The sequence below is a fragment of the Tamandua tetradactyla genome, chromosome 3, assembly GCF_023851605.1.
Source record: "Tamandua tetradactyla isolate mTamTet1 chromosome 3, mTamTet1.pri, whole genome shotgun sequence".
Taxonomy (NCBI): Eukaryota; Metazoa; Chordata; class Mammalia; order Pilosa; family Myrmecophagidae; genus Tamandua; species Tamandua tetradactyla.
In genome coordinates, this window is record NC_135329.1 from 201818672 (window position 1) to 201962850 (window position 144179).

Consider the following 144179-nt stretch of genomic DNA (forward strand, 5'->3'; position numbering starts at 1 on the left):
CAGAAGTTTTGAGCAGCCAGCAACAACTTGCAGAAACATCTTTTTAAAAGCTCCAGGAAACAGTTAAAATATTACAGAGAAAAGGATCAGTGCCAAAGAAGGAAAAGATAGGATGTCCTGGCACCCTGGCTGGTCTTGTTGCTATCCCCTCACTGCATCAGTGTGAGGCTGGCCCGTGCTCCCAGTGCAGATCCCTGGTCCCAGTACAAGAGGGAGCAGAGTAACCCTCATGCACATGCTGGGAGCATGTATGCCTGGCCCAATCTGTCTGATGGTGGCCCGAGTTGCCAACCATCCCAGAGCTGCCCTGCACCTAGAAGGTGTCTCACCAGGCTCTCGTGCAGAATACTGTGGGACAGCAGTTAAGTCATGTTGCTTGGGAAAGGAATTGCTGCCTGTAGGACATACAGTGCAGTACCCTGGACCATGAGGAAACTGTTTCCTAGGGAAGAAGATACATTTGTATCTGTGTAAAGAAGGGAATTCATAAAGCCACATGCATATGCCCAAGACAAGAGGCATGCACAGAAAAATCTTAAGGAGGCTGCTATGTTTCAGTCTGGAGCTACACTATAAACTCATTGTGTGGATAAGCCCTGAAGGAGATACTCACACAGATCAATCTGCAAAACCTGTGAAAAGTGTTTTCTTTTTACCTTCTTTTACTTCTCCATATTCCCCCTCCTCCTCCTCCTCCCCTTCTGATGCTCTTGCTGTTGCTGCTGCTGCTGGTTGTTCTCCTCCTCCCCCTCCTCCCCCCACTTCCCCCTCCTCTCCCCCTCCCCCACTCATATTCCTTCTCATTCACCTACCTCATTTTCCTTTTTGTTTGTGAGCTCCTGGAGTTCAAGGAAAGTTCTGTCATAACACTAGCTGAATATGAACTTAACAAAAAGATGCCGCACAATCTAAGTTCCAGTGACAACACACTAAAATGTCAAAATGCCCAGGTTTCAACAAAATACTATAAAATGTACAAGGAGACAGGAAGTGATAGCCCAGAAAAAGGAGAAAATTAAAGTATGTAAAATCATCAGTGAGGAGAATCAGACCTGGGACATACCAGACAAAGATTTTTTAAATGGGCTTAAATATGTTCAAAATTCTAAAGGAAAACATGAACAGTGAATTAAAGGAAATCTCGAAACTGACAGATGAACACAAAGAAAGTCATGAATATCAATAAGAAAATGGAAATCAGGAAAAGGAACCATATAGAACTGAAAACTACAATTTAACAGAAATTTTAAAATCTCCTTGAGGGGTTCCATGCACCATCAAGTGAACCAATATTTGCAGTTTGGGAGTCTCAGATGGAGAAAGAAGAGAAAAGATAGGTAGAGAGGATATTGTATTTTTTGTTTGAAACTCCACTCCGCTTTTTATTTCCAACAGGATCTAAGAGGCAAATGCATAAAATGCTCCATCAATGGTTGGGTTTCATAATGCGTGAATATATAATCTGTGACAAGATCTATATAAAGGTGGGGGTACAAAGGGTGTTGGAACATAGTTTATGTATATTATTGGAGTTGTTAAGTTTATATCAAAGCAAACAATATCCTTATAGGTTTAGGATGTTAAAGCTAAGCCCTGAGGCAACGACAAAAAAAAATCTGACAATATACGAATTCATACAGACAGGTTACCAGGGGTGAGAACAGGGGCAGTGGGAAATTAATGTAAAATGAGTATAAGTTTTCTATTTTGGGGAAGGGAAAGTTACCAGTAATGGATGCTTGTGAATGTGATTAATCACCCCAAATCATAAGCTTGGGAGGGGTTGGGATGGGAAGGTTTATGTGTTTTTATGTTTCCAGAATTAAAAAAAAAAGAGAGAAACTAAAGTGATAACTGCAATTTTGTTCTTTAAGTGTACAGTCAATGGCTTTTAATATAATTGCAGAGTTGTGCATTCATCAACACAATCAATTTTAGAACATTTACATTACTTCAAAAAGAAAAACCCGACATCCCTTAGTAGTCACCTTTCAATCCCTTTATCCTTCTCCAGCCCTACATAACCACTCATTTAATTTTGTCTCTATAGATTTATTTATATTTGCATTTTGTACAAATGGAATGATAACACATGTTCTTTGTGCCTGGTTTCTTTCACTTAGCATAAATATTTATTGTATTTTTTATTAGAGAAATTGTAGGTTTACTTAAGTGTCATGTAAAAATACAATGTTCCCTTATACTCCCTCATTGTTGACACTTTGCAATTGTGTGGTACCTTTGTTATAACAAATGAAGGAATATTAAAATGTTACTGTTAACTACAGTACATAGTTCACACTAAGTAGCATTTTCCCCATATACCACCCTATTATTAACACCTTGTAATAATGACATGCATTTGTTATAATTCATGAAGGAACATTCTAATATTTGTACTATTAAACTCAGTCATCATTCACAGCAGGGTTCACTGTGTTACACAATCCCACATTTTTTCCTCTAACTTTTCTTCTAGTAACATATATGACCCAAATTTCCCCTTTCAACCACTTTCATATACATAAATCATTGCTCTTAATTACACTCACAGTAATGCGCTACCATCACCGCTATCTATTTCCAAACATGTACAATCAACCTAATTAGAAATTCTGCACAAAGTAAGCATCAGCTCCCTGTTTTCTACCCCCATTCTATCTCCTGGTAACCTATATTTTAGATTTTAACTCTATGAGTTTATTATTATAATTAGTTCATATCAGTGAGATCATACAATATGTAACCCTTTAGTGCCTATTTAACTAAACATAATGTCCTCAAGTTCATCCATGTTGTCACATACATTAGTACTTCATTTCTTCTTACAGCTGAATAACATTCCATCATAGGTATATATACCACATTTTATTTATTCATTCATTGGTTGCTGAGCACTTGGGTTGTTTCCATCTACTAGCATTTGTGAATAATGCTGCTGTGATCATTGACGTATAAATGTCTGTTGGAGTCCCTGCTTTTAGTTCTTCTGAGTATTATACCTAATCACCTAGTAGTGGGATTGCTGGATCATACAGGAATTCTATATTTAGCTTCTTGAGGAACCAACAAACTGTCTTCCACAGTGGCTGCACCATTTTATCTTTCCACCAGCAGTGAATGAGTGTTCCAATTTCTACACATCCTCTCCAACATTGTTTTTTGTTATTGTTTTGAGTGTGGATGGATTAAAACAATGAAAATTTGTTATTTCACCATTATGGGTCAGGAGTTAGGGAACAGGTTAACAGGTTTATTTTGCCTCAGAGCCTCTCATGGAGTTACTATCAAGATGTCAGCCAGAGCTGCAGTCAGCTGAAGGCTGGTCTAGGGCTGAAGAGCTGGCTTCTCTGGTGGCTCACTTACACACCTGTCAAATTTTGTTAGTCATTGTCAGGAGACCCAAGTTTCTTGCCATGTGGGCCTTTTTGTGGGGCTGCTTGAGTGTCCCCATGAGATAGCAACTGGCTTCCTGAAGAATGAGTGATTGAAGAGAGAGTAGAGGAAGCTGCAGTGACCTTTATGATCTAAGATCAGAGGACACAGGGGCATGTTTATCTAATTCTGCTTGTTAGAAGACAGTCCAGTTCATAGTCAAGGGGTAACAGGGGGTATGGTGGGAAGTTAGACTTTACATTTTGAAAAGGGAATCAAAGAAGATTGACTCCATTGGTTTTTTTCATTATAATTAGTTATATTAGTGAGACCATACAATATCTGTCCTTTTGTGTCTGACTAATTTCACTCAACAAAATGTCCTCAAAGTTCATCATGTTGCCACATGCATAAGGACTTCATTTCTTCTTACAGCTGAATAATATTCCATTGCATGTGTAAATCACATCTTGTTTATCCATTCATCAGTTGATAAGACAGTTGGATTATTTCTATCCTTTGGCAATTGTGAATAATGCCACTATAAATATCAGTGTGCATATGTCTGTTTGCATCCCTGCTTTCAGTTCTTCTGAATATAAACTTAGTAGTGAGATTGCTGAATCTTATGGCAATTTTGTATTTAACTTCCTAAGGAAAAACCAAACTGTCTTTCATGGCAACTATGCCAATCTACATTCCCACCAGCAGTAAATGAATATTCCTATTTCTCCACATCTTCTCCAGGACTTTTAGTTTTCTGTTTATTTAATAGTGGCCATGCTAGTGGTATGGAACTATACCTTGTTGTTCTGATTTGCATTTTCCTAATACCTAGTGATGTTGAGCATCTTTTCATGTGCTTTTTAGTCATTCATATTTTCTCTTTAGAAAAGTGTCCATTTAAGTTTTTTACATAATTTTTAAATTGGGTTGTTTGTCTTTTTATTATTGAGTTGTAGGGTTTCTTTATATATACTGGATACTAAACCCTTATTGGATATGTAGTTTCCAAATATGTTCTCTCATTGAGTAGGTTGCCTTTTCACTTTTTTGATAAAGCCCTTTGAAGCACAAAAGTTTTTAATTTGAGGAGGTCCCATTTATCTAGTTTTTCTTTCATTGCTTGTGCTTTAGGTGTAAAGTCTACGAAAGCATTGCCTACTGCAAGATCTTGAAGATGCTTCCCTACATTTGTTTCCAGGAGTTTATGGTTTTGGTTCTTGTATTTGGGTCTTTGATCCATTGATCCAAAAAATACAAGTTAATTTTGTATATAAGATATGAGATCAGGGACATATTTCATTCTTTAGCTTAAGAATATGCAGTTCTCTGTCCCAGTTGAGTGGACTTAGCAGACTTGTCAAATACCAATTGACCATAGATGTGAGGGTCTATTTCTGAACTCTCAATTTTATTCCATTGGTCAAGATGTCTATCTCTATGCCAGCCCCATGCTGTTTTGACCAGTGTAATTTCATAATATTCTTTAAAGTCAGGAATCATGAAACCTCCTACTTCATTCTTCTTTTTCAAGGGCCCTTTACCCTTTCAAAATTTTTTGATAAATTGCTTTTCCATTTCTGCAGAATATTTGGAATTTTGATTGGGATTGCATTGACTCTTAAACTAAATTGGATAAAATTGAAATCTTGATGATAGTTTTCCAGTCCATGAAGATGGGATGTCCTTCCATTTATTTAGGTATTCTTTGATTTATTTTAGCATTATTTTAGTGTTTTCTGTGTACAATTGCTTTGCATCCTTTGAAAATTTAGTCCTAGATACTTGACTCTTTTAGTTTTACTGTAAATGGATTTTAATATCTTGATTTTTTCCTCAGATTTCTCATTATTACCGTACAGAAATACTACCAATTTTCACATGTTGATCTTGTGGAAACAAATGCCATTTTGCTAAGTTCATTTATTGACTTTAGTATCTTTGTTGTAGATTTTTGGGGGGACTTTCTATATATGTATATATAAGATCATATAATTTGCAAATAGTGAAAGTTTTACTTCTTTCTGCTCAATTTAGATGTGTTTTATTTCTTTTTCTTGCCTAAATGTTCTAGCTAAAATTTCTAGAAGAATGTTAAATAACAGTGATCACAATAGGCATACTTATCTTATCCCAAATCTTAGAGAGAAAGCTCTCAATCTTACACCACTGAGTGCTATGTTAACTGTGACTTTTTCATATATACCCTTTTTCATATTGAGGAAATTTCCTTATATTCCGATCTTTTGCTGTGTTTTTATCTTGAATAGATATTGGATTTTGTCAAATGACTTTTCTGTGTCAACCAAGATGATTAAATGATTTTCCCTTTTGATTTGTTTATATATTACATGAACTGATTTTCTTGTGTTGACCCACCTTGCATACCTTGGATAAAGCCCACATTATCATATAATTCTTTTAATATGCTGTAGGAATTGATTTTCAAGCATTTTGATAAGGATTTTCACATCCATATTCATTACATAAGTTGTTCTGTAATTTTCTTTTCTTAAGTATCTTTATCTGGCTTTTATATTAGGGTGATTTTGATTCATAGAATGCGTTACATAGTGTTCCTTCTCTTCAATTTTTGGAAGAGCTTGACCAAGATTGGTATTAATTATTTTTGGAATGATTGGTGGAATTCACCTGTGAAACTATCTGGTCCTTTGTTGTTGGGAGGTTTTTGATGACTGCTTCAATCTCTACTTGTAATTGGTCTGTTGAGGCCGTCTATCCATTTTAGAGACAGTGTAGGTTGTGTGTGTGTGTTTCAAGGAATTTATCTATTTCATCTAGGTTATCTAATTATTGACATACGGTTCTTAGTATCCTCTTATGATCCTTTTTATTTCTGTAGGGTCAGTGCTAATGCCCCCCTTCTTATTTCTGATTTTAATTATTTTCATCTTATCTCTTTTTTTGTTAGTCTTGCTAAGTGTTTTCAATTTTCTTGATCCTCTCAAAGAACCAACTTTTGTTGATTGTCTCTATTATTCTATTTCATTCTCAATTTCATTTATTTCTGCTCTAAATCTTTGTTATTTGTTTCCTTGTGCTTGATTTAGAATTAGTTTGCTGTTCTTTTTCTATCCCTCCAATTTGTGCAGTTAGGTCTTTGATTTTAGCTTTCTTCTTTGTAAATGTAAGCATTGTAGGGCTATAAATTTCCCTGTCAGTTCTGCCTTTGCTGCATCCTATAAGTTTTGATATGTTGGGTTCTCATTGTTATTTGTCTTGAGCTATTTACTGATTTATTTGCAATTTCTTCTTTGACCCACTGATTAAGAGTATGTTGGCAAACCTCAATATATTTGTGAATTTTCCAGTTCTCCACCTGTTATTGATTTTTAGCCTCATTTCATTATGATCAGAGAAAGTGTTTTGAGTAATTTCAATCTTTTTTAAAATGTTGAGACTAGTTTTGTGAACCAATATGTTGTCTATTCTGGAGAATGACCTATGAACACTTAAGAAGAATGTATATCCTGCTGTTTTGTAGTGCAGTGTTCTGTACATGTCTGTTAGGTCTAGTTTATTTATCCTAATACTCAAGTTCACTGTTTCCCTACTGATCCTCTGTCAAGATGTTTTATCTATTGTTGAGAGTGGTGAAATTATGCCTCCAACTGTTACTGTAGAGACATCTATTTCTCCCTTCAATTTTGCCAGTGTTTGCCTAATGTATTTTGAGGCATCATGGTTAGGTCCATAAATATTGATGATTATTGTTTCTTGGTGGATTGCCCCTTTTATTAATAAATAGTGTCCTTTTTTCCTTATAATGGTTTTGTATTTTAAAGTTTATATTGGCTAATATTAGTGTGGCTATGCCATCTCTTTTTTGTTATGTTGCATGGAATGCCATTGTCCAACCTTTCACTGTCAACCAATTTATGTCTTTTGGTCTAAATGAGTCTTTTGTAAATGACAAGCAGTTGGGTCATTCTTCTTAATCCTATGTGCCAAACTGTTTCTTCTGATTGGGGAATTCAACCAATTAACATTCAGTGTTATTATTGTAAAGGCACTACTTCAACCATTTTATCTTTTGGTTTTTATATGTGATATCTTATTTTTTTCACTCTTTTTACCTTTTTGGTTACCCTTACTGATAATCTTCATTTCTACGTTATACTCCATGTCTCTGTCTCCCTTTTGTATTTCTTGTAGAATAGGACTCTTATTGACGAACACTCCATGTTTCTGCTTATCTGTGAATACTTTAATCTCTCCATTTTTAAAGGACAGTATTGCTAGCTAAGAATTTGTGGCTGCCAGTTTTTCACTTTCAGAATCTTAAATATATGATGCTACTGTCTTCTCACCTTCATGGTTTCTGATGAGAAATTGGCACTTAGTTTTATTGAAATTCCCTTGTACATGATGAATCACTTTTCTCCTGCTGCTTTCAGGGTACTTTCTTTATCTTTGACATTTGACATTCTATTTAGTATGTGTCTTGATGTAGGTCTATTAGGATTTATTCTGTTTGGAGTATGTTGCATTTCCTGTACATGTGCATTTATGTCTTTCATAAGAGCTGGGAAATTTTTGACTGTTATTTATTAAAGTATTTTTCTGCCCCTAATCCCTTTTCTTCTCCTTCTATGGCTCCTATGACGCTATGTTTATGTGCTTCATGCTGTCATTCAAATCCATGAAACCCTGCTCAATTTTTTTTTCATTCTTTTCTCTATCTGTTCCTTTGCCTGTAACATTTTGATTGCCCTGTTTTCTAGATCATTGATTCTTTCTTCTGCCTACTCATGTCTGCTGTTGTATGACTCTAGTATATTTTAAATCTTTTCTATTGTGAGTTTCATTCCCATAAATTCTGTTATGTTTCTTTTTTACACTTTCAGATTCTTCTTTAAGCTCACCTAGTATCTTCTTAATACCCTTTATTTCTTAGCCATATTTTCTTTCATCTCCTTGAATTGATTTCAGAGATTTGCTTGAACACTTTTCATTAGTTATTCCAAGTTCTGTGTCTTCTCTGAAGTTTTAATTTATTCCATTGACTGAACTATATCTTCCTGTTTCTTGTAAATATTTTGTTGTTATAGTGGCATCTGATTATCTTGCCTAAGATTTTATTGTTTATTTGTTTGTGTTAAGACGCTTCTTTGACACTTAGTTCAATTTATTCTAGACCTTTAGAATTGCCTATGTTTAGCTGTTAAGAATTTTTTTTTTAACTCTTCATCTGATTTTGAGTATGAGGTACAATTTTTAAGATTTGTGCAATTGTTTCACCCCCAGGAGAAACCTCCCTTTCCTCTGCTCCTCCTCCAGGAATCTTGATTTGTTCTGTTTGTTTTTGTTTTGTCTCTATAGTTTTGTTTTTAATCTTCCTGTCCTTTAGTTGACACAAGCTGCTTTTTCCTGGAGGGAAAATTTTGGGAGTAGGGTCACCCAGAATTTCTCAAGTCAGTATTTCCCAGCCTATACAGGGCCTGGGCCTACAAAGAAGGTGCAGGTCAATTACAAAGACCTTGCAGAGAGGATCAGTAAAGACACTCAGAATCCTTTTTGTTGGTTCCCTGAAGCTGCACTTTCCTGGCCTGTCCAACACATTGTGCTCTTCAGAAAACTATTCCCCGCAGCCCTATGGAGGTGCTACTTCTTTAAACCTCCACTGCCTTAATCCCTGCCAGGTATGAGCTTGAAAACGTGGCTTCGTCCCTGTCTTGGGTGAGTTAAAAGAGTGCTGCAGAGCTCTGTGATCTTAATTCGCTGTTCAGAAGCCATGATCAGTATTCAAACTTGCCCTGATCCCTGTTCTTGGGGAGGAGGACTACCATATACCCTTCCACCCATCGCAGCAAGCTAGGGGCCTGACTTGTGGTGGCTAGTCTTGAAAGTAAGGGCGGGGCACCAGCAGCCTCCACAGAGCGAGTTACTCACAGTAACTTGTTATCTAAGGAATTCAATGGCAGAACTAGAATTCACTATGCCTGGAGATGTGAAGCAGCAAGGTTTCTGAAGAGATGGAATTTATTTTCATGAACACACCTTATCTCCACTTCCTGAATTGAGCCTGTTGTGCTACTAGATTCCATTTTATTGGAAGGTCTTATGATTGAACTAAGGTAAGAAGTATTGAGATGAGAACATTAGCAAGTACAATGTAGCATACATATAATGAGTTGTTCCTGAAACATGCACAAAATCTGTTCTTATTTCTAAGATCCGGAATATAGAGAAACAGAAGAATTCTGAGAAAGATCATCAGTCAATTTATGGTGGCCCCTGAGCTGCTATATCATTAAATAGTGCTGACCTACCCTTTTTATCCCATAAAATATCTTCAAACAAATAATTCATATTTTCTTCCCTATGTAAAAACATTTTCTCAAATTCCTTTCAGTAGATAGTCACTCCTCCAAATATAAAACAAGCCAAAGACAGTACCAGTGGTAAAAAAAAAAAAAAAAAAGGCCCTTTTCTTCTTGTATGTGTTATGTATGACTGGGTCCAAATTTTGTCTCATTTATGACCCAATTAACTTTTTACACTTAGCTTCCATCTTACAGGTCACTGACAGTGGAATCAAAACACATTTAGCATTATTCTTGTACTGAACTGTTAACTCTTCACTAGTATGGGCTGCAAGAAGGCAAAATTCATATTTGCATGCAGCAATTAATGAAGAATGTTTATGGGTCCACAAAACTCCATCCTCATTTATTCATGCCTACTCTGTTTGGTCTTTAAAATAAATATGTTTATTATAAGCGTTGCATAGAGAGTTAGTGTACAGTACAGTGAAAAGCCCAACACGTACAGAATGGGGCTTTAGTCTCACCCATTCCACTAATTGTCTCTGCAAATTAATTGAAAATTCATGTGCTTAACTGAATTTCAGTTCTTTTAGCCATAAAGAGGGGGAAGATTGGGCTAGATGATCTTAATAGACCTTATCCTGATTTTACCTTCTAATGAAATTAAAGTTGAGCTGATGAAAAATGTGTGTAGAGAAACTAGAAGATTGGCTCCATTTGTGGATGACCTAGAACTTGTGAAAATAGAAAGGATAAACAGACTCAGGATAAAAAAGACTAAGTCAACACCTCCTAGACAAAGGGAAGTGGCAGCTTTAATTTGGATATTCTAATTAGGGCATGGTCAGGACCTCATCTTTATGGCGTTTCTTGTACCTAAAATGCACTCTATCAGTCTACTTAAAACTCACAACAAGACTTAGTAGGTAACTGCTGTCCCATTTTACAAATGAAGAGAGTTTTTCTTAAAGTGTCTAAAGCATGTAAATGGAAAGGATGCATGTGAACTAGAATTTGTCAAGCCTAAAACCAAAGGAGGGTGCTTACCAGTCAGAGGTTGTATATCCCCAAACAAAATAAGAGAACAAACAAACAAATCCTATCTCGCGATTTCATCAAAAGCAGCAAGAAGCTCTTTCAAGGTAGAAAGAATACATACTCAGGCCTTTGGAAACCCTTCAGACCAAACAAAAGTATGTGTGAGCTTTCTGGGACTGAATACTGTGGTTACAATGGAATGTTGTGGCAATAAAAATTACAGAGAGGATGCATGGCTTTTCATCTCATGCCCTCACCCACAGATGTCTGTGGGATGAAAGTAGAAATCACTGCCAGCCACATAAGTCCTGGAGTTCTGACACTCTGTAATCGTTTGCTAGATTCCTAACCACCCTCTCCACCCACCAAGCCTCTTCTTAAAGGTGCTTTAATATACACGTTTCATTAAAAAAAGACAGTAAGTTACATTGCAATTAATTTTGCATTGAGGATTTCACAACATCCTTTGAGATCACAATGAGTAGAGGATATTGTGCAATTGGGGCTGGGAATCTCTTGCCTAAGTTATGACTTTGTGAAAGAAAGCGGGTGAAAGTGGTGGAACTGATCTTGCTCTCTATTATTGAGTTGGTGTTAAGTAATCTGAATAAGAACAGGTTCTAAAAGTGCCTAGTAAACCTGATAAAAAGCTATCTCGTCCAAGTTGTTATTTTTAATATTTATAGCTTTGTATAGTATTTTTCCAGGCAGTATGTCTTTGCTTGCCTTTAGGGAAAAAAGCATGCTATTTTATGGTGATGTCTGGGACTTGCCTTCTGTAACCTGACTCATCACTGTTAATTTTAAACAATATAAATAAGCAAGTACATGACTCAATAGTGTACTGCTAGGAGAAAAGAGCAATTGGCTAGCCAACCCAATCCTACATTTAAATTAAAAAGCATGTCTTGCATGCCATCAATAAATTTTCAAGTGACCTGTCATGACCAGTTCTAATAGCAAGCATGTCATTCACTCTTTCATAATAAATTGGCAGATTATGCTAATATAAGAAAGGGAGGCTATCAATTTTATGTGTGCCAGACAAGCTATTTCATTGATTTTATAATTTATGATATGTGTTTGGAAGAAGAAGATAGCTAAGGACAGTTTCACAAACAGTATAATATGTTACAGTATCTAATCAATTAGATACAGTTGACAAACAAGTAGAGAAAAACATTGCAAAATATGAAGATTTCCTAATGGTCAAACACTCATAGATTCAGTGTATCATCATTTTGGTATTAATGCTTTAATAGAGGGGTCTGTGATAATAACAGCTACAGATGAATTATTAAAATGGAGTATTTGACATTTTCTTATAATGATTTCACTGAGAAAGTCATAAAGATTCAACTGATTGACAGTCAAAATTTCTTCCTTCAAGTGACAAAGAAAATACAATATCAAATAGGGTAAAATTAGTTGTAACAATCAAGTATTAAAAATCATTATGTGCTTCTCATGTTTTGCTCTTTCATTGTCTTCTTTTATGGAAAAGCATTTAGATAAGTTGACTTTCTTAAAGAAAATGAGAACTTGAAGTGGCAGTGGAAATTCGGGGGCTCAGAGGAAAATCTAGGGTAGATCTGGTTCAAACTGGAGGAAAAGACTGTAGCACAAAATGTACAGCATGAAGTACACTTTATGTCTTATAGTTGTAGCCAAACCCAGTTGCTTATTTTTTATTAAGAGATTAGATTTTTGTCCTGATGTTCACTTTCAATTTTTAAGTTTTTTATCACATCCTTTTTCTGTGATGAAAAATCCTTAATAAAACTATAAAAAATAAAGTATATTTATTTTGCACTGTTTGTGTCCATGAGTAAAACTCGGCTTTTAATGAATTCTTGCTCATGGATCTGAAAACAAAAATATGCACAAAGTAAAGCAAATTAAACATGGAAAGCCATATAGTTGCATTGGCAATCTTTATCTTATGTAGTCTAATGCATGCACACGTGCACACACAAGCAAGCACACTCACAAACAAACATACGCCACATACCCACACATGAGTTAAATAAACACTCGAAATATAAACAGATCATCAATTACTTCTAGAAAATTGTGGAAATCTTTATTATGCTAATTTTACCATATTTAAAAAATGCTTGTTTTATGACATTAGCAACATTTTGAATGAACCTGTCATATGGTTGATCGCCATTTCAACATGGTGAAAAGATACATTTATTTGTTTTCATCTTATTTGAGTAACCACAAAAACATTAAACGTGATATCTTCCCATCGCTGTATCTTATTCAGTGGGGAAGTAAATATGATTTTGTATGCCATCAAATGACTTCATGATTAAGTTTTTCTTGGAACTATAAGCGCAATCTCTAGGTAGTTTTTGAAAATAAGCAAATAACTGGTTGTTTTTCATGTAAAATTGATATTTTTAAAACATTCTAAAATGAGACCACTTGGTAAGGGTTCCAATTTTCTTAAGAAATCTTTTATTAAACATTTGTGAAACTTGAGGATTAAAGAAGTTTTGGAAGCACAGTGTTTACTCATCTTCCAGGGTATTTTTTTTGCTGCGGTTTTACTCTCCCTATAATCCCTCCAAAAAACTTAGTTTCAGATTTGAAATGATATTTGTCTTGCATATGTGCACCTATAGGATTCAGCTAATTAATAGGGGTTGTGTGTTGCTCTATCCACCATCAAATGGATTTTCTCAATTCATTTTTCCAAAAGCAAAAATGAAAGTTAAAAATAAAGGGAAGGCCACTGTAGCTCAGCAGGCAAGAATGCTTGCGTGCCATGCCAGAGGACCCAGGTTCGATTTCCAGTGCCTGCCCATGTTAAAAAAAAAATAAGATAAAAGTAAAAACAAGTCAACAAGACATCAGTCCATTGTTACTAAGTTTATACACATCCCCCTCTCAGCCTCCTCTTTTTTCTAGTGGGCATATTTGTGATTCTGGGTCGAAAGAGTATCCATGGAAGAAACATTCTTAAGTGTTTTATGAAAGTATGTTTCCTGGTCAGAGTTAGCGCATCAAAATGCAGCCTGCCAATACAACTTCCTTTAATGTTCTTTAGTATCTTGAAGCTTTAAACAACCCCCTTCAAATGTATCTATAGTTTGAAATTATTTTTTTCATTCTTCCCTTTTTTTGAAAACTCTAAAAGAATGAGTAATATTACTATGATCCTTTAAAAGTTATATGGCATTAACATAATTTTATGGTGCAAAAGAACAAAGAAGACTAAAAGAATTTTTGCTCAGGCCTTGCATTATGTTGAACTTTGGTGGAATGGATCCAAGATGGAATTAAATCCAAATGTTTCCTGGTTCCTACCATCTTAATAGCCTCATATTTCCTTCATGTCATCTCATCCAGTTTTCACATTTAAAATTGTCATTTTTGAAAACATTGAACATATTTATGGCATGTCTGTTTCCCAATACATATTCCAGTCTATCATGTTCTGATAGCTATGAGATAACAAAAGAGATTCAAGATTATATATAATACAGAAATTTAAATTAAGGAAGAAATGTGACTTTATCATGCCAACTTCCAAATAAATCTCTTTTCTTACTCTAAAAGATATGACAGTATTTGTAAAATTATTTTTCCTTATCGTCATAATATGTTTACCTGAAAACTTGTGTAAATAAATCTGGAAGTCCAATCTCTTCTAATAGAGACAATGAAAACAGATGGGATACAAAAATAGAATAGATGAAAATGTCATGGCTATGGCTATGATAAATAGGTAACATGTAACACATATTTCTGTGACTAAGAACTATGCTCAGAGCTTTACTTATATTACTTTGTTTAAATATTCCATTTATGAGAGAGATACTCTAATTCTCTTGTGGATAGGAGATGTTAAGTATCTGGTCTGAGGTCACACAGCTAAAAAGTGGTAGAATGTTAGCTAAATTCATGTAGACTCCAGAAATCACATATTTCCTTTCTCTTTTGAGTAATCTTTGATAATGTTGCACTTCAGGGCTATTGTAACAGATGAGGAAGTTGAAGGAGAAGGGGAAGAAAGTGGGTAAGTAGGAGGAGGTGGAAGAGGGCATTTAAGAAGAGGAAGCAGTGAAGGAGGAGGTTGGTCTGTAATATTGACCACTATCTGTGAGCAGCTTCTCGCTGCTTGGATCAAGGCAGACTTGGATTCTCTGAGTGAATTGCTATTAGTTTGAATACTTACCTTCTGTTCTAGTTTGCTAGCTGCCGGAATGTGACACACAGAGACAGATTGGCTTTTAATAAAAAGGGATTTATTCTGTTCATTCTTCAGAGGAAAGGCAGCTAACGTTCCACTGAGGTTCTTTCTTACGTGGGAAGGCACAGGGTGGTCTCTGCTGGCCTTCTCTCCAGGCCTCTGGGTTCTAACAACTTTCCCTGGGGTGATTTCTTTCTGCATCTCTAAAGGCCTGGGCTGAGCTTTTAGTGCTGAGGTGAGGTATGCTGAGCTGCTTGGCTGTGCTACGTTGAGCTCTCTCATTTAAGCACCAGCCAATTAAGTCAAACATCATTCATTGCAGCAGGCACGCCTCCTAGCCAACTGCAGATGTAATTAGCAACAGATGAGGTTCACGTACCATTGGCTCATGTCCACAGCAACAGAACTAGGTGCTTTCACCTGGCCAAGTTGACAACTGAATCTAACCACCACATCTTCCCAACAGTTTCCTTTAGAAAGAAGAGGAAAAGGCAGAGAAGGGAGAGTAGTAGAATAGGAAGGAAAAGGAGGAAGAAAAGAAGAATTTGGAAGAGGGAGAGAGAAAGAACAACTCTGTGTAAATAAACAAATCTAAGTCATAGCAGGAGAATGATTACAGTTTCAGCACAATTCTTTTATTGCACTGTAGGTCCACTTACTTGGCTCTTTTCTCTTAAATTCAAATGTCAGTGTAATGGTTAATCCATGTGAATAGACTTTCTTTCCCAAGGATGAGCCAGCCAAGCAATAAAATTAAAATGAACAAAACCTTACGATGCTCCTTGCTGCACTTCAAGTAGTGCCAACAGTTTAAACAGATAACAGATAATTAAATGTTAAAACAGAATTCTGATAAATTACACATAGTTGTAAGAGCAAGAAACAAATTGGGTATATTTTTCTCATTCAATTTCTTTTCAAGAAATATTCTTTTGCCTTGATAGGAAACTTCTTGGTCACCTTGACACATTTTGTAAACCCAATCATCTCTTTGCAAGCTTTCAAGAAGGGAAAGACGACCTCTATATGACTTGGTATTAACTTTTTTTCCAATGTGGGTAGCAATTATTTTTTAACCTACCTTGTCAATGATGGAATCCTTAAGTGCTTTTGGGAAATCCCTGGTGTACAAAGATGGGGATCCTCCTCTAAAAGTTAAACCCAATCCAACACAGGTGAAATGGGTAGGAATCTGGTTCAATAGAATGAACCCACACTTCAAATTAGTCAGCCATTGGGAATAGATACTTCAGGATGTTGTCTTTCCCAGCCTAACTCTGTTATAATAGTGAATAAATACAAATACTCTAGGAAAGCATAGCCAAGTAAATATGTGAAAAAAATTGGGACTCTTTTGCAGGTAAGTCAAGACATTTCGCCTTACTTCTGAAGTTAACTTCTAAAGACTGATGTATTTAGTCATTTCCTCAATGATTTTAAAGGCAAATTATACAACTATTAATGGAAGCATAGATTTTCCTGAGGTATGAAAGGAATGTTAGTCTAGAAATCTATCATCAGGGTTGAACAAAGATTTTCATTTCTATGATGCCAACTCCTTTACTGACATAATACTTTCTCAGCTACTGTGTTTAATCTATGCAGCATCTCTCCTAAAACTACCACCTTTGTATTGATTATCAGGAATATAAAAATCTCTATCTATATCTTAATCTGTACTTTGGAACAATATTATATATGACAACAGACCTTGTGAGAAGTGTTTGTTTTGAGTATAAGTAAAACTATGAGTTTAGGGTGGGCCACGGTGGCTCAGCAGGCAAGAATGCTCACCTGCCATGCCAGAGGACCCGGGTTCGATTCCCGGTGCCTGCCCATGTTAAAAAAAACAAACAAAAAAAACTATAAGTTTACATCTCAAGTTGCATTCACGGGATATTGCCAGTTATAATCAAGCCTTTGCTAGTGATATTAAAATGCGGCCAGCATTATTTCTTTGTGAATGAGCAGTCTCTCACTACTGCATCTCTCTTCCCATTTCATGGATTGTGACAAAGCTTTCCCTCAGTTCTGAAGCTACTTAACTTAAAAGGTCTGGTGAAAAATCACACCACTTCTTGTAGGAGTTAGCAATCCCCTCTGAGTCTGAGTAGTTCTTTACTTGCGGAAAAAGCAGGAGGTAAAGGTACTCAGAGTATATCTAAGAAGACCTGTTATGACCCATAGGCCTCCTTGGAGGGAGAGGGTGTTTTAAATGTTAGGTGGGGGCCCTGGACTTAAGCCTTCACCTCCTTCTTCTCTGGAGAAGGGTGTTCCAGATGGTATGTATTAACGTGCACTAGCAATACTTTTGGCGTGAGGTAGTGGCAAGATAAGAAAATGCAAAGTAAACAGAGATGCAAAAGAAAGTTACCAGTGAAATAGATCTGTAAGCATTCAGGTTTATCAGTCATAGACTTCAAAGAATTAGATATGGGAGCGGCCCATAAATTTCTCTCTAGTATTGTCCCCTAGTTAGGAAAAAAAATGACTAATCACAAGACCTACTCTGTTTTTTCTAGTGGAGTTGTGAAGGTCATTATTTTACAAGAATTAATAAATTTAATCTGGTAAACTTCACAATTTCATATTTCTATTGTTATTGGTCTTACAAACTCATCTGTTTGCATCCTGTCCTTCATCATTTTACTTCTGAAATATGCTCTGATCACTGAGATATTCATTTGTGAGCTTTGGCTTTTAAGGCATTTAGCCTTAGCCTTACTTTCATGATAATTTATACTCTATTGGAAGCCACGGCAATAACAACCAAATGCAGTCAGCCTAAATTGTGTCCACTAACCATCCAATTTACTAAACTTAAATGCGATTCATGCCTATTTCAGCCTCCTGCCAAACCCTAGTGTTTGCTGCTATAGTGTCTATATTGGAAACTTTCTTTCCCCTGGACCTTGAATTAAGCAATTTCTTTTGCTTGAAATACATGGTATCGCATGTACGGAGATAATCTATTGATCTTTCCTGTCTCTACACGTTTTAAGAGAAGTGGCACTAACTGCTTTTGTTCCAGAGTCTTTTTTCAAGGACGTCTGTGTAGCAAACAGTCTTGGAAGATAAGCATGGTGTCTCCTTCTGGAGCAAAGCTCAAGGTTTTTCTTCCATATTATAACCCACACCTGTGCAGATATATGACTCTCTTCATATTACTCTGAAACCCGGGGCTTAAGAGACTGCAACAAGAAAATTCTGACATTTTGGCTACTGCTATTGCTATAAGCAATAATAAACTGTCCTTTGTCTCTGACCCAGAAGGCTTGTGTTTCCTGGCTGGTTAACTTGTTAACTTGCTAATAGGGTGAAATCTCAGACCCTTTGCAGTTTTTGACACAACTTCAATTCTTTCTCCCATGAGAGGGTTCTCTGGTCTATTCTGTTGTGAATATTAAATATGATAATTCACTGTTTCCTAAAACTTGCTCTAAATAAAGATCCCCTAGAGAATGTGTTAAATAGACTGTTAAACCTGTCTCCTAAAAAATATGATTAATTGGTCTGAATTGGGCCCTAGGAATTGTTTTGTTTTTGTAAACAGGGCCTCACATAGTTATTATCTTCTTGGAAGAAAATGTATCTAAAACATATATCATGGTGTCAGGTAAACAGTAAGCACTCAATAAATGGCAACTGCTGTTGACGTCTTCGAAAGTCTTTAATAAATACTAACACTTTTCCCCACCTCACATCTGAAGAAGTTCAAAAGTAAAAGAAGGGACCAAAATATTATTTTCATTACTAATCAAAGTGAGACTGGAGAACGTGGCTTTGAGTCTATGGCCCAGTTAGGCTTGATAATTAAACCCCCAAATTAGATAGAATTAACCATTTGGTCTCAGGCAGAACTGGAATGGGGCAGAGATTTCCACATGCAAGGATCTTGTCCATGTGAGATTTAATACATAAAGGAGTTCAGAAGCTTCACTGTAAGTTGTGACTTGGAAAATGGAGACTGATAGGAAAACATAAGTAAAAATGAAAATTAAGGAATGGAATAATCTGATCACATAGCCAATTCTATGTGGCTTTCTTATTGATAAGTTTTCAGGTTTTAAAACTTTCTCTTCAACTAGTTTTAGAGCTCAGAAAGGTTAAGGATCTTTCTGAAGATCACATGCCTAATAAATGTTCCACCTAAAATTCAAATTTCCAACTCTAAAACTCTTACATTATACAGTAATACTAAAGAGTGATGAATGATGGCTTGGCTGGAGGAGGAAGAGTCAGGGAAAATAGGAGGGAGTCACTTCAGTAGTCAAGATAAAAAGAAAAGAAAATAGAAAGAGGTTCAGTCAATGTAGCAAAAATAAAACAATTTGAATCTACAGGGAATTTGATTTTCATTATTTTTCATTTTGATTTATTGAAACTCCAGCATATTCAGGCTTTGTGAAATACACTGGAGTAAAAATACAATAAGGCTTACATCTTATATTGAAAAGTCTTATAATTTAGCAAGGGACACAAGCCAATATAAGATTACAATAAACTTGGCCATTGTCGTCTCAGAGTACATATTAGGTAGACAGTGGGGGACCTTAAAACAATCAGTTACTCAGATGTGAGAGGGAAGAGGTAGGAATCAGGAGAAGTTTTTCTGGAGGTATTTCTCGGAGATTAATAAGTCTGTCAATGCACACAATTGTTATATTTTAAATTTCAATACATATAATATGTCATAATTATATAAAATCAGAAATGGAGATAAAGTGAAAATGAATTCATATAAATCACTAAATCATCTCCAAACCTAGTGATATTTATCATTAACATTTGGTATGGGTTTTGCCAAACAATTTTTCTAGGCAGTGATGGATCTCAAATGGGAATCTTTATGGGAAATAGCATGGCCATATCTTTGAGTTGTTGCCTCTGGTGAAGTCACACTCCCAGCAGTGGTCCACGGTGGTCTGAATAAACCTACTGAGAGACCCTGAGTTTTCCACCAGCCGTCCATCATCATCCATTATTATCAGATGGATTAAATCTATAGAAGTTTTCATTCATTAATTTATCCATTCCTTGAGCACTTTCTGAGCCTAGGTGCTGAGATGGCTGCGCAGAAAACAGGACCTGGTCTCAGGATTTAGGACACTCACAGTGTAGTTAGGGATAAATCAGTAAGTTCTGGTGTCCAGAAGTGTATCTTCCAGAAGGAGACATTAGAGTTCTTACTGAGGGATCAAAGGAAAGGTTGCAAATTTCCTAGAATTGAATGTTTAAAAATAAAAAGCATGGGACTCATTCGTGTAGCAAGAAAGTCTATAACTTTCATTGTCCCTCCTTCTGGGAAGATCTTTCTCTCACTCTTACTATGTAGCAGTAGAAGACTATAAATAGACATACATATTATTTTCTTCCAAGTCTTAGTGCCACTGCCTGTTCCTCTCAGAAAGACCATTGCTAATCATGTTGATATAGTGCCCATTAACCGAGTAAATCACTCTATCATGTCCCCTTATGTATTTTTTTAGCTATTTAATCATAATCTGAATTATGAACAACTGAATCCCCAAGGCCAAGTGACATGAATAGTCAGAAACCTGTATTCTTTTACGAGTTCATAGGTAAGGTAGCTACAGGGTTACACTTGGCAACTCAATGATATCATTAAGAAACCAGGGTTATTATATCCTTTAGTTTGTCATATTCAGCTCATCATTAAATCACTCTAATTTTCCTAGGACTTCTCTGACATCCCTCCAGTTGTCTCCCTTGCTGATATTGAGGTGCCCAAAATGAATGTCCACTGAGATGCCCAAAATGAATGTTCATTGTCTAAGGTATTCTCACCAAGATACTAGAGAATGGCCATCTCTGAATGTCTTTGAAGTAGCCAACCCAAGTCATATTGGCTGGTCCTCTGAATTAAGATGTTTCATTCTTCTGACCACACTCTCAATTTTCTTTTAGCTTTTAGTTCTTGAATATGTGTGTTTAATTATATTCTTCTACTGGTATTAGTTCACTACTTAAATCCCATTATTACTAAATCCTATAATAGACATTTTACTTCATTAGAGTTTGGACTCATGTATCTATCATAGCATGGAATTGAAGTGTGCTACAAAGTTGGACTTTCCTGATTACAGAAAGTGCCTACTTCAAATCCCAACACTTTATTTTAATCACTTTTTAGGAAACATATCTTAACTTGTATTGTAAAGCTATATTAATAGAATACACTGATGATTTAAACTTCTGCTAGTGATCGAAGATAATTATTAGGGACAGAATTCATTTTTCCATATTGTAATACAGAGATGACGTTAGATGTATTCTTCCAAAAAAAATTGTGGTGATGAACATGATGAGAAACGAATGCAGCACTTTGCACACACACGAAAAGCTAGCTCTGGGAAGTGAAAGAAAAGCAAAGAGTCTAGAAGGGGGAAGCTGGGGATTGGCCCAGTCACCGAGAAGATCTAGGATTTCTAGAATCCCACCGTGCAAATTGTTCCTGGTCCCAAGTGAGTCACATATGTGTGTGTGTACGCATGTGCATAATATTCTAAGTTTTTCTTCATATTCCTATATTGTACACTGTAAGATGGGTAAAGTGAGGCATGGCATATTTAAAAGATACTATCCCAGAGCCAGTGGCAGCTTTGGGATTGAATTCAGTGTCCTAGATCCATGACCTCATAGGTTCCCTTTGAATCAGGACTAAGAATAGCTGGACACCATGGAAAGCCCCCTCCCTGCCCACATGATAGACAGGGAGGAAGAAGCCAGGCTCAACTTGAGGGGAACGTGGCCCTGCAGCAGGCATGTTAGAGTCACTAACAGGGCTATTTTTGCCCTTCTGCTGGCCTCTCTTCCTTGGGCATGACCCAAAGCCGCCCGGCTCTGTCACCACTCTGCACTGCACAGAGCAGCCTCAGTCGCGAAGCAGCCCACTTGGCTCGAATAGCTGAAGCCACTGTCGTGTGGTAGGATTCTCCATGATCAATCTAAGACTCCATAAGACATCACTTTTTCTCTGTATCTTCCACAGAAGGTTGCAGAAGGCTTCAACGTGCCTCTTCTGCGTTTGGGGGAATTAAAACTTGTTGAGTTATGGAAATATTTCTCTCAATCAGAGCTTGAGAAAGCAATGGGCCAGGCAGAGATGGGTTGTGCAGTTTTCCAAAAAGGAAAAATAGGGAGCTCTCCCAGCAAAGTTGGTCCTATGGAGACAAGGGGCACAACATTCTTTCTTCTGATAAGGCAAGAGGAAAATGCAAACTTCAAATTGCTGATGCTGGGCAATGGAGGATAGAAACTAAAATGTTCATTTTCAGAATAATATTAAATGTATTCAATATAATGTGCTAATATGTGCAGGAGTAGTTCAAATGTTACGTTCCTAAGACCACGGTGGCCAAACTTTAACATACTGCATGAAGGCAAACACATCATCCTTGATGTATTTTGGGAAAGAAATTGCAAATCCTCAAATTCCAAAATTTTCCTTTATCGTAATGTGTCTGGTATTACTGAAATATACCACTGAGAAAGACATCAGAAAACTTGAATTTAATCTTGGCTTTATCACTAGTTAGCTAGATGACCTCTGGCAAATCATTTCTCTTTTCTGAGGACCTCAGCACCCTTGTTATTTTCCCAAAAGCCTGCCTCAGTTATTTCTGGGTAAGTGGGGTGGGGTAGCAAAAGCAGATGGTGTTCTTTCCAGATCTCCCAAGGTCCTTTTCATCATGGCTGTGTGCCTACCCCTACCCCCAGCAACTGCAAGCTTTGCTTCTGAGCTCTCACTCTTGAAACTTTGTTCAGGGGACTGTCCTTGGACTAACTGAGCCACTTCACCTGCTCCCCAAGTACCGGGAATCCCTGAGGCAATGACTGTTCCATTAACCAAGGTGGGTGGGGGGTGGGAGAGTCCCGCTCTCCTGTCTCCAAGGTGCACAGGCTGTAAGGCATTTGGATCCTTGCCTGAGATTCAGCCCTTGCCTGTACTGCCCTGGGGTGTTTCACATATGCCCTGGCCATCTTTCTCCATGTCTGCTGCCTGCCAGCCACTTGAGGGATGCACCTTGCCAGGACAGGGCTGCAAATGACCCCACTGGGCACACTGCTCCTGGTCATGGATGTGACCAACCAAAGCATGTTCAAACTGCAAATGTGTCTGATGCCCAGTGGCACTGCCTGCTCTCCCGACCTCATGGCACCACTCAAATCACTTGAGTTCTTGTCAGGAGGGAGGAGACGTGTTTCTCTTAAGCTCTGATGCACTAGGCTGTATGTCCCAGAGCTGAGCTTCTGGTGCCCTGTGCTTCATAAAGTCTCTTGTGTAAACAGATCTTCTTCTTTGTTTTGGACTTTTTGGCGGTCAATCCTGTACTCATTGAGATAAGGCAGCTATCACTGTCCCCCTGCATTTAAATTTAACAAGTAGATTCCTAGAGAGCCACTGGCAGTACATAAAACCTGAATTCTTATAGGCAGCATCTGAAATCGTCTACTTTATATAGAGGTGGTAGAACCCAAGTCCAGGCAGAACCCCAAGTCCAGTACATCATGATCTCCCTGAAGTGCTTTTACCTTCAAGGCAACGAACTTAATGAAATGGCTCACACCAAAACAGAATTGTGGCAGAATTGTTTCATCTATAAAGCAGAAACATTTAAAAAAGATCCACAAATAAAAACTGGTCCATAACGAATTCATTTTCGTTGATTTTAAAAAACATACCTAGCCAGCTGAAATAATAATGACATTAGTTCATTTTCACATTGTTTATTAGGTAATGAGTAAGCAAATGCATCGTTTGATCATTCTGATAGAAGGAAGACTTAACCTAATAGTGAAATCACAGCAGTAGTTCTGTGTGCTTTGAATTTCCTCAGGCCAACTCCGACCCAGTAGAGGAGCTCAGTGGGGCAAAGCCTAGCTCAGAAACAACATTGTTAACACACAGCATCCGTAGAAGACATTGTGTAATATCCCCAAACTTGAGCCTCCTTTAAATAGGCCACCTTCAACAGTGATGAAAGAATCATCATACTCGCCTCTTGTTCCTATGTGCAAATTATCCATCACATGATATTAGTGTCCTTTGTTAAATCAATACATCTTATAAGTTGTTTCCTTTCGTCTTCCTATATCTAAAATAAATATGTATCTGTCAAAGTTTATTAATAGGCAGTGGAATAGAAAATAAAATTTTTATCCTTAGTGTTTCCATTGACTTCTGAATGAACTTGATTAGACATCTCATTAGCAGGAACCAATCACATTTTTTATGTTCCATCCTGCAAAGGACCTGGCTTTAGGTATTATGATAAAAGACACTTTCAAAAAAAAGAGACATGGTTGCTGTTTTAATGAAGTCTATAGTCTAACGAAAATGTAGGGAGCCAGAATAAACATTGAGCAAACACATGCAATGCGCTTTAAAAACACATTTTTCATATGGCTTTTGTAAAATTTCCCTTTAGTAATAACTTTTAAGGAGACCTTTTGAGGAGGAGAAAAAAATAGCAGCGCTGATATTCGACCAAAATGTTCCAAATAGTGTAGGAAGAGAAATTTTAAGAAAGTAGTTCTTAAACTTTTGAGGTGTCATCAATTCCAGAAAAACGTGTGCTTTATCACAGTAGAGAATAAATATAACTGTCCTCTATGAGGGGTCAGCAGTGTCCCTCATAGTCATTCAGGGATCCAGACTGGCAGGTAGGGAAAAGAAAGGGTGGAGATGACATACCTTCTCCAGGCTTGGAAGAGCCACCCACTCTCCAGTGCTGAAAGCTAAGCCCGTGGCTTCAAAAAAAAGTGAAGGGGTGGGGTAGAGCTGAAAAACGTAGTCCCTGTTTTGGCAACTGCTTCCAGCAATCATGCTGCACTGTTGAAGAGCATCATGGATTTGGTCGAGAGCTGGCCACCTGTGCCTTAGAACCTTTTTGATCAGCAGAATATTTCTCACCTTGCCTTGCTTGAGAACCAATGCCATGCATTGTCCAGGGGATTATTAGTTATCTATTGTGTAAATATATTACCCCAAACTTAGTGGCTTAAAGCAAAATATACACACTATTATTTCCAATTTTTGTGGGTCGGGAATACAGTGGCAGCTTAACAGGATGCCTCTGGCCAAAATTTCTTACAGCGGTCCACAGGGAATCCAATCACCTCAAGGCTTCACTGGAGGGAGAGCCACTCCCAAGGTCATGCTCATGGGTATATTCAGGTCTCAATTTCTCTTGGGTGATTGATGTTAGACTTGGGCTCCTTGCCACGTGCACCTCTCCAAAGGGCAGCCCACAACACAGTAGCTGGCATCCTTCAGAATAAGCCTGCAAGAGAGTAGGAGCATGTGAAGCATGTCATTGAACCAGCCTACTCTCAAGGGGAGAATAATCCCCAACAGTTGGAGAACCCAAAGGTGGGAATTATTAAGGGTCATTTTAGAGGCTGCCCACCAGGGTCATCCAGTCCTGGAGCCTGTGCAGAAAGGAAGCTGTCATGGAACATGTGGCCCAGACTGATTTTCCTTGTCCTTCTCCCAAATGTCACCATCTCACTGATTTTTTGTAACAACCTACTCTCATTCCCCTCCACCCCATTCTTTAAAATATTTTCACCTTTGTTTCCTTGTGCAATTTATGGCTGTGCCATCTTGTTTAAAAAGCACGTATCCATTTTGAAAATAACCCAGAGATTAAGATTTTATTCAAGGAACTAAAATGGCTTTTCTTCTTGGCCCCTTGCTGTTCCTCAAGTCCACAACTGGGATTATTCCAATGATATCTACAGATTTAACTTACCTTAGCCTGTGGAACCAAAGTAGGCTCCTAAGAATAATCAATAATAAGAACCTACATGTGACGCTCAGCCACTCTGTATTAAACTTCAGTGTAGCTGATTTAGGGCTTTCCTTTCATTCTGATTCCAGTAAGTAGAGCCTTGCTTTGTTCTTGGTGTCCATGCACCTAGTTTTAGCAGCCAGACATAATTTTCCAGAAAGAACTAAAGATCTTCTTGTTTTCCAGGTTCTCAAGACCAGCTTTTCATCTGCTCTTCCCAGACCTTCCAGGGACTCCAGAGACGTGCACCTGAGCTCTGAGCTCCATGCCCCTATCCCTACCGCTTACAGCCAGTGCCCTCTCCCATGCTCTCAATGACCTTGTGTCTGGGTCTTTCATGGTTGCCTTGTCCAAATGGGACGGGCTTAACTCTAGATCCGAACATTCTTTATTGTCCATTCTGCTGAACCCCAAACCTATGTTGTTATTTCCTCAAGCATCTTTCATATTCTTTTATCCCATTTTTGTGTGTGTGTGCCTAGAACTCAAGATTATTTAAAGGAAGAGAAATAAAGAATCCACTTATTTCTCAAAAGCAGTTGTTTTGCTCAATTTTGACCCCATGTATCTTAACTGTATTTCCACATATCCGACAGAGACTGTTACATGTCCAACCAAAATCTGTTCACCTTCTTCTAGAGTAATAGGTTGTACCTAGGTGCCTCAGTATATTACTTATCCTGTCTTTTCAGTTGATGGATATGACCGTAATACTAAGTTCTTATCAATGGAACATGAGCAGAATTGAAATGTGTATCTTCTGCCTCACTTGCTTAGAAAACACTTGCTTTGAAATTGCTCCCCAGTTTTCTTTTTGCTGCCTAGAAATGAGAATGTGAGGCTGTGCTGGTTTTAAAGGATTTATGTACCCTAGAAAAGCCATGTTTTAATCCTAATCAATCTTGTGGGAGCAATGGTTTCTTCTAATCCCTATTCAATACTGTAAGTTGGAAACTTGATTGAGTTATCTCCAAGGAGATGTGACTCAATCAATTGTGGGTATTAAACTTGATTAGATGGAGACAATGTCTCCACACATTCTATGTGGGTCTTGATTAATTTACTAGAATCCTTTAAAAGAAGAAATATTTTAGAGAAAGCTTGAGAACACTGCAGAACCACAAGGCAGAGAGTCCACCAGCTAGTGACCTTTGGAGATGGAGAAAGAAAACACCTCCTGAGGAGCTTCATGAAGCAAAAAAGCCTAGAGAGAAAGCTAGCAGATGCTGTCATGTTCACCTTGTGCCCTTCCAGCTGAGAGAGAAATGCTGAATATCTTTGGCCTTCTTGAACCAAGGTATTTTCCCCTGGATGCCTTAGTTTGGACATTCCTATAGACTTGTTTTAATTGGGACATTTTCTTGGCCTTAGGACATTTTTTAGGCTTGCTTTAATTGGCCTTAGAACTGTAAACTAGCAACTTATTAAATTCTCCTTTTTAAAAGCCATTCTGTTTCTGGTATATTGCATTCCAGCAGCTAGCAAACTAGAAAACAGGGCAGGCTTGGAAGTTCAATATTGAGAATGTCAGACCTGCCCTACTATCTGAGGCATGACTTCCTGAACAAGAACCTCTTTCCTGTTCTTTGCCATTAGGGGACACAGGTAAAATTTTATTTTCTTGAAGCCTTATTTTTAGTCTGCTAACTTACATCATTTGATTGTTTATAAAAAAAAAAAAGTAAAAATTTCCTCATTCTTCTCTCGGTTTAAATAGTGAATTAAGGATCAATCATGAGTGATTAGGCAATAACTGAAATATTATGTTTGTTAAAAATGACTCCTCTTTTTCTGCTGACCTCGTGTTCTAGTTTATTAGCTACCAGCATGCAATATGCCAGAAATGGAATGGCTTTAAAAACGGGGAATTTATTAAGTTGCTAGTTTATAGTTCTAAAGCCAATTAAAGTAAGTCTAAAAAATGTCCAAATTAAGGCAGCAACAAGAGGTTACCATCACTCAAGGAAGCCTAATGAAGTTCAGGGTTTCTCTTTCAACTGGAAAGTGAACATGGCAAGGTCTGCTAGCTTCCTCTCCAGGCTTCTTGTTTCATGAAGCTCCCCGGGGGTGTTTTCCTTCTTCATCTCCAAGGTCTCTGGCTGCGTGGACTCTCCTTGTGGTTGTCATCATTCTCTCAGATCTCAAATCTTTTCAAAATGCTTCCTCTTTTTTAGGATTTCAGTAAACTAATCAGGACCCACCTGGAATAGGGGGAGTCACATCTCTCTCTAATTAATACCCGCAATTAAGCAAGTCAAAACTCCATGGAGATAATCTAATCAAGCCTCCAATCTAAAGTACTGCATACTGATTAAAAGTAAAAGTTGCTTTCACAAATGGATCAGGCTTAAAACATGACTTTTCTAGGGCACGTAATCCTTTCAAACACAAACACTTCACTTTGCTCCTCTTTTCTTGGTAGGCAGTGAGGATGGAGAGAGGGGAAGATTAGGTTGTATTTATGCCTCATCAGTCAGGCAGATAATGTGTTTTAGCCAATCTGATTTTTCTAGATATTGTAATGATTGGTTATCTCTTAATTGCGTGGATTGAATACATATTGACATAAGAACCAAATCACTTTTTAAAGGAGTCATATTGATCATTTTTCAGTCTGAATTCTTCTGCCCCTTGGACAGAGATTGCAGATATAACATCCATGGCAGGTGTTTGCATTATTTTTAGGCAGCTGATACTGTAAGAAACAGATGAAGCAAGAATAAGAAGAGGCAAATAGCCAAGCCACATCTAATCTGGGACTTAGAATTTTAAAGATCAAATGAATTTTTGAAAATGATGTTCATAGAAAAAAAATTAGGCACTTCTATTAATGGGTCCTGAGTAATTTAGCACCACAGACAACCCTGAGAAGTTGATGAAACTTTGGACCCCTTACCTGGAAAACTGGTTACCCATAGTCAATTTTGCATATAATGTGAGATGGTTCACAGACATCCACCAACTCAAGCCTATAAAAAGATTATAGATTAAAAACATATACTTTATTTTTTTTTACATGGTTATATACTGGGAATCGAACACACCACCCTGAAAACACATACTTTAATAGGAGAAAATTCAAAGACTAAGAATCTTTCTTCCCTTTAAGCATTTTTTCATATTTATCCACCAGCAAATACTGGGCCCAAAGCTGAGACACCTAGAAAGGTATAAGTCATTTTCACTGAGTAGATGACAGTTCAGAGGTGAAAAGAAGCTTGACACCAAATGTTCTAGTTTGCTAGCTGCTAGAATGCAATATACCAGAAAAAAAAAATGGCTTTTAAAAAGGGGAATTTAATGAGTTGCTAGTTTACAGTTCTAAGGCTGAGAAAATGTCCCAGTTAAAACAAATCTATAGAAATGTCCAATTTAAGGCATCCAGGGAAAGATACTGTGGTAGTTAGATTCAGTCGTCAACTTGGCCAGGTGAAGGCACCTAGTTCTGTTGCTGTGGACATGAGCCAATGGTATGTGAACCTCATCTGTTGCTAATTATATCTGCAGTCAGCTAGGAGGAGTGCCTGCTGCAATGAATGATATTTGACTTAATTGGCTGGTGCTTAAATGAGAAAGCTCAATGTAGCACAGCCCAAGCAGCTCAGCATACCTCATCTTAGCACTCACAGCTCAGCCAAGGCCTTTGGAGATGCAGAAAGGAATCACCCCAGGGAAAGTTGTTGGAACCCAAAGGCCTGGAGAGAAGGCCAGCAGAGACCATCCTGTGCCTTCTCATGTAAGAAAGAACCTCAGTGGAGCATTAGCTGCCTTTCCTCTGAAGAACTAACAAAATAAATCCCCTTTTATTAAAAGCCAATCCTTCTCTGGTGTGTTGCATTCCGGCAGCTAGTAAACTAGAACAGATACCGTGGTTCAAGAAAGCCAATGACGTTCAACATTTCTCTCTCAGCTGGAAGGGCATATGGCAAACACGGTGGCATCTGCTGGCTTTCTCATGGCTTGACCAAAAGGAACTCTCTCCAAAATGTTTCCTCTCTTAAAGGATTCCAGTAAAGCAACTCTACCTTCAATGGGTAGAGACATACCTCCATGGAAATCATCTAATCAAAAGTTACTACCCACAATTGGGTGGGTCACATCACCATGGAAACAATCAAAATGCTCCCACCCAGTGATATTGAATGAGGATTAAAGGGCATGGCTTTTCTGGGTTTCACCACAGATTCAGACTGGCACACTAGGTATTTACAATGAAATGTGATGCAGTGCACATGTGTGCAGCAGCAGGGATGAGTAAGAATGGAATTTAGAGACTCCACTGATGGAGCTAGGGCAAGGTTTCATTCCATGGGGGTAATATTCAAGGGAAATGTAAATGCACAGAATGACTAGCCTTGTCTAAGTAAGACTTCCACAACCACATGCATGTGATGACAGCACTAATCTTTATGGAACACTTAATATTTGTCAGATAGTAATATCCACTTAATCCTCACAATAGCCCACAACCACAAGGCAGATATTGGTATCATCCCCATGTGTCAGATCAGAAACTGAGGGTCAATTCAAGTGACTTGTTTCCATTATCCAGGTAGTGAGTGGGGTCAGATTCAATCAGGAGTCTGCCACTCTCTCAACCACCATGCTCTGCTAAGCATGAAACCATCTCATTTTCTTAGATATTTACTCAAAACAGTGCACTGGAGGACAGTGAGGGGTGCATTAATTGTGTATTAACTATTCACACAGATTCACCAAGACATTTTACGGGTCAGGCCTTTCAATGCACAAGAACCCAGTGGCACATGTATTATTTCCCACATTTTATAGGTGGGGCACAAAGAGTTTAAATTGGTGGTCCATAGTTACACATTGGAGGGGAGCCTATGTGTGAACATCAGTCTTCTAATTCCTAGATACTGTCCTCTGTACTCTATCTGATTGCTCTCCAGCACCTGGGGAAGCAGGTACCATCTGGGCTTCAGAACCATAAGACTAGTACATGAATCAAAAGCAAATCCAGAATTTGGACTCATGGTTATATCATGCAGTTCAAGATCAGACACAGTCATTTGAACAGTTCTAAAAAAACACAAAAAAAATATTGTTTCTATCTTCCCTCCAGCAAATAGAAAATGGAATCTGTGGATTTCTCCTGCAAAAACTGATAATCACTGCTTAAGGCCTTCATAGTATGTACATCCAATATTCAGGGAATATTGTTAATTTCTATTAAAAATGATTCCTTATAGCTAAAGAAGGAATGAAAAATTCAGTATAAATATAGAATACATAGTCCTTTTTCTCTTAAATTTGCTCTCCAGACCTACTAAGATAATCCAGTATCACCATGCACTTTCAGAAGTTATCATGGAAATTATATAGATGTCTGTTTTTCAAACCAACCATCTCATGATAAGTACCTTTAAATTTCTATCCATTTAACACACAGTTTGGGTTTTAGGACAAACACACTATGCCCACATTCTTAAATGTTCTTGCAATAAAGAAACATCAGTGCATCCAGGCATCTTCCATTGACAGACCATCATCATCCTTGCACACACAGATGTATATATTGAAGAAGCTTATGCACATGGCACAGTTCCCCCTCGATTCAGGTTCCCTGTTTATCACCACAGGAGCATTTCTCCGGTATATTTTTAGTACAGTGTGTTATCCTAGACTGATCATATGTTCACGGATTGTGGAAAGTCTGTGAAAGACTTTCTGCTGTACTTGTTACTGGGCAAAGCCACATCTGCTATCTGGTACTCATGCAGAATACGCTATACTATGGAGACAGACAGTAGGACCAAGTGGGAGAGAGACTGTCTGCAAAATCAGGAGAGCTTTCCTCTAGCAGAGGATGAAAGAGGAATGAACAATTCCATCCCAGCATGAAAATAAGATGAAACTATAAAAGAATGTCAGTGTTGAAGCTCACTCCTTTTGATTTTACCCATACCCCGGCACCATGCGAGCATGTGAACATTCCAAAGATAACGAAGACCCCATGATGAGAGGGGCCTTGCTGTTCAAACTACAGGGTTTCAATGCTGCCTATTAGAATCATGACACTTTGCATAACATAGGTTGACAAACACAGTTACTCTAGGACATGTCAAAAATATTCTTTTCTGCATTAGAGAATAAAAAGAGGCAATGTTTTAACTGGAGATCATTTGTCAAATTATAAGCCATTTAAATAGTTTTGGTAAATGGGGCTGTATGAATATTTTATATTGTGTGTTGTTCATAATGTTATTTTCTTCACCCAATCACCAAAGCTCAGATCAAATTGGTTTTATTCTTTTGAATTAGGAAAATAAAATTAGTTCCTTCATCACAGTTCAAAGTTCTTTCTGTAGTTCCTTCCATGGGGAGAGAGGCAGTTGGCCAGTTTTGAATTTGTTTATCTTCTCCATGTGAACTTTGAATCCCAGGCACCCAGAACACTTACTTATTTATGTATATATAATGTACATGCGTCATTCTTATGAAATAGGCACCTCAGTTGGATTTTTAAGACGCAAAAACCACTGATAGAAGCCAGTTTGTTTCTAGGGAAGTTTCTGAAATATTTAATTATGCACCTTCCATTCTCCTAATTATAAACCCAGGTCACTATCTTAACAAAATACAAATCTTCTACAAAGTCACCCCATAAATAGCTGTAAAATGATTAAGGAAAAGAAAAACGTGTTTGCTTCAGTTATAGATCATTATAAGTTAATGTTTGGTACTGAAACAATTTACACTTAATTAAATGTTTTTTCTTGCACTCTCCAATGGCACATAACTACATTATACTATCTTTGGCATCAGAAAACTTATAAAATTTCAGATTCCAAGTACTGAGCTCTTGTAACAGGCATGGCACATTAGAAACATCTCCAGCAGCTGCTAGAGTGCCTCACCTTGGTCATACTAGAAGCAGCTCTAGTGGATGCTGGTTCTCCACATGCTGTTTTCATCCATGAATCTCCAAAGATCTCAGACACTGGCTTATATACAGCTTGCATTAAATAAATATACACAATCTGACTGCATGCAACAAGGTAGTCCTTGAGCAAGATCAAATTATTACATTAAGATGAAACCAATTTGTAGATACAAGATGCAATTACCTTATTTCTCCTTCTGTGCAGTTGCATAAAATAGCAGGGAGTTTAAAGAACTCTTAACTCTCTGTTATATTACATGACCAACTTGTTGATTTGGAAATTTTACTAGTCCAGTAAATCGGAAGGTGCCATTTTGAGCAGTAGAATAAGAGCCCAGAAAAAGAGAAAAGGCCCTAGACACCTGTATTAATTAGGGTTCTCCAGAAAAACAGAACCAACAGGATATGTATTTACATATATATGTATGTAAACATTAAGATATTTATTACAGAAATTGGCTCAGGCAACCATCAGGATTTCCAATGCTGATTCCATAGGTCAGGTGGCAAGTTAAGAACTCTGTTGAAGGTTTCAATGAATTCCCCGAAAGATGCATGAATTCCCCAGAAGATGCTTGCTGGTTAAAGTAGGATAGAAATTCTTCTTTCTCACTGATGAAATCATAAGTTCTCCCTTTAGGGCCTTCAGGTGATTGGATGAGACTTCTCTCATTGCTGAAGGCAATCTCCTTTATTGATTATAAATGTAATCAACCTACATTAATCAATTAACTAATGATTTCAACTCACGGAATAACTTCCCAGTAATAATTAGGCCAATGCTTGCTTGATCAAACAAGTGGACACCATAACCTAGCCAAGTTGATACACAAAACTAACCATCAAACACCCCAGCTAAGCTCTTTGTAACTTAGCTCTGTAGTGCTGGACCTTTCCACTTCATATACACCCCTATTTATTTGTTGGTGAATAATAACCTGTTCTATTTTTTGGATATGTTCTGAAAACCTGTATTGTCACAGTACACCCTTTAAAAGAATGTATATCTTGCTTACTTGTTAAAACAAATCACCCTTTTAAAGAATGTTTATCTTGTTTACTTGTAAAAATAAACACCCATTGTAAAATACAGAAAAGCATAAAGTAGATAATAAAACTTACCCTTTGTCTTATTGTTTACTACTAACAAATATTAAATGAATATGGTCAAATTCTTGAAATACTTATTTCCAATACTTTGTGCCTCATGCATATTTATGTTTTGTTTTGTTCTATTTTAGAAAATTAGTATTGCATTACACATAAATTTCTTAATTGAAATTTTTTAATTAGAGAAGTCATTAGGTTTACAGAAATATCATCCAAAAAATACAGCATTCTCATATACTCCCCCATTTGTAACACTTTGCATTAGTGTGGTACCTTTGTTACAATTGATGAAAAAATATTATTATAATTATACTATTAACTATAATACCTAGTTTACATTAAGGTGTATTTTTTCCACCATACCAATCTATTATTAACACCTTGCATGAGTGGGGTACATTTGTTATAATTCATGAAAGGACATTTTTACAATTCTACCACTAACTAACAGCCATTATTTATAATAAGTTCACAGTGTTGTACAGTTCTGTTTTACCTTTTATTTTTTATTTTAGTAACATGTGATTTAATATTTCCCCCTTTAACCATATTCACATATGTAATTCAGTGTTGTTACTTAAATTCACAATGTTATGCTACCATCACCATTATACATTCCCAAAACTTTACAATCAACCCAAATAGAAATTCTGTACAAAGCAAACATTAACTCCCCATTCCCTACCCCTAATTCAGCCCCTGGTAACCTATACTTTAGATTCTAACTCTATAGGTTTGCTTATTCTAATTATTTCATATGAATGAAATAATACAGTATCTGTCATTTTATGTCTGGCTTATTTCATTCAACATAATGTCTTCAAGGTTCATTCACATTGCCGCATGAACCGTGACTTCATTTCTTTTTAATGCAGATTAATGTTCCATTGCATGTATATACCACATTTTGCTTATCCATTCATCTGTTGGTAGACACTTGGTTGGTACCATCTTTTGGTAATTGTGAATTATGCCATTACGAATTTTGGTGTGCAAATATTTGTTTGAGTCCCTGCTTTCCATTCTTCCGTGTGTATACCTAGTAGAAGGATAGCCAGGTCATATGGTAATTCTACACTTAGCTTTCTGAGGAACTGACAAACTGTCTGCACTATATTACATTCTCAATAGCAAAGAATGAGTGATTCCTATTTCTCCACAGCTTCTCCAACACTTGTAATTTTCTTGAAAAAAAAAAAGAATTGTAGTCATTCTAGAGGGTACACAATGGTATCTTATTATGGTTTTGATTTGCATTTCCCTACTAGCTAAAGATATGGAACATCTTTTTCATGTACTGTTTGCCATTTGTATTTCCTCTTCGGAAGAAATGTTTATTTATGTCTTTTGCCCATTTTTAAATTGGGTTGTAGGATTTCTCTATATATTCTGGATATTAAACACTAATCAGATATATGGTTTCAAAATAATTTCTCCCGTTGAATAGGTTTTTTCTCACCTTCATGATACAGCCCTTTGAAGTGCCAAAGATTTTAATTTTGAGGCGGTCCTATTTACCTACATTTTCTTTCATTGTTTGTGCTTTAGGTATAAAATCTAAGAAACTATTGCCTATTATGAAACCTTAAAGATGCTTCCCAATATTTTCTTCTAGGTGTTTTATGTTCCTGGTTCTTATATTTAGGTCTTTGATCCATTTTGAGTTGATTTTTGCAAATAGTGTGAGAAAGGGGTCCTCTTTCATTTGTTTGCATATGGATATTCAGTTCTCCCAGCACCATTTCTTGAAGAAACATTTCTTTCACAATTGATTGGACTTGGCAGCTTTGTCATAAAGCAATTGCCCAAAGATGTGAGGTGTATTTCTGAACTCTGTATTCAATTCCATTGGTGTATGTCTCTTGTACATACCATGCTGTTTTGACCATGGTAGCTTTGTAATAAGATTTAAAGTCAGGAAGTGTGAGTCCTCCAACTTTATTCTTCCTTTTCAACATGGTTTTAGTTATTTGGGACTTCTTAACCTTTCAAATAAATTTGATAATTGGCTTTCCCAACTGGCTGTTGGAATTTTGATTAGAATTGTGTTGAACCTGTAAATCATTACACAAAAATTTTTAAACCTGCTGTTCTCACCTATTGGACATGCCCCAATCTGAGAACATATCTCAAAAACTCAGCATTTTAATGGCAGAATATTGGAAATTCGTTGATGTACCACTTCCTATTTAACCATTCCTCTATTTTTATATGGTTATTGTGCTGGTTTGAAAGGATTTATGTCCCTAGAAAAGTCATGTTTTAATTCTGATCCAATCTTGTGGGGGCAACCATTTCTTTCAATTCCTATTCCTTATTGTATGTTGCAAACTTGATTAAGTTATCTCCACAGAGGTGTGACTCACTCAGTTGTGGGTATTAACCTTAGATTAGAGGGAGATATGACTTCTGGGTGGGTCTTGATTACTTTATTGGAATCCTTTAAAAGAGGAAGCATTTTGGAGAAAGCTTCAGAATGACGAGAGGACCACGAGTACCCATGCAGCCAAAGACTTTTGGAGATTGTGTTAGTTAGATTCAGTTGTCAACTTGGCAGGTGAGCATACCTAGTTCTGTTGCTGCGGACACAAGCCAATGGTACGTGAACCTCATCTGTTGCTAATTACATCTGCAGTCAGCTAGGAGGCGTGTCTGCTGCAATGAATGACGTTTGACTTAATTGGCTTGTGCTTAAATGAGAGAACGCAATGTAGCACAGCCTAGCAGCTCGGCATTCCTCATCTCAGCACTTGCAGCTCAGCCCAGGCCTTTGGAGATGGAGAAAGAAATCATCCCAGGGAAAGTTGTTGGAACCCAGGGGCCTGGAGAGAAGACCAGCAGAGACCATCTTGTGCCTTCCACGTAAGAAAGAACCTCAGTGGAAAGTTAGCTGCCTTTCCTCTGAAGAACCAACAAAATAAATCCCCTTTTATTAAAAGCCAATCCATCTCTGGTGTGTTGCATTCCAGCAGCTAGCAAACTAGAACAGAAATGAAGAAGGAAATGTCCTGGGCAAAACAAGAAGCCTGGAGAGAAAGCTACCAGATGCTGCCATGTTCTCAGTGTGCCTTTCTAGTTGAGAGAGAAACCCTGAATGTCATCAGCCTTCTTGAAACAAGGTATCTTTCCCTGGATGTCTTAGATTGGACATTTCTATAGCCTTGCTTTAGTTGGGACATTTTCACGTCCTTAGAACTGTGGACTTGCAACTTAATAAATTCCCTCATTTTAAAATCCGTTGTGTTTTTGGTATATTGCATTCTGGCAGCCAGCAAACCAGAACAGATGCATTGCTCCACATTGTCCAACATTATAAAGAAAAACTTAATGAATATTTTTGCATATGAATTGCTGTTGACACCACTGGAATGAAGCCCAAAATTTGGAGTTATGGGTGTGCTAATTTGAAAGGATTTATGTACCCTAGAAAAGCCATGTTTTAATCCTAATCAGTCTTGTGGGAGCAACCGTTTTTTCTAATCCTTATTCAGTACTATAGGTTGGAAAGTTGATTAGGTTATCTTCACAGAGATGTGACTCACCCAATTGTGGGGATTAACTTTTGAATAGAGGGAGATGTGACTCCATCCATGCCAGGTAGGTCTTGATAATTTTACTGGAATCCTTTAAAAGAGGAAGCATTTTGGAGAAAGTTTGAGAATGAGGAGAGAGGTGCAGAACCAAGGTATAGCCACGAGGCCAAAGGTCCACCAGCCAGAGACCTTTGTAAATGAAGAAGGAAAACGCCCTTGGGGGAGCTTCATGAAAAAAAAGAAGCCAGAACAGAAAGCTAGCAGATGATGCCATGTTCACCATATGCTTTTCTAGTTGAGAGAGAGACCTTGAACTTCATTGGCTTTTCTTGAGTGAAAGTAACCTTTTGTTGGTGCCTTAATTTGGACATCTCTATAGATTTGTTGTAATTTGGACAATTTCCCAGCCTTAGAACTATAAACTTGCAACTTATTAAATTCCCTTTTTTGGAAGCCATTCTGTTTCTGATATATTGCTTTCCTGTAGCTAGCAAATTGGAACACTGGGTCAAAAGACAACACTTGTTTTAAAATGCTTTATATACATATTATTAGGCTCAATCCAGATAAATGATCCCAGTTTACTCCTCTGGTCAACACTGAATATAATCCTTTAAAGCTGCTTCCATTTTGGAATATGAGAAGTGGTAACTCTTTTTTTCTTTTTCTAATTATAAGGTGACTATATGTGTGCATTTTTGGTTTGTATGTAATGTGTTTTTCTTGGATTTATCTAATTAATGCCCTTTATCTATTTTAATTCTCCTATGGGTTTTATATTATAATAAATATTTAAATTATGTGAACATTATCCCTTTAATGTATTTATTTTCCTTATACTTATTTTGATTGACAATTAAATTAGCATTAAAGTCTTTTATTCTGTATTTCTCTCCCTTATTTCAAGGCTTAATATAAACCCACAAACAATTGTGCTGGTTTGAAACTGCTATGTACCCCAGAAAAGCCATGTTCTTCTAATTCAACCTTGTGGGGACAGACCAATTTAGGTTGTTTCCATGGAGATATGACCCTGCCCATTCGAGGTGGGTCTAAATCTGCTTACTGGAATCCTCTGTGAAGAGAATAAAAGACAGAAAACAGAGAGAGAACTCAGAGCCACTATAGAAAGCAGAGAGATGAAACCAAGCAACAGATACTTGGAGACAGAAAGGGGTCCCCAAGAGACGCTAAGCTAAGAGGTGAAATCCAGAGTTTGCACAGAGAAACTAAGAAAGGCCCCTGGAATCAGAAACTGAAACTAGAAGCCAGGAGAGAAGGACCACAGAGGTTGACATGTGTCTTCCTACATGACAGAGAAACCCTGAACACAGCTGGTCTTTCTAGAGTGAAAGCATCCTCTTGTTGATGCCTTAATTTGCACATTTTCATGACCTTAGAACTATACATTTTTAACCTAATAAATCCCCTTTGGAAAAACCAATCCATTCTGGTATTGCATTACAGCAGTTCAGCAAGTTGAAACAGCAATACTCATGAAAGAAAATAAATGATAAACATCAAAATTAACAACTTTGGCTCATCAAAAAATCATTAAGGAATTAAATAGGCAAGATGCATGCTTCAAGAAAATAATTGCAATACATATATATGACATACGACTGGTAGCCAAAATATGTGAAAATATACATGTCAAGCATGAAAAGACAAAACAACCCATAGGAAATGGGAGAATGCACAAATGGCCAATATGCACATGGAAATGCATCTAATTTTATTTGAAATCAGGGAAAATTTTTTAAACCACAATGAGATACCATTATACATCCAATGGAATAGCTAAAATTAAAAGACAGATACTATTAAATGTTGGTGAGGTTGTATGGCAACAGGAATGTATATGTTCTTGTTGGAAGTATAAAATGCTACAACAATTTTAGGAAAAACCTTTCTAATTTCTTTTAAAAATTAAGAAAGTCCCTAGTCAATGACCCTTCAATTTCAAGGAAACACATCCAAAAACGATTTGTAAAAAATTGTTAATTGCATTCACAAAAACCCCAAAGATGAAACAGCCTAAGACATCCATAAAAAGAAAAGTGGGTAAACTATGCTATTTTATACAATGGGGTGCTACCACTCAGCAATAAAAAAGAGCAAACTATTGAGAGATGTAACAGCATGGGTGAATCACAAAGTTAGTATGCTAAGTGAAAAAAGACTTACTCAAAATAAGTACATGCTCCAGGATTCCATCTACATGAAGTTCTAGATGGGGTAAAACCAACTTGTGATGGGAAAAAAATCAGAACAGTGGTCATTTTTGTTGGCATGGTGAGGATTTACAGGGAAAGAATATGAGGGAACTTTGGCAGTGACAGTCATGTTTTGTTTATTAATAGAAGGATGGTTTGCTCAGGTCACCAAATGCTCACTTAAGACTTGTATGTCATTGTGTGTAAATATTATCTGAAAAGAAGAAAATAACGATAAATAAATATTGAACTCTAGTCAATGATCTGTATGCTTAAGTATTTAAGAAGTATTTCGGAATGACATGCACTAATGCTGCAATTTATTTTGAAACTAATTTAAAAAATAAAGATGATAGATGTCTCATTAAAGCCAAGTACAGTAAAATGTTGATTGGATATATGGGTAGTCACTCTAAAATTTTTTCAACTTTTCTATATGCTTGCAAATTTTTATCATAAAATGTTGGGAGGATGTATGAAGTTAGTAGGAAGCCCAGAGGAACTACTTCCACATTTTATGCTTGTGTGGACCCTGTAACAGGTTGGAATTAAGGACATAAACCAAATATAAAGGACTATTTTGCATACTAAAATGCTCGTGATTTTTGTAAGGTATTTAAAAAAAATGTTCTTATTGACAAATCTCTACTTACATACAGTCCATATATGGTATGCAATCAGTCCGTCATAATATCATCACACAGTTGTGTATTCATTCCTATAATCATTTTTAGAACACTTATTTCACTCCAGAAAAAAAAAAAGAAAAAAAACTCTGCATACCATAGCCCTTAACCCTCCCTTTCATTGACCACTAGTATTTCAAGAATAGTTCTTCTTAATAACATGTATATTTTTAAATGTTATTGTTATGAATGGAGAAATTTCTCACCATAAATTCAAACTGATTATTCCTGGGAAATGAGTTTAGTTTTAATAATATTTTAGTCTAGAATATTGAATAAATTTTATGTATTAATTCTAATTTTTTAGTTCTTTTTCGTTTAGTCTTCTGCACTTTCTAGATAGAAAATTGCATTATCAAAAAAAAAATATGACAGAGCAGTGCAATGGTGGCTCAGTGGCAGAATTCTCGCCTGCCATGCTGGAGACTTGGGTTCAATTCACAGAGCCTGTCCATGCCAAAAGAAAAAAAGAAAAGATATATATATATATATGTGACAATATTTTTGCCACTGTTCTAGAAGTACACATGTATCTATATCATATTATAATGCATTAGCTAGAACTTGAAAACAATAGTGAATATCTATGCTATGATATTGGATATCTTTTGTCTTAATTTTGGCAAGAATAGAGATTCATCTTAAATATGAAATTGGTTGTTGGTTAAATTTATCCAGTCCAGATATTCTTTGACTTTGGCTTTTGGGGGGGTGGGGTGGGCATCGAACCAGTTCCCTGCATGGAAGGCAGGCATTCTAACCTCTGAACTACCCGTGCACTCCATTCTTTGACTTTTAATAGGTTAGGGTAACATATTCTATTTACAGTTATTGTGATTACTTGTACTTTTGAACTTATCTCTACCATCTTATTAAATGTTTTGTGTTTACTGCATCTTTTATTTTTTACCTACCTGGCATAAATTTTATTAGTAACATTTATTTTATTCTCTTTTTGTTTCATTAGCAATGTCTGCACACATCTCCTCTCTGATTTTTTATTTGGCAGTCCTTTTAGAGAAGACTAATGAGTTGTAACTTTCCTACTCTTTGCACTGAAAAAATATATGATTATTTTGTCTCTGTTTTGACTATAGTTAAGCAGTATGTCGAATTTTAGGTTGAGAATCCCTTTATCACTTTAAAAACGTTGTTGATGAGAAGTTTGCTACATCTTATTTTAATAACTTTTATTGTTATACTGCAATAACTGTTACTGCTTTGACCTCAATCATCTGCCGTTTTATCTAATATGAAGCTTGGTTTTTTCTTATTTATTCTTCTCTACTTTTAGTATATTTAATCTGAAGATCACGCTTTTCTTCAATCCCAGAAAACATCTCCCTATATTCCTTCCAGAATCTTCTTGTGAGATGCCTACTAACCCATTGCTGGAATTTCCCACCTTATTTTCCATATCTCTTAACTGTTCCTGTGAATGTGTTTATCTGTTTATTTCATAGAGGTCAGGGATGGTGCTGAGCATTCTACTGTGCACAGGGCAGCCACCTGCAGAAAAAATCATCTGACTTCTCGTGTAAAAGATTGAGAAAATCGCTTTCTTTATGTATTCTGGCTTCCAAATAAATTCCTTTTAATATCTTCTAGTTCATCAAGTTTCTTTTCTACTGTCTAGGCTGGAGTTATTCTATAGATTGCAATCCTATTTTACATTAAAATTTCAAAAAATATTTCCAGAATTTCTCATTTTAATATCCTCACTTAGCTCATTCCTACCCATTTTGTTTCATAATTTCTTCTTCTTTTATTGCATGCTATTAGGCCTTTATTCCTTATAGGATTTAAAACGAACTCATTTACAAGTTATTTCCACAATTCTTTTATTTTCATTTTCTTTGGAATAAATTAAGCTACTTATTGTTGATTGTTTTCTTAGCATTAGTTTACCCTTCTGTACACTGGAATTTTAGGTTGCAGATCAATATTGAGTGGAAATTTTAGTTATCCCTCTCTCCATGCCTTACCTCATCCTTCCATTCATCTCATTTAGCAAGATTTTCTGGGTGCCTGAAGTAGTGCACTGAAGCTAGATCTTACACAAGCTGTTTAGACCTCTCATGATGATACTGGATAAAATGTTGATCAAGTTATGGAACAAGAGAGCAGGTTGTCCAAGTCTTGGTTGCTATGCATTTGTCAGCATCTGTAATCTTTTATAACAGAATATAGAGTAAGGTATTTTTTTCCTTTCTAATTCTACTTTCTCAAATTAAAATTTTAGGCATTTCACATCTTCATAAATAAATAATTCTAGGTATTATTTAACTCAATAGTTCCCATTTTAAAATATATTTATTTCCACCTAAATCTTTACTGACAACTTTCCTTGTGTCATCTTTAAGACATTGGGGGGATTCTTTGGCTTATTTCACAAACGTCCTTTTTGTATATGAATAGTTTCAGTTGATATAGAAATGGATACATGAATTTTCCCCTAAATGCCTCTTTGGACAGATTCATTGGGTTTCATATGTGCTATTTCCTTTATCATAGATAGCCTGTTATTTTTATCACTGGTTTTCTCCATTTCTCCTTCTCAATAATAAAATCTATTCAAAAAACCTTCCAAGTGTCAGTTTTTACATTAGGACTCAGAAACTACCCATATTTTAAGCATAATCAGAAAAGAAATTAACCACCCTAGAGTTGAAATCCCATAAGCAATAATTTTCTGAACAGTTGCTCTTCCTTCTGTATGGCTTTCCCTCTGTTACTACAACAAGCAGTGTTTCACAGGGGAAATGCAGTGGTTATTCCAACAAGCAAGTCTGCTTGTAACATTTCCCCTCTGGCTGCAACATGTCAATCATTTCACGTAATTAATTTCCTAATGATCCTGAAACATTTGCTTTCTACCTGAGTGATCTCATCCTAGCACCAGGCAATTTTCTGGATCATTCTAAACATGAAATTCATCAGCAAACCCAAGCAAATATGTCGTAGATAGTGTGGGGAGGAAAAACTGAGGATCAAACCTTTTGCCAATGAAGTGTATAGTATTTTTTTTTTTGAGAGAAGCCAAGTGATATATTGCGTGTCACAGCTAAGCTGTAAAAATACCACGACCTTTCATCAGTCTCAATTATTAGAAGTAATAGCCTCAGGCTAGAACTCCTAGGGAATCCCTGACTATGTTTAACACAGAAAAGATATAGAATCTAATGCAAAGTGCATGCCCAAACTGTGCTCTGATAGGGTCGCTTAGCGGTCAATTCATCATCTTTTCCTGCTTACTCTGTGGCTGACAGCCACTTATGAAGTGCTTTCCTGGGTCATTTCACACTGCTGAAGAGGCAGACTGGAATTCCCAACAGGAAGCCTGCTTTTCCAGAGGGAAGGGAGGTGTTTTATTTTTGAAGCCAACATCATCTTATTAGGCAAAAGGAAAACTCTTTGGTTCTGATAGGCCCGGTCCTGTGGACAAAAGTTGCATCCAGTGTGGCCGAGTGCCCCGATGTGCAGAAAAATTCTGAGAAAAAATAAACTGCTATTCTGTGAAATGGTAATTGTTTTCAGAAGTGAAGAACCACAGGCCAAACTGGGCCCTGCAAACTGGGAGGAACAGTCTACCACGGGAAAAGCAGGATGGGAGAAGCCACTGGAAGCAGTGATATAAGGAAGGGGTAGGTCAGTTCATTGAATTTAATGAGCTAAACTTCCTCCATAGACCAGCTAGCAATAATTCACAGGTAGTGACAATATTCAAGCAGATTACTTTAGTGTCAGGGTGGAATTTGAGAAACCTTGATTTGTCCCAATTGTCTCACATTATTTAGCACTCTATTTAACCAGGAATTTAGGAAATGAGCCACAGCGGTATTCACGATACCAATCACCGTCACCAATGGAAATCACAAATATTGCATCACTTTTTAGTAATAGCAGATATTACGAAATACCATCTACACTCCATCACTACTTTGAAAATACAATAGTTTTGGACCTGCCATGAGGTCATATTATATAGTAGTAATAGAGGAACACATCTTTATTAGATCACATTTTAATAATTTGAGAACTGTATCTGAATTTAATTGGCTCCTTGCGGAATAGCTTGTGTTTTCTCTTTTCTTTCTTTTTTTTTTGCATGGGCGGGCACCGGGAATCGAACTCGGGTCTCCAGGCATGGCAGGAGAGAGCTCCGCCTGCTGAGCCACCATAGCCCACCCCAGCTTGTGTTTTATTATATGCACTTTAAAATGCTTTTCCTGACCACAGGGTCCATAGTTTTCATCAGAGCGTGGGTCCGTGGCATGAAAAGCTGATCTTGCCTTGGGTGGATTTGAATGGTTAGGCACAGCCCCCAACCCTGCTCCTCCAAGAGCTGTGTGAGTGTCTTGTAGTCACGGTCCCTGGTGGGTCACCATAAGCCCAGTCAAGTTCCCAGAATTGTTTTCCCATTTTGGAAGGTCTAGATGCAACAGCGGCATCAGAAAACAATGGCATTTAAAAGAAAGGCCATAGGATATGTCTTAAATATGTCAGATATCACTACATGTTGCAAAAATATAACTTACTCAAGGATAGACTCTTGACGTAGGCCCATGACCCTTCCTAGGGTCCCTTTTGGACTCCAGGGTTGCCACTCCACTCAAGGATTAGAAACTTTCAGGGAAGACCAGGTATGGGTTCCTTTACGATAACCTGTGAGTTAACTGGTGAACCCCCACCCCCACCCCACTCCACCCCCCAAATGAATATACTGGGCTGTGAATAGCTGAAGAAGTGATGAGACCCAATGGGGAGAGTTTGTGAGGGGTGGACAGTTACCAGGGGTGAGGTGGAAGGTGGTGGCCTACATTGTGGTAGTGTAGTCCCCTTGGGAATCTCTAAATAGCCCAGGTAGACAAGGCAAGAGGGAGCTTGAAATATCTGCCAGCCCCAGAGAGCAGAAAGCCATCTGTTCTAGTTGCTAGAATGCAACACGCCAGAGATGGATTGGCTTTTAATAAAAGGGGATTTATTTAGTTAAAAATGTATAGTTCTTCAGAAGAAAGGCAGCTAGCTTTCATCTGAGGTTCTCTCTTATGTGGGAAGGCACAGGGCGATCTCTGCTGGCCTTCTCTCCAGGCCTCTGGGTTCCAACAGCTTTCCCCTGAGTGATTTCTTTCTGTATCTCCAAGGGCCTGGGCTGAGCTGCGAGTGCTGAGATGAGGTAGGCTGAGCTGCTTGGGCTGTGCTATGTTAGGCTCTCTCATTTAAGCACAAGCCAATTAAATCAAACATCATTCATTGCAGCAGGCATGCCTCCTAGCCAACTGCAGATGTAATAAGCAGCAGATGAGGTTCACATGCCATTGACTCATGTCCACAGCAATAGAACTAGGCACCATCGCCTGAACAAGTTGACACCTGAACCTAACTACCACACCATCTTACAACAGTGCTAGTCCTATAAGACTTACCCTACCCCTGATGCCTGGGAAGGGAGAAATAAGAAGCCACTCTCAATGAGCTGGGAGGAAGGGATGGAGGTTAATGAAGAGCCTACACATGACTAGCTTTCATGTGCAGACTTGAGCTGGAAGAGGCAAGAAAATGTAACTTAAAATGGAGTTAGGACTTCTGCATATTACCCAAAATTGGAAATTCTAATTTCTGAATCAAGAGTCTATTTAGTGACTTAAAGGATTCATATGCCTTCTAGTTAGCAGACATCATCTCACAGCCCAAGAGACAGCAGAGGGCAGTGAAGAAATTCCCCATTGATTTTTTTTTCTTTTTTTTGCATGGACAGGCACTGGGAATCAAACCTGTGTCTCCAGCACGGTATGCAAGAACTCTGCCTGCTGAGGCACCATGGCACACCCCAGCTTTCTTTATTTTCTTTTCTTTGTATTCATCTTCATAATCATTTCTTAGAACATTTCCATAAATTCAGAAAAATAAATAAAAAGAAAACAGAAAAAATGCATACATAACTTACCCCTTACCCCTCCCTTTCATTGATCACTAGCATTTCAATCTACTAAATTTATTTTAACATTTGTTCCCCCATCATTTATTTATTTATTTATTTATTTATTTTTTTAACTGAGTCCTACTTGCGATGCCTGTTCGTGAATGTTTGAGATGTTATATTTTCAGGTCTCTGTAGCTATTTGATGTGTTATTATGCTCACATGGAAACTAGATTAGAAATTAATATGTTTGACTTTTGATTCCAGTTGAGTGTGGGAATCAAATTTTTTTTTTATTAAAAAAATTAACTAACACAACATTTAGAAATCATTCCATTCTACATATGCAATCAGTGATTCTTAATATCATCACATAGATGTATGATCCTTATTTCTTAGTACATTTTCATCAATTTAGAAAAAGAAATAGCAAGACAACAGAAAAATAAATAAAATGATAATATAGAGAAAAAAATAAAAATAAAAAATATATAAAAAAACAAAAACAAACAAAAAAAAAACTATAGCTCAGATGCAGCTTCATTCAGTGTTTTTAACATAATTACATTACAATTAGGTAGTATTGTGCTGTCCATTTTTGAGTTTTTGTATTCAGTCCTGTTGCACAGTCTGTATCCCTTCAGCTCCAATTACCCATTATCTTACCCTATTTCTAACTCCTGATGGTGTCTGTTACCAATGACATATTCCAAGTTTATTCTCTAATGTCGGTTCACATCAGGGGACCATACAGTACTTATCCTTTAGTTTTTGGCTAGTCTCACTCAGCATAATGTTCTCTAGGCCCATCCATGTTATTATATGCTTCATAAGTTTATTCTGTCTTAAAGCTGCATAATATTCCATCGTATGTATATACCACAGTTTGTTTAGCCACTCATCTGTTGATGGACATTTTGGCTGTTTCCATCTCTTTGCAATTGTAAATAATGTTGCTATAAACATTGGTGTGCAAATGTCCATTTGTGTCTTTACCCTGAAGTCCTTTGAGTAGATACCTAGCAATGGTATTGCTGGGTCGTATGGCAATTCTATATTCAGCTTTTTGAGGAACTGCCAAACTGCCTTCCACAGTGGTTGCACCAATCGACATTCCCACCAACAGTGGATAAGTGTGCCTCTTTCTCCGCATCCTCTCCAGCACTTGTCATTTTTTGTTTTGTTGATAATGGCCATTCTGGTGGGTGTGAGATGATATCTCATTGTGGTTTTGATTTGCATTTCTCTAATGGCCAGGGACATTGAGCATCTCTTCATGTGCCTTTTGGCCATTTGTATTTCCTCTTCTGAGAGGTGTCTGTTCAAGTCTTTTTCCCATTTTGTAATTGGGTTGGCTGTCTTTTTGTTGTTGAGTTGAACAATCTCTTTATAAATTTTGGATACTAGACCTTTATCTGATATGTCGTTTCCAAATATTGTCTCCCATTGTGTAGGCTGTCTTTCTACTTTCTTGAAGAAGTTCTTTGAAATAAATAAATAAATAAATAAATAAATAAATAAATGGGAGCTTGTCCGCGACTTCTCACTCAGCTCAGGGCCTCCAGCCAGGAGGGGAGACAAAAGGGAGAGAGAGACAGACGCAAACAGACTGACCTTAGTGATAGTCACGAGACCGGAGCACGTAGCGGTTGTGAGTACAGATCTTTACTGGGGTTAAGCAAGCTTTCTCTAATACTGGCTCCATGCGGGGGAAGACACCCCACGGGGGAACAACCTCTATGCGGCCGTCAGGTACGGCTCCTTGTGGGTTATTCCCCCCAACTCATCCGGGTAACATCTTATATACATAATCGGGGTCCAATGGGCTGACGCCACGTATACAGTGGTGATAGGTGGGCACGGTTGGCGGATATGCAAGTCATACACGGAAGCAGGATGTGAGCGCCATCTTGGCTCACTCGATGGGCGGGGGGAACTCTAGAGCAGGCTGCATCGTGTCCACTAGGCCCGACCGGGAGGCGGCTCTCCACATCTCCCCCTTGTTTATATATATCGACCCAGTGTCTCCATTGATGAGTGAGCTCCCGTGGGCCTAGTGGCCCACTACATGTTTTGGTGCTTTGGGGAGTCTGGACTAGGCTTGCTAGGCACCAACCAGAATGCCTCCTCATATAGAGACCGGAGAGTCCGTGAGCTGGAAACCACGTGACTCTCCCTGCAGTGCTTCGCCTCGCAACTGGGGATAGAGGGGGTTAGGAGAGCGGCAACCAGAGTCGAGGGTGTCATTAAGCATCTCTGTGCAATGGCTTGAGTCTAGCCTGGCCAGGACCGTGACTCTGCCTAGAGATCCGCTTATGACCAAAATTGTGACTACTGGTGCCGCCTTTTATACCCGGGACATAGCCATGGGTTTCGCTGCGGCTTTTGCTTTCGAGTGTCCCGCCCTGAGCGGCCGGGCAGCGTTGCGGTTGTTGCCAGTCTCTTCAGGGGTGAGTGACATAGCTAGCATCGTAGTGACACGCAATTGCTGCTGCGTCTGGAATAGACGTTCTAACAAGCACTTAACAATGAGCAATCCCACTAACAACCCCACAGCTAAAAGAATCCAAGTGGTCAAGTTGGGCCAGGAGAACCGAGACGGGGGACCCAGCAGAGAATGGGGCCAGCGTCGGGGGGTGATGCCACAGGCCCCAGAGGAAATTTTCTTCTCCCTCGATCACTGCGATTGTACTGAAAAAGCAAATGCAAGTTAAATAGATTTTTATAAGAGAGTGGGGGATACTATCACCGATCTCCTTTCTGGGCAGTCGAAGGGTTGTCACTGTCATCTTGTCGGTCGTCAGCAGAGTTGGGGACCGAATCTGATGGTTCAGGTTGAGGACTTGTTGATCCCTCCTTTTTATTGAGCACCGGTTCCTTAGCGTCTTCTGGCGATGCCACGGTCCTCACTAGTCTCTCCGGAACCCACACCGGTTGGCGTCCTGGTTCCTGTGGAAAGATGCAAACAGAGCCTCTGGCCCAGCTGAGCACTGGGTCAGGGCCTTGCCATTGTCCTGACAGGACATCTTTCCATCGCACCAAGCCTCTATGTTGAGGGCTCGGAGCGGTGTGCTGAAGGGCAGGTGTCATTCCTTGTGAGTTTTCATTTAGAAAATTATATGTAAATAAAGCCACAGATAGTTGAGCTTTTGGAGACAGGCCATGGCTTATTCCCTCCTTCTGTTTTTTAAGGAAGTTTTTGAGGGACCTATGTGCTCTTTCAATGATTCCCTGCCCTTGGGGGTTATACGGGATGCCATGCTTCAGCTGTACTTCCATATTTTCACAAAATTTTTGGAAGGTTTTGCTGGTGTAAGCAGGTCCGTTATCTGTCTTTAATATTTTTGGCTTGCCCCAAGCCGCCCAAGCGGCGAGGCAATGAGCAATAACCTGGTGGACTTTCTCTCCTGTTTCAGCAGATGCGAATATAATTTGAGAACATGTGTCTATTGACACATGTAGATATTTGGCTTTGCCATACTCTGGATGATGAGTGACATCCATCTGCCAAATGTCCCCCGGGATGAGGCCCTTGGGGTTAACTCCAACTGAAGGGACTACCCTCTGTTCTGCACAATTATTGCAGGCTCTGACTATATCTCTGGCAGCTGCACGCGGTATGTGAAACCGTCTGGCTAAGGTGCTTGCATTGACATGAAATTTAGTATGAAACTCTTGGGCCTGTTGATACGGTGTCAGCGCAGGGAAGATATGTGGCTGTCGAGTGGCCACATCCACTACGTGATTTCCCTGTGCCATGGGGCCTGGCAGGCCTGTGTGGGCTCTAATATGGGTTATGAAGAAAGGACATCGTCTGGCATATATTGTCTCTTGAAGTTTGAGAAAGAATGGTCTGACTGAGGAGGAGTGGTTTATAATTCCCACCGTTTCTAAAATTGCTACAGAGTTCACTACATAAAGGGAATCGGATACAATGTTTAGGGGGTCGGTAAGTTCTTTCAGGACTGTGATAACAACTTGCAGCTCTACCCATTGAGGTCTCTGTGGTTGGAAGAACACAGTTTTAGGAGAACCTCCTTCTACGCAATATGCTCCTGAACCGGAGCTGGAACCGTCTGTGTACACGGTGAGAGCGTTCGCTAGTGGCTTAGATGAAGTCACCTTAGGAAAGATTACTGGGTGACGGGTGACGAATTGTAAGAGGGGATCTTTTGGGTATTGGTTATCAATTTCTCCCAAAAAGGTACATCGGAGGATGGCCCATTGATCTATAGCTCCAGTAAGTATTTCAAGTTGTTGGGTAGAGTAAGGTACTCTGAGGTTTTTTGGTTGTTGGCCAAAATGCTGCACGGCTTTTTTGACGGTCTCTAATGCCAGCCCTGCAATCGCTGTAGGATAGTGCTCTAAACTCTTTTTAGGTGAAATTCCAGGGTGGATCCAGAGTAAAGGCCCCTGTTGCCATAGCACTGCCGTGGGCTGGAATTCTGTCGGCAACAAGCAGGCTTCGAAGGGCTTTTGGGGGTCTATTCTTTTTAAAGCAGCGCTACTGAGTGCCTGTTCTACCTGGCTGAGCGCTTGTCTCGCCTCTAGAGTGAGGCACCGGGGCGAGGTTATGTTCGAATCTCCTTTCAGCAAGTTAAATAGGGGCGCTAGTCTGGCATTGGGCAGCTTTAGGTACGGGCGGACCCAATTGATATCTCCTAAAAGTTTTTGCAGATCGTTAAGGGTATGTATGTTATCTAGCCTGAGAGACACTTTCTGAGGGGAGAGATGAGTAGGCGTGATTTTTGCTCCTAGGAAGGTGGAAACTTCTGCCATCTGAATTTTTTCAGGGGCTACTTCTAGGTTGGCTTTTCTAAGTGTGAGGACTAAATGTGATAGAGCTGTCTTGAGAATGTCAGTGTTTTTATGGGTAAGCAGAATATCATCCATATAGTGAATGATTTTTACTTGGGGGAATTGTTGTCGAGTGTTGGCCAGCTTTGCAGCAACATATAGCTGGCACATGGTGGGACTATTAGTCATGCCCTGGGGCAGGACTGTCCACTCGACGCGGTGGCATGGCTCCTCATGGTTAAGAGAGGGCACAGTAAACGCAAATTTTGGAGTGTCTTCGGGATGAAGTGGAATGGAGAAGAAACAGTCCTTAAGATCTAAGATAAAAACAGGCCAGTGTTTTGGCAGGGCCGAGAGGAGTGGCAACCCCATTTGAACAGGTCCTAAGGACTCCATGCAGTTGTTGATGGTTCTTAAATCATGCAACAGTCTCCATTTACCTGATTTCTTTTTTATGACAAATACGGGAGTGTTCCAAGGTGATGTGGAAGGAATGACGTGGCCCTTTTTTAGCTGTTCTGATACTAGAGCGTGGAGTGCTGAAAGTTTTTCCTTTGGTAAGGGCCACTGAGGCACCCACACCGGAGTATTGGTTTTCCACCTGAGTCTTATAGGCGTGGGTGGGAGTCTCCCCTCAGTGGCCCCTAGGAAAAACCCAGGCCTCGTCTATCAGAATTGGGGGCAGCCTGTATGGACGCTGTATGCCCTTGCAATGAGACTCCCAATCCTTTGCCAGGGACGTATCCCATTCCTTTTAACAGACTTTTTGAAGTTGGAGAACAGTTACTGGTCAAGGTAACGTCCATTTTTGCTAGAATATCTCTTCCCCATAGGGACACGGGCAAGGCTAGTACATAGGGTTGAAAATTACCTTGATGTCCCTCTTCATCTGCCCAATGAAGGGCAGTTGCACTCAGCATGGGTGCTGAGACATGGCCTATTCCTCTAATGGTTTCTTCCGCCTTGCACGTCGGCCAGGCAGGGGGCCATTCTTGCTGTCTTATAATCGACCGATCGGCCCCGGTATCTAGCAGGCCTAAGAAGGGTCGGCCTTGCACTTTAAGAGTCAACATGGGTCGATTCTCTAAGGACATATGAAGGCCCTCAAAAACTCCTTCAGTAAACCTAACTCCCTTATCTTTTCTCTGCTTGTTTCTGCTTGGAAGGAGTGCATGCAAGCTGGGTAGGAGTAGAAGCTGTGCTATCCTATCACCCTCTTCAATAACTAAGGTGCCTTGCTGAGATTGTATCATAATCCGGGTGTCATCTGTGGACTCTGGGTCCACAATACCTGGTATCACTGTTAGTCCCTTCAGGGCTGTAGATGCTCTCCCTAAAAGGAGCCCCACTGTACCTGGCGGTAAGGGCCCTTTAAAGGAGGTTCTCACTGATTGGACTCCCATAGATGGGGTCAGTACGAGCCTGGAGGTGGCACAGAGGTCCAGTCCTGCTGATCCATGGGAGGCGCGGAGCTGGATAGGTGCTGCGTCGCCACACTGCCAGTAAGGGGGCCCACCGGAAAGGCGGACCCCCTCTGCCCGTTTTTTGGAATTTGCTCAGGACGGCCAGAAAGGCGCTTACCTTGCGCATCGAAGGCTGATCTACAGTCTTCTGCGCGATGGGGTCCCTTATGGCAACGGCCACAGAGTCTGGCTGTCGCATGAGGCTTATTAGATTGTTGGGCGGTGGTTGGTTGGTCCTTATTAGGGCAATTTCTTTTTATGTGTCCCGATCGGCCACATTGGTAGCATCCTTTAGGCTTTGCTCCTGGGTTTTCGGTTTGCACTGCATTTATTCGTAAGGAGCTGGCCAGCATGGCAGCTAGGCCTGCACTAGTTAACGGGCTGCCAGCGTCCCTGCACAGCCGAACCCAGTCCGTCAAGCTCTTTCCCTTATTTTGTACTAGAATTACTTTGCATTCTTTATTGCACTGCTCAAATATCATTTGTTTAACTACAGTCTCTGCTATTCCTGGGTCTGTGAAAATTCTCTCAGCTGCAGTTTGCATCCTGGCTACAAAGTCTACGAATGGTTCAGTGGGGCCCTGGTGTATGCTGCTAAGTGAAGCTTGAGCTTCTCCCTGATCTGCTAACTTTTTCCAGGCACCTATGAAGCAACGAAAGATCTGTCCATAGACTTCTGTAGGGAACCCTGTTTGGTTTTGTGCGTGGGCACCTTTCCCTAGTAGCATATCTGCACTCCAACTGCCGCGTCTCCCCGCCGCGTTTTTTGCGGCTTGCTCTTCAGCTAACTCCTCAAACCATGCTTTCCAATCTATATATCGGCCCGGTGGCAGACAAGCACGGGCCAGCTGGTATATATCTGCAGGAGTATGGCACAGGGCAGAAAGATTCTCAACCAAATTCAATGTGAAAGGGGCATTGGGGCCATACTGATGGACGGCTTGCCTCAACTCCTTTAATACTTTGTAATCATATGCTTCATACTGATTGTTACCCTGGGGATTAATGATAACCGGGTACATTTCTGGGGTTGGCTCTGGCTTAAGCGGTTGGTACCCACCTAGTATACCGAAAGGCCTAAAGGTTAAAGAGGGGACCCATTTCCAGAAATGCCTCCTTCCACTTGTTGATGATATGGGGTCTTGAGGGCCTGAGTATTCAGGTGGGGGATACAGCTGTAGATGCCCCTCCCCCGGCCCGCCTGCAAGGGGTTCCGGGTTCCGCAAAGGCGGACCAGCGTAATTACCGGATTCGGACACTAGGGGGAGCTCTCGGTGAGATTTCTTGCCGGGATCACTGGGAAGCTGCCGCGCCCCTACAGTGACCACTGGCGGGGCGGAGGGCTGCGTGGGCGAGACAGGGGGCCTCTCCCAGTCGATTAACGGGGGCGCATCCGCACCTTCGGTCCCATCACTATCTGACTCAGAATCAGAGGTGTCTGAACTGTTGTTTGGCTTGGACGGTTTATGAATTGACGGTTCACTTTTACAGGAGCCGTCTACAGACGAGACCGACTGAGCTTCCTGAAGCGCGCGCCGTGCCTGCTGTAGGGCAAGGGGCGAACCGAGGCCTGTAGCAACCTCTGCCTCAAGACAGGCGCGGACGGCCTCCCAGACAGGGACTAGGATCGGGTCCATGCACAAGCCTGTACGGCGCGCCCTGTCTATGTCTCTGCCAAGCTTTATCCAAGAAGGCAAACTAAGACTCCCGGTCTGGGGGAACCAAGGGGCGAAAGTTGCCACATCATCAAGGAACCGCAGGAGGGAATTTTTCTTAATTGAGATACCCTGCTGCTTCAAGAGGGTCCTTAAAGGAGCTAACAGAGGTGAACTTTCAGACTGCCCCATGATTGCAGTCGGTACTGTCTTTTATTCACTCGGGGAGCTCTCCCGAGTCACCGGGGCTACCTGAAAGCCCGCGGCCCTTAACTCCCACTTAATAATAGGTACTCACCTTTCCGCGGTGATCAGGCGCAGAAGGTCCACTGCGAACTCCGGAAGTTCGGAGAGAGAGGTTCCCCGTACGGGCCACCACTTGTCCGCGACTTCTCACTCAGCTCAGGGCCTCCAGCCAGGAGGGGAGACAAAAGGGAGAGAGAGACAGACGCAAACAGACTGACCTTAGTGATAGTCACGAGACCGGAGCACGTAGCGGTTGTGAGTACAGATCTTTACTGGGGTTAAGCAAGCTTTCTCTAATACTGGCTCCACGCGGGGGAAGACACCCCACGGGGGAACAACCTCTATGCGGCCGTCAGGTACGGCTCCTTGTGGGTTATTCCCCCCACCTCATCCGGGTAACATCTTATATACATAATCGGGGTCCAATGGGCTGATGCCACGTATACAGTGGTGATAGGTGGGCACGGTTGGCGGATATGCAAGTCATACACGGAAGCAGGATGTGAGCGCCATCTTGGCTCACTCGATGGGCGGGGGGAACTCTAGAGCAGGCTGCATCGTGTCCACTAGGCCCGACCGGGAGGTGGCTCTCCACAGGAGCTCCTCAAAATTAAACACTTTTGTGCATCAAAGAACTCTATCATTTATTTTTAATCCATATGTTTTACTCATCTGTCAATAAGGTAGATAAAAGGAGCATCAGACATAAGGTTTTCACAATCACACAGTCACATTGCAAAAGCTGTATCATTATACAATCATCTTCAAGATATATGGCTACTGGAATACAGCTCTACATTTTCAGGCACTTCCCTCCAGCCTCTCCATTACACCTTAACTAAAACGGTGATACTATATAATGCGTAAGAATAACCTCCAGGATAACCTCTCGACTCTGTTTGAAATATCTCAGCTACTGACACTATTTTGTCTCATTTCTCTCTTCCCCCTTTTGGTCAAGAAGGTTTTCTCAATCCCTTGATGCTGAGTTCCAGCTCATTCTAGGATTTCTGTCCCATGTTACCAGGAAGGTCCACACTCCTGGGAGTCATGTCCCACGTAGAGATCTCCATTGAATTTTAATGAGATATATAATTCAATTATTTTACAGTTACCTTATGAGCCATGCATGTTTAGTATAAGGGGCATATTGGTTTCTGTCTGTCCTCGGATACACAGAACTTCTACTCAAGCTAATCACCTTTAGTCGCAGACCCTCAGTGGGGCCCTGCAGTTACCAGGTTCGTTCCAGGCAGGAAAGACCCCATTTCATCCCTGCTTCTACCCCGCCCCCCCATCTGATCTGTCAATGCCATTGTTCAGCAGTATTTTCTATACCTGCCCAAATCACGTTGATTTCCCCCTCTGAATTCCTTTTGCCCTTTGCAGTATCATTTATTTGAATTATAACAGTCATATTCTATTTTTAACACAATTTTGCCTCTTTATGTCTGTATTTATTAATTGACCAACAATTAACATGAAGTTGTACCTCCCTGAGCTGTACATATATTAGGTTCATATTGTACATTGGATTGAATTTTAACAAAGCCCACAGATACCTTGTAAATGAGTGTCATCCCTCAAAGCAATTATTCTTCACTTCTTTTACTTAAAAAAAAAGAATTTGAAAGACTTTTTTAAAATCTTTTTTGTTTGGTTGCTTTCTAAAGCTGACAGAATATTTTCAGTTCTCTTTTAAAATAAGTAAGATGTCATATCCTTTTAGATTTTTTTTTTGAAATTGTGAGCAGTTTTTCACCTTAGAAAATATGAAGGTCCATTCTTTTCTCATTTCAAATATGGTTGTAAGTAAAAACCTTATTCATATCTGCATAGGGAGGACAAAAATCTGGGGATAGTCTCTGTTCTAGTGTATATGTAATTATTCTTTCTAGTGAGGTCATTTGCAGTTTCAAGAGCTCTTGGTTTTATTTAAAATACATCTAAGATTGGAGATGGCAAAAAGGTGCCTCAAGGGTCTTGTGTATCTTAGAGAGGAATGTCAAGAATTTTGCTTCCCAGCTTGTGAAACAATGACTTCTTTGATTGGATGTGCAGTTGTGCTTTGCCTGGCACTCTCTGCTTTCAAATCCAAAGGTAAATTTAACTTAGGGAGGAGATATTTCTGTTTGTCAGTTTCAAAAGCAATTTGTTTTCATAGAGTCCTATTTTTTCTTTAAGCAGTAAACCTTTTGAAATTTGAACTCTACCCTTGTTTACCACCGTGGCGGCTGCATGAGAGGTTCAAGTTTGTAGTACAAGCCCTGCTCTATCCATGGAGGTGGAAGACACAGAGGCCCTTTGGGAAGCTCTGTTGCTAAAACTATCCCCAGTGATCCTACTTGAGGCTAATTATGCTTTTCAAAGCTGATCTATATTTTATTGATGTTGTAGGAGAAGTAGATGCCAACAAATAAAATATTCCCTTGTCATTTGTTCAGATATTTACCAAAAGAATGTTCCATTTTTGGACTCACTGAAGAAACATTTCCATGGTTTTGTACCTTTCTGAAATACTGACCAACCACCAAAAGTAAATACTATCCTCTTCACAGTCTCCCTACTTTTGCACATTTTTCAACATCTCTTTCAATATTTGGGTTAATTCTCTTTCTAAACATATTTCTAAAACAGTAAAGACTGACTGAGAACTCTTGCTAAGATTGATTTTAATATTACATGTCTAACAATACCTAAATTTCCTTCCAAATTCATCCATTTATACTTATCATTTATTCCCTTTCTGGTAAGATTAAAATAGGAAAAAAAAAATTCTCAGTCAGCAAAAAATGTAGAATTGTGCACTGAACTGAGTTTTAGTACTGTAACTGGAGAGACCACTTCCAAACAATTCATCAATTAACAAAGTAGTAAAAATAAGATGTAGGAAAATAAATACATGGGAATTCTTTTCTTAGTGCATGATTGTTCTGTAAACCCACAACTACTCTAATAAAAAGACAAAGACAGGAAGAGAAAAAGAAAGAACAAAAGAAAGAAAGAAAAGAACCAGGACATTTTGGTTTACTGATAGATTGAGGTGTTACAGTCACACCAAAATTATGAGTCCGTTGAATGTATATCTTTACTTTATATACTTTAACCATCTAAATGACTGGACACACTTTTTAACTTTAGGAATGGGCAAGCTACAGCTGGCAGGCAAAACCTAGCCCACTGCCTGCTTTCATATGTAAGGCCAGAGAGTTTATAGATGGTTAAAAAAAATCTAAAGAAGAATAATATTTCATAACCTGAAAAAAAGTATCAAATGCAAATCTCAATGTCTGTAAATATATATATATATATTATAAATATATATGCAATACAGCTATACTCACTCATTTACTATTTTCTATGGCTACTTTCACACTAAGGTGACAAATTAATAACTGCAGCAGAGATAATATGGCTTGCAAAGCCGAAAATATTTACCATCTAACTTTTTTTTTTATCACGTGACTCTTGATAGAAGAAATTTAAGCTTATGATTTCTGGAACAATTGCACTGATGCCACCCTATGTGCCCAGTGTGGACCCTGAAGTTGTGATTAAACTTGATTGTCACAGGACAAAGTCTTTGAATTTCACTATTTTGGTTTGCTAAAGTTGATGAAATGCAATATACCAAAAATGGACTGGCTGTTAACAATGGGGGATTATTAACTCAGTTTACAGTTTTAAGGCTGTGAAAATGTCCCAGTTAAGGTATCAACAAGATGATACCTTCTCTGAAGACTGGTTACTGGTAAGCTTGGGTTTCTCGGCCAAATAGCAGGGCACATGGTGACGTCTGTTGATCCTTCTCTCCCAGATCTCCTTGCTTCAGCTTCTGACTTCACCATCTGTGGCTTTTACTCTAAACTCCTCTGGGTGTTTCTCTCTGTGAGCTTCTCTTTCTCTTTGATCCTTTCATAAAGGTCTCCAGTAAGAGGATTAAGAACCACTTTAAATGGAGTGAATCACATCTCAATTTAAATAACCTAATCAAAATGTGCCATCCATAGAAAGGGTGCACCCGTAGGAATGGATTAAAAGCACATGGCCTTTTCTGGGGTACATAATTTCATAATCCTTACTGCACTGCTATAATAGTATTATTATTATCTTTCAAAGTGAGAGACATATCCTACCCAGTCAAAACTCAATCAATTGCAAGAAAATACAATGCCAACTACTATTAAAAAGAAAAAAAGCATAATTTATTGACCCACGTAATTTGAAACAAGGGTTAAAATGATGCTAATTAGGCTAGGTTTCTCTCTCTTTTGGCTTAGTTTGTCTCTGCTCTCCTGGAGGTGCTGGCTTCAGGCTCCAGGTGGTAAGAAAAAGCTAGTGGCAACTTGCTTTCTATATTCTCCTAATTTAAGTCCAACAGAATAAAAAAGCATCTATTCCCAGCAGCAATAGCACAAAAACATAGATTCACTATGATTGGGACAACTTTGGATTTATGAAGTACTTGCTCAGATGAAGGGAAATTTGGGTTTCTGATTGGCCAGGCTTGGGTTCCATGTCCATGCTAGCACATGCACCCCAGCCAAAAACTTACTTTAAAAAAATGGAAAGAATGGGTTCCCAAAGGGAAGTTGGGTTTTTCTCATCACAAGAAGGGAGAGAGATATAAGACCAGCAAAATTAACAATTAGAATTATGTGATTCTTACTACACTTATAACTTTCAGGAAAACTGTTCATGGTGTTTTCAATTGCTAATTCATATTTATTTTTCAAGAAGAAAGTTTTAAAATGTTATGTGTTAGCTTGGACTGAGAAAAGAAGAGGAGCTGAGAGGTGGCTTTTGGCTCTTTTTCACTTAGGCCTGCCCCTTAGCCACTCTCAAATACAGGGTCAGCCCACTGGAAATGATTGTTATTCATCTACTTCCCACATTTCGCCACTGGCCATTCCCACATGTCCTGCCCACACGCTTCTGTCTGCTGCAGACGCCAGGTCACCGAGATGCTGCCGCATGGGCTCCAGATTGGACACGGGAGTCACCTCGCATTTGCTAGACTCCAGAAGAGGAGCTAAATGGTGTGCTGGACCCAGGATCAACCCAGCCTCGGATGGTTGATTTATGCATAAAATTCATCCTCCGTCTGCTCTTGGGAACCTCCTCAGTTATCACTGTCCTTCTCCACAGTTCCATCTGTTCAAGTAAAACAACCCAATACAAAACACTTTTGTTTCCTTTGACCTTAAGTAGCATCCATGCTCTGGTTTCCTGTCCCAATTCAGTGTCCCATGTCTCCGAGTTCCTGAGCTTATGGGAAGGTCCCATAGCCTCAATCCAGATAAGAACATCCATAGTTCAAAATTTTATGAATATTATCTGAATATTTGGGTTTGAGATATAATTTTAGCAGAAAAACTATTAACTAAGAGATCAAAAATATGTACCTGGGGCGGGCCATGGTGGCTCAGCAGGCAGATTTCTTGCCTGCCATGCTGACACCGGGTTCGATTCCTGGTACCTGCCTGTGCAAAAAAAAAAAAAAAAAAAAAATGCCTGTTTTTAGAAGATTAGAAACACCTTGACTCACATATTTTATCAACTATCTCCTACTAAGACTCAGCATATTCTCCTAATCAAGAGATGCTAAGTATGGTTTTATAAAATACATAGGAACATTTCATTTTAAACTTTGTGATATAAAATGTTTTCTTAACCTTATATCCCTTGTGCATCCTCCTGGCCAGAATTCAATAAAGGGAGTCAGACTGCAAAATGTAGTCCTCCTGTGTGCCTACAAAGAAAATGAAATGAAGTAAAGAATCACCTAGCATTGTTTCTGCTATAGGGAATAAGGGGAGGCTCTATGAAGGCCATAGAGATTAATTAGATACTGAAAAATTATATAAGCACATTTCATCTCTGGGTTTGGAATTCCAGTAGCACTTTCAGGAATGATGTCTAGTTCTTTCTTAATATTGATGCTAAGATTTTATACCATGGCTATGACTACACATTCGAAACTGTGGGCAATCAGTAGCAGCTCCATTCTTGGCACTACAGTGGAGCTTGTCAGCCTATAGCTGAGTGGCATAGTGACCAGTAGAAACCTAAGACAACCACTTGATTCCATCATGCATCGTCTGCAGCTAATCAGTTCCACCACACAGTGCAAGCTGTGATGATCCTGGATCAGTTTTGTTTCTGAATGGATAGATACAGCTGAAACCACACTCACTTCTAATGTCCTTCTTCCTATCCCATATATGCTGCATCTGGTAGCATTTGACAGATAGGTGATGATAGATAATATATAGCTATAATAATAAATCAAATTACACAAGGAAATAGCAACTAGGGAGATACTTTCCAAGGATATTTTCCTATTACCTCTGTTTTTCTACAAAAGATTTATCAGAGTTAGAGATCAAATGATCAGTGGAATTTTTAAAAATATCTGGATGTAGCTGTGTGGAATATGTAGCAATGTGATTAGTTATTCTACCTTTGTCTAATTACCCTACTGTTATTACTGCATCAGTATGATAAATATTTAGAAAATGCTGGTTAAATATTTCTCAGTAAATTCTAAAAATCATGGTCTACCGATAAGATCCTACTATTGAATGAGTATTCCAGGATGTTAAACAGATTGATCTAAAGCAAGGTAAGAGTGGAATTTTGGAATTTAAGCCAAAAGTGCTAAAAAAAAAATAGTGTTTCAAATAAGTTGCAATGTTTGCAAAAATATGAAGAATTCAATTCTGGAAAAATTGATATTTTGAACACCCATTGATAAGTCCTGGCGTATAAAATTACCTTGTTTGGAAAATTTCTAACATAGCAATGCTCCCAACAAATGCATAAATGAATTTGACCAGCCACAATACAAGAGATTTTCAGAATCTTAACTTGTCTTGGTGAAATGAATGACTTGGTTATTTTTTAATTGTTGTTTTAGCTTGCTAAAGCTGCCAGAATGTAACACACCATTGATGGATCAGCTTTTAATGAGGGGTTTATTTAGTTACAAAATTTATAGTTCTTAGAGGAAAGTCAGCTGGATTTCCGCTGGCTTTTTCTGTCACATGGGAAGGCACATAGTGGACATCTGCTGGGCTTCTGTGGTAGTTAGGTTCAGATGTCAACTTGGCCAGATGATGGTGTCGAGTTCTGGTGCTGTGCACTTGAACCATTAGCATGTGAAACTCATCTCTGGCTGATAACATCTGCAGCTAAGGGGAGTTCCTTCCACAATGAGTGATGTTTAATTTAATTAGCTGGAGGCTCAAAAGAGAGAGTTCAGAAGAGAGCTCAATGCAGCGCAGCCCAAGCAGCCCAGCATACCTCATCTCAGCACTTGCAGCTCAGCCCAGAAATGTGGGGATGCAGAAAGGAATCAACGCAGGGAAAGCTGTTGGAACCCAGAGGCCTGAAGAGAAGGCCAGCAGACGTCACCCTGTGCCTTCTCATGTAAGAGAGAATCTCAGATGAAAGTTAGCTGCCTTTCTTCTGAAGAACTGTAAGTTTTTAAGTAAATGAATCCCCTTTTATTAAAAGCCAATCAGGGCAGGCCATGGTGGCTCAGCAGGCAGAGTTCTTGCCTACCATGCTGGAGACCGAGGTTTGATTCCTGGTGCCCACCCATGCAAAAAAAAAAAAAAAAAAAAAAAAACAATCCATCTCTGGTGTGTCACATTCTGACAGCTTTGACAGACTAAATCAGCTTTCCTCCTGGCTTCTGGCTTCAAATGGCTTTCCTTGGAGGTATTTGTTTCTGCATCTCCAGATCTCCAGGTCTGAACTCCAAGTGCTGAGATGAGGTATGCTGAGCTGCTGGGGGCTTTTCTGCCCTCTGTCTTTTAAGCCTCCAGCTAATTGTGGAAGGCACTTCCCTTAGCTGACTGCAGATGTAATCAGCCATGGATGAATTTCATATACTGATGATTTAAGTCCACAGCAACAGAACAATGGGGCACCATCACTTGGTGAAGATGACAACTGAACTATCGCAATTGTCTCGTGTTGGTTGCTAGAATTGAGGTATAAGAGCAACACATTTTACTTTCCTTCCTGACTTACCTTATTAATTTTTCTATGCAGCATCTGCTTATGTAAAAAAAATCACAAAGGAATGAGTGAAATTGCAAGAGAAAGTGAGCAGTGGTTAAGCTCACAGGAGTAATTCTCAGACAGTATGGCAAAACCTAACTCTACCACATATCAGCTGGGCCACTATGAGAGGATTTCTCTACCTCTGCACCTTAGTTTCATCATTTATATTATAAAAATAATATTAGTACTCACTGCTTAAATGATGTGAAGATTAAATGAGATAATACATATATAAACAATGGACGGCAAGAAGTAAGTCTTCCATCAATGCCAGTTGTAGTTATTTGATAAAATAAATTTAAACATGGGTCCAAAGTGATCTGGCAATGCTTAGTGTCTGATAAGGCACACTTACATAAGTCCATTATGGTAGACTTGTGTTAGAACCCTGTTCCACCGTTTATTGATCTACTTATGAAATGTCCTTTAGAGAAATGTAGGAGACATGAAATTCATATTATCACGAATTGTCTAAGAAGTCTAAATATTTACTGAGTCTCTAAAAATTATTTCAAGATTAAGAAGAGCATAATGTTCCAGAAAATGTCCAAAAAGACTATTTGACACAATTTGCCATAAATTTCCTACAATCTTTTCAATTTTAATCCACTGAAACTTTGTTTGCATCTGACCACAATTTTAAAAATTGATTAATAAGATACCCAATGATCTCCAATATGCAGAGCGGACATTTCTGAACTTACATTTAACTTGATTGTCTTGATCGTATTAGTCTTTCTTGATTCTACTTTATATCATCATGTCAATTGAACTTAATAACTACTCACTGATCATTGAAACTGCATCAGGTATAATGGGTCTTGATGCTTATCTCTCTTAGTTTCCTTCCTTCCTCTCTCATCAGGGCATTCCAGTCTTCTTTATAGATACTTCTTCCTTTAACTTCTATTCAAATAAATCACCCATAATTCTGTCCCAATATTTGTCTCTTTTTTTCACTCTAGATGCCTCTTATCTAAGTCCATGACTTCCCACAGAACCATTTACCAATGTCCAATATACGTACTGTATCAACTCTTCCTATTGAGCTCCTTCCCCATATTTCCTTGACCATTCATATATAAAGTCCTTTTGAACCAGTTTCAATGTGTCTTACCTTGAATTAGTTACTTTTCCTTTATTTTGGCTCCTCTTCCACTATTTCTTTTTTTGATTAATTGTAACATCATTAGCCTAATCACTCAAGTTAGAAAACTGTAGGTCTCTAAGCATTTTCCATTTCATTCCTTTCTACCCCAAATCCATCAAAAGTTCATATTGATCTTCCACACAACTATTTTTTTCATTTCCATCTCTGTTCTTCTTCTCTTAACACCATGGTTCTAGTTCATTGTTTTTCATTTATATTACCACAACTAACTGGTTTTCTGTCATCAGTTTGCTCTTTCCTAAATTATTGGCCACAATACTTTATAGTGATTTGTCTTAAATTAAAATATAATCCCTTCATCATGCAGTAAAACTTTCAGTTGGATGCCTGCACTTTTAGCTGAGACTCTACATGCATGGGATTGTGATGCTGCTGCCAGACTCTCCCATCTCATCCCTTACCATTCTGTCCCACAGATCTTGAACTTCGTTTCTTTCAATGTCATCTAAAAATAGTAGGATAAACAACGTTTTCATCATACTTAGGACAGCACCACTCATACATTTCCCAGCCCAAACTTCTTAAAAGAGTTATCAACATCCTTTATCCCCATTTTCCATTCACTCATAAATTCACCATAAAATTTGGCTCCTCTCACCAGGATCATGAATGTCTGCCAATTGTCAAATTCAATAGTAATCTCTAAGCATTTGTCTTGCTTGGTTTATCAGTATCTAATACTGTTGACCATTACTGCTTTCTTGAACATTTCAAGTCCCATAGTTTAAGGGACATTTCATTCTGTTTTTATTTTTTCATTTGTTTATCTTACATCTTGCAATGATATGTCTTAATCTCCTTTCCAAGCCCCTCTTTGTGTGCCAACTCTTAAAATTGTTCTCTTTTCCAGGGTTATTTCCTTGATCTTCATGTATCATTCCAAGCCCAGTAGTTCTCAAGCTTGTTTCAAACTTAATACATCTGAGGGCCACAAAATGCAACAAGAACAGTGGCCCATTGCATTTGTAAAAAACTGAGTAGGAGAATGAGATTATATGCAGATAGCTCAGTAATTTTATCTCTGCTTCTTATCTATTTTCTCAGTTACAAATTATCTTCATTTGAAAGGATTATGTATCCTAGAGAAGCCATGTCCTTTAATCCTCATTCAATATTGGTGGCTGAAAGCTTCTTGATTGTTCCCATAGAAATGTGACCCACCCAATTGTGGGTGGTAACTGTGATTAGATGGCTTCCATGGAGTTATGACTACTCCCATTCCAGGTGGGTCTTGATTAGTTTACTGGAATCCTTTGAAAGAGAAAGCATTTTGTAGAGAGAGAAAGAGCAACAAGAGAACCAGGAGAAGAATCCTGGAGAGAAAGCTAGCAGATGTCTCCATGTTCTCCATGTACCTTTCCAGTTGAGAATAAGAAACCCTGAACTTCATCGGCCCTCTTGAACCAAGGTATCTTCCCTTGGATGCCTTAGATTGGACATTTCTATAGCCTTGCTTAAATGGGACATTTTTGTGGCATTAGAATCATAAACTTGAACCCTAATAAGTTCCCCTTTTTAAAAGCTGTTCTGTTTCTGATATATTGCATTCTGGAAGCTAGAAAACTAGAACATAAATGTATACAACTGTCTCTTGCCATCTCATACACATGTCTTACCAGCACTTGTAAATCAAACTGCCTAAGTTGAACTCATTATTTTTCTCCCAAACCTTCCTACCACCAACATTCTTATTCATAATTATTCAAGTAAAAAACTTGGGGTCCATTTCACCTTCTTACCTCTTCATTATTCATCACATCCAATAAGTCTTTTTTGTTATTTCTCCTTCCTTAGTCATCTTCATTGTTCTCAAATTCTTTCTCTTCTCACTGATACTGTCATTGTCTGGTCTTCTGCATAGTCTATTATTGTCATCTTCTAACTAATTGCATGTCTTTTAGTTTGCTACAGTTGCTGAAATGCAATATACCAAAAATGGATTTGCTTTTACAATGGGTTTGATCAACTTACAAGTTTACAGTTCTGAGACCATGAAAATGTCCAAATCGAGGAAGGTATCAAGAGGCTATGCTTTCTCTCCAACAACAAGCTACAGGCAATCCACAAGACACATGTGCTGATCTCTTCCTACTCTCTCGTTTTCATTGCTTTCAGATTCTGGACACCTCTCTATGTTTTTGTGTTTTCTGTTCATTTGAGATGTGTCCTTCTCTATCAGCTTCTCTAGCTTTTCTTTCTCAGCCTCTCTGTATTTCATCTCTTATAAAGGACACTAGTAAAAGGATTAAGACCTACCCTGAATGAGGTGGGTCACACCTCAACTTAAGATCCTTACAATGGACCCATACCCAGAGGAATGGATTAGCTTTAAGAACATGATCTTTTCTGGGGTGCATACAGCTTCAAACCATCACACCATGCCCCCAGCTCTGCTTTCTGTGATCTATGTTCCATTCAACTCCCTGAGTATATCTTTAAAATAAGCTCTTATGAGTTACTTCTGGAGGACCTCTTTTGTTGCTAAGATCTGGCCTCTCTTTCTTTAAGCCCAACTCTGCAAGTGAAATCATTGCCCTCTCCCCTAGATGGTACATGATATCCAGAAGTGAAAGTCTCTCTGGCAGTGTGGGAGATAACTGCCAGGAATGATCCTGGCCCTGGTACCATTGGATCAAAATGCCATCCTGAGCAAAAGGAGAAAAAGAAGTATAACAAATAAGGTAACAGTGGCTAAGAGAGTTCAAATAGAGTCAAGAGGCTACTCTGGAGGTCACTCTTACATAAGCTTCAATTAGACATTGCTACCTATCAAAACTTGCCAAACCCCAACCAAAACCATCCCTGCCAATCCCAAAGAACACCTAGGGCAGGCATTTTATAGGATTCCTCAAAGGTTTCATGCTCAAGGGTAACTTTCCAGAAAACTACAGCCTCCAGATAGGTCCCTGGACCAGACAAGTCCTGAAATGCAGAGTGGCCAGCATCTCTAGAACATCAACTAGCTCCACCCTGTTGTCCCATATTACTGACAGCCTCTTCTAACATGAAACAGTTAGAATGGGCATAGCCTAAATACACTTAAAGAGTGGGAGAAAGATCAAAGGTGATGGTAGAATTATACAGAGAAAGTAGGGTTTAACAAATGAGTATGATTGTTAAATCATTATATTGATGTTTGTTTTAGTCTCTCATATCTTAGAGCAGCTAGAAGTAAAATCTTAAGATTGTGGAATTGTAACCCATACCAAACTCTGAAATCAGTTCTATAACTAATTGTTGTGATATGCTTTGAAATTTATTGCTTTTTTTGTATATATGTTATTTTCATAAAAAAAATTGTCATGATAAATGCACAGCTATATAATGATATTGTGAAGCACTGATTGTATGCTTTGGATGATTGCATGGTATGTGAATATAAGATATACATCAATAAAAATAAATAATTAAAAGATACAATTTTTATGATGTTTCTACCTGAATAACAACTCTTTTTATCTCCTACCATTCACCAGATAAAGTCCAAATTCCTCAGTCTGACATTAGACCTCCACTGTCAGCTGAGTAGAAACAAACTTCACTGACCCGGTTTCATTAACTTGTTCAACAAATATTTGTTGAGTATCAATAGGCAATATTTTAGACACCAGAGATACTAAAAGGACGAAACAGGAAAGCGTCTAGCACTAATGAAGCTTACATTCTAGGGCAGGGAGAAAACAAATGAACAAACACAGAGTGCTAAGTTCTATGTAAAAAAAATAAAATAGAATGATGGAATTGAGTTTAATTACATGGCTAGTCTATATTGGATCTGGGAGTCATGGAAATCATTAAATGAATAATGATATTTAATTTAACACCTGAATAAATGGAAGGACAAAAAAAAAAAAACTTGGGAAGAGCATTGTCAGTGGAGGGAACAACATTTGCAAAGGTTCTATAACAAAAGCAAAGTTGGCAAGTTTGAGGACAGAAATAAGGCAGTAAGTTGAAGTGTGGAGAGTGAGCCAGAGACTAGTATAATATCAGAGAAGTAAGCAAAGACAGATCATGGGACTTTATAAAGCTCACTAAGGAATTTTGGGATTATTTTTTGATTAGGAAGTTACTGGAAAGTTTCAAGTGGGAAATGAAATTATTTAAATTTATATTCTGAAAAGATCCTTGTGGAAACTGTGGTGCAAAATGGCAGCAGGGAGATAAGTTGGACAGCTGTAGTGGAATTCCAGGTGCAAAAATATGGTGGAGAGATTAGTATGGGAATAGCCAACAAGTTGGAAAGAGATGTTTGGACTTGAAATATGTTTTTAAGATCAAGTGAATAAATCTTGCTGATGGATTAGGTATGGAGAAAAAATGAAAATGATTGGTCAAAATTTCCAGAATTTAGAACTATTAAGTGAGTAAATAAACAGAGTTGAGCTTCCAGGAAGGAGGTAGAGTTGTATCTATGCATTATGGACTAATATGTACTGGATATCATTCAAAACCAAAGGATTGAAGGAGATCAACTAGGAAGAGTATATTAATAGAGAAAAGGACACAATACAAAGACCCAGATTACCACAAATTTAAAGGCTAACAAAAAGTGGAGGAAAAAGTCAAGGAAATCAAGAATGATTGGCCTGTAAGGTTTGCAGCAAATGAGGAGAGTATGATTCATGGATACCTAGAGTGAATTTCAAGGAGGGAATGGTCAACTTTGTTGAATGTTACTAAAAGACAAGCATGATTAGAACATAGACATTAGCATTTAAATACTCAATAATCATACTCAAAAGAGTAGTGTAAATGAAAGTGCAATTGGGTCAAGTTAGGGAGAGAATGAATATAAGGCAAAAATATGGAGATGATATCTTTTTACTGTGAAACCAAACACTGCGTGGAATCATTAGCTCAATGGCGCATGTGGTCAAGGAAAGTTTTATTGAATATTTACATTCTATTAAGAATGACTTAATAGTGAAGGGAAACTGATAATGCAGGAGAGATAGAAATGACTGTAGAGCAAAGTCATTGAGGGGATCAGGAATAGAGATCCTCAGCACAAATGAAGAGCTTTCTTTTGGCAATCATTTTGCATATAGAAACTAGTGCAAAGAGAATGGTGGATGAGGTAGAGGGATATAAAGAATGTCTAGCTGTATTTTACAATGATCTTTGAGGCAAAATTATCTTTTGAAGGTCAATGGGGAGAGGTAATGTAGAAGGTTTGATGAGGAAGGGGAAGATGGGAAATATGATTTAGAAGGCAGAATTGACTAATTCAAACAAAATTTTTAGGCAGTAAAATTCCTGATCATTTATGACCAATCTTCACAGTTCAGTGTGTGTGGGTATGTGTGTGTTTTCTACTATCTTCAGCTTTGGGATGTAGACAGTCTGGGGTTCTGGTAGGTAAGTACAATTAAGGGAGAGAGATATAAGCAAATTAAGGCTACTAGCAAAGGACTGGCTGTAATTTAAATGATAAAATCTAAACTGGATAAGTAGGGAAATGAGAACATGAGGGACTTGATTGATAATGAGAGGACGGATCATTGGGTTTAAGGTTTTAATGAAGTTGAATTGCTGGGAGTAAAGTATTTAGGTAGGTAAACTGAAGAGGTAGGAAGTAATCTGAGGGCGACAGACTTGCAGTAGAGATTGCAGTAACGGCACATTGCTTCTGAGACAATTTTGAGGTATAAACCTGGAAATGGTCAGGTGACTCAGGTGGAGGCCAAGCTCTTTGGAGGCAAGAAGCCAATCAATTAAGAGACCAAGGTCTCCTGCAGCTTCTGATCAATATTTTACCCCTTAACCTCTAGTTATACAAAACAATTTGCCTTTTCCTGAAAACACGTGAGTTTTGCATCTTTGTGTCTTTGTCCATGTAATTCCCTCTCTTTCAAAGACCCTTCCAGTAACCAGGAACATAAGCACATCCTTTCCCATCTGGGTCAAATATCTCATATTCTCTTTAGCCTTCTAGACCCCAGAACATCCTGGCCCCTCAAGGAAACAGATCATTTTCTCCTTTTTTGCCTTGTATGAACCTCAATTGTAGTACACATTGTTAGAATCCTTTATTTACTCTTGTGTATCTCACAATAGGTTCTCACATCCTTGAAGGCAATGAGCTTATCTTACTACATTTTGCAGTCTCAGCATTTAGCAGCGCCAGCACATAGTAGAGGTTTAATCAATGTTGGGTTGATGTACTTAATGAGGAACATTTGTACGTACGTACCAGTGTTGACCTGGCTTTGAAATGGGTGAGATATTGGGTGAGGTACTGGGTAGAGAAAGGGAATGGATGTTTTGCTATGCTATTCCTTTAAATAGATAAGGATACAGTAGATTTTCAGTGTCGAAATGTATGTCCTTAGTTTTAGAATTGAGAATATAAAGCTCATAAATGAGCAAGTGACTCTCGGTTTTTTAAACCAGTAGAATCTGTCCATCTTCAAAAAGTGGGCATGATCTTCTATGTATTTCACGTTCTATCTAGCTTTCTATGCATCTCTGACCACCTGATTCTTATTTTATATGTGTATTAGAGGAAGCAACATTAGCTGCTGTAACATGCAGTGATCCAAATCTCAATAGTTTAATAAATAAAAAGTTTATTTCTTGCTCATATAAAATTTGATGTGTATTAGTAGATGACTCAGTATACTCATTCCAAGGTCAGGTTCTTTAAATCGTATGACTCTTCTACCTTTTAAAACCTTGGAATTCTCCACTAGAGTGTCTAAAATCAGCAGGCAATGAGTAAAGGTGGAGGAACACCCAAGAATTTATAGAAGCCAGACGTAGAAATAACATATAACACTTTTGATGACATTCTAAGACTAAGTTATGGGGCCACAAATAACCTCAGAGAGCCTGAGAAATAAAGTCTAATTGTGTATCCAGGAAGAAGAGAAAAAAAGAGGTTTATTGAGGCTCACTACCTAAGAGGTAAGAGGTAACATGCCCAAGAGTGATACCCTACAGTTTACTCACAAGACACCATGAACACTATTTGCAATCAAGGGTTTAAGATACTCAATCCTAAAAGTATTCTGAATTAGATGAATTAGGTTATCCATCAGCTACATTCTATAAATTGTATACACAAGGCTTGGCACCAAACACACTGATTATACCAGGGTAGGAGCTGGTGTTGCTGCATGCGTCCATGCTTAGCCAGTGGAATTAAGCTGGAGCCAAAGTTCTGCCACCTGGTTAAATGATGTTAGTTCCAAGCACAGATCACGTCAGAAGAGGGGCCCATGTTTACAAGCTCCACAGCCCAAATTTTGGGGTCCAGTCCCTCTTCTGGCATCTGACCCTAGTTCTGCTAGTTATAAGATCATAACAGAAGACTTGCACTCCTGCTTAGTTCTCTTTTTTGTTGTTGTTGTTACTTTATTCTAGTAAATGCTATTGCGCAGATTTGCTGAATGGTGTCTAGCCTTTTGCCTTTGTTTGCTCAGCATTGGCATTCTCTGCCATAATGTTTATGTTTAATCCCTGGGCTTCCACCTAGTGGTTGGCTAAAGCTGTCTTCCTATATCAGTGTGTATCCAGCAGGGACTGCTGATCCTATGCTTTCCTCTCAGATTCAGCCTGCAACCAGCCTCACACAGATCCTGTCTGGCCGCACTGGAATATCACCAGTACACCCATCCATTTCTATCCGGAGAGGCATTAAGTTCTTAAATATAAGAGAATTGGGTGTTGTCCAGACAAGTCAGCTGTCTGATTGAGAGTTCCATTTTATTAATACTTTCATAACTAATAAATTGTGGTGATTATTTTGAGCTGAAAGGATGAAGTAGCTGAAAATCTTTGAAAAGATTTTTTCCTTTTACTGATCAATGATTCTAGAATGCACTATGAACTTCATAAGTACTACTGAAAATAAGTTACGTCACATATTTTAATGTAATTATTTGTTCACTTATTTAGTAACTATCTACCGTGCACTTTTAATATACCAGGCACTGAAAAGCACTCAAAACACAGACATAAACTGAATAGATGTGGTTTCTGACCCAGGAGGTTTTATTATTCAGTATAACAATTAGACACTGAACAAATTTTAAAAGTTAATTTATAAATAGAATTTCTTTTAAAGGAAAATTTAGGGTAATTTGGAAGATAATAATGAGACACAGAGCATTAATGTCAGTTAGTTAAGGAAGACCTCTTTGAAGAAGTTGCATTTAAATTACAACGTGAAAGATCAAGGGGATTTAGTCAAAGAACAGGAAGAAAAGCCCCCTAGGCAGAGAAAAGAGCGCAGGCAAAGGCCTTTTGGAGAATTGACAGGTGCAATTGAGTAGAGTGGAAGGGTGTGATGGGAAATGCAGGAGGGATTGTTGCAAAAGGAGGCTGGAGAAGGGGCAGGTCTTGAAAAATGAAAATGTTGTAAGTTATATTGTTAAATTCAGGTTTTACCCTAAGGAAAATGAAAGTTTTAAACAAATGCTCAAGGTGATTAGGACACAGTGACTGCTGCATGAAAAGAGGACTGGGAAAGGGGAAGAGCTGAAGCAGGATTACAGAGGCTTTTGCAGAAGCCTAGGCAAGTGATGGTATCTGCAGCAAAGAAGTACACTTACTTGAGGCTTATTCTGTTCATGAAATAGGTCATAATTAAAGGAAATAAGTGATCCGAATCCTTGAGAAGAAGACATCATTAGAAACAAATTTAAAGTGACAACATTAAAAGATTATAACCCTTACCTACCTGCAATGTGGCCTTTTGTTTACTGCTGGTCTCCTCTCTGGGTAGGCAACAATTCCGTGACAGTGTCATGCCAGGAAAATGGAAACAAAACACTGTTTTAAAAAAAGAAAATCATATGGTTAACCTTCAACCTTCAACACCGTGAAATGCAGCGCATGGACCATCCAGGATGGTTCACTCCCATGGAAATAGTGTGCTTGGGAGTTATGAAAGCAAAAAACAACAACCCACCATCTGGACTTTGAATCTGAATTTGTGTTTTCATTGACACTGGAAGGTGAAACTCTCCCTGGAACTAAAAAGCTACAGATCCTTAGAGGGGTGCTTTGGTGGTTTCATTTAGAGGTTATTGCAAAAGTTGTCCAGGTAAGTCCCATGATAGCTTCACAGAGTCCTTTGAAAGATGAATCAATCTGCAGAGTCAGAGGAGACTGTTTTGCCATGGGCATTTTCAGAATATCAGTGACAGAGGATAACGTATAATCTTATTATCTTAGTTTAGTATATGAGAATCCCAAACCCTTCAGTTTCTAATAATATGTTTTATTACTTTTGTGTTCGTGTGTGTGGTGGGGAAAAAACCAGAGGGAACTGCTCTCTGCCAGTGCTTGGCTTATACAAACTGAAGCTGGAGTAAGGGACTGATTTTAATGGGGTTTGTGGTTTGGGTAGAAGGGACGGAGGGGTGAGGAATTTTTTTTCCTGTTATGGGAATATCTGGCCACCTTTGTGCCACTTCATCCTGAAGTTAAAGCCCTAGATATCAATTCCAGGACAACAGAAAAATGTCTATTAAAAATCTCATAAAAATGCAAACAGGTAAATGATTTTTGAAATAATGTAGTTACAAGATTAAAAAAATAAAGAAAGACGTTTTAAATTGGGTGGGCTCCTCAGTTGCTTGGAAAGTCCTGACAGGACACTAAAAGGCTGTTAAGAATCCTGAGTCCTGTTAAATGAAGTGCTATGCCTTGCTGGCATTGTTCGAGTATCTTCTATTTCCTTTCCTTCAAGTATATCTTGGCTGTCTGATTTCTGAAAGTCAGTGAAAGAGAGATATTAGTTAGAGCAAGTACTCTTCACTTAGCACTTTTATTTTAGCATTCCCATGGCGAGAGCAAGCAGAGCACTTAACCAGTTGAAAGTAAAGGCAAAGGGGAGGAAAGCTGTTATTGTCTTTGAGTTAGTGAATGTGCTTTGTGGACCATTTAGAGGCTTTTTAGTTTGCTAAAACTGACAAAATGCAGTATACCAGAATTGGGTTGGCTTTTCAGTGGAGATTTATTAACTTACAAGTTGACCATTTTGAGGTTGTAAAAATGTCCAAATCAAGGCATCAACAGTACTGTTCTAGTTTGCTAGCTGCCAGAATGTGATATACTAGAAATGGAATGGCTTTTAAAAGGGAAATTTTATTAAGTTGTAAGTTTACAGTTCTAAGGCTGTGAAATGGTCCACATTAAAGCAAATCTATAGAAATGTCCAAATTAAGTCACATGGTGACACCTGCCAGCTTTGTCTCCCAGCTTCTTGTTTTATGAAGCTCCCCTAGGGGCATTTTCCTTCTTCATCTCCAAAGGTCTCTGGCTAGTGGATTATGTGGTTCTCAAGGCTCTGCTGTGGCTTTTTCATCGTTCTAAAGAGCCTCTCTCCAAAATGCTTCCTCTTATAAAGGATTCCAGTAAGCTAATCAAGACCCACCTGGAATGGGTGGAGTCACAGCTCCCTCTATTTAAAAGTTAATACCCACAATTTGGTGAGTCACATCTCCGTGGAGATAACCCAGTCAAGTTTAGGGATTAAAGGAAAGGGCTGCTCCCACAAGATTGGATCAGGATTAAAACATGGCTTTTCTAGGGTACAAATCCTTTAAAACTGACACAAGTACCTTCTACCCAAAGACCGGTACACGCCATCCTCAGCTCTTTTGTCACATGATCAGGCACTTGGCAACATTTGCTGGTCTCTCCCTTCTCTCTTGGGTTTAGTTGCTTCCAGCTTCTGACTCAATGACTTCCTCTTTGAGCTTCTGCATGTAACTTTGACTCTCAGTTTCTCTGGCTTTTCTCTTTGAGCTCCCCTTTGCTTCTGTGTCTCTTCACGTCTCTGGGACTCGCTCCCTCTCAGCTTCTTATAAAAGACTCCAGTATGGGAATTAAGACGCACCTAGGGCATGCCTCAACTGAAATAACCTAGTAAAAAGATTCCATCTAAAATAGGTTTAAACCAGCTGGAATGAATTAGCTTTAAGAACATGATCTTTTCTGGAGAACATACAGCTTCAAACCATCACAGACACCAAGAAACTTGAGACCAGATGAGTAACCAAAAGAATCCTAGCCTGTGACTTTTGTGCTGTAAACACAAAAGAGTCTATAAAAGTGATATTCATAATAAGGGTTATTAGAGTAAACTTTTACCTTCTTCTCTTGATTTGTTGTACTGTTAGCCAAAAGACCTTAGTTATAAAATTCTTGTGTTCCAGAGTTTTGCATATTAGTATTTCCCTTGTAGCTGGTAAATTATTGAAGTATGCTATCATTACTTTACCATCTATTTCTCACATACTTAAAACTCTACCATACTGAGTATGTTTACTTAACTTTTTTTGGATTTTGAACTGTATCTACTCTAATCTGACCCTACTTCCATCCCTATCTGTCTCTCAAACTTGTCCCTCTGCTTTTCTAAGTTTTCTGCAAGCAATTACTGAGTACTTGAATTAGAGACATGATGAATAGGTACTGCCATTTGCCTTCTAGCTTCTAGAAAATCTATATAATTCAATAATTTACTAACTTTTTTTTTTCTACTAACATTTACCTGTGCTTGCTTGCTTTGTGATATTCCCCATTCATATTTGGATTCCTTTTCTATGGAGGGTCAAAATTTTTATATCAAGCAGGTTCCTTAATCTTTTTATTCTTTAGTTTCTTCAACTATAAACCTGGGTAATTATAGTACTTACTTTATCTTGGGATCCTAATAGAAATTAAACAAGAGCGTGTGTGTGTGTAATTATTTGTGTGTGCAAGACTGGAAACACATAATTAGCACTCAATAAATCTTAGCTCTTATTTTTTTTAAATAAAGAAATGTTCTTTATTTAAGAACATTTGAAATTAAAAGAGGGTATGTCAGAAGTGCCAGTGGAATACCTACCTCCCTGGATTGCCACTTCTTTCTTTAAGGGTTTTGACTAAGGGATCACTAACTAGGTCTCCCCTAACTTCATTGCTGAATGTCCATATGAATGAATGATTCCAATTCACTTTCCTTCTTTTAGAAAAGTGAATGGCAATTGCTTTAAAGTCATCTAAATTATCTATAGATGAATCCCAAGCTTCCCTTTCAAATGTCCATTCCATTCCTGTTATTTATTATAAAGCAAAACTAGAAAAAAGTCATTCCACAAATTGTTTTTGAAAAGCTTCAGATCTACTTTGCTGAACAAGGTAAATAATTCCACTATGCTCTTGTCAATCTTAACAGGGAACTCACCCCTCTGGTTATGTGTTTCCTTCTCTCCCCCCCTGCTTTCCTTGATCCCTCCTTCACTTTCTCTTTTATTTCTTTCTTTCTTCTTCCTTTCCTCCTCTCATTTAACAAAGATTATCTAGCACCTAATATGACCACTGTGCCATGCATTGGGCTATGATTGTGACCCAGGAAGAAAAACACTATGAACATTATAAGTTTACCTTCTGCATGGATTTATCTTCTTCTAGTGTTTCTCCAACTCTACCTTCTGATTCTGTTCTGAAATCCTTTCAAATAAAAGCCAAAGGCTTTCGGGTTTATAATTCCTGGTTATTATCTCTGTTGTGTCTCCTTTGCCCAGGAAATTATCTGACAGAAATTGTCAGTGAATGGAGAGAAATTTCCAGAGCAGTGAGGATGGACTGATTTCCCAGAGAATGTCAGACAAAAGATCAAAATTCATTATCATTCAGCAGGGCTCTCAGGTGGCTGGTTGCTACCATTCTCTTCTCTCCTGGAGAGAACAAAATGTTCGTGCTTCTGATATAGACTGTGCTGGGCATGTGTGTGGTTGTATATTCTGCTGAAATTCCTGTGTTAACAAATTCTCAACAGATACTCAGCTCCAAAGGAAACTTTAGAAACCAAGCTGCAAATATCATTCTATCCTTCATAACTATTATTTGTGTCTATGCTTAGAATACTTTTTGAAGTTGTAAACAGATGCCTCCAAAAAATATGGTGGAATCAGACAATCAAATATGATTTATTATTTCACCTTTCATTCCAAATGAAAGGTGAAATATTATTTCACCTTTCATTCTCCCCACAATGCTGGGGAGAAAGGAAAAGATGGAAAGAAGAAGGAAACAGCCTAGAACCGAATTATTACTATTAGATTACAATGTAGGCAATGAGTCTTAAAAAAAAAAAAGTAATAGTGCAATTACTTAAAAAAAAAAAAAAAAAGAAGAAGAAGACCAGTAAGGGACCAGCAGCTAAACTGGCTTGTGTTGGAGACTGAGGGTCTCCAAACTCTGGCTCAGGGCTGAGCTTGCAAATGAGAGCAGCTGAACTCCAAATGTGACATCTAAAGAATTTTAGGTAGAGGAAGCCAGGCCAATCATTTAAAAGTCTTTAAAAACACAGTGTACTGCTCCTATGTGCTAAAGAACCTGTGTGATAGGTTCTTGCTGAATTCCTTAAAAATTCTTTTAAGGATCTTACAAAGTATCATCCCTGTTTTACATATAAATAAACTAAAGGTCAGTGAGTGACTATGATTTTCCCTGGTCACATAACTAGTCAACGTAGAGCCAAGAAAGACCCAGCACTTAATCACGTTCATTGCAGCATCTGCTTTGAGGGACACATTTCTTGTCCTTTCCTATGGTAGTGCTCCAGAAATGTGATCAGTTTTTTTGCTATTCTCTCAAACTTTCACTATCTAAAAATTTTCAATAGGTCCTCAGAGATTATAGCTTTTGGACAAAATGACTCAGCATGAAATGAAGACTTTTTATGATATAACCCAATATCAACAGCTAGTAATTGCTGAAGCTAGGATTCTTAGCCAAACATTCTAAGTGCAAATTGTACCCCTTTAAAACCAAGGTTATCCTATCCCTAAATGCCCCTTTTCATCACTCTATCTCCACTGCCTAATGGGTGGCAGCATGGAACAGAAGTTGGCCATTTGAATGAATGTATGCTTGAAGGAAGGATTGACTCTCTCCAGACTATTTTCCTGCCCCCGTCTGAGTTCTGGGTTCTTAAAGTGCTCACTTTAGCCCATTCTTATACTAACCAGACCCCAAAGCCCTGTGACTAGGGGTAATAAGCCACGTTCGTCAAAATTCAGAGGCAAAAACCTGAGAAGGACATGTAAGATAAACACTAAAAATGGTTTAAGTAGAAAACTGTAAATTCATTATTCAAAAACACATTGAAAACAGAAAGAGTTATAATAAAAGTTTGCATAGCTTACTGGATAATAGATTCACAAAAGATAAGTATGACAGCCCAAGCAGAATTTTTTGGTATAACCTCCACCTCTTTAGATTGTCATCCTAGAGGTCAGCCATGCCCTCTAAAAAATATACTTGAGTATCTATTGTTGATTCTGATGGGTCCCCCATTTGACTGTCATTACATTTCAAATATTCAGAGAGGAATTTTCAGTGAATGCAGTGTTCTCTCCAATATGCAAACTTTTAACCTTCTACTTTTTCATTTGGAAAATAACTTCTCCAAAGTTTAGGAAACCTGCCCTTCTCTTCAATATAAAATATGCATATGGTAACGTGCCACCAGAATCTAAGAAAAGATCGTTGGAAAATTCTAAACTAAGGTCAGAAGAGGGGACCTGCCCTCTCCTTTACTCAAGCTCTGTACCCTCTGCCACAAAAGCCTGTTTTTGAATTTTTATTGTTTAAAACCTTCTAAGTAGCCTTTAAAACCTTTAGAGCCAATCTGACTGCTGGTTGTTAGTTCCTTCTGCCTATATTCTGCTCAACAAATCTGGCTAAGAAGGATCAGGCATTCTCGTTCATATCAGGATATGTGTTGTTAAAGGGCCTGGTCAAAGCATCAGCCACTACCATTACCACCAGTGGCTTCTCAGAAGGGCAACTCTTTGGCTTGATATTTTTTACCTAGACCTAGATACATTCAGATTGTAACAAAACATGCAGACTCTGGATCAGGTAGAGGCAATTAAGGCACTCAGACACAAAATAAAGGACCATCTAAAAACTCAATAATCAAAATAATCAAGATAAATAGCACTTTTAAAGCAATATTTAAAAAATCGTGATGAACCACATAACATTTTATATTAAGACAAGCTGTTGTTTTATGACCACGCGTTATTGGGAAATGGAAACAATCATTTCCAATCAACCCGATTTCCTGAGTCTCTGGATTCCCCCCACTGGGTGGGTTTATGAGGGTTGATATGGTGTGCAAACAGATTGGGCAATACAGAACTTTATACAGAGTCATGGTTTTTTTTGAATGTGGAGTTTTATTAACTTTTTCCACTTGGTTTGAATTACGGGAGGATATTTTGATAAGGGTATATAAGGATACACCTTTTTCCTTTTGCCTCAGGTCCAGTATGGTTCAGTAGGAGACTAGAGAACAGAATCCTTACTTAGCAAAATAAAATCAATATCAGAAAACCAAGTCTGTGTAAGAGAGTTTGCTATAAACAGATTTTATAAAAATGGGTAAATATCTGTTCCATGATTCTTGCATCCCCTCCTTTATTTCAAGAATGGAAAAGTCTTCACAGAGTGGGGGAAAGAGAACTCAGTGAAGAGATCTCTTGGGAGTGAGCTGTTGATTGTTGCAAGCCTGTAGCTACCCCCAGGGTAGTGCTACCTCCTACACCTCAAGCCTAGTGAGGGAGTGAGCATTTAGTGACTCAGAGAACTAGGATATGTGTTCTCAGTTTGACTCATGACTGACAAAGGCAAAGAGGCCTAAGGTAGTTGGACTGACGTGGACCTGTCTGCAGTCCAGAATGGTAGAGAAAGCAAGCATAAGAGTCTCCCTTAAATATGGTCCATGGGAGAAAGAACCAAGGTGAAGCCCATAAGGCCCTTCTAAGAGGACGAACTAGAAAGATGGGGGATTTCCACAGGAGAAGCTAGAAATGAGGTGGTGTTCCAGGGAGCTGCAAAAGCTTTGCAAAACTGCCGTCGTCATTAGAGATGCATCTGCCCAGCTCAGTTCAAGGGGTACTGCAGTACTGGCATTCTCTGCAAGTTGAGGCAAATGACTCTTGAGGGATAAAGTTAGCTCTAGTCATCTGCTAAACTCAGAGAGCCTGAAGCTTGGTAAGGACAGGCCCAGGTGATGTTGAAACCTTTGCTCTATCACTTCCACTGGTATGACACAGAAGACAAGCCTTGGTTTCTCAGCTGTTGGAGAGAAGAGAAGGAGAACAGTGTAAAAAATAAAGAGGAAACCAGATACAACCCAGGCCCCACTTCCACTGCCCTTTTCCCTGTGTAGAGTTACAACCAGAAGCAGGTCTAGGCTGGGAAGAGAGAATCAAGCTGTAGTTTTGATTAATATCTTGGACAGAACATTCAATTCTCTAAATTGAGACTGTGTAATATAAAGTAACTGTAGGACCAAAAGTGAATACAAAATTCCTGAAGCTCTTGGAGTTTTAATTTAGGGCAAAATGAACTTACTGTCAGTGATTAAATTTTAAAGATACAAATGAGCAACTGGATGGATGGATGAATGGATGGATGGATGGATGAATGGATGGATGGATGGATGGATAATAGATGGATAGGTAGATAGAATGAATGATTAACTGAGAGATGATAGATATAGATAGATGAATAGGTGGATGGGTGGATAGATGATAAATATATAGATAAAGTTAAATTGCATTTCAGTTACATCATGGGCTGTGCTCAAGTCAGTTCACTGCCATAGAACTGCACTCTTGACTGTTGACATTAACATTTAATATAATTATAACTGCCACTTTCCTTCACCTTGTTGGCATGAGGTATACTTTACCACCTACTTTGAAAGGTGAGTTAACACAGCCTATTTTGGTGTTAAATTAGAGTCACTGTTTGGAAAAGCCAAGCATGGGCTTCTGATCTCAGGGTTCAGCTGAGCTCTGCAAAGGCAGGCACAGTGCCATCCATCTCCTGACCATCTCAATCACAGTAACCTTGTCTTCAAAGGCTGACCCACCTTAGCAGATCAGACATGGCAGGAATGTAATCTTGAAAACCACCAGAGATGAGCTTCTGCTACGACCCCCATCACCCCAGTAAACTGACCCTCTGATTCCTGAAAGATTTAATTATATTCTCCCTGTCAAGGAAGAAAGTTAAATTTGTTTCAATGAAATTAAATTTGTTGTATTTGAGTGATTTTTCTTTTTTCTAAAACCATTTCTTAATCCCACTACTGCAATGATAGAAGCTATTTACTTGGAAGCTCATGTGGCTCACAAAGACCACTCCAGGTCCCTGTTGTTTACATGTCTCCCTCTTGTAGCCTGACATTCTGAAGGGCCTTTGTGGAAACAGGGCAGAATCCTCAGGGGAAAAGCACTCAGTGTTGGTGCTGCAAGTTCTGTTCCCTGGCTCTGCTGCTGTGTGTTCTACAGTAAGCCTTAATCCCTGTCTTACTGAGGTCAGCAGTAACCTGTTCTGCTCCAAATCCCACACAGTACAAAATTCCCATCAGACCTCCCTGCCCATGATGTCTGGGTGCAAAGCTGGTTCTTTGATGAGTCTCACTCATGGCCTTTCTACCTTCTCAGAGAAATTTGCCTGCAGAAGTGAACATGGATGAGTACGTGCCTGTTGAATTTTCTTTAAATAATACTATGTGTTAAACTCGCTGTCAATAGGACTGTCTTAAGACTTTACCAAATGTTAAAGCATATAGGAAGTCCTTCATTCAGGGCTGCAGAAACTTTTCTAGATACAAGTCATAGGATAGATCATCAGACTTGAAAACAATAAGAGAATAAGAAGAACAATCACTTGGATGATTTCATCCTCAAAGATTGCCTGTTTCTATAGCATCTGGAAAATATTTGCTTTGAATGTGGGTGAATACTTGAAACCATATCTCTGAGGATTTGTAACTATCCCTGAATCTTAGAGATTCTAGACATGTGGGTATGGACCCAAGTTAGGAATGTGTCATCTCAGCCATCATCTTTGATGGATTCAGCAAACGCTGTCCACCTCCCTGCCCTGATTCTCTCATCGCCAGCCTTCAGTGCACGTGGGTGCTCACCTGGGAGTGATTTTGTTCCCAAAAGACACTTGGAAAGGTTTGGGGATAATTTTTGGATGTCACAACTAAGGGAAAGGTATGCTACTAGAATATATTAGATAGCAGCCAGGGACGCTGCTAAATATCCTACAGTGTACAGGACAGAGCCTTATGACAAAGAATTATCCAGTCCAAAATGTCAAATGTGCTGAGGACCCCTGGTGTATTCCACCATCACAGCATGAAAACTCCTTTTAAAAATATACAGTAGATAATGTTACTTCTGTGCTCAGAACCTTCCAGTGGTTTCCAGTTTCCCTTGATTAAAGCCAAAAGGCTTCCCATGGCCTATGAAGCCCAACAGACCTCCCCTGTTACTTCCCTGACCTTGATTCCTGCTTTTTGTTCTCCCCTCTCTTACTCCATTCCAACCACGGCACCTTCCCGGTGGTTCTTCGAACTACTCCCCAGTTCATCAGGTCTCTGCTTAAATGCCATTTTCTTCCCTGGAAACAAACAAAATCTACCCCGTAACTCTTTCCACTCTCCCATCCCAGGGAGACTAATTATAACCCTGGGCTTATGACATTCTTAGTACTAGCACATGGTACAACTCCGTTCCTTCTTTTCTTTCTTCTTTTCTCCCCTCCCTTCCTCCCTTTATCCCTCCCTTCTTTCTTTCCTTATTTCTGCTCTCTCTTCAGAACAATATAATTAAAACCAGCGGCCCCACCACCCAACATGAGATCTAGAACACTGAAAAGTACCTATGTGGTCACTCCACACATTTCCAAGGTATTTACCATGCCAAAACCTATGTTAACAATTTACTTGATTTTTTAAAAAATGTATTTAAATGCTTCTATGAGTATTCCTTTAAAAGTATATGTTGTGGTTGCTATGTGTTTAACTTTGTGAAAAATATATCATGATGTTTTCAATATTTAAGAATTTATTTTTCACCCATATGTATATATACATATTGCAATGATCCATCTACAATGTTGCATGTGGTTGCACGCGTTCTTTGTATTGCTGTATAATATTTCCGACTTAATGTATTACTCTGTTTAATTCTCCAGTCCATTCTATATAGATCTGTGTTTGCTTCTAAGTGTTTGCCTGCACCTGGGGGACATTTTCCAATATTTCTTTTGGGTGTTTCTTAATAGTGCTCATCACCATCTGAATATATTTTATATACTTCAGTTATTTATTGACTGCCAGGCTCTTCTCAGTGGAATGTAAATCCCATGAGAGCAGAGGCTCTACTATCATTCTGAAGGATCCACAAAGCTTAGTACAGTGTTTGGAACATAGTAGGAACTCCACTAGCATCAATTCTCTCCACTTTTCTCCCTGGGCCTCTTTCTGGCTTACTATGTTAGCTTCCTAACTCCTCTCCCTGTCTCATCCCTTGCTGCCCTTTAGTCAACATTCAACATAAAAATTAGGTAAGATTCTGTTACTTGTCTGTTCAAAACTCTCCAATGGCTTCCCCCATCCCAAAATAAAGTCCAAAGTCCTTCTACCAAACTTTAGCTTTCTGCAATCTGGCTCTCCGCTTCTTGGAAACCATGTATGGGCACCTATCTGTCACTCTCTGCACTCCAGGCACTGGCCTCCTTGTTATTCTCTGAACACATTGGGTTTATTCTCCTCAGGACCTTTGCATTTACTATGCTTGTTGCCTGGACAAATCAACCCTCAGATATCCATGTAGTTTACATCTCGGTTTCTTGTGGTAAGTGTTCAAAAGTCACTATTAGTGAGACCTTTTCTGCTACTCTATCTAGAGTTGTTACCTTGCCATTATTCCCTGTCTCTTTGGAGTACTTTATTTTTTCTCCTTAATTTTTATCTGATTTAACCCTAGGTAAATAGATAATAGATTTATCTCACACATATATACCACACATATATAATTTTTACCTTATATATTTTGCTTATTGTCTGTCTCCACCTAGGAGATTGTAATCTACACTATGCAGGGATTTGTATCTGTTTTGTTCATTATTATATCCTAGGTCCTAAGAAAATGCCTGGTACATACTAAGTGTCCAATAAATATATGGTGAATGAATGAATGTGTGTAATGAAGAGTATGAACAGTTATTTATCACACAATTACTTATTCTGACATTCAGCAGATCACTTTTATATTTTTCGTGATCTAAAGAATATCAAAATGACTTAAAGCTTTAAAGAATAAAATCTTCTCAAAGCTACTGATGTAATCACCTGAAAAAATAGAATTTGAGGTAAGACAGATACCTGAATTAGAGTCCCAGGGCAACTAGTGAGGATTCTAATTTCCAAGGTTTGCTTAAAATATTAAACATCATTTTTTCACTTTGCATAGAGCAAGAAACAATGACTTCCTAAACGGTGAAATCAGGTCTGGGCTGGGGTGCTGGATTCACAACCTGTGAGGGACAGACCTCTTGACTGTTGTCCCCTTCACACAGGGGGCTTCCCAACTGAAGGCGTCTATGGAACAAAAGCACCGCTATCCTGCTGCCACAGCTGCTGTGATGTTTGAGGAAGGCAACTTTTTGCCAAAGTGATTGCAAATTTAGAAATTATTGGGTTCTAAGTGTCGCTTTTGCATGGTTTTAGCTATTTCACTTCAGTGTAATGAAATTAGCAAAGAAATCTCTAAGTAAAACAAGAGAGTTCTTGGGGTGGGGGTGGGGGGACCCACCCAAGAGAAGAGGGGTTCAGGAGAAGAGAGGAGATGTTTGGCGATCTTGTTGCTATTAACCATTATTATGAAAAAATGTTACACAGGTGTAATAAAATCAATGCCCCTAGAAAATACAGATACCTTTTTAATAGCAACAGATTTAGGATTCAGAATATATTTTGTTGCTTTAGGAAATGTTTAGATTTTCTGACTTGCTGCTGCCATTCTCTCAAATTACTTGGATTTTTAATTCTCATATTAAGAAAACATTTATTTTTCTCCTATCCTGATCAAATCAATCAAGTATATTATACAAAGCCAGTATTTCCACCCATAGATGGGGTTTTCACTCAATGATCTTTGATATGACCGCTGCTTAATTACTTTTGAGACATGAAGTCCAAAGATGGAATATGCTAATGAGTAGGGAAAGTTTTGTTTTAAAAATGATCTTCTCACAATGATTCCCAGGGCCGTAAAGGGAGACACAAGGGCAGAGATTCCAGGGCTGTTATAGTTTACCCAAATGATAACGTGAACAACATATGTTTGCCCTGTGTCGTGGAGCTGAGCACAGCTAAAGTGAAGGATGCATCCCTGGCCACCTAACTCCCCACCCAATCCTGGCCATCAAAGTAGGAAATCCACATGCTTTGAAAGAAGGACACAAGATGAGAGTAAACTGTTTCAGATAATCATTTTTAAAATCCTTTGAGAGCGAATTGAATGTGGATCATAAAAGCAAGGTGTAATTTGTACATTTGATTTTTCCCAGTTTCACGTTTTTAAAAAATGTTCTTTCACCACCTCCACGTGCAGAAGGCAATGATCCTCCTTCCTCTCCCAACTGACTTATCCATATCAAGTTAGTTACACCCACTTAAGTACCACCCTCCCCAACACACACACACACCAGCTAATCCCACGCAGCCCTTCTATGGAGCTGGCAACTGATATAGAGACTTTATTTAAAAACACAGAATCCAATACTCAATGCCACAGGACAGCCTTTCTTATTAAGGAGAGAGCTAAATGCATGGAAGTTGTTAAGAACAAATCATTTTCCATTAGTAAAAGTTACATGATTGGAAAAAAGAGAAGAGCACATTGCTGTAATTACCAGTACACTAAGCAGGGGATGAACAGCTGCGTGATCTTGGAATCAGTAGAACAACAGCCACGGAGCCAGCTTCCCCATATGGTCCAGGGCAGGAGGTGGGGCTTCGAGCTGCTCGGGGGTTGGGGGGAGGTGAGGAAGGGGCAAACATGAATCCCATTCGAGGGAGAAGCTTGGCCAAGAAATGTCTGGCTTCCTAATCCAAACGCGGCTTCCTCTCTGCTGCAGTGGGAAAATCCCCCTGGCCTCCATTACAAAAGCCTCTAAAATCAATGTTGTTTTTTCCTAAAGAGAGCAAAATGTGAGCATTTTCAGACTTTTGGCTGCACTGCTACTAATAGAAAAGACAATCTCAGAAAGACTGCACCACTTCCTCAGCCTTCTGGGGGGGTGGCGATGACTTGCAACTATTGGTATCGCTTCTTTGACACTGTATGGCACCTAGCATTTGCCTTCTCTCCTGCCACCAGCCACCATGAACCAGTCTCCACTGCCAGGTTCTGCCCTCTGTTTCAGTGAAAAGCATTACAACCTTCTAATTGGCATTCCCTTCAGAATTTGGCAAATTTGATAAAAGCAGAGTAACACCACAGTAACCTTTCATTATCAATGCAAATCCTAACAGCCAAGCATTCCATTCTTCTTACACTGTACATCATAAATTAAACACAATAAATTTTATTGTGAAACCTCCTAGGAAGACATTCCAGAATAGAGGAGGCAGAAAATGCTTGCATTATACTAAACAGAGCTAAAATTTGATAGTCGCTGGAAGGCTTGACTATAAGGAATCTAGCTATTTAGAGGGGGAAATACCAAATAGTCTACATCATTTGCAAGGAGATGTTTTTGTAAGTACCATGTCCAAAACCATTCGGGTTTCCACTATACGAAGGTTATTATCACAGAGGATGGTGGCCAGCTGTTCTCCAGTGCCACTGAAAACAGAATGAGGAAAAGTGGCATTAAAATGGAATTGGAGGAATTCAAGCTTCCTGAAAACTTACGTTAGTTAACAGGGGAGGGATCCACTCCAGGGGATTATGTAATGGATGCCTTTCATTTATGTTGCTGTAGGGTTTTTGCTTGTTTTTATTTTTGTTTTAATAAAAAGAGGCATATTGAAGATAGTTCAGGTACAATTTTGTCCCTCAGCAAAATAACAAATTTAATAACATTATATAATTTCCCCCACTGAAAAAATCTTTGAGAAATATTATTATGGGAAATCAGGCTATCTATGGGGGGTAATTTATTCAGACTCTTTGGTGCCATGGAATGTCATAAAAAGAGAGAGTATTGTTAAAGGAATCTTGTTTAAAATGTGTACATTTCACACCATCAATTTAGTCAGACATATTCCATGAAGGAGTGTGATAATTTTCCTGTCAATTAAAACTTGGTCATCTATAGAACTTTCTAAATTTAAAAATAAAATAAAAATAACAGCATTCCATTCAAATTAGTAACTACCATCTTTTAGGAAACTATTAGATAGATAGATAGATAGATAGATAGATAGATAGATAGATAGATAAACAGATAGATTAAATGGATGGATGGATGGATAGATAAAGAGAGAAAAGGAAGGAAGGAAGGAAGGAAGGAAGGAAGGAAGGAAGGGAGCAAGGAAGGAAGAAATATAATGGCTATTGAAGTTTCTATTCATATTTGATTTCTGGGTTCTCTATTTTGGGAATTACATATAACTATGCTCAAACAGGTACTGAGATAATAGCTTGCAGGGCTTTCTTAATAAACCAGCTGTAGGAAGGCACACCCACATTTGGCATTCCAAGACTTTCACACAAACAGTAAATCCATCATTGCCAGACTTCTGGGTTCCATAGAACACTCCCTTTTGTGTTTTCCATTCAACTTGAATAAAAATTTCTATTAGATCTCGTTCCAGATACCCCATGAGGCATAGCCACCTTTCAGCATTCAGTATTTTACCAAGGATTCCTTTCAAATTTGAACATCTCAATAGATATGGTTTCAGAGATGAAGAGTTATTGCATTTCACTGTGAAAGCTTTTCTTCTCAGATACCATCATCACCTTCATCTCAGATGATTTGCAACTTTTCTGACATCTAATGTTTATCTTTATGACACCTGCTTTCCTTCTGGAGGAAAAAAATGCACAATTTGTAGGTATCTTTAAACTTATTTAGTTATTTTTTTTAAGCAGGAAGGAAAGGGCAAAACAACCACAAAAAATAGTTTTACTATATAAGTGCATCTTGACTTAAAACACCCAGGCATTTAGGCCATCTGCCATGGCCCTCTGCCTTGGTTAAATCAAGTCACAGATTTCTGGCAAATGACAGAGCCGGTTACTTCAGGAAACAGTTATTTAGTTTGGGGCACAAAATGCATGATCATCCAAAAGTTTACCAGGGTCTGAAATGACAATGACATTACTATTATTCTCTTTTCTTTATGATTTTATGGGTCAGTTCCAAAGGACCTTTTGAATCAGCTACCCTCTTTTCTTTCCTATAAAAATTTTTCCTTCGCGCAGGATAGAGTTAACTTCTGATGAAGGAATTGTTAATCATGGCACTTGAGAGCACAGATTCTGGACCCAGACTGAGCGGGCCTGGATTCCAGCTCCGTCACTTACCAGCTGTGAGCCTTTTGAGCAAGTTGTTTAACCTCCCTGAGCTTCCAATTCCCCCCCTGTAAAAGTGAGGTTTAATAGAGCACCTTCCTTATATGGTTGTGGTGAGGTTTTTTTGTACAATCTCAGAATACTTCCTGAAACTTCTTGTCCCCAGTTCTGAAACTAGAAGAGAGAACCAATGAAACAGACCAGAGCAAGAAGGTCATGGGGTCAGAAATCACTTCTTTCCACACAGTAAGAAAAACATTCTGCTCTATAGTATCTGGCTATGATGTACCAATGGAGTAAGCCTGATTTTATTCTGAGCAAAAGCAAATCTTCTTTCACTCATGAACCTGGAACACTGGCTGTAATGGACCACAATCACCAGTTGCTGGGGGCAGGGTGTCATATTCTGAACTTTCCACATTGCCTTGTTCATCCAATGACTCTCCTAAAAGGAGTAGCCTAATAAAGATAATAATAATTAGGAAGAAAAAGTTGGAGGAGAGAGTGACTAGCCCATTTTAGCCAATTGGCTTCAAGTCCCCCCAAATGAGCAGCTGACATAAGGAGGCTACAGTTTCCGTATCTCTCGTTCACTGTCCTCTTCACAGAAGTTAGAGGCATCCTTCATCCTCCCAAACCCTTTCAACTTTTATTTACTCACTTATTCATCCATTCATTTAGCTAATATTCATTAAGCACCCACTATGTGCCTGGGGGTCTGCCAAGTTGTAGCACAGAAGCAAGGTCGTAAGTGGGGAACGGTGTTGAAGAACGTCCTAGGTTCACAAAGATGAATAAGATACAGCCCTCAACCTCAAGGAACTCATAGTCTAGAGAAACCAGTAAGACAAAGGATTCAAAGCAAAAGAAAATCAGAATAAAGATCATGTGATGTGTGGTAAAAATAATGCAGGGGTAAGAGACCAAGAGAGGAGGAAGGGGCCAGCTCTTAGGAAAGGTTGGGAAGTTTCCTCAAATGATTAGCTACTTGATTTAGGGCTGCAAGAAAAGTAGGAATTAACCAGGTGCAGAAAGAGAAAAGAAGGCATGGGGAGGGGAACCAGGCAGAAGAACTATCACATGCAAAGGTTCTCAAACCTAGAAGAACATATTGTGTTGAGAGTGTGGCAAGGAGTCTTTGAGGTTGGAATGCAGGGCATTTTGTGGCGACTCAGGATTTTCAAACATTGTCATGACACTGGAGTTTTCTAAATGCTACAGGGACAGTATGGTGTGTGTCAGGGGGACACTATGAAGTCTTCACTACCATCTTGGCTCATCTAATTTCCTGCCCGAAGGAAGGTAGGCAGGATCCTCAGATGCTGACAGTCTTAGGGCATTGGATAAAGACCTTGCCATTTTCTTTAAGTACCAGCTTCCAGGAATTCTGGAAGATGGGGGTGGGATGTTTTCTCTGCTATGGCCCATGTCCCACCCAAACATCTTAGAAGAGACAATCATGTCACCTTGTTAGCTTCATGGTTTCACTGGATGTACAGAATTCACTTATGATCCATTATATAAATGAAACAGAGTCATATCTTATGCTAATGATTTGCAATACAAATTTGTATTAAATAGCCTTTAAATATAATTCTGAGAGATATTCTAATTCATGCCAAATCATTCTAGTCCACAAAGAGAGACAATATAATAAAGTAATTAAATCAGACAATATAATAAAGTAAAGAAATCAGCCTTTATATTCATGACTCTGTCAAAATGAATCGAGGATTATCTGCAGAGTAGGAAAATGATATCATTCATTTAATGTATATTCACTTTCATTAATGTATATGCCCTGCTGATGGTTAAGGAGGCGTGTTTCCTGTCCTCCTGGAGATTACAGTATAGTGGAATCAAACAGAAAATGTTGAGAAGAAAATAAGGGAAAGACCCTTGAATAGGCATGACTGCTCAGGAAGCTTCTGCCTGAGCATGGACCTTAAGAGACCATGCCTTAAAATTGGAAAGACAGGAACTTGTACAAAGAAAAACAAAACAGAATGAAATTTAGAAATAGAGTTGCCATCTCAGGGGAGGTAATAGTGGATTGTGATGGTCTTCTACGAGAGTGGACACATTTCAGACACCTATAGCCTATCAATCATCCTTGAAAGAAAATCCTAAGACTCTCCAAAGTCATATTTGCAAGAAATTGCCAAACACTTCCAAAGTGGTTGCTCCATTTTGCATGCCCATCAGCAATGAATGAGAGTTCCTGTTCCTCCATGAAGCCATTTTTGAAACTCTCATCACTTCAATTAGCAGCAGAGTCCATAAGCAGCTAACAGTATATTTGATCCTTTCTCACCAATATACTAGAGCTGTAAAAATCCATCTGGTTTAGTCCTGCCAACATGAAATGAGATAGCACTCTACCAGTTAAGGTTTTCAGAACCCTGCTATGTGGATGTAAAAGGAACAATTATCATAGCATTTACTTGACTTCTCCAGTTCCTCGGAAAGCAGCATGAATCAGTCTTCTCCAAAGAGGAGAAATGGATTCTGAGTCTGCAAACACATTGTGTAGTGGACCTTTGAGCTCATCGATACGGGAGAAACAAAACAGCAGCAACAAAAAGTATGTGTGCCATGTCTGGGAGAATTGCTCACGGAGTTAAATTAGCAAGCAGGTGAAGCGTTTTAATCCCAGACACCACCGTGGGTAAAATCTGCTCAATTCCTTCAGCATCTGTGAACAACCCTGTGAGAGGAGTTCTTACAACAAGGAAAAGGGAGGGAGTGTAAATTAAAGGAGAATAACACCTGTCTTTGCAGCTGGCCAACAGACCTCGCTTTAAAGTGCTGTCTGCTGGGAAATGGAGGCGTCTCGTGTTACAGGGAGGCCTTAGCCCACAGTGGAGTCCGAAGAAAGGAATTCTCTGACCAGAAGATGTGAGGCTTGATCTGCCGCCAAAAACAATGGCTAAAGGTACAAAATGAGAAGCTCTGGCAGGACAAAGGCACTAAATCACTGAGCAACACATAACGTCTCCATCTGAAGAAATTAACCCCAAACCAAAATCACAGATGGATTAACAACTGGTTGATTCCCTTTTACCTCCTAAGGCTTCTCTGGCTGGTGATTACTTTTTGAAATCAGAATGAAGAGAGCACAGCTTTCAGCAATATACACTGTCTTCATTTAAGGATGGTTCTGGCTGGTCACAGAAAAGCAGCTTGTAAGATTCATGTTCTTCCACCTTCCATCCATATTTTTTCCCATTAAAGGGGGCAGGGGTGGAGATTTAGAGCAAAGTTACCAACGTAACTCCAGCACAGTGCCAGACAAGTCCTCGCTGACTTGCAAAATAACTGTGGCTTCAGCAGAATTGTGTGCCCAGTGGTAACAGAGGTGAAGCCTGTAAAAATTGTGCGCACATAGTTTTTAAAGCAGGAGAAAAGACCCTATAATTAAGTCCGCATTGGATCCAAGCACCAGTGGTTGGTTTTGTCCCATTGGAATCAGCTAAGTTTGAATAACGTGAACAAATGGAATCATAGTGGAGTTTCTTTCCAAGAAAAGCTTAGAAGATTCTGGATGTATATTGGATAGATAGATAGATAGATAGATAGATAGATAGATAGATAGATAGATAGATAGATAGAAGGAATGCTATGAAGAGAGATGCACAGATTTTTATGTAATGTATAGCCCACAGAGGAGCTATCAAGTTGTTTGGAGAAATAAAGACTATAGAAGGGCTAAAAGTTAAAGAAGGAAATAGTTGCTGATGTAAGTCCATAGAATGAGAGGAGGCATTCCCATGTGGTATCGCCTATGGGAGATGATTTCTGAGAGCTGAAAAGGGACCTTTGCATCTCACCTGCATCTGGTACCTGGAAATCCTATAATAGAGGAGAGAGCTATCCATGCCCCAGTGAGAGCTTGGATAGAACACAAATATGTTGGAAAAGTACCAGCAAGATAAAATTTATCCTGAGCCCTCCATTATTAAAATAGCTCTGAAATTGAGTGGGGCGTAGTAGAGGGAGATGGCAGGGGAAGAATGCCTGGGCATCTTGAAAGGACAGAGCTTTAGAGGGGCACTGCGGAATGGAGTCAATGAAGCAAGAAGTAAAGGGGAAACACCAAAGCCAAGTCTTTTTTATTTGGCTGGATGTGGGTTCTGATTTGAACAGATGGAATTGATTGGGTTAATAGGATGTGAAATAAAAAGGAGGCCTGCACCTAAGGAGGATGCAAGTCCCCCAGGTGTCCAGTCCCAAATACTTTGGCAGTGAATTTAGATACAGGGTGAAAAAAAAAAGCATTTATTCATGGAAAACTCCATTAGACAATATGCCTAATGCATCTACTGTCATTTTTCTGCCATAAACACATATAAGCAAAGTTTCATTGTTACTTTGGAGAAATGATTCCAGTTCATTAAAATGCATGTCCAATATTTTGCTTAGGGCACTAATAACAGGGGCTCATTCATTAGAATACATTATCATAACTCTGACAAAGAAGTATTTGCATTTCCAGTGATACTGTCTTCACTATGTAAAACTTAAACCATTTTGATATACCTAAATATTTTTCACTAGACTCACCTCTCTTGCATATACAAACACATTCCACTATATGGGAGAGAACTCAAATTTGATTCATGTCTATTTTTACTTCTGTGAGCATAAACCCCTCTCCATAAAAAGTAATTGGAATCTAGCTCTTACACTCTGCCTCACTGAATAAACTGAAGAAACGCTCCATTTATATTAGCTCTGACTTTACTGAATGAGATGTTGGTCTGCTTAGGCATTTTCATTGAACTTGAATATGAACCATTATAAGTCTTCCTAAGTAGTAAATTATGAATACACATCTGATATACACCATGTCATTTGCTATATGTTCTGTCTGGTGGGGAAGGGAATTGGGTCAAATAGCAATTAAAGCATGGGCTTATTTCAAAGTTCTTTGCACTTTCCAGTATTACTTATTTTCATCATCTTATGCCAAGTATTAATTTGCTTACAGAGAGGCAATATTTTGAATAGAACGGGAAAATTTAGAAATTCACAACTTCTTTCAGGCTAAAGCTATGTTATGAAGTTGCAAATTTCTATTTGATACTCAGATTTTATTATATTCATGAACATTGAGAATTCAATTGAGACTTGAAAGTTGATACCTATTTCAAATGTTGCTCCACTGCAGAGAAACCATGCCACAAATCCAAAACTGCATTAGCAATAATCTGTTTAAAGTACTAAACACATCACTTTTCTAGGTCTGAGGCCATATAAATAAAATTATGTTTTTAAAGGCAAAAGATTGGCAGGAAATATAAACCTCATTTAGGTACTGGCTTGCAGTTTCCCTCCTTATTAGCATAATTCTATGATTTCTTCTGTTTCAAAATGCTCTTGAAGGTAAAGATTATAAAGTAAGCCATTGCCCCCAGTAGCCAGTCATTTATTCATCATACAGTGTAAGCTGTCTGTCTAAAGAAAACCCAGCTTACAAGCAGACCCAAGTTTACTGTGTAGTTTTAGGACTGCTGCTTTTGTACACTTTCACAGACTATAGTCACAAAATATTATTTATTGAGTCTAGCGCTCTCCTTTTCATGCAAGAAAATACTGGCTAAACCTTGCTCAGGCACAGAGTAGAACTCACTTGATTCAGAACTCTACTTGAAGGTAGTAGTCTTGATAGCATGAAAAAGAACAAAAATGACTTCAACTATCTCAGACCTTTCTGCCTAGGAAAATGTAGTTCTCCCTTTTGAAAAACTAATCCTGGAAAATAATTTATTGTGATCAGACAAATCATGGCATATAAACATTTCAATTCACCTCCATAAACAAGGATTAAATGCCTCAACTCACTAGGGACAGTCTGAAGTAGAAAGATAAATAAAACACAGCCCTGATCCCAAAAGGGGATGACAGACCCACATAAATATCTATATAATGGAGCAGAATGCTTTAAACACTTTTGAATTTATATGCACAATCCCCCAAGAACACAGAAGAAGAAAAACATTCTCCTGTGAAGCAAGGAAATCTTTAGGAAGAAGCAATATTTGACCTGTAGCATGAAAACATGTATGGAATTTCAAGCAAGAGTTGATGGTAGGGAGGACCACACTTAGAAGGGTGTGGAGCCTCGGTCAACCAGCTCTGGCAGACAGCCCAGCTTAATCACAGTTGAAAGGAGACTTGCCATCACCATTTTTCATTGGCTGCTTGGAACCTTTATAAAGATCCAAATGCCACAATTGACTTGTAATGATGCGCAACAAGAAGAGTTAAGCGTAGTGACCCATGACCTGCACCTCCTGCCACTACCCCAAGGTCAGAGCCAAGGCTGCTGCCTAGTTGCCCCACCTAGTAGATGGACCTAAAGGGAGTTGAATGACAAAAACAATGTAGCTTCCATTCCAACCACTGAAACAGCTCTCACCAAGTTCCCTAATCTAATAAAAACATGTGACCATTATTTCTACCCATGATGTATAAAAATATATAACCATTATTTCTACCCAGAAATGTCAACTCTCTGACTTTCCTAGGAACACCTTCTCAGGTTTGGGGAATGAATCTTCTTTTGATCATCCTTAAAATATGTGCAGGTCTTTTCTTAATAGTATTCGTATTCTAAGCACTTCTCCTGAGCAATCTCATTTACTTCCATAGCTTTAAATGAGACATCTCATTTACTTCCATAGGTTTGACTAACAATCTCTCAGCTAATGAATTTCAAATCTACATCCCCAACCCTGGCCTCTTTCCTGAGTTCCAGACTTAAATATCCACTGCCCATAAGGTATCATCTATTCTATTTTAACTCCAACAAAGTAATCTTTAATTATACTTCTAATTGCTTTTAACTGTTCCCTAAATCAGTCCACTTCCCTCTGTACAAATAACAAAGCCTCTGGTAAGGCAACGTGACTGTACCAGAGAGTTTCAGCAATGGATCCTAAACACTGTTGCTTCTTCTGGTTTTGTCTTTCCATCTTATCCTTCACACTGCAGCCAGCACGAGCCTGCCAGACACAAATCTGGTTATATTATACCCCTGCTTAAAAGAGACTTTCAATTGCTTGTTGTATAAGGTCCAAAATACTTCTGATGGCTTACAAGTATCTTCATCATCTGGTGTTTCCTTACCCGGCCAGCTTCGTGATAGTCAACACTCTCCCCTTCACATTCTAGGAAAGCACTATGTTGAACATCTTTGATTTCCGCATTATATGTGGTCTGGAATCAGCCTCCTCACTCATCTTTCCCTTCAATTTTTAATTAGTTCAATTTAGATAGTACCTGCCTCTGTAAATCTTCCATAACCAACTTTCTAGCCCCAAACACCACCATTACCACCAAGACAAGCATAAGATGAGGCCCCTACCATGTAAGACACTTTCTTTTATTTTATCTTACATGCTTTATTTTGCCCACTTGGACTTGATCTCTATGAACCTTGAAAGATTTTGACATATTCATTCTTGCATCTCTGGTGTGTAGCATAAAACTCGGCATATAGAAACTGCCAAATTATTATTTCTAAACAGATAAATAATGTGGAAATGTGAAGATCAAGTTGTTCATGGAGATGCGACTCACCCAATTCAAGGTGGGCCTTAATCTTTTTACTAGAGTCCTCTATGAAGAGAATAAAAGTCAGAAAACATAGAGCTCAGAGCCAATGCAGAGAGCAGTGAGATGAAACCAAGTGACAAATGTTTGGAGATGCAGGAGGAAAATGCCCTGGAGATGCCAGCAGCTGAGAGAGCCGTTTGAAATCAGAAGCAGAGAGAGAAGGACAGCAGACATGGTCATATGTCTTCCCATGGGACAAAGAAACTCAGATGTCAGTTGCCTTTCCTCCAAGAAGGCATCCCTTTGCTGCTGCCTTAATTTGAATATTTTCATGGCCTTAGAATTGTAACTTACAACTTAATAAATCCACTTTATAAAAGCCAGCCCATTTCTGGTATATTGCATTCCAGCAGCTTTTGAAACAGATGAGGAAGGTGAGAGAAAGAGCTGTTCTAAAGCTGAACACAAGGTTACAAAACCCAACTAATGTGGGGACAGAAGAGAACAAGATCATTTGAGGGAGGGAACAAGATAAGAATTGTTTAGGTCCTTTTTAAACTATATGAACTTGAGAGATGTCCAGTGGATAATTGGAAATATGGTTCTGAAACACAGAGGAGGAAAAATAAGGAAAGGTTAAAAATACACATTTTTGGATTTATCTACATTGTAGTGTGGGTTGAAGCTACTGTGTAAGGAAATAATGAGAAAAGAAGAGGGGACACTTCCTTTGGGAGTTTCAGTATATGGGGGCAAGCAGAAAAGAAGCAAATGAAGAAATAGGGTAAGGAGTGATCATGGATATAAGAGGAAAAGCAACATGGTGCACTGCTATTTTCCCATATCAAAGGGAATTTCAGAGAGGGAAAAATATGCATTAGTATCAATTATTGTGGAGGAATAATGTGGAAAGACAAAAATGCAATCTTTGACTTTAAAATCAGTAGATAATTGTCGGCTTGGAGACAGGAGTTTCAATTAAGTGATACTATTAGAAAATAGATTACCATGTTCTGAGAAATAAATAGAAGATGAGGGAATTGAAGTAGCAAGTGTGATTTTCCCAATTGTGTAATGATCAAAGAAAGGAAAGAGATATGAGTAGGAGCAAGGAAAAACATTTTTTTAAAACATTTGAAAGAGGAGGGCACATTTGGAGGCTGAAGGGAAAGATCCAATGGAGCTGGATATCATGGTGATCCCCAGAAACAAGGGATCCTTTCAGATGCCACATCTCAGAGGAGAAGAGATGGACCTGTAACAGCAGAAGAAGATGTATGTCTTCCATGGAGAAAAAGAACATGGAAAAGGGTAAAATAGTTCAATTTTTAGGTGTATGTTGAAGGAATGAAAGTAGAAGTGTGAAGCAGAAAAAGTTTCCAGAGTCTTTCAGGTTGAGTAGAAATTTCACACAAGAAGTAGTGGAGCATTCCAAGTAGAGCTAATATTTTCCAAAACTTAGAAGCAAGAAACACCACGATGAGTATAATAATTATAAGCTGCCCAATGTGGGTCCTGAGGAGGGTGGTGTCAAATGATAAAGTGGAAAGGAAGGTAAGAATTAAAGGTGATGTTAAGGAAAATGGAATTCAGTCTCCTGTAGATAAAAGAGGATTGTTGAAGAGGTTTAGGCATGCGCACATGAGTGTGTGTGTCTGTGTGTGTGTGTGTGACATGGATAATTGTGTGACAAGGATAGATTACTCTAGTGGTAGTGGGGAGGAGAAACTGAACAGGTCCAGGGAGGACAAGGGTCCAACTATAAGTGTGTATAGTAGTCTAACAGGAAGTAGTATAAGATGGAGAGAACACACAACAAAATCACAAACATTTGGAGGACAAAATCTACAAGACTTTGTCATTAATTACATTTTGAAGAAAAGGGAGAAATTGAAGAAATCCTCAAGTTTCTATTTTGAGTTATTGGGTAGAATTTGGTTTCACATATCAAAGGAATAGAGGAGTAAAGCAGATCTGATGGGGGAAAGATGGGGTCAGTTTTTAGTATGTTGAATTGGAGGCTTTGGTCAGACTTTTGTATGGAAATGTTTTATGGGCTGTTGAATACGTAAGTCTAAGATGTATGGAAGTGGGTAAGATTGGCGAGATATGTAGACTGGTGCATTAAGGATGTAACCAAGACAAACTAACAAGTAAACAGAGTACAAAGGGATACTCCATGAGGACTGGTCAGCAAGGTGAGAGGAGACTAAGAAAAGTGTGAGAGCCCCACACCCTGTAGGATAGAGAGAGTTCCAAGACCAGGGTGTGATCCATAGCATCAAACATAGGAGATGGGCCTGGTAGACTAAGTATCAAAAAGACTTTGGATTTGGCCAGTGAAAAGCCATTTGGGGCCTTAGCAAGAACAGTTTCAGAGGAATAGTGAAGGCAGAAGTCAAAACATGGTGGGCAGGGAAATAAATAAGACATAGGAAAATGACAGAGAGAAACAATGAATCTAGACTGTCACGGGGGTTCTATAAGTGGGAAAGGCCCACAGGAAGGTGAAGCCTGAATAGACTTTTGAGACGACTGGATGTCTGCAAACTGGATTAGGGAGGAGACTTCAGGAGGGAGAACACAACACACATGTACAGCCGCGACGCTCGAAACAGCTTGATTTGCTTAGAAAGCACAAAAAGTTTAGAATCGAGTCGTCAAAATAAATGGATTTGCTGGGAAAGGCAAGGAATAAGTCACGAGACAGAGACAGGAATCAGATTAGAAAGTCTTTCATGATATAGTAAGGAAAATGGACTTTATCCTTAGGCAATAGGGAGCTACTGAAAGATTTTAAACATTTATGTTAGTTTCCATAATAAAGTACTACAAACTGGCTAACTTACAATAGCAAAAATGAATTCTCTCAGTTTTGGAGGCTGAAATCAAGACATTGGCTGGGCCATGCTCCCTCCAAAGACTAGGGGAAAATCCTTCCTTGCCTCATCCAGTTTCTGGGGGCCCCAGCACTCCGTGGCTTGTGGCAGCATCACTCCAATCTCTGCCTCCATCTCCACATGGCCAACTTGCCTCTTTGTGCCCAAGTTTCCCTCTTATAAGGATACCTGTAATACTGCATTTAGGGCCTAGCCTAATAAATTATGACCTCACCTTAAATAATTGCACCTTCAAAGAATCTATTTACAAATAAGGTCACATTCTGAGGTTCTGGGAGGACATGACTTTTGGGGGGGCACTATTAAACCCAGTCCATACCTCCTACCTGTGATTTTTCACTGGCAGAGTAAAGAGTGAGATAAGGCTGGTGGCATGCAAGATGTTTTATAATATAATAGCAGGGAAGATGTTTTATAATAGAACAGGAGAGAAATAGTATAAATTAATAGCAGAAAATGGATAGGGTAAGAATTGTAAAAAGTTGATGATTAAGTGAATGTAAGGAATGAGGAATAGAAGAAGTAGGAATCAAAGACAAGCCCCATGTACTGTTTTCTTTGATTGGAGGTATGGGCTGGGGGTACGGTAATACTACCAATTATGGAAGTAAATAGAAAGAGACATTGGGTTTGGAAGGAGAAAACAAACAAACATGTGATTTTACTTTGGAACTTTTTGTATTTCAGGTTTCTCTTAACATCTGAGTGTAAAACTCTGGGCAAGTTCCTGGATCTGGCATCTCCATGACCTGGGAACCATGGAGGATCTGGGTGGAAACTCACTGCCTGGAGAAGATTCTCAGAGAAAAGAGGTGATAGTGCTTAATTAGCTTGGAAAATGTTTGAACTAGTTCAAATTCTCCCTCTCTAGGACAGAATTGATTCTGACAATTGAGCATCTTATGGATGGGGCTGGAAAGGCTAGGGGGTGATAATAAACAAGGTCAACTATGGGTTGGAATAATTCAGAAACTGGGAATCAAATAGGACCTGACCTATCCTTTAAGACTCTAGTACTATATTTCCTTTGGCTACCAGGGCATAGGAATTGGATTGGTGGACCTGAGCCCAGAGCCTCGGGAACATAAACAGAAAATTAAGGGATACCTTGGAGATAAAGCCAGTAGAGAAGAAGACCTGGTCCTCAAACTCTGTTGCTAAAGCAGCCTAACATTTTTTTTTTTTTTTTGGGTTGCAATTTTTATACTTTAATTATATCTTAAACATATTTACATATCTTCAACTATGCTTCAAAAATGATTTTCAGGTATAAATTTCCACCCCCATCCCTTCAAACCCACAAAGTAGGCCTAACTGCTGTTGACTGTATAATATGTATTCCTTCATAATTCTTCCAATGCTTACACAAGTAGAGTCTAGATCTATATATGTATATATACATAGGTATAAACAGATCTTTCTATATACACTTTTCTTTTTGTAAAAATTTGTCATACTATATAGATAGTTCTTCAAATTACATTTTTCATCTTAAAATATATCATGGGCATCTTTTTGCATCACCACTACAATACCACTGCATTCTTTTTTTAACAGCTGTATGTGTTTTGGCTGAATGAATACACTAAATTTATCTAATTGGTTTTCTATTAATGTTATTTCTAGTAATTTGTCATTTTAAACTATGCCACAAGTAAAATATATATTAATATACCAATGTTTTTTTATTTCCATAAAGTAGAGTCCTAGATTTAGGTTTACTGAGGATCTGCCTTTTAATTTTTATAGCATTTTTTTTGTTGTTGTTGTTTTTAATTTTTTTATTAATGGAAAGAAAAAAAAAAGAAATTAACACAACATTTACTAACATTTTAAAATGTATCTCCCACACCCAACCCAAAGCAGGTAATTCTGCCTTTTGTATTTCCACACAGCCTTCTTACATTTCCTTATGCTATTTTGTGACCCTGATGTTCATATTAACCTCATTGCAACTACAGGCTCATTTTGGGAATAGATGTCTCTTGCCATGAACTGGCATTTACACCATTTCACTCTTTCTGCCTGGCATTGAACCCCATAGACTGATTTGCTTCCAGTTCTGTGTGGGCCCTACAGTGAATCTTTGGACACAGTGTTTGATTTACTTGGAGCATGAGTATTGTGTCAGACAGCAATCTCTTCTCCATTTTAAATGCAAGTGTCATTTTACTCCAGAATAACTCAAGGCAATTTCTCATGTGTTATTTTGCAGGCACCCCTCTGTCTACACGCCCTGGGCAGCATTTCCAAGAGAGAAGTTCAGAGGCTGTAAGTTGTAGTCAGGGAGTAATTTTTCATTTAGAAGGACGAGGATTGCTGAAAGGTTTTGGGTCATCAAGGGCTAAAGAAGAAATAAGGAATATGTGGCCAAAGAATTTCCCAGGGAATGTTTCAGGTCACTAAGCAGAATGAAAATCCGTCTGGATTTAAGCTCTTTGCCTCATGTTTTCTGTTTTATTTTGTTTTGTATTTTACTTTCTTAGAGAACTTGTACATTTACAGAAAAATCAAGCAGAAAACACAGTCTTCATATACACCCCACCTCTGATTAACACCTTGCATTAGTGTGGTGCATTTGTTACAACTCATGAAAGAATATTATCTAATTATACTACTGACTATAGTCCATGGTTTACATTAGAGTTCTCTGTTGGTATTGTATGAGCTTAATTCTTTGTAAATTCTTACTCTAGTAACATTTAGAACTTAAAATTTCTTCCTTTTAACTACAGTCAAATATATAATACGGTGCCTTTAATTACATTCACAGTGTCACCACCGTCAAAGCTTTTCCATCACGCCAAATAGAAATTTTGTACAATATAAGCATTAACTCCCCATTCCCTACTCCCACCCCAGTCCCTCACCATCTATATTCTAGTTTCTGACTCTATATTTGCTTATTCTAATTATTTCATATCAGTGAGATTATATATGTTCTTTTGTGCCTGACTTATTTTACTCAACATGCTGTCTTTAAGGGTCATTCATATTGCCGTATATATCAGAATGCCTCATGCTTTTTTTTTTTACCTTTATAATTAAAATAATAATAGAAATACTTGACAAATACATTATTAGAATTTGTTAGCAGGTTGATGATGCCAGTTTATCTATTATTTTGCCCTCTTTAATGTAAAGTTTAACTTATGTATCTAAAGAGCATCACCATATTTAATGATAAGCATGACAGTATGAAATTTTGCCAACTTAAGCATAATAGCTGTAATTCTGGCAGTGGCCAAAATTTAGCATTGCCAAATAACTTTCCACTCTAACCTCATTTCCTTTCAGTTGAAATTTGTACAAATGCTTTCCCTGTAAGGAGCAGGGGTTTCTCTGCTCAGAGGTGAGGTGACTTTCTAAAAAGGTAATTCAAAGTCTTCTGAACCACATTTTAATCATAAGCACAAAAAGCAATCACTCCTCTTGAACCTTTAAAATGTCATATTTAAAAATTTTAAATGCAGAGATCAATGGTATGGTGATTAATTTATTTTTCAAGTAAAAGTGCAAAACTTTAAGAATGACTCAATATTATATTAGAAACTTACACATGGTCGGGATAGCAGATTTTAATTTTAAGCAACGCATAGAGATTAATGTACACATATTTAGCAAACAAGATCTGTGAAATAGATAAAGTTTTGATAAAGTTGACTACAAAATATTAAACTAGACTGGCATTCGTAATTAAATTATTTTATATATGTGCAGTTTCAGGAGACAAATTGTTTTACAAATCGTGTCCTAATACCAGAAATTTACTTCACCACTACCCTGTATGTGGCTCCCCAAAGGTAATTAATGATGATTCTTTTAGCAACTGATTCTAGTATTCATCTCCATAATTCTCCATAAGATACTTTTCCTTTTGCTTCTTGATTTATAACTCTCAGGCATTACTAGTTGCCGTGTCTTGGAAAAGAAGAAGCATGATTACATTCTCCACATCCCATATATCTCTATATCATCCCAGTGCAGTTTCTCATATTTTCATTATGATCATTTTAAGGATGGTTTTACTTTGCTTTCCCTACAGCTAATAAGTGTATCTGTTTTGCCTGCTTGCATGAGTTCCTGTCATTGTCATTCATGCTTCCCCAGCTCTCCAAGTGAATTGAAAAGCCCTTTGAATGCTATTTGTCACATAGCCAAGGACCTAAGTGTGTAGGTGCTAACATTCCAGCTCTTTTCTTTTTACACTGAAGCCTTCTTCCTTGAGCCCTATCACCTCCTCCCTTCAGCTGCCATCTGGCAATTTCATTCAACCGGGATCTCCTCATGTCTGATCGTCTTCCGCCTTGTTTTGTTTCCCTGTTTTGGTGGAATGCATCCTCAATGCAGTGCATCTCCGAGGGGGCTCCACAAACTGTTACTGGTCCATAGACTATTTACCATGGGCCTGTGATGAAATAAGAACAGAGATCAATAGTAAGTATTTAAAGAATGTATAGAAATTTGATATTGCCACTTCATATACATATTGGATCAGTCTCTAGACCAGTTCATGTGTCATTAAACCAGGATGGGGAGGCATATGTTAGACAGGTGCAGTAGGAATATGTTATGTTGGGTGATATTTTAAGGTCAGTCTTTGGTAACACAAAAGTGTATAAAAATCTGAAAAAAATGTGACTATTTATGACTTTTATTGTAAAGTTGTTACTTTACAATAATTCCATTTTTTGCTGTCATTAATAAATGCATGCATATTATTATCAGTAATAAAGAAGGTATAATTGTCATCATTTATTTTCAATCCAAAAAATACTGATGCTGAAACAAATTTCACCAGACTTTTGTTGAGAAGAAGTACAAGTTTTTGGAATGCGGCAGTGGTATTCATCATTCCTGAGGAAAGGAATTCCAAAGAATTGAAGACCAAAAGACCTCATGTTAGTTTATTTACAAATATATATTTGAGGTTTTTTTGGTTTGTTTGTTTTGTTAGTAACAGCTAATGGTAAAATGTTAAAACCAATCCTGTGTTATTTGTAGAGATATACTACCTAATGAAACAATGAAGCCCTCAACAATTAAGTGGCATTTACATACTAAATATAAAGAAAGATAAACTAAAGTTTGGGTGAAGAAGGTAATTAGATCGAGGGCCACTTCCCAATTACATCAAAATTAAACATATTCAGGATTTAGCATATAAATAACACAGAAACCCAGTTCAAAACAAATCTAGCTAGCCTGTGTTTTTATTGCAAATTGACGAATGCTCATATGTTGCTAATGTGGTAATTCTTTTAAAATATGTTGTTTTAGTTTCCTTGGCTGCTGAAACAAATACCATGTGTTGGTTAATCATACGATGGGTTGGTTAATTAATGGGGATTTAATGGCTCACGATTTTGAGACCAGGAAAAAGTCCAGATCAAGGCATCTTCAAGGCAGTGCTTTCGACCTAAAAACTTTGGTCCGTGGCTTCTCTACCATGCGGCAATGCACAAAACAGCCTCTCCTGGCCTCTCATTTCTCTTCGAGTTCCAGTGAATTTCAGCTTCTTACTTCTGACTTTTCTCTCTCTCTGTCTGAATTTCATTCTCCTTATGAAGGACTCCACCAGTACGATCAAGACCCATCGTGACTGAGGTGGGCCACACTTTAACTGAAGTCACCTCATCAAAAGTTTCTACTTAAAATGAATTCACACCCACCAGAATGGATTAAGTTTAAGAACATGTTTTTCTGGGGCACATACAGCTCCAAACCACCATAAATGTGAAATCTGACTATGAGAGTGCATGAAGGAAGGTTTTCCTTACATGAAAATGCACCTACCTCTGGACTCTATAAAACTTTGGAAAATTACCTCGTCTACGAATGTGTCCATTAATGACATGGCATCCTTTATTGAGAAAGTCTTATGACCAAAACATTGTCAGCTGAACTCTACAATGTGAATATGTAATGTCTGATGCATTAAATTTTAATTTATCTTATTAATTAGGGGATAATAAGGAAACTAACTAAAAATAACTTCTTTGCTGAGGTACAGTGTTTATTGAGGAGGAAAGTTCTGTCCAGACTATTGAACTAGGGAATGAACTATTGGTATTTCTGAAAAATAAGTCAGTCTCCAAACTTTAGAGATGTAAATTGGCCAGATTTGCTTATTTGTTTGATAACAATGATATTTTTAATTTCCTTAATATGCCCATGGGAGGAAGGAATGCAACATGATTTCCACTGGCAGATAAGGTCCAAGGACAAAAGGAAAATTTATGAGCATACAGAATGTTTTACAGGTTGTTATGACACATTTCATAATTTAACAAATTATAAATGAATTAGGGGATAATTTTGATATTGCACTTCTGTGAAAAGTTACCCCTGAACACTTCACAAATCTGATAGAATGTTTTCTCATTTTCTACCAAAAGAAGATATACACAAGGAGGAATTCATGAGTCCATGATCCTTTTCATTTGTTGAAAGATAACTTCAACTTAATTATAACATTACAGAATAAATTGTTCAAGCATAGTATTGGTGAATTATTGAAGCAAGATATTGAAAATAGAGCATTATCTGCTTCATTTTAAATAAAAAAAAATAAAGCAGAATCTTTAACATCCAAAAATATTTTGATAGCTCTTCTTTCATTTCTGCTGCATAATTTGGGAGCCTGGTGTTTCTGCTACCAATGGTACTAAAACAAAAGATACTGACCACTTAGACATACATTACCACCTGGAGTACTACTGTCATCAATGCAGTTTAGAATGGATCAATCAACAAGCAAAAAGCAAGTACGTGTGTCACATCAAAAACTTTAAATATTGGTATATGCAGTGTTTGTTAAACCATGCATAGAGATGTTTAAAACAGGAACCCACTATTTCACTAATAACTTTGTGTTGGGTTACAAATGTGGTGAAGCTAAAATTCTCAAGGACAATGGAGACACCCAATTTTAATCACTTATTACTCAATTTCAATGAACAGTTTGTACAGATTTTATTATTATTTTTCCCTATGGTAGGGTTGTTTAGATTATATTTATTGAAATGTAATTTAATATCTGTTGAATCTAATAAGAAAAAATGAGCTTATATTTTATGAATTGTTTTATTTGATATTTCTAATAATTCAATTTCAACTGTTTTTACATAGTATTGCTGCATGGGAAGCCCTGCTGTAATTGTTTTGGAGGAAGGCAACTATTTCTCATTTATAGTTCCCTATTATATATTTAGGAAACTATTATTGAGGCAGTAGAGGGATGGCAGAACCAAGGTCACATGGTATTGAGTAAATTTTTGGAGACCTTGTATTCCTGGAAATATCTTTATTCTACACTCTTACCTCATTGATAGTCTGTCTAGGTATAGTATTGTAGTAGGCAACAATTTCTATTCAGTGTTTTGAAGGGATTGTCTTTATTTGCCTTAATACTTCTTGTGGTGTTCTTAAGAAATTCAAAGGCAGTCGGATTCTGAGCTTATATAAGCCTCTGTTGTTGTCTCTTTATTTGTAAATGTTTAGGATTTTCTCTATTACAGATATTTAAAATTTCACAGTGATGTGCATTGGAGTCGGTCTTTTTTGCATTCACTCTTTGGTCAATGGGTCTTTTCAATCTGGAAATGCATGTTCTTCATTTATGTTTTTTATTTGTTTGTTTGGAGTCTCTCACATCACATCTCCCCATATCTGATGATCTTTTTCTATTCAGTCATACTGAGAGTGAGAGATTAAAAACTAATGAGATTATTTAAATATGCTTAGCATACTAGGAATATATAAGAACTTCCTTAATCAGATAAACAGTATCTACTAGGAACCTTGCAAACATCACATTTGTTAGTAAGCACTGAAACCATTCCCTTTAGTATTGAGAAGAAACAAGGGTATCTACTGGTAACTCTCCTATTCAATAAAGTACTGCAGGTCCTAGGCAGTGAAAAGGGCAAGACTAAAAGCAAAAGTCATAAGGTTTAGAAATGAAGAAACAAAACTGCCATCATTCAGATACGGCATAATTGTGTACATAAAAACATCTGATAGAATCTCCAGACAAACTGCTAGCATTAATAAGGAAATTTACCAAGCTGCTGGATAACAAGACCAATATTTTAAAAATCAGTTGAACTCTATATGCCTGCAGCAAAAATAGAAAGCGAAGTTTAAAATTAAAAATACATTCCCCAAAGCCTTTCAAAAAGAAAAAAAAAAACTTAATACTTGGGAATAAATTTAAGGCATGACATGACATGCAAGATCACCTCGCTAGAAAGTACAAAACATTATGTGAGAAATTAATGAAACCCTATGTAAATGGAGGTCCATCTCATGTTCCTGAATGGGAAGACTCAATATCATAGAAATGTCATTTTTATCCAAATTAATGTATAGTTTAAAACCAACTCCAAGTAAAATCATAGCCCTTTTTTTTCAGAAATTAAAAGCTGATTCTAAAATGAATATTGAAATAAAACAGCAAACTGTAGCTAAGGCAATAAGGAAAAAGAATAGTTAGTAGACTAACTCTACTAGCCATCAAGGCTTATTTTAAATCTATACCAATTAGGAAGGACATCATGGCTTTGGTTCAAGGACAGACACACTGATCAATGTCCCAAGACAGACTTGATATGAAAAGGTGACACTGCAAGGCAGTGGGGAGGGGTGGGGTTGAAATTAATTTTAATTGAATATCCCTATTGGGAAAAAAATAAAGTCTTCCCCCTTCCCTATCTATGCCAAAAACAAAATTGATATTTCACATTTTTTGTTAAAACATAATTTCATAAGTTGAAAGTCCTATAACTAACAAGTTTTCAAATAGTTGACAACCTTAAAAGCGCTCTCACATATTGTTACATCATTTGATTTGTATGAAAACCCAGTGAGGTACATACGGCAGATATTATCATCTTCATTCTATAAATGAGGAAATAAAATTTAAAGAGATTAAGGGTTTAGATGAAAATAATGAGAAAGGATGTCACCTAGTCCAACCCCAACAATTTTAGAGAAAATGGAAAATCCATTTTGCCTACATTTCTAATCTGTGCCTCAATTTCCTCTTTTATATGTTAGCAGGGTGATTGTAAGAAATAAATTCTCTGATGAATGTGAACATGCCTGCCATGTAGTAGGCACTGAATAAATAGCAGCTCCTGACCTTCACCCATCCCAAAGTCAACTGACCATTTAGGAGTGTAGATAGGACTGGAATGAAATCTCTAGGGCAGAGCTCTTTCCAACATTCTCTGCTGCCTCTGATAAATAATACTGATAAGGCTCAAGAAACTATTTTTAGTGGAATTGGCCACCTGTGCAATGTGAAACTTGTCACTTATCAAATAGCAAAATGGAAAATTGTTAGAAGGTGACAGGATATTTTAAAGAACCAAATGTTCCAATTTTCAACACATTTCGCTAAGTGTTTTCTTTGTGTTTCTTCGATTTCTTTTTTGTGAGTCTGTGTTTTTCTAAAGGTGCCCTCTGTCACAGTTGCTCTGGCTTAGGCTTCGTAGCTTCTCAGCTTCCTTTCTGACCTCCAGTGAGTGCCATCATTTTTCCTGGGACTGCCATTAGGATGTGGGACGCCTGATGACAAACCTTCTCAGGGGAGGGACACCTCTGTGTTCCAGAACATTTGTTTTACTTCCGTGGATGTAACCGAGAAAGAGATCAGGACAGAGCTGGCCATTACCAGGCAGTGTTGTTTGTGTTTTTCCCCCCTGTAGGGGAAAAAGGAAAGCTTTATTCCTGAAATAATCATTAAGTTAACAATTTAAACCTAAGATATGTAAACCCGTCTGAATACTGATAAGTCAAGGACATTTTCTGGAGACATATAGATCATAAAATCATAAAATTTGAGAACTGGGGATGACCCCGAGAAGTCTCTGGTTCAAGGTTAGAGACTCGGGTGCCCACAGGAGACAAACAGATAACATGGGTACACTTCTTAAGCGGCTATGGTGTGCTAATGACATACATGACGCCCGCCCACTGGCGTTTTCTTTTTATTAACAGAAACCCTATTTTGTTCAGACTGGCAGTGTGCCCAGTGAGCATGCTCATTTCTGTACAATCCCTTGCAGTTGGCGGTGGTCACATGACATTGTCTTGGCCAATGAGACACAAGCAGAATCCTATGGGAAGAACTGCTGGGAAAGCTGTAGTTTTCCCGACAGAAAGGGCATCCTCAAGGCAGGTGACCTTTGTCTTTTGCCCTTGACCATCAAGAACACAGTCGGGATGCCCGAATGGAATTAGCGCAACCATTCTGTGGCTGTGAGAACAAAAGCCACGCTCCAAAGTTGGTGAAGCAGTGACAAACTCAGTCAATGGATAAGGTTTTTTTTGTTGTTGCTTGTTTGTTTGTTTTTTCATATTTATTGCATGGAAAGCACTGAGGAGACAATAGTGAACAGCATAGTCAAGGACTTTATTCTCATAAAACATTCTAAAGAAGAGTGAGAAAAAGTAAGAAGAGCCAGTACTAATAAGTTTTGTGAAGAAACGAAGTGGGGCGAGAGAGTAGGAGTTGATGTGGATGTGATATTAGTTTACAGATGAGGATGGGGAAAGTCTCTGTGATAGGGTGACATCTGAAGAAGACTCTTATACCAAGCTACTGGCAGATCCACAGGGCTGTATTACTGTGAACCCTGAGAAATAAAGGAAGTCCATGGTCCCTGTGTTTGAGAAACCCTGAATAAAATATTCCCTGTTGGCAAGTCATGTTGTACACCAGTATACAAAGGCTCTGAGTAATCCTGAGGTTAAAAAAAATACATTTGACATCATTTAGTTCAGAATTTCTCAGATTCATTTGACCCTGGAATCTTGCTAGAGTAAGGCTTGTCAACAGGCTCTGGAAAAGTTCCAAGTATTATTCTTTGGGAAATTTCGGCTAACATTACCTTAAGAGGGAAACAACTAACTATTGCTGAGGTCTCTTGGGAATTAACTGAAGCTGACCAATTTGATTTTTAAGTCCTCATAAATAAACATTTTTTTATTCAAAGGAAGAGTCCCAAATCATGGTATTTTATTCTTCAGCAAACAAGAAAGAAAAAAATTTAATTAAAACCTAGTGACCCTGGAGCTGATGTGGGAAATGTGGGGAGTTTCCCATGGTAAAATGAAAGTGCTATTAAAAGGGTTTAACATTTCAGGGAGAAGCGTACTCTCTCATTGTTTTCATCAAATAACCTGAATTTATCTCCATCTGTATTTTTCTGTTGTCCCACATTTCAATTTCAAGGTCTTCATCCTTGTGTTTTTCTCTTTCTGTGTTACTATGCTGTGTCCTTGAAACCAGGGACTGAATCTTATTCATTTTTCAATCCTAGTGTCTAATATAGGGCCTGGCACATGCTAGGGGCTGGATTAATAAAAGTTCATTAAGAATGAATATCAGGAGACTTCCTGGAAGATGGCGGCTTAGTAAGACGCGCGGATCTTAGTTTCTTCTCCAGGACACCTACTAGGGGAGTAGAAACGATACAGAAAGCGCCCAAAGCCACAACAGAGATAAAAAAGACAGCGTACCCCATCCTGGAACGGCTGGCTGGCTGAGAGAAGCAGCTCGGGTGAGATCGCCGAGGCGCGCGGGCCTTACCGGGCGGGGTGGCAAGCGGCCGGAGTTACTCCCTTCCCCCTTCCCGGGCCGGCTGGGAGAATTGGAGAGGTGGTCCCCTGAAACCAAGGCGACTGGCGCCCACACCACGCGCAGCCCCCGGACCAACTGAGAGAATTGGATCGGAAACCCCCAGGCCGCGGAGAACGGTGACGGGTGGGGGAGGCCCCTTCCAAACCCGTGACTCCCGGGGAACGTGCACTCTCTCGGGCGGGCCGCTGCCGCTGGCGCCCTCCCGCCACGCTTGTTGCCCAGGGCCGACTAGGAAATTCGGACGGGCTCTTTCCCTGGCTGCGGCGACCAGCAACCCTCCCTGCGTTCGGACCCCGGGCCGGCTCAAGCCGTTTCGGCTAGCGAACCCCCAGGACGGCGAGAGTTTTCCAAAGTTTAAGGTCCCACAGCACCTTTTACTGGTGGGACCCGCAGACAAACGGGTGCCACGAGCGCCACCTACTGGGCAGGATAAGAAAAACAGAACCCAGAGATTTCACAGAAAAATATTACAACCTTGCTGGGTCCAACACCAAGAGAAATCTGAATAAATGCCCAGACGCCAGCAGCAGAAGATAACTGTCCACGCTCAAAAGATTGAGAATATGGCTCAGTCAAAGGAACAAACCAATAGCTCAAATGAGACACAAGAGCTGAGACAACTAATGCTGAATATACGAACAGAAATGGAAAACCTCTTCAAAAATGAAATCGATAAATTGAGGGAGGACATGAAGAGGACATGGGCTGAACATAAAGAAGAATTAGAAAAACTGAAAAAACAAAACGCAGAACTTATGGAAGTGAAGGATAAAGTAGCAAACATAGAAAAAATAATGGATAGCTACAATGATAGATTTAAAGAGACAGAAGATAGAATTAGTGCTTTGGAGGATGGAACATCTGAATTCCAAAAAGAAACAGAAACTATAGGGAAAAGAATGGAAAAATTTGAACAGGGGATCAGGGAACTCAAGGACAATATGAACCGCACAAATATACGTGTTGTGGGTGTCCCAGAAGGAGAAGAGAAGGGAAAAGGAGGAGAAAAACTAATGGAAGAAATTATCACTGAAAATTTCCCAACTCTTATGAAAGACCTAAAATTACAGATCCAAGAAGTGCAGCGTACCCCAAAGAGATTAGACCCAAATAGGCGTTCTCCAAGACACTTACTAGTTAGAATGTCAGAGGTCAAAGAGAAAGAGAAGATCTTGAAAGCAGCAAGAGAAAAACAATCCATTACATACAAGGGAAACCCAATAAGATTTTGTGTAGATTTCTCAGCAGAAACCATGGAAGCTAGAAGACAGTGGGATGATATATTTAAAATACTAAAAGAGAAAAACTGCCAACCAAGACTCCTATATCCAGAAAAATTATCCTTCAAAAATGAGGGAGAAATTAAAACATTCTCAGACAAAAAGTCACTGAAAGAATTTGTGACCAAGAGACCAGCTCTGCAAGAAATACTAAAGGGAGCACTAGAGTCAGATACAAAAAGACAGAAGAGAGAGATATGGAAAAGAGTGTAGAAAGAAGGAAAATCAGATATGATATATATAATACAAAAGGCAAAATGTTAGAGGAAAATATTATCCAAACAGTAATAACACTAAATGTCAATGGACTGAATTCCCCAATCAAAAGACATAGATTGGCAGAATGGATTAAAAAACAGGATCCTTCTATATGCTGTCTACAGGAAACACATCTTAGACCCAAAGATAAACATAGGTTGAAAGTGAAAGGTTGGGAAAAGATATTTCATGCAAATAACAACCAGAAAAGAGCAGGAGTGGCTATACTAATATCCAACAAATTAGACTTCAAATGTAAAACAGTTAAAAGAGACAAAGAAGGACACTATATACTAATAAAAGGAACAATTAAACAAGAAGACATAACAATCATAAATATTTACGCACCGAATCAGAATGCCCCAAAATACGTGAGGAATATACTGCAAACATTGAAAAGGGAAATAGACTCATATACCATAATAGTTGGAGACTTCAACTCACCACTCTCATCAAGGGACAGAACATCTAGACAGAGGATCAACAAAGAAATAGAGAATCTGAATATTACTATAAATGAACTAGACTTAATAGACATTTATAGGACATTACATCCCACAACAGCAGGATACACCTTTTTCTCAAGTGCTCATGGATCATTCTCAAAGATAGACCATATGCTGGGTCACAAAGTAAGTCTTAACAAATTTAAAAAGATTGAAATCTTACACAACACTTTCTCGGACCATAAAGGAATGATGTTGGAAATCAATAATAGGCAGAGTGCCAGAAAATTCACAAATACGTGGAGGCTCAACAACACACTCCTAAACAACGACTGGGTCAAAGAAGAAATTGCAAGGGAAATTAGCAAATACCTCGAGGCGAATGAAAATGAAAACACAACATATCAAAACTTATGGGACGCAGCAAAGGCAGTGCTAAGAGGGAAATTTATTGCTCTAAATGCCTATATCAGAAAAGAAGAAAAGGCAAAAATTCAGGAATTAACTATCCATTTGGAAGAACTGGAGAAAGAACAGCAAGCTAACCCCAAAGCAAGCAAAAGGAAAGAAATAACAAAGATTAGAGCACAAATAAATGAAATTGAAAACATGAAAACAATAGAGAATATCAATAAGGCCAGAAGTTGGTTCTATGAGAAAATCAATAAGATTGATGGGCCCTTAGCAAGATTGACAAAAAGAAGAAGAGAGAGGATGCAAATAAATAAGATCAGAAATGGAAGAGGAGACATAACTACTGACCTCACAGAAATAAAGGAGGTAATAACAGGATACTATGAACAACTTTACGCTAATAAATACAACAATTTAGAGGAAATGGACGGGTTCCTGGAAAGACATGAACAACCAACTTTGACTCAAGAAGACATAGATGACCTCAACAAACCAATCACAAGTAAAGAAATTGAATTAGTCATTCAAAAGCTTCCTAAAAAGAAAAGTCCAGGACCAGATGGCTTCACATGTGAATTCTACCAAACGTTCCAGAAAGAATTAGTACCAATTCTCTTCAAACTCTTCAAAATAATCGAAGTGGAGGGAAAACTACCTAATTCATTCTATGAAGCCAACATCACCCTCATACCAAAACCAGGCAAAGATATTACAAAAAAAGAAAACTACAGACCAATCTCTCTAATGAATACAGATGCAAAAATCCTCAATAAAATTCTAGCAAATCGTATCCAACAGCACATTAAAAGAATTATACATCATGACCAAGTAGGATTCATCCCAGGTATGCAAGGATGGTTCAACATAAGAAAATCAATTAATGTAATACACCATATCAACAAATCAAAGCAGAAAAATCACATGATCATCTCAATTGATGCAGAGAAGGCATTCGACAAGATTCAACATCCTTTCCTGTTGAAAACACTTCAAAAGATAGGAATACAAGGGAACTTCCTTAAAATGATAGAGGGAATATATGAAAAACCCACAGCTAATATCATCCTCAATGGGGAAAAATTGAAAACTTTCCCCCTAAGATCAGGAACAAGACAAGGATGTCCACTATCACCACTATTATTCAACATTGTGTTGGAGGTTCTAGCCAGAGCAATTAGACAAGAAAAAGAAATACAAGGCATCAAAATTGGAAAGGAAGAAGTAAAACTATCACTGTTTGCAGACGATATGATACTATACATCGAAAACCCGGAAAAATCCACAACAAAACAACTAGAGCTAATAAATGAGTACAGCAAAGTAGCAGGTTACAAGATCAACATTCAAAAATCTGTAGCATTTCTATACACTAGTAATGAACAAGCTGAGGGGGAAATCAAGAAACGAATCCCATTTACAATTGCAACTAAAAGAATAAAATACCTAGGAATAAATTTAACTAAAGAGACAAAAAACCTATATAAAGAAAACTACAAAAAACTGCTAAAAGAAATCACAGAAGACCTAAATAGATGGAAGGGCATACCGTGTTCATGGATTGGAAGACTAAATATAGTTAAGATGTCAATCCTACCTAAATTGATTTACAGATTCAATGCAATACCAATCAAAATCCCAACAACTTATTTTTCAGAAATAGAAAAACCAATAAGCAAATTTATCTGGAAGGGCAGGGTGCCCCGAATTGCTAAAAACATCTTGAGGAAAAAAAACGAAGCTGGAGGTCTCGCGCTGCCTAACTTTAAGGCATATTATGAAGCCACAGTGGTCAAAACAGCATGGTATTGGCATAAAGATAGATATATTGACCAATGGAATCGAATAGAGTGCTCAGATATAGACCCTCTCATCTATGGACATTTGATCTTTGATAAGGCAGTCAAGCCAACTCACCTGGGACAGAGCAGTCTCTTCAATAAATGGTGCCTAGAGAACTGGATATCCATATGCAAAAGAATGAAAGAAGACCCATCTCTCACACCCTATACAAAAGTTAACTCAAAATGGATCAAAGATCTAAACATTAGGTCTAAGACCATAAAACAGTTAGAGGAAAATGTTGGGAGATATCTTAAGGATCTTACAACTGGAGGCGGTTTTATGGACCTTAAACCTAAAGCAAGAGCACTGAAGAAGGAAATAAATAAATGGGAACTCCTCAAAATTAAACACTTTTGTGCATCAAAGAACTTCATCAAGAAAGTAGAAAGACAGCCTTCACAATGGGAGACAATATTTGGAAATGATATATCAGATAAAGGTCTAGTATCCAGAATTTATAAAGAGATTGTTCAACTCAACAACAAAAAGACAGCCAACCCAATTACAAAATGGGAAAAAGACTTGAACAGACACCTCTCAGAAGAGAAAATACGGATGGCCAAGAGGCACATGAAGAGATGCTCAATGTCCCTGGCCATTAGAGAAATGCAAATCAAAACCACAATGAGATATCATCTCACACCCACCAGAATGGCCATTATCAACAAAACAGAAAATGACAAGTGCTGGAGAGGATGCGGAGAAAGAGGCACACTTATCCACTGTTGGTGGGAATGTCAAAGGGTGCAACCACTGTGGAAGGCAGTTTGGCGGTTCCTCAAAAAGCTGAATATAGAACTGCCATACGACCCAGCAATACCATTGCTAGGTATCTACTCAAAGGACTTAAGGGCAAAGACACAAACGGACATTTGCACACCAATGTTTATAGCAGCATTATTTACAATTGCAAAGAGATGGAAACAGCCAAAATCTCCATCAACAGAAGAGTGGCTAAACAAACTGTGGTATATACATACGATGGAATATTATGCAGCTTTAAGACAAGATAAACTTATGAACCATGTAATAACATGGATGGACCTAGAGAATATTATGCTGAGTGAATCCAGCCAAAAACTAAAGGACAAATACTGTATGGTCCCACTGATGTGAACGGACATTCGAGAATAAACTTGGAATATGTCATTGGTAACAGAGTTCAGCAGGAGTTAGAAACAGGGTAAGACAATGGGTAATTGAAGCTGAAGGGATACAGACTGTGCAACAGGACTAGATACAAAAACTCAAAAATGGACAGCACAATAATACCTAATTGTAAAGTAATCATGTTAAAACACTGAATGAAGCTGCATCTGAGCTATAGGTTTTTGTTTTGTTTTGTGTTGTTTTGTTTTGATTTTACTATTATTACTTTTATTTTTTTCTCTATATTAACATTCTATATCTTTTTCAGTTATGTTGCTAGTTCTTCTAAACCAATGCAAATGTACTAAGAAATGATGATCATGCATCTATGTGATGATGTTAAGAATTAATGATTGCATGTGTAGAATGGTATGATCTCTAAATGTTGGGTTAATTTCTTTTTTTCCGTTAATTAAAAAAAAAAAAAAAAGAGAAGGGATAATTGGAGATGAAGGGATACAGACTGTACAACGGGACTGGATATAAAAACTCAGAAATGGACAGCACAATACTACCCAATTGTAATGCAATTATGTTAAAACACTGGATGAAGCTGCATGTGAGGTATAGGTTTTTTGTTTTTGTTTTTTTTTGTTTTTTTTCTTTCTATTATTGTTTTAATTCTTATTCTGTTGTCTTTTTATTTCTTTTTCTAAATCGATGCAAATGTACTAAGAAATGATGAATATGCAACTATGTGATGTTATTAAGAATTACTGATTGTACATGTAGATTGGAATGATTTCTAATTGTTTTGTTAATTCTTTTTTTAATTAATAAAAAAAAAAAGAAAAAAAAAAAAAAAGAATGAATATCATGTTATTGTCCTCGATAAACCTCACATTTCAGCTCATTGTGTAAAGCCAACCCAGGGTATAGATCCATTGAAAACTTTGCATCTTATGACTTCTTTTTTTCAATGTAAGTTTCCTTGCATTGCCTTGAAAACAGCTTCATAGATTTCATATATTCTGGGTATTTGCTATATTCAATCAAAAATGCTTTAACATGCTAACAGTCATTTGAATAGTACAACGAGATGGATAAATGAGTCAGTTGTTTTTAGGTGACTTTTTAAATTCATCTCTGACTATATTTTAGCAGCTCAGGGATGAATTTACAAACAATAATGACTGGATCTCACTCAAGGCTAATTAATTCATATTTTCTAAAGGTAGAACCCAGTTTCCCAGGTGATTCTAATATGCCACATATGTCATATTGATCAACATAATTGAAAGCTTCAGGGAAACTCTGAGTGCCATGAAATGAAGAAGGGCAAGTCTGGGGCAAACCCGCAACATAAAGCACAAATAGAGTGAGCTGCCATGCATGTGAAGATGAGGGGATGCGTCCTCAACTTAGTGTGACCTCAATACCCTCCCATCAAACAACAGCTTCATCTTTATTCCAGTTGCCTTTCAGCCAGTCATCTGAGACAGACTCTGGGAATGCCTTAACTCTCTTGGGAAAAAAAGCAGTTCAAAGTCCTAAGACATCCATGGATCCAAAATACCAATGGGGTCATTCACTCATTACATCCAAGACAAGATTAGAAGGAGGAGGGCATGATAGTGCCTCCTTGACAGTCATCCAAAACACTTTTTGTCTCATTGGCATGGACAGGGAGGCAGACAAGGCAAAAAGAAAATCTTAGAGAACTGTGAAAGCAGCTGTCGCTTTTGCCATGAATTGTGCACACTCAACCACGTTCATTCAAACAGCTACGTATCTGAGTTGGAGATGCCCAACGAGAACTCCAGGTGGCCTTTCATCAATGTCTGGAAGCAGATGGCACAAGGCTGTATGCCCTGGATGATCCTCTGGCTTTCCTCATGTATTGCTTAATTGCTAATGTATAAAACTCACCTTTTATTCAACAGTCTTTACGTTACAATGAAAGCAGAATGTGCCATGTGTCTCTTTTCATCTTGGAAGTGGAGTGTTGTGTATTTCTGACCCTAAATCAACAAACTCCAATCCAGAACCCGTCAGCTACAATTAATAGCTCAGCTGATAACCTTCTGTCAGTCATTCTCTCTCACATAGCTAGCACCAGCTTCACATTTTGCCTCTTAAGCACAATTTACTGATGCAGGCAAGAAAGTTTTCCTTATATAACTTAAAGAATGTTTATCAAAGCGTTCCCCAAAGATACTTTCTTTGATTTCTACATATATCAGTCAGTCTCTGAATGCCTATTGAACACATAGAATAAAACTCAGTCTTAAATCATTCTATTTCATATATGATGCATTCAAGTGTACTGTAAACATTTTGAAGGTAGTGAGTTTGTCCTAAATACATAGTCTGGCCTTGAGAGCTCATATCAGCATGCTGGCAACATTGCAGAAAACCAATAACTACATCTTAGTTTGTCTAACTATCAAATGTGCTTCCCCATTTCTTTTTTTTATTTTATTTTGAAATAATCCCTAACTTATAGAAAAGTTGTGAGTCCAGTAAGAAGAACTGTTTGTTTCCCTAACCATATGAAGGTAAGTTGCCACCACGATGTCCCATCATCCACAAATTATTTGGTGGCACTTTTTACAAACTAAGCTCTTCTATATAACTGCAAATAGTAACATCAAAGTTCAGGATATTAGCACAGATACATTACTACCATCTGATTTTCAGACCACTATTCAGACTTTGCCAAGCAACTCAATAATGACCTTTAAAGCAATAATATCTAGTACAGAATCACATATTACAAATAGTTAGCATATATTTTCAGGCTCCTTCTGTTTGGAGCAGTCCCCAGTCTTTCCTTGCTTTCCATGACCCTAATAATTTTGAAGATTACAGACTAGTTATTGTGTAAAGTTTCCCTCAGGTGTGATTTTTCTGATGTTTCCTCATGATTAGATTCAGTAATATTACAGAATTAATGCTATGTTCTCATTGCATAATATCTGTAATTTAGATTTGTCCCATTTTTGATAATGTTCACTTTGATTACTTGTATAAGGAAGGGACTGTCAGGACTTTCCACTGTGATGTCTTTTTCCTTTCCAATTTTTTAAGAAAAACTCCTGAAACCACTCATATCTCCTGAAACCACTCATATCTCCTGATTCACTAGATTATGCCCCTGAATATACTTGTGGATAAGGACATAAAAAGTTTAGAGGACTAAAATAATTTCATCAAGAAATCATGATTCACATATAACGCTTAAATTTAGGTGGCAGTCTAAGTAAAAATTTATGTCAATCAAATTTGGAATGTATTAAATTAGTGATGAAATCTACTGTTTAAATGTATATCCATTCACTGTCAACCCTGAGGTCTCTTCATGGAATGATGGTGAGGCCTTGCAACCGATGGTGGTGATGAGGGTGTTGGAGATAAAGCAGGGGTCGGAGGCATCCTTGGAAATAAAAATCCTCTATGTACACTTGGTTTTCTCATTCTCAATGTTTCTACATTCACCTCCACAACTTAAATTTGGAATAGTGGCTTTAGGAAGGTAATGAGCTTTCAAGCATGGGCGTGAGTGTCAAATGTGGCTAATGATGATTTGCTACGTGGCTTGACACTTAGATTAAATGTTCTCCTCTGAAATGACTCTTTATGCTTCTTTTTAGGTTATAGTCTCATATGAAGGTAACTCACTGCCTGCTTATGCATTTGCACCAAATGTTATTAATCAGCACTATTGGATGATTTATTTGGAAGGTTTTGTTTTGCTCTATATGCCCTGTAAATACTGGTGGCTGGCTTTTGCAATGCAGCTGGTCTGTGTTTCCCTAAATCGAGTGCTTTGGGCCCTCTTAGAAATTGCTTTCTCTCACCCAACAGCAGCAGTAGAATTCTATCTCCAGTAGCAATGAGGGGAAAAAAGGGAAATTTTGCAGCTTAAAACCTGAGTATGTGTTTGTGTGTCTGTGTATTAACATCAGATAATAGCAATATTTAAGAATAGAAGAAAAACTGTCTAGTAAAGTAATATTCCCTTCTCACACTTTAAACCATAATACATGTAGATTTATTAAAGATCTAGATGTGTACATCTAGACTTTTAGATCTAAATATGTAAAGACTGACATGTGAAAATGAAACCACCAAATCACAAAGAGAAGTTATAAGTGACTATAAGAATGCAGATGGTGTTGCTAAGCATGTCAGGTACAAGGGAAAGAGTGATATATCTGATTCGATAAAAATTAAAATCTCTCTATGGTAAGATGCATTATAAGCAAAGTCAAAAGACAAGCACCAAGTGGGAAAATATTTATAACATGTTTGGAAGACAAAGGTCTAATATTTTAAATACGTACATATATTTTTAGGTATCAACCTGTAAGGAAGTGAACCAAGATTGGAAAAAAAATAAGTAAAAATATGAGCCCACCATCCATGCAGAGGAAAAACACGTAGCCAATAAATACAGAGAAAAATTTCAAGCTCATTAATAACTAAAAATAGAATTTTAAATTTAGAGAAGGAAATACTATTCTTAGCCCATCACTTTGCCAACAGTGATAAAAGAAAGATATCTTAGGGTAGACAAAGGTTTATATTTTCTAATTTGCATCTAACAGTATGTTTCTTGAATATATTGCTTTATAAATATTTGAAAATTATAAAATAATTTTCATATATAATGTGAAATAATTACAATCAGTAGTGAAATGCATGGATTTTTTATTTTAATGCAATTTTATTGATGTATATTATATATTCACATACCATGTAATCATCCAAAGTGTACCGTCAGTGGTTCACAATCTCATCATATAGCTGTGCATTTATCATCACAATCAACATTTTTTGTGTGTGTGAAAAGCAATACGTACAAAAAAGCAATAAATTTCAAATTTATTGAAACAATTAGCTGTGGAACAGATTTCAGAGTTTTATTCGGGTTACAATTCCACAATTTTAGGGCTTATTACTAACTGTTCCAAGACACTAGACACTAAAGGAAATATCAGTAAAATGATTCAGAAGTCATACTTATTTGTTAAACCCTACCTTCTCTGCATAACTCCACCATAACCTTTGATCTTTCTCCCACTCTTTATGGGAGATTCTAATTTTCTCATATTGGAAGGGGCTGTCGATAACATGGTTTATGGGATGGAACTAGGTGATGTCTGGAGAGGCTGGCCCCTCTGTGTGTCAGGACTTATCTGGCCTAGGGAAAAATTGGAGGTTATAGGCTTTTGGGAAGTAAATCTAATGTATGAAACTTTTGTAGAATCTTATATAAAGCCCTAGCTGTTCTTTAGGGTTGGTAGGAATGGTTTTAGTTGGGGTTTGGCAAACTATGATAGGTAGCAATGTCTAACTGAAGCATGTGTAAGAGGGACCTCTAGAGTAGCCTCTCAACTCTATTTGAAGTCTCTCAGCCACTGAGACCTTATTTGTTACAATTCTTTTCTTCCTTTTGGTCAGGATGGCATTGTCAATCCCACAGTGCCAGGGCCAGGCTCATCCCTCAGAGTCATCTCCCATGCTTCCTGGGAGACTTTTGCCCCTGTATGTCAAGAACTATGTAGGGGGGAGGGCAATGATTTCACTTGCAGAGTTGGACCTAAAGAGAGAGCAAACCCACATCTGAGCAACAAAAGAGGTCCCCAGGAAGTAACTCTTACACATACCTAGGTAGGCTAAGCTTCTCCGTTGCATAAATAAGCTTCACAAGAGTGAGCCTCAAGATCAAGGACTTGGCCTATTGATTTGGATGTCCCTTATGTTTGACACAGTATCAGGGGTTTCTCTGCTGGTAAAGTATAATAGTTTCATATTTTTTCTTCCATCCTTCAAGTAATGTTGACAATACTTTTTGATTATCTGCTTAATATACTCTGGGATGTTTCTAGGCATTACCTTAAGAGATACAGGATTAATGATCCTCACTCTTGTTCTGGGCAACCTGTGTTTGGGTTGTTTAAATGATCTATCCAGACAGGTTGAATTAGATTATGTGTTACATAAAATTTAGGTTCTGGACAAAATAAACCTTTCTTCCTTCAGCCTCATAGAAGAGGTGAAGTTTTAAAATAGAGATAATGTCTTCCTTACCCCTGTATTCTGAATTACCTTAATCCTGACCTGATCAATTTTGTTCTTATCTCTCAATACCAGGTTATATAAATATAACACAGCCCCCCAAAATCCAAAATTAAAACTCTGGACTAAATGTGACTGCTATAAAAGCTTACAATATAGACACCAATTTTCTTATTAAGTATTTTCTAAATGAGACCATACAATATGTGCTTTTTTGTTTCTGGCTTACTTTGCCTCAACAAATGTCCCACAGATTCATTCACAATATTGCATTTCTCATAACTTCATTCCTGTTTGTGGCTGCACAATATTTGATCATATGTATACACCATCATTAGCATTTTACTTCTCAGTCAGTGCATTTTTTAGCCATCTCCATCCATTGGGAAAGATATTTAATGTCCAGAGTCAACAGTCCAGCATCACTCTCAATTTTAGATAATTTCATTGTCCCCAAGAGAAAAATAACTGATAAAAACACCCACACCATATGGAAAAACCAAACCTTCTCTTAACTCTTGTCCCTCCCTCCATTATTTACCCCTGATACTGCTATGGCATTGTTGATGTTTTCCTGTTAAACATAGCCTATAACATGCAATAGTAGTTTTCCCCTTATACCCCCAAATTATACACTTTTTATACAACATTCATACCTTTGAAGTAGTTCATGCAAGAACTTATTTATATTTGTAGTGTTAATCAGTGAAACACATGGGTCTATACAACCCCGTTCAATCATGGTCACATTTAATTACTTATAGACCCACTAGTGAACTGCTTTCACTCTATTCATTGCATTTAAGTTCAACCTCATTACCTAACTATTTACCCACCTCTAGCTTCTAGTATCTTTGATCCCTTATATATTCCATATTATAGGCCTCTGATTTTACCTTTACCATGGTCATAAAAGCAGAATTATACAGTATTTATTCTTTTGTATCTGGTTGATTTCACTCAACATTATGTCCTCACGTTTCATCCATCTTGTCATATGCTTCAGAATGTCATTTCATTTTAACTGCTGCATAATATTCCATCATATGTATATACCACATTTTGTTAGTTACTCGTCTGTTTATGGGCACTTGGATTGTTTCCATCTTTTGGCAATTGTGAATAATGCTGTTATGAACATCAGTGTGCAAATGTTTGTTTGTGTCACTACTCTCAGCTCTTATGAGTATATACCAAGTAGTGGTATTGCCATATCATAGGGCAACTGGATATTTAGTTTCTGAGGCACCACCAAGCTGTCTTCCATAGCAGTTGTACCATTATACATTCACACCAGCAATGCAGAATTGTCCCAATTTCTCTGCATCCTCTCCAACATTTGGAGTTTCCTGTTTGTTTAATAGCAGCCATTCTTATAGGTGTGAGATGGTATCCCAGTGAAGTAGTGATCTGCATTTCCTTTATAGCTAAGCAAATGAAAATGAGAATCTCTTCATGTGCTTTTTAACCATCTGTATTTGCACTTCAGAAAAATTCCTGTTCATATCTAGCCCATTTTATAATTGAATTGTTTGTTCTTTTGTTGTTGAGTTGTATGGTTACGTTATGTGTACAGGATATTGAACATTTATCCAAAGTGATTTCCAAATATTTTCTCCCATTGAATTGGCTGCCTCTTCACCTTTTTGACAAAGTCTTTTGAGGCACAAAAGCATTTGATGAGTACCCATTTATCTATTTTTTATTTTGTTGCTTGTGCTTTGGGTGTAATGTTTAGGAAGTTACCTCCTATTACTAGGTCTTGAAGATGTTGTCCTACATTTTATTCTAGAAGTTTTATTGTACTGCTTCTTATATTTAGGTGTTTGATTCACTTTGAGTTGATTTTTGTATAGCATGTAAGGTAAGGGTCCTCTTTCCTTCTTTTCGCTGTTGATATCCAGTTCTCCCATGCCCATTTATTGAAGATTATTTTGTCCCAATTCAGTGTGTTTGTAGGCCTTGTCAAAGATAAGTTGACAATAGATTTGGTAGGTCTATTTCTGTGCTCTTGATTTGATTTCATTGGTCAATATTATCTTTGTGCCAGTATGATGCTGTTTTGACCACTGGCTTCATAATGGTTTTCAAATTAGGAAATATTAATCTTCCCACTTTGCTCTTCGTTTTTAGGATGCGTTTAGCTATTCGGGGTCTCTCCCTTCCAGATGAATTTGGTTACTAGAATTTTGATTGGTACCGCCTTTAATCTATAGATCAACTTGGGTAGAATTGACATCTTAAGTACATTTAACCTTCCTATCCATGAGCAGGGAATGTCTTTCCACCTATTTAGATCTTTGAATTCTTTTAGCAATCATTCCTAGATACTTGATCCTTTTAGTTACTATTTTGAATGGAATTTTTTCCTGAATTGACTCCTCATATTGGTCACTGCTTGTGTATAGAAATATTACTGATCTTTGCACATTAATTTTTTTTTTAATTTTAAACTTTTTATTTTGAAATACTTTAAAACTTACAGGACAATTGCAAAAATAATACAAACTCCATATAGAGAACTCCCCACACCCCTGTCCCCCCAGATACCCAGATCCACCAGTTTTAACATTTTTGCATTTGTCACAACATCCTATCTACCCATCAATCTATCAGTCCTTCTATTATGTATCTATTTATCAATCCATTTTTTAAACATTTGAATGTAGGTTGTATATATCATACTCCTTGAACACTTTGACTGGTATGTACATTTCCCAAGAACAAAGATATTCTCGTTATCCACCTTAAGTGCAAGTTCAAGATATATTACATTGATATCAAGCTTACAGTCTATGTTCCAATTTTTTTATATGTCCCTCTCATGTCCTTTTTTCTTTTTATTAATTAACGGAAAAAAAGAAATTACCCCAACATTTAGAAATCATACCATTCTACATATGCAATCAGTAATTCTTAACATCATCACATAGATGCATGATCATCGTTTCTTAGTACATTTGCATCGGTTTAGAAGAACTAGCAACACAACAGAAAAAGATATAGAATGTTAATATAGAGAAAAAAAATAAAAGTAATAATAATAGTAAAAAAAAAAAACCTATAGCTCAGATGCAGCTTCATTCAGTGTTTTAACATGATTACTTTACAATTAGGTATTATTGTGCTGTCCATTTTTGAGTTTTTGTATCTAGTCCTGTTGCACAGTCTGTATCCCTTCAGCTCCAATTACCCATTATCTTACCCTGTTTCTAACTCCTGCTGAACTCTGTTACCAATGACATATTCCAAGTTTATTCTCTAATGTCGGTTCACATCAGTGGGACCATACGGTATTTGTCCTTTAGTTTTTGGCTAGACTCACTCAGCATAATGTTCTCTAGGTCCATCCATGTTATTACATGCTTCATAAGTTTATCCTGTCTTAAAGCTGCATAATATTCCATCGTATGTATATACCACAGTTTGTTTGGCCACTCGTCTGTTGATGGACATTTTGGCTGTTTCCATCTCTTTGCAATTGTACATAACACTGCTATAAACATTGGTGTGCAAATGTCCGTTTGTGTCTTTGCCCTTAAGTCCTTTGAGTAGATTCCCAGCAATGGTATTGCTGGGTCGTATGGCAATTCTATATTCAGCTTTTTGAGGAACTGCCAAACTGCCTTCCACAGTGGTTGCACCATTTGACATTCCCACCAACAGTGGATAAGTGTGCCTCTTTCTCCGCATCCTCTCCAGCACTTGTCATTTTCTGTTTTGTTGATAATGACCATTCTGGTGGGTGTGAGATGATATCTCATTGTGGTTTTGATTTGCATTTCTCTAATGGCCAGGGACATTGAGCATCTCTTCATGTGCCTTTTGGCCATTTGTATTTCCTCTTCTGAAAGGTGTCTGTTCAAGTCTTTTTCCCATTTTGTATTTGGGTTGGCTGTCTTTTTGTTGTTATTGAGTTGAACAATCTCTTCATAAATTCTGGATACTAGACCTTTATCTGATATGTCATTTCCAAATATTGTCTCCTATTGTGTAGGCTGTCTTTCTATTTTCTTGATGAAATTCTTTGATGCACAAAAGTGTTTAATTTTGAAGAGCTCCCATTTATTTATTTCCTTCTTCAGTGCTCTTGCTTTAGGTTTAAGGTCCATAAAACCGCCTCCAATTGTAAGTTTCATAAGATATCTCCCAACATTTTCCTCTAACTGTTTTATGGTCTTAGACCTAATGTTTAGATCTTTGATCCATTTTGAGTTAACTTTTCTATAGGGTGTGAGATATGGGTCTTCTTTCATTCTTTTGCATATGGATATCCAGTTCTCTAGGTACCATTTATTGAAGAGACTGTTCTGTCCCAGGTGAGTTGGCTTGACTGCCTTATCAAAGATCGAATGTCCATAGATGAGAGGGTCTATATCTGAGCACTCTATTTGATTCCATTGGTCGATATATCTATCTTTATGCCAATACCATGCTGTTTTGACCACTGTGGCTTCATAATATGCCTTAAAGTCAGGTAGCACGAGACCTCCAGCTTCGTTTTTTTTCCTCAAGATGTTTTTAGCAATTCGGGGCACCCTGCCCTTCCAGATAAATTTGCTTATTGGTTTTTCTGTTTCTGAAAAATAAGTTGTTGGGATTTTGATTGGTATTGCATTGAATCTGTAGATCAATTTAGGTAGGATTGACATCTTGACTATATTTAGTCTTCCAATCCATGAACATGGTATGCCCTTCCATCTATTTAGGTCTTCTGTAATTTCTTTTAACAGTTTTTTGTAGTTTTCTTTATATAGGTTTTTTGTCTCTTTAGTTAAATTTATTCCTAAGTATTTTATTCTTTTAGTTGCAATTGTAAATGGGATTCGTTTCTTGATTTCCCCCTTAGCTTGTTCATTACTAGTGTATAGAAATGCTACAGATTTTTGAATGTTGATCTTGTAGCCTGCTACTTTGCTGTACTCATTTATTAGCTCTAGTAGTTTTGTTGTGGATTTTTCCGGATTTTTGACGTATAGTATCATATCATCTGCAAACAGTGATAGTTTTACTTCTTCCTTTCCAATTTTGATGCCTTGTATTTCTTTTTCTTGTCTAATCGCTCTGGCTAGAGCCTCCAACACAATGTTGAATAATAGTGGTGATAGTGGACATCCTTGTCTTGTTCCTGATCTTAGGGGGAAAGTTTTCAATTTTTCCCCATTGAGGATGATATTAGCTGTGGGTTTTTCATATATTCCCTCTATCATTTTAAGGAAGTTCCCTTGTATTCCTATCTTTTGAAGTGTTTTCAACAGGAAAGGATGTTGAATCTTGTCAAATGCCTTCTCTGCATCAATTGAGATGATCATGTGATTTTTCTGCTTTGATTTGTTGATATGTTGTATTACATTAATTGATTTTCCTATGTTGAACCATCCTTGCATACCTGGGATGAATCCTACTTGGTCATGATGTATAATTCTTTTAATGTGTTGTTGGATACGATTTGCTAGAATTTTGTTGAGGATTTTTGCATCTATATTCATTAGAGAGATTGGTCTGTAGTTTTCTTTTTTTGTAATATCTTTGCCTGGTTTTGGTATGAGGGTGATGTTGGCTTCATAGAATGAATTAGGTAGTTTTCCCTCCACTTCGATTTTTTTGAAGAGTTTGAGGAGAGTTGGTACTAATTCTTTCTCGAATGTTTGATAGAATTCACATGTGAAGCCGTCTGGTCCTGGACTTTTCTTTTTAGGAAGCTTTTGAATGACTGATTCAATTTCTTTACTTGTGATTGGTTTGTTGAGGTCATCTATTTCTTCTTGAGTCAAAGTTGGTTGTTCATGTCTTTCCAGGAACCTGTCCATTTCCTCTAAATTGTTGTATTTATTAGCGTAAAGTTGTTCATAGTATCCTGTTATTACCTCCTTTATTTCTGTGAGGTCAGTAGTTATGTCTCCTCTTCCATTTCTGATCTTATTTATTTGCATCCTCTCTCTTCTTCTTTTTGTCAATCTTGCTTAGGGCCCATCAATCTTATTGATTTTCTCATAGAACCAACTTCTGGTCTTATTGATTTTCTCTATTGTTTTCATGTTTTCAATTTCATTTATTTCTGCTCTAATCTTTGTTATTTCTTTACTTTGCTTGCTTTGGGATTAGTTTGCTGTTCTTTCTCCAGTTCTTCCAAGTGGACAGTTAATTCCTGCATTTTTGCCTTTTCTTCTTTTCTGATATAGGCATTTAGGGCAATAAATTTCCCTCTTAGCACTCCCTTTGCTGCATCCCATAAGTTTTGATATGTTGTGTTTTCATTTTCATTCGCCTCGAGGTATTTACTAATTTCTCTTGCAATTTCTTCTTTGACCCACTCGTTGTTTAAGAGTGTGTTTTTGAGCCTCCATGTATTTGTGAATTTTCTGGCACTCCGCCTATTATTGATTTCCAACTTCATTCCTTTATGATCCGAGAAAGTGTTGTGTATGATTTCAATCTTTTTAAATTTGTTAAGACTTGCTTTGTGAACCAGCATATGGTCTATCTTTGAGAATGATCCATGAGCACTTGAGAAAAAGGTGTATCCTACTGTTGTGGGATGTAATGTCCTATAGATGTCTGTTAAGTCTAGCTCCTTTATAGTACTATTCAGATTCTCTATTTCTTTATTGATCCTCTGTCTAGATGTTCTGTCCATTGATGAGAGTGGTGAATTGAAGTCTCCAACTATTGTCGCATATGTGTCTATTTATTTTTTCAGTGTTTGCAGTGTATTCCTCACGTATTTTGGGGCATTCTGGTTCGGTGTAAATATTTATGATTGTTATTTCTTCTTGTTTAATTGTCCATTAATTTTATATCCTGCCACCTTGCTGAATTTGTTTATTAGCTTGAGCAACTTTCTTGTAGGTTTCTCAGGATTTTCCAAGAATAGCATCATGTCCTCTGCAAATAATGAAAGTTTTACTTCTTTCTTTCCAATTTGGATGCCTTTTTTTTTTTTCCTGACTGAATGCTCTGGCTAGAACTAGTACAATGTTGAATAATAGTGGTGACAGAGGCCAACCTTGTCTCATTCCAAATCTTAGGGAATATTTTTTGGTCTCTCACCATTGAATACAATGCTGGCTATGGGTTTTTCATATATGCCTTTTATCATATTGAGGAAGTTACTTTTAATTCCTATCTTCTGATGTATTTTTGTCAGAAAAGGATGCTGAATTTTGTCAAATGCTTTTTCAGCATCAGTCAAGATGATCATGTGATTTTTCCCTTTCAATTTGTTAATGTGCTGTATTACATTAATTGATTTTCTTGTACTTAACCATCCTTGCATTCCTGGTATAAACCCCATTTGGTCATAGTGTATAATTCTTTTAATGTGTTGTTGGATTCTGTTTACTAGTATTTTCTTGAAAATTTCTGCATCTATGTTCATTAAGAAGATTGACTGTAGCTTTCCTTTTTTATAGCATCTTTACCTGGTTTTGGTATTAGACTGTTAACTTCATAAAATGAGTTAGGTAGTGTTCCTTTTTCCTCATTTATTTTGAAAAGTTTGAATAAGATTGGTGTAAGTTTTTTTTGAAATGTTTGGTAAAATTCACCCTGTGAAGCCATTTGGCCCTGGGCTTTACTTCGTAAAAAGATTTTTGATGACTGATTGGATCTCTTTACTTGTGATTGATTTGTTGAGATTTTCTATCTCTTCTTGAGTCAGTGCAGTTCATGTGTTTCCAGGAATTTGTCCATTTCATTTAAATTGTCTAGTTGCTTGGCATATAGTTGTTCATAGTATCCTCTTATGATTTTTTTTCATTTCTTCAAGATCTGTGATAATGACTCCCCTCTCATTTCTGATTTTGTTTATTTGCATCCTCTCTCTCTTTTTTCTGTTTGTAAACCTTGCTGGTGGTCCATTGATTTTTACTGATTTTCTCAAAGAACCAACTTTTGGTTGTATTGATTCTTTCTATTCTTTTGCACTCTCATTCATTTAACTCTGCTTTAATCTTTGTTACTTGTCTTCTTGTATGAGCTTTGGAGTTAGTTTGTTGTTCTTTCTCCAGTTCCTCCAGGTGAGCAGTTAAGTTCTCTGTTTTTGCTCTTTCTTCTTTTTAATAGAGGCATTTAGGGCAACAAATGCCTTTGCCACGTTTCGTAAGTTCTGATATATTGTATTCTCATTTTCATTTGTTTCCAGATAGTTACTAATTTCTCTAATAATTTCTTCTTTGATCACTTGTTGTTTAAAATGTGTTATTTAATCTCCATATATTTCTGAAAGTTCTCATTCTTTTGTGGTTATAGATTTCCAGCTTTATTCCATTGTGATCAGAGAAGTGCTTTGAATAATTTCAGTGTTTTAAAATTTGTAAAGACCAGGTTTTATGCCATATGATCTATCCTGGAGAATGTTCCATGGGCACTAGAGAAGAATGTATATCCTGGTGTTTTGGGGTGTAACAACCTATATATGCTTGTTAGGTCTAATTCCTTTGTTAAATTGTTTAAGTTCTCTATTTCTTTGTTGATCCTCTGTCTGATTGTTCTGTCTATAGAAGAGAGTGGTGTATTGAAGTCTCAGTATTATTGTTGAAACATCTATCACTCCCTTCAGTTTTGCAAATATTTGTCTCAAGTATTTTGAAAGTCCTTGACCAGCAGCATAAACACTTATGATTATTATATCTTCTTGATGAATTGTCCCTTTTATTGATATATGGTATCCTTCTTTGTCTCTTATGATGTCTCTACATTTAAAGTCTATTTTGCCTGATAGTAGTATAGCTACCCCTCCTTTCTTAGGGGTACAGCTTGCATGGAACATGTTTTTCCATCCTTTCACTTTCAATCTGTTTGTATCCTTGAGCTTAAGATGAATCTCTTGTAAACAGCATATAGCTGGATTATATTTCTTAATCCATTCTGCCCATCTGTATCTTTTAATAGGTAAATTTAGTCTGTTAACATTCAAAGTTATTAATGCAAAGGCATTTCTTGACTTGATCATCTTATCCTTTGGATTTTATTTGTCAAATCTTTATATTCTTTTCCCTATTTCTATTTTTATCCATTAAGTTACCCTTACTGGTACCCTTCGATTGTGTACCCTTCTCCATACCTCCCTCTCTTGTCTTATTTTTACACCCGAAAGGACTCTTTTTAGTATGTCTTGTAGGGTCTCTTGTTGACAGATTACCTCAGCAATTATTTGTGAAAATTTTAATCTCTCCCTCAGTTTTTGAAAGACAATTTGGTTGGTAACAGAATTGCTGGCTGGAAATCTTCCTCTTACAAGATCTTAAATATATCATACCACTGCCATCTCACCTCCATGGTGCCAATTGAGTAGTCTGAACTCAGTCTTATGTGGTTACCCTTGTATGTAGTAAATTGTTTTTCTCTTGCTGCTTTCAGAATTTTCTGTTTCTCTTCAATATTTGACAGAGTGATTAGTATGTGTCTTAGGGAAGACCTATTTGGATTTATTCTACTCAGAGTTCATTGAGCTTCTTTGACTTGTATATTTATGTCCTTTATAAGGGTTGGGAAGTTTTCCCCCATTATATCCTCAACTACTCTTCCTAGCCCTTTATTCCTCTCTTCTTCTGGGACACCAGTGATTCTTATATTTGTGCACTTTGTTTTGCCCACCATTTCCCTGAGATCCAATTGAAATTTTTCTATCTTTTATTGCCATTTGATGTTTTGAGTATTTGGAATCAGTTATCCTGTCCTCTAGTTAGCATATTCTTTCTTCTGCTTCTTCAAATCTGCTGTTGTGTGTCTCTAGTATGCTTTTTATTTGGTCAACGAAATCTTTAATCTCTGTGATATCTGCTATTTTTCTATTTATTCTTTCAAATTGATCTTTATGCTCTTTTACTGTCTTCTTGATCTCATTTATGTCATTAGCCATTCCACTTATTTTATTAAATAGAGTTGCATGAACATCTTTGACTAGTTGTTTCAATGTCTGTGTCTCTTCTGATGTTTTAATTTTATCAGTAGGCTGGGCTATATCTGTTTGCATCTTCATTTGCTTAGTGATCTTTGCCTTTGAAGCATGTAAATATCCAGATAGAATTACTTTGGAAGTTGATTTCCATCTTTAGTCTAAAGCTTTGTATTTGTAGGATGGTTGTGGAATAGGACGTGGGGCATGGGGCAGGGTACTGTAATGTGATGATGGGTTGCAGTGCCAGTATAGCATGGGTCAAGGGTGCTACACTGGTGCCTGTGAGCATGATGGGCAGGATATGGGGTTGTAGAGGTGTGGTGTGGGGACCTTGGGGATGGGGTGTAGCTCAGGCAGGCCTTGGAATGCAGGAGCAGGGTGTGACATAGGGGACACAGACGTAGGGTGTGGTGGGAGGCAGATGGGGGGCTGTATGGATGCATGGGAGCTGGTGCTCTGGCAGGATGTGGGTGGGTACATGGGGCATGTGGGTCTTGAGTATAAGGGTGGGGTTTGGGGCACAAAGGTTGGGGTGCAGGGAGGGTAGGCGTGGGTGCATCCTTGCATGGAGGGAGAGGGTCCATGGTTGCCTGGATGTGGATGTTTGCCTGTGCAGTGGTGGGGTGCAGGACCCAGGGGTTTTGGAATATGGGTCAGGGGTGGGTCTTGTGACATGTGTGCAAGTGTGGTGTGTGGGGTAGGGTTGTGCAAATGTGCAGGGCAGGGGCTGTTGGCAAAGATATGCACATAAGCGCCTGCCAGGTATGGGAGTGGGATGCTTGTGCCAGGCAGTGAGGCAAGGACATGCACATATGAAGGGCAAGGGGGCTGGGGTGCTTGGGTAGAGAGGTTGGTTCATGGATGCATGGGTACCTGACCGGGCAAGATGTGGCTGTGTATTTGCATGGGTCTGGGGGACAGGGCCCTGGTGTGAGTGGGTCTTGGAAGTGGGGCCCTGGTGTGCCCCAGTTGAGACCTCAGGTGTGGTGGGGATGGGTTGCGCATGCATGGGCTGGGGGTGGGTGTGGCCTGGATGTGAATGAGCACTTGCCCAGAGCTGAGGTGTGGGGCAACAGTGTGCATGTGCATGTGCATGGAGCCAGGGGGTAGAGATGCAGGGTCAAGGGAGTGGGACATGGATGGCTAGGCAGGCAGGACATGGGATGTGTGGTTTGGTCCACGGTCAGGCAGGGCCAGACACTTAAGTGTGTGTGTGTGCAGCTCTGGGGGTGGGTACAACTGTGGGCTTGAGGGAGGTGTGGCCCAGGTACACAGGTGAGGTCCTACAGCCCTGATGCGCATGTGAGTGCCTGCAGGAGGTAAGGATGGGGTGGTGGGTGCAGAGGGTGGTGGGTGCAAGGGTCTGGGCAAGGGTATGTGAGTTTCAGGAGCAGTGGGTTGAGAGCCACTTGTGCAGAATGTGCTTTGGCTGCGGCAGGCATACCCACATGTTTGGGCACAGTGTGGGGCGAAGATGCACTGGTGAGAGGGGTCTGGTCGGGTGGGGGCTACTTAAAGCATGGTGGCGGGTTGTGGGCAGGGTTCAGGTGTGTGAGTATGGGGTGAATTGTGAGTTGTATGGCGGGACCAGTGTGCATGGTTGTAGCACATTCAAGGAGCATAGCTTGATTCACTTCCTGGTCCCGTCTCCCTGTCTGTGCACTCCTGAGGGCTCTGGGCCTCCTTTTGGAAAGGGGCACATTAGGTTGTTTGCACTAACTGGATGGTCTTTCATTTTCTGTGCCTCAACTCCTCAGCTTTTGCAACCTGGGCTTCCCCCTGTGGTGTAGAAGACCGTCTCAGGTCACTTACACCCTGGAATCACAGTGGTCTGGGGTTGTTTTTCTGTCACTTCTCTAGCTGTTCCTTAGAGCAGGGGTGAACCCGACCTATACTTTCCACCATCTTCCCAGAAACCCTGAAATGCATGGATTTTCACAGTAAATGGGAACTAAAGAGTTAGCACCTTTGGTGTTAAAAAGTGGTGTTTGTTTGCATCAACAGAGCCTCCCCATCAATATTAAGAAAAATAGACTGACTGTTGACACAATTGCAAAAGCTGTAAAATTCCTAAAGAATATTGGTTCATTTTATTGTCAGAATAATGGGCATGAAGTGATTACTACTTATGTCTAGGAAAGCGTGCTTCCATTTACTATATACTCAGGAAGAAGCTTAGTGATATTAAGTTACATTTGTATTTCCTTTTATTTTTATTTCTATTCCAGTCCCAGACATTTCTGATTACCATGGATTTTCAATGCATTTTAATATCGCCTTCAATACTCATTTTTTTTTAGAAAATGCTTGCCTATAATCAGACATTTCCTATTCCAGATCAAATTTGGAATCACTTGATTATGTTCTAGACAGGAAACAAAAAGAGCATTCCATTTTTTTTCTGATTGGATTAACTGTATATATTAACAAAGAAAATTGCCATCTTTGAAAAAATAACTCTTCATATTTCAAATTTCATTTTATGTACTTCAGGAGATTTTTTAATAGTTTGAATCACGAAGGTTCACATGTTTCTTGTTATTCTTTAACATTTTATTTTTGTGTCTAATATACATTTGAGTCATTATTGTTAAAATGCTGTAAACAGAGATTTTGTCAATTAATTTTACGTGGTCTTCTTAAGCCTGAGTTTAAACTCTGACTAGTTCTAACACCTTTCCCCTGCCGAGTAGATTGTCTTGGGGTCTGTAGAGAAACAATAAAAAAAGTAAAATACTGCTCATTTTGCATCCTCTCTTCTCATCCTTGCATTTCTTTTTTTGTTTTCTTTTCTAATGGCCTGACAAGCCCATCCAGGATGATACTATGTGATAGTTAGCATCTAAATCCTCTTCTTCATTTTAAGAGAAACTTTCTAGTGTGATGTGAGATGTTGGTTGAATTTGATCATTCTTATTTAAGAGAATGTCCATGACCACTTAAATAAAAAGTTTCAACTGGAATGACCTGAAATTTTAGCAAATGTCTCTAATGTTTATTGCAAGTTGCATGTTTTTCTTTTTTAACTTATTAGTATGATTAGTTAAGTAGATAAAGCAATGTCCTAGTAGTAAAACATTCTTATATCCTTGAATGAAGTTTAACAGTCATGTTTTATAATACTGAATTATAACTGGTGTATAATTGGTGTATGTGGGTATTGACTGTGTGTCAATGCATGTATATGTATATATATATTTTGTATTGTTGACGTTGTACAGTACTGTGTGTATTTAAATGCCCAGGCATTGCATGGAATTCTTAAATGAGTTTTTGATGACATTCATGACAAAACCACTGAAGTATTGAAAAATATTCCCTGGAAGGTCTCTGAATTGGTGTAGCATCTTTTCCCATGAAGAAGTTTCTATAAGTCTTAGTCCATTCCTTTGCCCCCTGACCACATTTCAGATGGAATCTCCATGATAAGAATTAATCATCTATTTAGGATAGAGATCTTATGGCTTAGGATGTACCATTCAACTGATGCTGGTCTGTTCCTTTCCAAATATCCTGGCAGCTGCCAACGATAAATTCAAAGGAGAATGCATTACTGCCAGTACTCAATGTTGGCATGCATAAACAGTTTTATAAAGTACCCTGAATGATGAAGAAAAGAAAACAGGCAATCAACCAAGGGTATGTTCCAAAGCCAAGAATGTGCTTCTGGCATGTTTCCATCCTGGTTTTCACTGCAGAGTAATTTGTCTAATTTGTAAAGTAGACCATAATCCTCTGTGGGGACAGGTTATCCAAGGTAACTCCCCCGTCAAACATGAAAAGATATTAATAAGCTCAGACTCAACGGAGATCATGTGTTTCCAGTTATTAAAGCTCCTAAGCCAAACAGAAGAGTGCTTCACATTTCTGTATGTACATGTAATGTGTATTTTTACACCCTACATATATTTGTATATATGTTGGCATGTATATATGTGGGTGTACACATTATAATAGATAGACGTAATATTATGATAAATTGTTCAGTGGGTACAAAGACACTTTAAGTGTGCTTAAAATACTCAACTATTAATATGCTAATGTGTGGCAAAGAATAAATAGCAACTTAGCCTCACCTACAAAGGTTACTTTAATAGAAGCAGAGACTGTTCATACTCAGATACTACTATGTAAAAGCTTGCCGGCAAAAGACCGAATGAACAGAGTGTTTAAATGAAAAAAGAGATTCAAAATAAGAAAATTCACAATTTTATCATCCCTGTGCTGCCATTTGTCACACTGGATCTGCAGAACCCAACAGTTTGTTATGGAGTGTTAAATGTTTTTATTATATAACCAGATTTGAATGTTGAAGTGAGGCCAGAATTGGGGGTGGGGACGGTGTGGGGAAACAGGTAAACATGTCAGGTGAGAATGAATGAGGGCTGCTTCCAAAGCTGCTGTAAGCAAAACTGTAAACAAACTAAGTTGGTTTTTAACTGTTTCAATGTTTGCCTGTTCTTTCTGTACCTTTCAACACTTCAGTGGAGCTGCCACCTGCCCTTCAAGTAGTCAAATCCTCCTAGCTAAACTCTTGCTGCCTTAGCAAAACCTTCTCTGATTCTTCTTTCAGAAAATGAACCATCTCAATGAGGTCACGTCTTAGCCAAGCGTATCTGGGCCAAACAATGCTTTAAGGTGATACGAATCCCATGCATCATTTAATAAACCGTCTCCTTGCAGAACGAACAAACAAAAAAGATGCTCTGGCATTTTAAAAGGATTTGAAGTCGTAAATTATAAAAATATAATTCCAGTCAAGGAAATGCAGGGTTAGCTCAGTGTGTTGACATGATTCTGAGGAGGGAGGATGGAAAGAGTTTGGGGGAAGGGAGGTCTTCCCCCAAATCAGACCCTGTAAAATCCTTCAAAACACATGGCATACAAATCGCTTTCCCAATCTGTTTTCAAGAGTTGGGGTCTACGAGATTTTCTGTTTTGCTTTGTCATTGCTTTTTGTTGCTTTAGGTTTTCTTTCATTTGTACAAGTGTGATAAAGACATAGGTGTCTCAAGAACAAAATATCATAGCTCAGGTTAAACCTTCAAATGTAGAAGCTGTCTCAAGCTTGCAAGTAGAAAGAAGCACAGTGGTGAGTGGCTAATGATGCATCTAAATATCCCTGAAATAATCTACTCAAGAACTAGAATGAAAAAACTAATACATTTTTGTTGCTTTATCTTATAGGGAAAGAGGACCACATATTTCGTATCAGCCCTCTCCCATATTTTCATGTAAAGAACAATTATAATTTTCTAACATTTTGGCAATTTTACCACTCTCAAGAGGAAATTGAAAGACAATAACAAAAGGTGGTCTCTTGAAATCATGTCAGCTAGATGTTCCAGTCAAAAAAGTAAAATACTTACTACTTTTTTCTCTCCAATAACAGTGGAAGCAAATGTTCCCAAAATGAGTAGAATTCCAAAACTATCAAGAAATACAAATTGTGGAATGGGAAAGGGGCTCTTTTAAAGAGATTGTGAACTCAAGCTTGTATTTGGCAGTGGGGGGAGAATATTTTTCAAGGCTTGGGCAACTTGCATGGAGATTGTAAGAAGTTTGCAAGGGCTCCTTAAAACTCTCTTTTGGAAAAGTTGATCACTTGTCCAGCTGAATGATTAGGGGAAAGAAATTCAAGATGAAGCTGAAAATGAAAAATATTACAAGGTGTAGTAAATCAAATTATGAATTCCAAACATTTCTAAATATAATGACCACCCATATAATACATTACTTATGAATTGCTATCCAGGGTTGTTCTGCAAACAAATGTGGTGTTTCATTTGAGACTACAACATATTCCTATTGCGTTCATTGTGATTCTCAGTCTGTCTTCCAACTTCATTTTTAATTTCCATCTTTATTCAATGAACCGGACATGTGTCTGGCTTGTTGTTCCAAACGCATGCATTATTTACAAACATCTCTGACTGGCTTAAGCATATCAAGAAGAAAAGGAATCCCATTCCAGTTTGTCATCTCTGGCTAAAATGTCTTTTTGTGGAATTCTTCTTTCAAGAGCATAGGCCCAGCAAAATACCCACCAGTTGCTCTCTGTCAGTGGAATTCTTCAGGAATGAGATGTGCAAATGAAAAGCCATTGCCTCGTATTCGCTTTGAGATATTAAAGAGAAAGCAATTTCATTTTTGGGTGAGACTAAGCCAAGAAGAAAGTTCTCTACATTCTTATTCCTGTGTTTATTACCATATTTTGGAGGATATGATTTCTATCACATCAGTGAACTTGAGAAAGGAGAGTGCAAGAAAGAACAGGAGCTGTGCTGAAGAAGTAGGAAAGGTATGTTTCTGAAGGGTTTTCTAACCTAAGATAAATAGTGGTTTCTTAAAGTGATTAAATATGTGCTCACACCGTGAAATGGTTGAGGAAGAATTTCCAAATGGGAATTGTAAACAAGTGTGTTTTTGTGTAATGAGAGGATGAAGCTGAACTTCTATTTTCATTTTCTTTTCTCCTATTTCATTTCATTTTTGGTTGCCCTTGTAATTTTCCCCTTATAATATACATTTAAGGGGGATTTTCTCCAATATTTTGTACGTTTCAGATATGCTATAGGTAGAAGTCTCTTAGAGCTAAATAGGAGGCTGTGCTTAAGAATGGAAGGAAACTTACTAAAGGGCACAGCCCACCAAGAGACAGTTTGTGGTTCATCAAGAAGCAGGATCCTCTTACTTCTCCATCTTGTCCTTCTGCGCAAGCGAGGATTGCAACAAGACTTTTCTTTTACTTTCTTTAATGCAAATGTCAGCAGATAATATCCAAAAAAGTCATTGTTGTATCATGCCATCTAGGATAGTTAGTCTGGTGAGCTCAGAAACAAGACAGACCTAAAGAATCCATACTCTACTCTTTACCAGTGTGACTTTGGGCAAATTGCTCAACATCTCTGTGCCACAGCTTCTCATCTGTAAAGTAAGAATAATGATACTTGTCTCCTATGTCTGTGGTGAACATTAAGTAAAATAAACTGTAGTCAAACGTGTGGCACAGAGCTCGGCACCTCATAAGTGGTCAACAAATGTGAACTATCATTGTTACTGCTATTATAATCACTTAGTTTATGTGTGATTTTGATTCAGTTTGGTAGTGTCAAAATGAGAAATATTTCCCCAAATTCCAATTCCCTATTATTTTATGGCTTGCTTTTTTTCCAAGGAACTCAGAATATTTCATTAATAGAAATTTCTGAACCCTAAGTGCTTTTTATTTAATCGTGAAACATGAATTTTTTTTACAGTGGAATATAATTAAAATTCACTTTATAAACATATTTTTTTTTGTTCAGGGATTAATAAAAATCTTCCTGGTATTATAAATCTTGCCTTGAAATTTCAAGTTTCAATTTGCACAAACCAATCTAAAAGCAATTATCATAAAGCACCAATCAACAGTATGAACTAAAATGAATCATCTGTCACACACTTCAAAATGGGGATAGATGATTTACTCTAAAGCAAGTCCTACATTTATTTTTTTTTAATCATTCTGTTGTAAAATAGAGCAGTTCCAACTGAATTTGGAGGTTACGGCTCTGCAAATTCATCATCATAAAAAAACACAGTTGATGATCTAAAGGCCATATGAGATACCAATAAACCTATGCAGACATGTATTTTTCTAATATTCATTAAAATAAAATAACAAAGAAGACTATCTATGGCATTTTTTCATATGATTTATTTGAAGTAACAGTTACTGCTCTGTTACTTTTAATACACCATCTCTGAACTGCTAGAAACTTTAAAATTTTCAATAACAGTTTCAGTTCAACTATGTCTCTCCTTTTTTCTTTTCTAGAACATGGAAGGAACACACTATGTGTTTATTGAAGAAATAAGGTAAATGAATGACTGTTCCTTTCAAGTGTTCAAGAACTATTTAAGTCTCAAAATTGTTGAACTCTTGCCTCTGGCCCACAGTAGCCTCAGAGACATAAATATATTCCCATGCTTGAGAGGAAAAGAATGGAATAACTCTTTTTTATAATCTGCTCACTGTTCACAGAACAACCACCCTCTGAGGCCAGGTTTGCCTGTGAGCAGAAATGGCCAGAAGGGATAGGGTAGAAGCATTCTTTCCCAAATCATTGAATGCTTGCTAAGGGTCAAGTAGCGTTCTAATCAGTTTACCTGAGTTATTCCATTGGATCCTCGTAACAACCCTAAGAAATAAGTACTACTGGTATAGCCATTTTACAGATGCAGAAATTGGGGAGGGTGGGGCAAGAGGCAAATAACTTGGTTAAGGTTACATGCAGAACTTGAATTCTCACCCAAGGCTGACCGTATGTCTCTGCTTGTAAACATCATACAACATAGCCTGCTTGGCAAAGGGTGGTCACTAGCCTATGCTGCAAGTGAACTCGTTTTAAAAATTTCCACTGTTTCCACGCTGGCAAATCCACCTTCTTATTTCATCATTCAACAGATAAATTTACTAAGTGCCTCCTATTTGCCAATATTCATGTAAGACCCTGGAGAACCAAGATTGAGTAAGAGAGTCCAAGGCCTTACTCTCATGAGAGCATGTTTATAGGGGAAGACAGGAAAACCTATGAAACCAAACAGAAGTGACTAATTATGTGATGTTTATAACACTTCCATCCACGGAGGGAAAGCAACAGGTATCATCAGAACTCTTAGCAGCAGCCTCTGTTTCTGTCTACAGCATGTGGTTTTATTCTTAAGGTGCGTAGAATATCGTTTTCTTAAAAACTCAAACAACTGTATGAGGTACCGAAATAACATAAAGATAGCCTCTGCTCTAGAGTGAATCAAATTTAGTAGAGGAAAGCAAAGCACAAAGTGGTAGTCTTTGAAATATTAAAACAAACAAACAAAAAACAGCCCAGTTATGGGAGCACAGGAAAGAAGCCCATTTTTATGGAAATTCATGGGAATTATAGCAATAATTATCAAAGTTATGAATACCTTTCATCCTACTTAGATCACAGCCACATACACATAACTATATATAAACCAGTGGCTCACAGCCAGGGGTAATTTTGCTGTCAAAGGACACTTGGTGATGTCTGGATCAATTTTCTGTGTCACAGCTGGGGGGTGTTACTGGAATCCAGTGAGGAGAGGCAAGAGATGCTGCTCAACACCCAATGCACAGGGTGGCCCCTCACAATGAAGAATATCTGGTCCAAAATGTCTGTAGTGTAGACATCAAGAAATGTGAACCTCGATGGGATATCATTATTCTGCACTATGGTAATATTTTAAATGTATAAGAAGATTCCTCACTTTCTTATTTGAGAAGTCATGACACCATCCTGCTAAAGCCCCCCTTCTTTCTGATTAGCTCCTTGAACCAATGGCAGTGTTGTCCCCACTTTCTCACTTCCCCTTGCAAGGCTCGTAACACCAGCCTGATTGCCAACTGATTGCCATCCTGATATAGTACCATGACAGGAATCAGAGGATGAGAAGAACTGATTCTTGCAGAGAGGTCTAGAATGATCATGGAAATCCTAAGCTTCAGCTGTCTTTCCACCTCCCCAACCAAGACAATAAACTTCCAATCCTAGACCCCTATAGAATGTGCTGAGGATCAAAGGCTCTGCAGCCAGATGTCCTGGGTTCAGACCAACTCTTCTGCTCCCTGTTATCTAGCCTGGAGCACATGATTATACTTCATTTCCTGGCACCTGTTATATCATCTTTAAAAGGGAGCTGTTTTAGTTTCCTTGTTGCTAAAGCGAATACCAAGCAATGGGTTGTCTTATACAATCGCAACTTATTGGCTTACAGTTCTGGGGCTAGGAAATGTCAAGGAAACATCAAAGCAATGCTTTACTCCTGAATACTGGGGTTCTGGGACTAAGTGCTGGTGATCCTTGGTCTTTGGGTCCTCTGTCGTATAAAAATATGCATGGTGGCTTCTCCCTTATCTTCCAGGTTTCACTGACCTTCAGCTGCTTGCATCCTGAAGCCTTTTCTCTTTGTGTCAGAATTTCACTCTGCTTCTAAAGGACTCCAGCACTAAGATTAAGAGCCATCCTGATTGAGGTTGGCCACACGTTGACAGCAGTAACGTCATCAGAAGGTCCAACTTACAATGGCTCCACATCCACAGGAATGGATCAAGTTTAAGAACATGGTTTTCTGAGGTAGGCAAGCTCCAAACCACCACAGGGTCTAAAGATAGTTCAACCTACTCCAGAGAACTGTTGTGAGGATCAAATGATGCCAATATATGGAAAGCACTTGGCATTCTCTCAGCCCTGGATATGAGTTAGCAATTATTATCAGTGTTAGACTTTGATGTGGTACCACATAACTATAAGATGTTAAAGATGAAGATTGAATTCTGTCTCTACTTTTGACAGCCATTTTCTCTGACTCTTCATTAGAGATTGCAAGTTCTCCTGGATCCTGCCATAGTCCTGTAGCTCGGTCTGTATCCCTACATTGTCAGCATTTTCTCATGATTTTGGTTGGTCTCCAAAGCACCCCTGCTGCACCTATTATGCCACTGCTATTCACCATGGCCCTCAGTCATTAGTATGAACTTACCAAGAGTGGATAGCATTAAAAGTAATATTTTTCCCTTTGAATTTCAAGTTTGAAATTATAACCTCCACATCTAAGAAAATTTTACTTCAGCAGAGTCTTTTAGTATCAGGTAACCTTACATACCCTGGGCAAATGAACAAACACAATTAACTGACAAAAGGGATTTATTTATTTCTTTTTACTATTTCTTCCATATATATGCAGACGTTGCTGGGAATTTTAACACTTGCTCTAACAGCATGTGATACTTTATGTTGTTATCAGGCCTAAGAAGGAATCCTGTATTAATACCTCTGAACTGCTCTGAGAGTTTCTGCATAATTATTTAATATCTATCTTTTAGTTCATCAATCTGTTAGGCTGGTGTGTGGCAGGAGTCAAAGGCCTCATGTGGAGTTTCTATGCAAAATAATGGAAATGGTTTCAAAGTGGAAATCACAATGCTGCCCGTTGTACTAACTCCCACATGTTACTTCAAACTTCTCTCTGCTTCAAGCTTGTTGTGTTGGCAAAAATCCCAGATGTTTATTTCGAACTATAGAATCAAATATGACAACCATCAAAACAAATAAATGTAATGTTAACCCAGTAGGACCTTACCAATAAAGCATCTGAAATAATGTCCCTAAAAAACCATTTAATAAAGCAAATGAGAAAAGAATAGACAAATGCATCTTCCCCTTGTAAAAAAAAATTCGCAAAACAGTTGAGCCACAAATAAATTATTACTACACATCATTTTGTTAGCTCTTTTACTTCCTCATCAAGCTTTGTAAACATTACCAAATAAAGCATCATTTCCACAAATAAACATTTTACATCAGAACAAAATTTTAGTAGTACAAGCAGTCCCTTCAATTAAAATGATTGGTTTCACTAGTAGAAGTTTCCCAAGTGTGGGCATTTGCTTTCATTTTTGTGGCTGAAACAATATGTTGTTAGGACTTTCTAACTAGCCTTGCCACATATATGTAATATGAGAATATATTGCTCTATAATGGGAAAACTGTGTGTCTTCAACATGTTTGCATGGTCATTGAATCTTTAAGGTTAAGTAGTGCAAAAGATTATAAAATCATTTTTTTTTAAATTAGCTTTTCCTTCACATTTTTTATTGATGTATATTATATATTCACATACTATGTAATCATCCAAACTGTACAATTAAAGTTTCCCAATATCATCATATAGCTGCGCATTTATCACAATTGCCTTTTTTTTTTGTGAAAAGATAACATATGTACAAAAAAAATAAGCTTCAAAGCACATCACAACAATTAGTTGTAGAACAAATTTCAGAGTTTGGATTGGGTTGCAATTCCACTATTATAGGTTTTTATGTTTAGCTACTCTAAGATACTGGAGACTAAAAGAAATATCAATATAATGATTCTGTACTCATACTCGTTTGTTAAACCCTACCTTCTCTGTATAAGTCCACCATCACCTTTGATCTTTCTCCCACTCTTAAGGGGTATTTGGGCTCTGCCCATTCTAAATTTTTCATGTTAGAAGGGGCTTTTGAAAGGGGATGAGGGGTGGAACTAGTTGATGTTCTGGAGAGTAAAAATCAGCTTTTAATTAGATCACCTATTTATCTTTCAATCCCTCCGGGAGAGTTTGACTATATTTTGCCAGGGTTGAAAATAGTCCCAGTAGTACCAGTAAGAATGATAAGAAGTTCCATTTCAAGAGAGGTAGGGTTTCATTTCTGTGATAGAGCATATCTATGGCTAAGGTTAGTAGGTCAGCAAGCAGATAACAAAGGAACCACTGCAAATTGGGTTTTGATGAGAGACCCAAGCAGTAACCTTATCTAAAACATCTTTAAACTCTAATTAAAAAATCTAAGGGCAGGCAACAGTGGCTCAATGGCAGAGTTCTCACCTACCATGCCAGAAACCCAGGTTCAATTCCCGGTGCCTGCCCATGCAAAGAATAAAAAAATAAAAAGTCTAAGTATACTTAACATGTAAGTTTTTTAATTCTTGAAGGTACCACAAATTTTGATCATGATATTATATTATGATTTAGCCAGTACTCCCACTTAGTATCTAAAATGTGAGCCTGGCAGGACTGAGCACATCTAGTGAGTTAGCAAGACTCCAAGAAAGCTGGGCCAGTTTGAAGCTATTATGTACCCCAGAAAAACCATGTCCTTTAATCCCCATTTGGTATTGTAGGTGGGATTTTTCTTTACTGTTTCCATGGGGATGTGACCCACCCAATTTGGGGTGGTAACTTTTGACTAGATGGTCTGCATGGAGATGTGTTACCACCTATTCAAGGTGGGGTTGCTTACTGAAGCCTTTTAAGAGGGAACCATTTTGGAAAATGCTTTAGAGCCACCAG

At 38.1% G+C, this 144179-nt stretch overlaps 2 long non-coding RNA genes across 2 annotated transcripts; one reads left to right on the forward strand and one right to left on the reverse strand.

Moving 5' to 3' along the window:
* Positions 1 to 23662: 23662 nt before the first annotated feature.
* On the reverse strand, positions 23663 to 72367 carry LOC143678166 (uncharacterized). The gene is made up of 5 exons (XR_013173096.1): positions 72192 to 72367; positions 59937 to 60013; positions 59667 to 59744; positions 28624 to 28696; positions 23663 to 25217 (listed from the first exon to the last, which is right to left on the reverse strand). It is a non-coding gene; the product is annotated as an uncharacterized LOC143678166 (long non-coding RNA).
* Positions 72368 to 72454: 87 nt separating this feature from the next.
* LOC143676598 (uncharacterized) lies at positions 72455 to 102756 on the forward strand. The gene is made up of 4 exons (XR_013172210.1): positions 72455 to 72557; positions 99006 to 99130; positions 100534 to 100589; positions 102669 to 102756. It is a non-coding gene; the product is annotated as an uncharacterized LOC143676598 (long non-coding RNA).
* The last annotated feature ends 41423 nt before the right edge of the window (positions 102757 to 144179 follow it).